Consider the following 144,179-nt stretch of genomic DNA (forward strand, 5'->3'; position numbering starts at 1 on the left):
GTGAAAAATGTTGATTTCTATGTCTGTACATAAACATCTTATCATCGTAAAAACATGTTTTATGCGACGTTGGGCAGCACAAAATCAGGTAAAAACTGTTCTCCTATTTAAAAAAAAAATTTAATGCAGTTTTTGGAGAAAATCAAGCTCATTTCATTAATAAAAATAGTAATTTCTTCGCATTTTTGCCAAACTACCATATCTATCATTCTGAAATAAACATATAACATGACGAGTCTTAAATTTCATCTTCGTCATTTATTACCTTTGAAAAAAAGAGATTTGTTGAAGAGGCGCGGTGCATCTCATCCTTAAAGCGCGGTAGTCGTCGCGCTTACATGGGTCTCATATAAACAAAGATGGCGACTTTGACTGTTGCGCAGACCAATGAGTAAGAACTGACACGTTTCCAAGCTTTATTTAGGTAGTTTTCATGTGATTGGAAGGTATCGAAGGAGTCACCGGCGGTAATCAGTGCAAGTCGCGCCAAGGTCAAACCTCATATTTGTTATTTCCATTTGAAGAGCGCATTGGATTGTGGGAAAATCAATGTTTATCAACACAAATGTCGAACATGCACAGCGCGACGACTGCCGCGCTTTAATCTTCATTTGGGGGAGGGGCATACGTTACTACGTACCTGTAATATCTTTATACTATCCAACATTGCCAAATGATGTTTGTAACTAAAATACAATGTAACTGTGAAACCTAGAACTGTACATCTTTGTTGACCCGCTTCACTCGTTACAAGATTCGATGTTTCCGCACTGTATGTATAATTCGTTACATTCAATGTGTTTTCTTGGAGATTTATTTCACCCATGATTTGACACACTCTATCTGAAACTAATCAGACTGGAGTAATAGGGCATTCGCGGCAAAAGGAAGCGAGCATGTTGGTTAGTCATATGACCATAGGCAGTGAAACATGTATACGTCTGATTATATAGCTTACAGACTCTATTAAATTCAGCCGGTTACTTCGAGCGAGCTATTGGGGTTTCGTTACTTTCAAATATTATTCTTTTTATTTCATTTCTGAAATGAACACAAGACACATAAGAGTCTTCCAACGTACGTTGAGGTATCAAATTATACTGCAAAAATGGGATCGACGCTATAGCTAATGTCACCGATGTTATACACACTACATCATTTGTTTTTTCTTATCATTTTGGTTCCCGACAAAGTCATATTTGCTTTGCAATTCGGTGAGCAACAGCGACAGCACGCAACGTCAACGAGTTGTGGGCAGTAGGCATTGGTCATGTAATAAATATGTATGTAGGTGAATATATACAGTAGTTTTACAAGAGTCACTCCAATACGATAAAATCATTAACATTTGCAGCAGTGAATCTCATGTTCAGAATGTTCACCAATCACAACACAAATGGCTGAAACTGCCGTTTCCATAACGACCATAGCGCGTTCCAACCTACAAGAGCATTACATATTTATCATCAATTGCATATCCGTTCGAGCCTGCGCAAGCCCTACAACTCATCTTTGAATAGACGAAACACAGCGTCGACGACGTTAATACGTGCCACAGGTATGTACATACGACGAAGGATTCAACCTAATGCCAGGTCGGATGATTAGACGTGAACAGATATCATTTCCAATCACGTAAATATGTTGCTTTTCTATTTATCATTGGTCCAAATTTACTTTGCGTACTCACTTACGTATATTTATTACAACAATCTCGGGTGTGGGTAAACATTTCATAGCACATTTGTATACTGAGTGATGGTGGACTATGCATATTCCGTACTGATACAAATTATTATTTTGCGTGATATACCACCTTGCTTAAGTTAAAATACTTTATCGATGGAATTGCTCATTTGTGTTTTTTGGAGGGAGACAGTTTAACACTTATCACAGAATAACAGTCCTCGTAGATACTGGTTTTATTTATAAATTATATTACATTATCATCCACCGCCAAAGAAACGTTTTTGTAAAACCTAAATGTTAACTATTGTGACTAGAAGAAATTTTCACAATTTTTCCTGACGTTCAAGTGTAATTATTCACAGCGGAAAGGGTGATATTTCATGTACGGTTTAAATTTTACGAGCTTCTGATTTTGAGATATGACCACAATTTCAGGGGCACGTCCATGGCATTTAGTCAGAAGGGTTGTACTTTATCTTCAGCATTTGGAGCTACACATAGATTTCGAGACCTGAGTTTAAGAGTGTTATCTTGTAGAGTAACACCGACAAAATACATCAAAAACATAGAATAAATAACAAGAAACTGTTAATTCCACAACAGCATAACTTCCCAAATATTCTCTAATATCTCAGCTTCCTGAAATCATATATACTGTCTATTTACCATGCTTCCCTGCGTAACACTAATTGCAAATTAACTATTATTGGTTTTCCTGTGTCGTTAGATTATATAATAAAGGCATCGTGACTATAATTCAAAATAAATCAAAATACACCTATTTGGATTAATAGTTCTGTATTTATTCAAAATTTGTGTTGTAGTCTTCTGTATATGGCATATGTAGGCTTCGATTGACAGACAGGGGTAGCGCATTTTTATATATCTTTACTTTGTATAGTTCGGGATTATATTGTAATAATGCTATTTTATTTTCTTTTTCTTTTTAAAATGATTTTAATGCCAGGCGACAGTTCTGGGTGTCACTATTGTCTCTCCTGAATTTTTTTTGTATGTTGTGCAAATTGCAAGTGCTAGTGCTGCCAAATATTCATATTTGGGATTACATGACAGGGTGTGTGGTCTTCTCCCTATCAAACGGCAATTTTAATGCGCTATCCTGGCATCAACCAGGCTCGGTCGAACACAAGCACTTGCGGCCCTTAACCAAGGTTCCCCCAAAGTCGCAGTCATTAGTGAATGAATCTTGGCCGGTGGAATTGGCCTTCCCATTGAGTCTGTGGCACACACACCCAGAGTAGGGGTCGACCCTTTGATGTTCAGCCTAAGGTGGGATTTGAACTTGGGTCTACCGAATCATGATGATATTCTTTTCGTCTGTTGTCGTTCTCTTTATTTTTATCACCAACGAATATACAATTTTTTTTTCAGAGCCACTGTAGTGTTTCTAATATAACGATGAACAACACGTACAATGAAACTACGTTAGACGATGTGGATGGGATTAGCGGATTATCTGTGGTTAATACGTTCATCGCTATCATCGGTATAGTTGGACTAATTGGTAATTTTGCCGTCTGTTATGTTTTCCTAAAAGTTAAACATCTCCGAACGCTGACTAATTACCTGATTGTCCATCAAGCTGTCATTGACTTCATGGCTTCCGTTATTATAGCTCTCATTGTTCTTGGGCCTCAGTTTAATTCTGTGGCCGAAACACCCTTGGGTAGATTCGTCTGTCTCTTCTGGAAGTCCGCGTATCCGCAGTGGGCTTTGTTTCTAACATCTAGTTTGAACCTTGTGGTGATTACCATGGAGCGCTACTGTGCAATTGTGTACCCGCTTCATTATTCGAGATTGTTTACTGTTACCAAGGTGAAAATCATGCTGGTAATGGTGTGGGTCATTGGTTTCGCATTTAAAAGTTTCCTTTTTTCGATTCAGCACTACGATCATGGTCAGTGCTTGTTCCAAAAAACGTGGCCATCTGTGGAAGTTGCGCGAGCTGTCGGAATTCTTAACGTTTTAGTGCATTACTTTACACCGCTGGCTGTAATGGCGTTTGCTTACATGCGCTGCATCATGGTTTTAATGAAGAGCTCAGTAGCGGATGTCCAGCCTAGCCAAAGCAGCATGGCGAATAAATTAGAGCACACCATGCAGAAAGTGAGGAAAAACGTCCTTAAAATGTTATTACTAGTATTCGTAGCATATGCTGTGTGCTGGGGACCCAACCAAGTGATGTTCGCGTTGTTCTGCGTTGGGGTAAAAATTGATTTTCTAAGGGGTTACTACCAATTTACTTCTATTCTTGGGTTGCTTAACTCAGCTATAAATCCGTTTATTTACGCACTGAAGTACAAGCAATTCCAGAACGGCATCCGCATCGTGTTTGGCTGTAAAAAAGCAGCAGCAATTGGTGATATTAACTCAATTCACAGCGTTGACATGAGTATAAATATTAGAACCAGGAATACAACAGTGAATTAGCATTGCTCTGACGTATCGTAAGATAAACGAGTATTGCACCTATCAGTGCAGACACAAACAACCTTGGTTATACCAATATTTTAATGATGTGTTAACACCATCTAGTTGTTGGTAATACTGAACCATAGCCATGCCCTGACTATGATCAAATGTATGTAATATATTTATAAAAAGCACTATACTTTAATATATATATTGTTTTATTGAATTTAGCCACCCATGCGAACTGTATATTTAGATATATATCACAGTCTTGTGTTCTATATAGTAATTAACCGTATAAATACAATACGATACAATAAAATACAACACAATACAATACAATGCAATTCCTTCATGTGCAAACAGGATATGTAAAACAAATAATAGTGTTTCATGAATGGTTTGTTTGGTTTTGCGCACTACTTTGTGGTTAGCTTTACCTTCAATGTATATACTAATGCAACGTGATAAGGACAACATTTCAGGACAAACCAACGAGCTGATCGCGAGTGAAGCATTTGTATATGTTGATGATTTCGCATTATTAGTTAATATTTGATATTGTTTATTATATAATTTACAATTATTTGTATTTCATTAATTTCTAATGATTATTACAAAACACACATGTGATTATTTTTAACCATGAAATGTTATGTTGATCTATTCTGTGTTGAGTCTTATAATCTTCCTCACTTTCAATATTTCTATATGTTTAATTTTGACATAATGTTCGTGTGTGGATTAGCTCCTCAGCTGAACATATTTCAATTTCAATAAACTCGGTTTAGTCGATTGTTGGTTAATTCGAAATTCAATAGCTCCCCGTAAGATTTGGAGCCAAATAACAATTAGTGTTTCTCTCCAACGACGGGAATAAAAGTTTGTTTTAAAGTAGAATCGTAATTCATGTTTGAAAAACGTAATAATCATTTGCTCTCATACCTTGAAACATTAACAAAAAAAGGAAGAAAAAAAAAACTTTAAACCTTTATAAAAAAATGTGAGCACACGAACCAATCACTTGGTGTTTTTATAGTATGACTAATTGTTGAGGTGATTAGAAAACCTTGCGTAATAAAGTAGCTGCGGCGTACAGAAATAAAACATAAATCACGTATATACCACCACGTGCTTTGCACTGACCCAAACTTGGTCATCTGTATACCCAACTTTTCAAGGAAACTATACGACGATATGCTGCTGGAACCACGTGTATCGTAGTAATATTTGTATTATTCTTGAAGCAGTTTTTAACACATATATGTATTTTTATATTGTCCAAATGTGTATTGTAATATGTTTAATAAAACTCTTGTATACATTACCTAATTGACAATAATTGTTTGCCGGCAACTTTTCTTCTTTTAAGGTAGCGAGAAGGTTTTGTGACGTTTTTAAATAAAACATTCTCTGTCTGTTGTCTCGTTCAGAACAGTAATTTAGGTTATATATATATATCAAAAGACTAAGTATAGAGGTGCAAGTTCGCACAAACTGGACAGACATTGTTTACATAATTATCACAAGACATCAAAAATGGCGAACCTTGTAAAAATGACTAAGTCCGCGATTGCGAGGGCACACTGCGGAATTTCCTGGTGAAATTTACGTCATGCATTGTCCGTAATCAAGTCCATTGAAATGTGTCTCCGATAATCAAAAGACATATTATTCCGATTTCTATGCAGGTTTGTTTTTTTGTCCCCAAATTATTTCATACTTGGCACCTTTAACAGACTATTATTCTGTGACAAAGCATTCTCTTTAAAAACCCAGACATATTTCGCACCATCATTATCTTTTGAACGATAACTGCGAGTTTGAATGTCCTAGTCCGAACGCACTTGATTTGGCGGCGGTCCCAATGAGTCGTTCTCGATCAAAACTTCAACTCGAGAAAAACGCGAAAAACAGTTTTGGTTAATAAAACACTGTAGATTTTCTGCATTATTATAAATATACACTAAAAATGGCCAAACATATTAACCACTGATATCATAGAACTCATAAAGAGTGTCAGATAATGAATAATTTCAAGCTCGAGCGTGAAAAATGAAGAAAACTGCTGGCATTTGAGTCCGTACTCCAGGAACGTTCGGGTTTTCCATTGTTAATGCAAACGAACAACGAGGGATAATCCTCTGACAAACATTACTGTCCCACTGTACACGCTGACAGTTTACAAACAAGCTAATCCTTCAAGTGTCTCTGATAAGACATCTAATAAAACGGTTTTCATGGTGAAACAAAATGGCCGATGTTTGAAAAAAATTGCTGTGTCAGAGTGCGACACTGAGTGGCAGATTTTTCTTTGCCTCGTCTGTCAACGCTTTCTTTCTTTTCTTCGCCATTGCGTTAGAAAAAAATGTATTAGTAAAATAGAATATTGACTTGGAAAATAAAACGATTTAAAAGAAAGTTGTGCAAAGTTACAGTACTCCTTTCGCACAACCTCCCGCCCGCTTCAGCTTTCCAATCACCTTTTTCTCTCGCTTTTGCGACCGCTTGTTGAATTCGACGGGACAATTTCCGCTTTATTTTCGACCGCGCAAACCCCGAAATATCACCGCCCACCTGCATTTAAAATTCGAACTAACAGAATAATTTCCGAGGTTCACATTGTCTTATAATTGTCTTTCTGTTTTTTATAGATGTTGAACAGCTGACAAAAGTTCAAATACTTTTTGTTTTAACTATATATAATTATATGCACGCAACCTAACCCTTTGACCTCGATTTGGCTTGGACTGAATATTTTATTTTAAACACTATTCTGACGTGAAATACAAAATGTATTTCAACACAAGTACGACATGGTTGTCTGGGGTTTCTTTCCTGATTGTTGAGTCTTCGCAATGTGTTTTGTATAATTATTGTTGTTTTCCCCCGATGCTGAAGGACCGTAAAGCTAAATGGCAGTTACATGCATGGGCTGAGTGAAAGAAAATATTTCTAAGCCTAAAATAAAACCTAATTTTACACCTCTTTGTGTATTTATTAATTTTACATATGTTTGTCATGACAGTATGTTTGTAAATATCTAGAAAAATCTCGTCTTTCGTTGATAATTTCGATTGTTTGTTTGGAATGTCGATCCCCGTTGGTTTCTCCATACTGAGTTTAGGAAGGGCGTCGATCAACACCGTGACAATCAGCCGAGAGAAGACAAACATTGACCGTAATTCATGGAGATCATGTCCGTAATCTGTGGGCTGAAACCCCAAATAATTAATCAAGTAATATTATTTTAATATATATTTTATTTTACATCGCAAAGCTAAACTATGCCCAAAACAGAGCTAGAGTTGTTCGCGGTGAAACAACCGCATTGAAGACGATGCAACTTCAACTAGCCATTTCTTACCTTGAAATAAAAAAAATAAAAATTCGAAGAGCATCGGGGAAAATATTAATAATCATCCGTATCAATCGCTTGCTTTATTTTATTCGAATCCATGAAATTCACGATTTTTTTTTACATTTGTTGGCAACTTCCGCGCTAAAAAAGATTGAAAATGTAGGTGTGGTTATTTTGCAAAGTCATGTTGATAATACGGACAAATATGGTTCTGTGACCCAGTTCGTGCTCCGATCAGGTGACTCTCAGCCAATCAATGATGTTGTAACAAAGCATATTTGACGCTAATTGAAGGGTCGTCGTACAATCCAATCACCGGCGTCGATTTACATAGTTTTTTGTGCTGTGACAGGCTTCAAAATTATTCGCTGAAAAACATATATTTTGACAAACTGATGGAAGTTGACCTTAGTTCAAAAAGAAAATACTAGGCTAAGATACATAAGAGCTCACGCGAATCAGTTTTCTCTGCAAGTTGTGAAATAAAGTAAACCAGAGTAGCGTCGATGATTTTCAGCCCTGAAGGACTTCCGTGTGAATCCTGAGTTTTGAATTGTTCATCGACTGGCCACCAAATAGTTATGGCTATAACTAAATTTGACACGTTTTTCTTTTTAATCCCAATAAATTATTCATACATGTCAAGCTCTGTTCGATTTTTTTAAGGGCATGTGGCCGTTTTTAGTCGAAAATATTTTTTGTGGGAACACTTTTGCGGTACGTATACGGTATAGACCGAGCTCATTCAATGATCGTGACTTAATTTTAAAAATTTAATGTCAAATTTTACCAGACGTGGACCGATGTGGATTCGGTATCGTTATTTTTGGAATTAATCACTAACATTTCCTCGCTTCTCTGCTCTGTCAAAAGGAGTTACCTAGGCTTTTTTCACGTAACTGTCTCATTAAAATAAAAAAAAATATTACATCTAGAACAAGCACCCAAAACACGTAACAAGAGGTCCCAGTTCAGTTGCTTTCACGATACAAGTGTAATACAACTATTAGATTTGAAGTGTCGTTCAGAATGTAATAATAGTTAATACTAGTTGTATGTTCACACTTTACTATCAAAACATCCTGTGAGTGTGAACAAATATGGGCGCATTGTTTAGGCGCCTAATCTAGAATATTTGACGGTTCACATCGTAAAATCGTTTATGTACTATTCAGTAGGACGAAGAACAAAACGACAGCAGCTATTAGATGAAAAGAGCGTAAACCTTGCTAATAGTTAAGTATAATGGATAGTCACTATTATGTTGTCATTTTAGTTGTTGACGTTACACGTGCATCCAGAGATGAACGAATAAATGGACTCGAGTCATTTACTTTCCCAGTGTGAATCGCACGTCTCGTTTGCTCTTCAGATCAGTCGCCAAATAACTAATCTTCTAAGCACCATGAACAACAACAGCGACTACAGGGATAAAATAAAAAAAGCTGCGCAATAGGAAAGGGAAATAAACTCAAGAAGTCGTTTGCAATATATGCACTAATATTTATCAATCAATAATTGAAATTTGTAAACAGTAAGAATTATTCCCATCAGTTAAACTAAAAAAATAACTGACTGAATGTTCTGCATTGAAATCCTAAACCAACAACACAATCATTTATCTTCGTCTTTGTAAACCATCTCCGAGGAACTACGATCACGTCTGCTACCCCAACATAATCATTACTGATGGATCGTTGTATAACACCATGATTCCTGGAGAGAACAAGTTGAAGTGATGCATGGTACTTTTGAATAATAAAAAGCATTATTTTCCTTAGCCAAGTACGTAACGAACCATCACATTAACATCATTGTGGAAAATATTTGTTGATAGTTAAACATCTGGTAGCGAAAACCATTTACCCGCCCGTAATAAAGAACTTAAGGAAGTGCTCAAAGTCAAATGTACGTCATATTTGCGTCACATTCAAACACATTGCAGCTCGTTAGGAAAATAGAATCCCTTTATTGAAATCCAACTTCACACGGGCAAGTATATCACGAAATCGTTGGCATTTTGGATTCTTTATTCTCACTAAATAACTAAACAGATATGAAAAGATGTATTGACCGCCAATGTTTTCGGTTTATTATACCTATCCACGTCCTGCTAAAAGAAAAAATGGTCAGCTCTTGGTAGATATTTACAGCGTTCCAATTTACGTTTCATTTTCATTTCACTAAGTAATTTCAGAAAACTCTATTAAAACCAAATACACTTCACCACCAGGGAAACATCATCCTATGTATCAGCCTGTATTTTTTTTCTATTGTATATACATACATAAATGTGATCTTCTCTTATTATTATTATATATTCGTAATAAAATAAAATGACGGGAACTGATAATATAAAATCAACTACCGTTGTAGTGAAGCAATCGAAGTGTACAGGTTCATATGAGGAAATACGTGAACAAGGTAACTGATGTAACTGATTTTATATACAGATAGGTGGTGGACTAATTTAACATCGCTACATATTAAGCACATTCAATGTATATGCATACAATGTCATTGTGGGTGGAGAGAATTGACAATCTAGGCCTGTTGGGCATATTTCGAAAATTAGAATATCCAGAGATTTATAAAGGCATAACAGTGGATTAGTCTAGAGACCTGACGCCATGCTCAATATAACTCCAAGCTATCTAATCTCTTGGGACGAGGCACAATGTCCCTGACATGAATATTACAATTAACGTGGCTATTGAAAATACCCCCCTTGATATATTGCAACCTAAAGAGAGAAACAGAACCTTATACCTATGCTGGTAAACCAGGTTCATAAACCATCATGAATTGAATTTGTTCTATTTGCGGTAAATCGCCATTGTACTTATCATCGTCGTTTTCCTACAATTACCACTGCAAACATAATTGGATAAGTCTCAAGACTTTTTAATTCTAGTGAAGTTTACCAAATAATGTAATTGGAATCAGCTTAATTTATATATTATTCGCTAACAACACAAACAACCAGAAACAGACATATCTGACATATTATCTACTCTAGAAGTAAATTATAATGACACCAGGAAACTTGGGGTATTGCGTGAGTGATCCTAGAATCTCTTGGCTATAAAAATTATTCACATATCTTAGTGTTTCTGGATTATCGTTAGTTTGTCATATTGAGATTAATTTATTATTCGCCATCACTATATTTACGGTTTCGACGAAACATTAGCACATAAATACCAGTGTTGGAGTCAATTCAAAGCGTCTAACTTCCCACATTCTGTGAAAAATTGTCACTTGATGCAAATTTTTGTGGTAGAGTTGACATTTTTAATACATTTAGCTTTATATTTTAAACTATTTAAACATTCCAATTATGACAATTCCTAATAAATACTCATAGTTCAATCATGAAATAACATTTGCATAACAAAACAGGATGGCGATGGAATACTGATATGCATTACCCCACATGTACTACAAATGTACTACACAATACAAAGGTTTTATACTACCCTATTTTCATTGTTGTTGCAGATCACATTTTTAATTTGGAGGGCACTTCCGTGTTCAGAAGTCGATTCGGGAATTACCAACCGCATTTGGCTTGTTCTGGAACTCTTAACTAGATTCCATTGGTGAGATATGGGGCAGAGCGCACGTACTCGCTCACGAACGTACACTAGTATCATGAAGTAAACACGTCTGTCTTCAAGACATTTACAAATTGAACAACGTGCTGTTGTGATAAATGAAATGTACATCTAACCGTGGGCAAATTAATTTATGGCGAGTTTTGTTTCTAAAAGATGAGCGCGAAGTGGACTGGGGACAAAAGATAAATGTCAACAAAATGTTATATGATATCTTCTCGTAAATTTTATATTCAAAAAGCTGTCTTTTCATTACGATTTGTACCACACAGAAAAAAACAAACAATATGTATCATCCCTGGGCATCATCCTCGTGTAATTCAAATCACAACTAACATGTTTCCAAATACGACACATTGACATTTGTTTCCACTATTTTTGTCGTGATGCAACCATCTTATCGTATGAGTCGTTGTCTCAAAGATTAGATTTTGAGTAGATGCTCGATGACATTTATACCGAACAACACAGCTTGTTCTATTTATTAAATCGTAATAGTTATGTTTGAAAGGTTTTCAAGTCGATAGAACCCCATTTTTTGTGAGAGACTATTATTTTCCCCTGCGCTATTTTCATTGCTTTTACCATCTTCGACGGAAAAGGTTTATGCACTCGGTCGCCGCTTCGAAGATTATATTCAGCCAGCGTGTATTCAAGTATGTTCTCTTTGGGTATACTAGAAGTATTTTCGTCAATGCATTGTTCAACCAAATAGCGGACTAAATTAGTACGCCTGCAGTCACAAGATTTTCCTTCCAGACAGCTATTGAGCTGATATTTTACAATCGTTTACCTAATAATTAGATTAATTCAATTTAGTAATTTGTTTTCCTGTTTTACGATACACGGCTGAAACACGGTAAACGTGAAATGCGCGGTGATTTGTGTGTGCGCGATGCATTCTGATGCTGCTATGCTCACAGTGTTGAGAACATAGATGTTCAACCGTCATACGTTTAAAAGTATAAAAACTGTAAGGAAATTCTCATGATATGAAAGTCCTACAACCAGGAAATTTATTTTTTTTCCTTAAAATGCTTTCCTTCATAGAAATAGAGGCATACAATTGTACACTAGAAAAATCCTGCAAAACAGAATAACCTTCCTAAAAGCACGTTTTCCAATCTTTGGCCAGACAAGTTAGAAATGATTAGATCTAACTAAAGGGGTCTTTTTTTATCGAATTGTAAACACACTATTCGAAAATTTCACTCAATTAACCGAAAGCTTGATTAAATAATATAATTCGACATTAACAAACCTTATATATTCATTTTCTTCAGATCAATAAAGACATTTGAAAAGTGTCATGTTAAAATGTGTTCGAGAGAGAGTGAGATTTTTAAAAACAAAACGATCTCTATTTTAGAATGTTTCAAGACTATATAAAATGAATAATACTTCGTACATCATTTTAGAATAATAAATAGCTGAAATGATTGGTATGCAGTCAATATATATTTAGTCCATTATATTCAGTCATAAAAATTGAGTTTAAGTTATCCATAATGCCATCCATCATATTTCAATGGTGTTTAAGTAATAACTTTATAAATTCTATTGTGGGTGACAATTATTTCTACTAAGGCTACTCACATTGACATACAGTCATGGGGGATAATAGCCGATGACCGCTCAGAATGGAGACAAGCAGTCAGCAAAGGCATCCAGGGCGCGGAGGAGGACAGACACGAAAGACAGCGACAAGAAGCGACTGAGGAGTAAAGCATCTACCAGGTCACTCGTGAACTCAGTTTTCATCTGCGGGGACTGTGACAGGGACTGTCACTCAAGGATTGGGCTCTACAGCCACCACAGATGTTGCTCAAGTTCAACCACATCATGGCGCAACCAATCGTCTTCCTAGACGGACGGAGGCCGACGACGGCATTTATTCAATTCATCACTGTTGTCTATATTTTTAAAAAAAAGGATTTACAATATGGCTGTCAGTCAAATTGACATATTTATTGACATATACTCATTTGCTTCAAGTTGTTGAAGGTAAACTGTTTTTTACGTTATTGTGTTGTTGAAACTTAATATAATGATTACAACATTGCGCAATAAACTGGCCTTATGTTCATCGCTCAAACACTTGCAGAATCAATACTGAAAATAGACGCATGTGGGTGATCGCTGAATTTGCAGCTTTTGAGCATGAATGCAATACATGCCAGACTTTGCGACAATGAAAAGTGGAACAATGAATTAAAACATAATGTCATCTTTCCATGACGTGAGTTATAGAAGATATATTTATGAGTGATGCGTTCTTATTCATACCTGTAGACATATTGTTATGAATAAAACCGTAACACTGACACAGCATATCACGAGTTTTTGATCTATTTAGAAGTCACAGTTTGATGTGTTGTAACATTTCTGAGGAAAACAAACATAGATATAAGCTGCATCATAGTAAAATTTACATACATCGGCATTCTAAATTGTTTCGTGTCAAAAAACGGGCATGTACGGAATTTTAGCTTAAAATAACCTGTCACATCTCGGCGTGCTTCGAGACGTGCATCACCATTTCGAGAACTCTCGCTACGTTTACCGCCGCATTAGCTCGAGTAGTAGATACGTTTTAAATCAGAATAATTGTAATTAGAGGTTATAAACGACAAGGAATTGAATTTGGTAGCGAATATAAGACCTATCTGCATATTTGGGACAGGTAATAACCAGGGAGGGGAGTTGCATGACATGATTGGCTGTAAAAAAATCATCTCATTTGCATTAATTATTATTCACGGGCAATGAAAAACTTAATTACAACTGTGCCTCAATGTTTTGCGATAGCCAATATGGTGGTTGACTGATTATATCATTACGAGGAAAAAAAACTGATGTAAAAGAGTTCTTAGTTCTGCAAACTGATGAAAAGTTGGCTTTTTCAACGTGATCATATCAAGTTACGAAATTCATGGAGAATGCAGAGGCAAGTTGAGAAAGCACTGTACGTGTAGTAGTTTGAAAATGAAACAATTTTGAACGCAATGAAATCACTCATAGGACTCACTCTTAAAAACTAGTAACGCCAAACTTGTCGGTTGAATTTTTTCGCAATAGACACCCTTTTCGGGCCTGTATATTCTTATATAAATTTTCTTAGTTTAGTCGATGATTAATCTGTAAGTAAAGAAATCACTGAAATTATCTATTCGTAAAAAGGGCGTTGTTGCTTCGACGATAGCCTACAGACGACTGATTTCGGAACGTTCCATCCAGAACAGGCGGCGCCCTCTCTTACTAATCCCCATCGCTTACAATATCCGGTAAAATATGATAATTTCCTCCATAGAGGTTCTATTTTCGCTGCAAAATACTCAATCTTATCGTTTATAACCATATTATAATATTCTCGCACAAGAAAAACGCTACAAAACATCGTTTTATATCACGTCGCTATGTGTGATTTGTTTGGACAAATACTACTATCGTAAGGGGTGACGAAGAGCTATGCCAATAAAGTGAACAACAAATGTTGCTTAGTTTGTCGAAACGGGAAAGAATTTGACGCAATAACACACTCTGTAATGAAACACATATTAACCAAGTTAACACTATTTATGCCACAACAATCGACGAATGACAGACTAAGATGTAGCGGGAATAAGTTCCTTTTACGAGGTAGGTTTGGCCGCTCCAAGTTGTTCCAGGAGATGGCAGTCCCCATTTTATAGCATGGTATAACGACATCACGTGTGCGGAACCAGACAAAGTATGCGACTTAGTCTATAGCAAATGGTGGATATTTGTAAAACTGCCACATCACATGAACTACAACTTAATTGGTATGATACATGTGCTGGGTGTAAAAGTTTCACCCTGTCAGCATTTGCTATATCACGTGGATAATCACGATAATCACGCACTGCTTCAATGTTAGTTTGTTTATAACAAAGTAATGGTACAGAGGTGTTCATGCCTTTTTATGTAATGTACTAGGTAGTATGTGATATCTGCCAATTGCGAGAGACGTTGATTGATACCGAATGTGTACTTCGAAATCCAAGTGGTGGTGAAACTATCTATCGTATGCAGGCTTTATAACATGTGAAGTGAAATTGAAAGTTGCTGGGTCGATCGACCAGTCGTGCACACTATGATTCCACTAATTGCGTCAGTTATATATCACCGTGAAACCAATTTTCTTTTTTGAGAACAAATACAAAACATAGATAACATGTCATCGTCAAGAATGACGATTTTGAACTAAAAATAAAACTGTGTGGCACTATAATGACAAACTAAATTATGACAGCGTATTGTTACAACGTTGCTAATCGTCTAGTGAAAACTCATGTAAATGCATTTTCGAGCTTCCATTCGAAATAACTGCACAAACTTGGTTATAAGTAAACCATTTATTACGCCTTAATCCCAAATTGGGAAGTTCAATAATTATAACTTCAGTGTTAACTGTCCAAATGCATTATCAGTACACGTTTAATATACTCCTAAAGTGGGAAAAAATACAATGCAATACACATTTTACTGCTGCAAGTTCTTTATAAGATAAGATAACTTTATTGACATTATTCTATAGAAGATGAACATAGTCAAGTAAAGTAAAAACAGTGAAGAGGATAATCAAAAAATAAATTAAAATAACATAAATAAAGTATATGTTGAAATAAACCCAACTTCCTCAAATGGTCACATCTGGTGCTAATAAATTGTATAACCCCCATCAGCGTAGCATTTAAATTATATTGAAGTACTTTATTTTTACTTGATTTTAGTAATGAATCAGTAGAAATACAATCCTGTTAAAATAACCTTTTCCTATACGTTGGATGGTACTCATTAAAATCATTGAAAATAAAAAACGGCCAAAAATGTTTATAGTAGGTGAAAATTAGCCAAACAAACGAAACTAATTTTCATTAACGACAAAATTTGATAATAAAACTGTTCGAAGTCTGTTCAAAATATGAGAAGATGTATGTTTCGTATGTAATTGAAACAGTGCCACGCTTTTACCAGGCAAACAGCAAACGCCTGCCTGAAATGCATTTTCTTGAGTATAGTATGAATTAACCATTGCATTACCGATATTTTCTCCTCTGTAACGTAAACATCAATGCAAATACCCAACCACCGGGGTCGCTGACGAAGTGACCGGCAACATTTCGTAGCAATAGGCACACATCATGTTGTGTTTGGTTGGCGTTTGACAATTGTCGAACGAATACTCACATCCAGACAGACCACCGGAGCGCCATTTTAAACCAGTTGGTTCAGGAATAGCTGTGGGCGGAAGTAAGTCTACATGAAAAAAAACACGTTAAAACATACGTTGTATGATGCCTGCGAACTGTCAGGTAAAACAAAAACTGTGCAATAATCAGAAACATTAATAATGGTGACAGCCAGATTGAATTAGATCAATAAAAACATGTAAGGTGTTTGGCAATGCGGTGGGAAGGTCTTCCAGCATAAATGTATGCTTTCAAACGTGGAAATTATCGTTACCCAGTTCCAAAATCAAACGATTTTTTACAGTGACTAACATCAACGGGCTCGACAACGTAAAATATTCCCCGGAGTGTAATATTATCTACGTTAACGAGACTAATCTCGTTGTTAATCTGACTGCCAATGACGTTAATATAATTACGTGGGCATTTAAGCCCAATTTTTGACTACTTAATGAAAAAAAACAAAAAAAAAACAATACAGGTTAACAAGCAACCGCAGAAAATTTGAGCTGTCATCTGTCAGCAACTATCTGTAGTACGCTCCCATGCCCGGGCATGTCCCTCAGTCTGATAGAACTTTTGGATGTTGTTTCATAACCACGTTCCCTATAAAAGTCCTATATTATCTTCTGCCTGTACCTAAAGACGCGTTCGAAAGAAGCATTAACTTGATTTATGATGCCTTGTATCACAGGGGCGTGCCTGGTGGCCATCTTGGATTTGCAGAACGATGCTGTGTAAATACTATTTCTATGAATTACATATTACATAAAGCCAATTTTTATGCGAATGTGTGGCAGTGAGGGCCCGTTTTGGGTGATTTGGTAACCCTTTTGTTATTTTGACAGCCTTCGTGGTTAAAATGCCAAAAGTAAATATGAATTAGACTGGTGAAAGTTACCATATTGAGAAAACCTTGATATAACAAAACGATAATTATTGCATGGCCTGGACCTGCCTATATGTTGTGTAATGCCAGTGCTCCTCAGTTAATTTTTCTTGTTTGTTTTGTTCGATTGTTGTCCGTCATTAATTTTGTAGTCTTGGACTTATGTTAAACGATCTAAACGAGGCTGTTTCTGTACTATTTCTATGAATTACCTATTACCTAAAGCCTATTTTTATGCAAATGTATGACAATGAGGTAATTTGGCGACCATTTTGTTATTTTGGCAGCCTTCGTGGTTAAAAATCCAAAAGTAAATATGAATTAGACTGGTGAAAGTTACCATAATACATATGTACAAGTTTTGTTCAAAATGTTAACTAAAAAAAAAAATGACTAGCCTAAAATTTGGTTCACCGAAATAATTCGCTTGTGATTAACGCGATAACATTGATCCCAGATAACATATCTATGATGTAGACTAAAGTAACTAAAGAAAATTCACTTAAAAGATATCAGGTGAATGTATATCATTGTCAATGTCTTACCATTATTTATTGGTTCCATATTAGTTTGAGAGAAGATTATTGTTGATTTTGACACTATGCATTCGGAAAACCTCGCCTGTTTAGCTGATGAAACCCAACACAAGTTAACATTCCGTAACTAGAATACAAATGTATGTTTATCAATATTTAATGTACTGTTTCCCGATCATAAAATCTTCATAGCGTATTGTGTATATAGAGGATCCCCAATGGGTGACCGTATGATATCATATTTATTAAACGATCGTAGTAATTTTCAAATATTCTTCAAATTTGTTTCGGCAAAAAAACAAAAACATTACAAAAAAATTAATAAATACGAGATAATATAATAGCGCATGTTTCCGCTTCGGAGCTTTCTGTCGTCATAAACACATCGAAATCATAAACTCTGTTGGCGCGTCAAGGGATTCTTAGAGCATGTTGTATTCATTTGCATACTGTAATACTGTTAAATTTATAGTCACTGCTAAACAAATTAAATTACGTGACCTATGGTATTTTTGCATCAACCAATCACACCATCAATAGCCCATTGGATATGAGGAGCGGGATATCACAAATACCCAATAGGCTGTATCACATGAACAGGCGTCATGCGTGGCATAAGAACAATAATCACGCGTGCGCAATGCGGAAATTATTATATCCGCTTGAAGTAGGACATCATATCTTTTCGTGTAAAAGAAAAAAAAAGTGAATTCTACATATACATATATTTGTAACAAATAAGCCGCATTAACCTGCTTTTTTGGAGTCACTTCGCTTCAAACGTTATAATGAAGTCTATGCATCTATTGTCAAACGTGGCCTGGTCACTTCTATCGAACAGAATAGACGGTACCATTTTATGATTATACAACAAATTGTCTTTCACGAATGCATACTCTGATGATAAAACAAATGCATGCACAAGGGTACAGTTGTTAACATCGTTATTGAAGACATAAATTTTATAATTTTTTTGAGAACGATCAAGTTACAATTCAGACATGCATATCCCAGTCTCCAAGGTGTGCAGTATTTAAATAAAATCAAACTACTTTGGCAGCAATGTATGTCATCAAAGGGACATCAATTAGGATGCAGATAACCATCGGTATATGGAAGTATTAAATTACTCATATCATTATACATTATATCAGTATCAAATTATATAGAGTATCGTTGAAAATAAAAGCTGCTATGACTGATCAAAGGAATATATATAGAATTTTGTTAATCAGTAGATATTACTGATGAAGTATCATTGCCCAAAAGATAACCAGCTACCACATTCTATATATCCTCTTTATTTGTAGCCATGGTAATACTGTCTTGAAAGAAATGAAGGTGGTAACGAACGAAGTGAGTGTGTTTGCCAGACAACAAGCGAAGATTAAAGGGGAGCAGAGGTGTGGCTTTTGACACTCTGTTCATGAAATTTGAGATCAATGAATGAATTCTGTCGATAAAAACAACTTATATGTGCTGCGAAATGCCCTAAATATCGGGTATAAAACGGGCTGTGAAGCAGACGACAAACGCCCGCTTTGCCTGGCGTCATTTCGCCTCTAGAGGGCCAGTCAGATGATGTCATCAGTGAACACTGATAACTGAACCCATTCATGCTAGTACGTCAATCCAATAGAAATGCTACTATGAAAGACCTTGTTAACTGGCAACATAAAGGTTGAAACATGGAGAGGTGTTGTGTTATGAATGCCATAACGATTCATGTTATGTTTCTCGAAATCCCAAATAAAAATTCACAGCCAAATTTCAAATGTATTAGCGTTTTTTATTGGCCGTTCAACATTTGACAAATAGGTTTTGACGAAGATATTAATATGGGTGTTTTTTTTCGTTGCTGGTTATTTCTATTGTGTAGTACAGCCATTTATCCCCAGTACGGGATTAAACACGCCACTGATTATATTCCAAATAGCAGGGAAGGTTATTCATAATAACCTTTGTCAAAGATTTAATGGTGTGGCGCAGGCTTGCGTACTTGGAATGCCTTCGAGCTAAACGTTAATCACCTCTGAAAATGTACAAATTCATAGCTCTTAGAATGAAATGAAAAGCAGTTCTTAGAATGAAAGAGAAAATTGTTATGGAAAGTTGCACGTGATCCCTCACAGCTTCAAGGCACATAGGGTATCTTCCTATAATAATTTAAAAAAAAACTACATAAACAAGCATGGCATGTCAAAATTAGAAATATAACTAGTAAATACGATGATTTTCAAACGATGATTGTAGTTATGGAAAGCCGTCACTGAAACATAACGTTGAGTTTTGTTCTGAGGCATTAATATTGTCTTGACACTTGTGGGACACCGTATTGTTACCAATCCCGCCCAAATTTCATTTCTAGTAGCTACCCTGGTACTTGCATGCCCTTGTCATATTATACTCATCCGACTGTGCATATTACCGCGTGACCTCTCATTCAGTATAATGCAGGTCAGTTTAAATTCATCATTGTGTAATATATAAGATATTGGCCTTTATGACAGCCAATGAATAAGAAACGAATAATTGACAGTCAATTTAGAAGCACCGTTCACACTCATACACCGATATTATGAAACCCAAAGCAAACATTTTCGTTTTAATCGTTATAGACATGGCTACTGTCGGTCAGTCTGTGTGATTCATGTGCATGTTTTAAAGCGGGAGGGTCGTCACCTGCGCACGCGCGGGAATTGAGTCTCAAGCGACGATAACAACACACGCTAAAAACACAAAGGCTCATGGGTAGATGATTGTTTGTATGACACGCTATGGCCATCTGACGCATGCGCAGGTGACGACTCCCCCGCTTTAAGTTGACAGTTAGTCTAGATGACTATAAAATCATGTTTGGGAGATTCTGTCTGAAATGTTGTTTATTTTATAATTATCTCTAATTGCATTTTTTTCTATATCATACATAATGAATTGGAATGGTTACTACGTGCGCACGCGCAGTCCCAATGATAACGGCATGCTGAAACGCAAAGGCTCATTCATAGACTCGACAACGACACACTGTGGCCGCTTATCGCATACACAGTTGACGACTCCCCCGCTTCGACGTTACACTGAATATCACTGGAAATATGTTTGTTTCGCTTAAAATGTTTAGAACGTTTGGGACATGCTATTAGTATGAATTTATTCATTGTTCGGGTAAGCTATGTTCCTATATTATGTGTGGGTAATAGTGTACAAGTATTAGTAAACTCATAACCATGTGTAGCTTTTTATTTATCCTGACATGTTGTGGCTGAAATAAAAGTTTACAAATACGGATGACAGTGTATAAATAAATAAATAAATAAATAAATAAATAAATAAATAAATAAATAAATAAATAAATAAATAAATAAATAAATAAATAAATAAATAAATAAATAAATAAATAAATAAATAAATAAATAAATAAATAAATAAATAAATAAATAAATAAATAAATAAATAAATAAATAAATAAATAAATAAATAAATAAATAAATAAATAAATAAATAAATAAATAAATAAATAAATAAATAAATAAATAAATAAATAAATAAATAAATAAATAAATAAATAAATAAATAAATAAATAAATAAATAAATAAATAAATAAATAAATAAATAAATAAATAAATAAATAAATAAATAAATAAATAAATAAAATAAATAAATAAATAAATAAAGCATTGTCTTTTGGCCCGTTGTCACTATGCCTCTTACGTACATCCTGTTAACATTGTTTTTGAGATGAGGATGCCATTGTGTTTTACTTAGCATCTTGTTAAGAGTTTTCCTTCGAGACGGAGATGTCATCCTTTATATCGTTTTGTATCTTGTTAACCTTTGCTTCTAGATGATCATGTCATTCTATAGTATGTTACACGTTGTGGGCGTTTTTCCTTGTGGAGAAGATGCAATTCTAAATCCTACATAATTACACATAATTAGAAACATTATTGTATTCATACGTTTCTAAAAATGTGAGTTTATTTGTAACTTCAAGAAACGAACAAGAACGCAGATAGCGCTTTGAAACTGATATGCATGTAAACAAATTTGGCATCTTGTTTTAGAACAATGTACAACTAACGAATGGATATCAATAACAAGGAGTTTTCAAGAAACATGCACCATAAGAACTTGGCCCTGTCGGGGTGGTATTCACCAATATTACATTAGTGTCGCAGTGCGGTCGATTATTGAAAGAATGACACCAGCCGATGTGGGAATATTGATTAAGTTCATTTGCATCAAATAGTGACACAAAAAACAAACAAAAAATGTTCTACTGAAAAAACAAACATTTGCTCATTCTAACCTTCGGTGTAGCAATACACTAGTTTAATTTACCTTCTAAATATTAGGAGGAGTTTGCGTTCTTTTTATAGCATCGACATACCGTCAGACACCGTCAGGCTTCCCGTGAGTTTCTAGTTGCATGTATGACGCATTACAGCCATTTACGGCCATGCATTTTAGTCATGACGTCTAACAAGTCTGTAATAAACTAAATCCTCATGTGCCACATCTCTCTGCCTAAATAAACCCAACCTGCAATGCGATAATGCGTGCATTATACCTTTACTCGGTTAATTGCGACAAAATTGCTATAATGCGCTACAGTGAAAAGCGCGTTTTAACATGAAATCCAATGCACACAGAATTGAATTATGTACTACATTTGGTCAGGGAAGCTTGTATATTTCTTATCTTTTTATTTCGTCACAGGATCGCAAAGGTATGTTGGAATTCCTCGCATCATAGTGCATATTTTAAATTTGCTGAATTTCATTTTACCATATAATGTCATGTTAAATCTTTAGAAATACAGTGTTTCCATCAGTTATTAGCAATAAAGATTAGTTGTGATAACTACTATTATGAAAAGAAATACAAATAGATAATATAATAAAGCAAGTGTTACATATCAGATTGCATTTTCATTTCTTGATTAAATTGAGTTATACATATATTTACCTGTCCTTTTTATTATATCATCTTTTGAAGTCATCAATAAATTAAGTTTCTGGAGATCTTCCTGTGTTTCTAGTGGAAATGTTATGTCTTGTATGATCTGTTGGCGTATTGATTTATGTTGAGAGCATATCATGACAAAGCGCAGTTCATCTTCTATTTCATTTTGTGTGTAAAGTCTGCAAATTTTATTTTCAGTAGGTATTTTGTTTGCGCAAGTCATCTTTTGCTAAATTGTGATTGTTAGTTTTGAAATTTTGTCATTGAAATTTCTTTGTTTCAATTTTCAAAATTATAAGTCCAGTTTTGTTTTGTCAGTTATATTTGCCTCCAGAAACTGATGTATTTTTGTTTGATAACTTTGATAAATTGTGAATCTTCACATTCACCAAAAGTGCGCAACTATCAAATAAAACAAGCCGGTAGGCTGGTTGGCGATCCAAAAAACAAAGATGTTTCGGCTGTTGCCATGGTAGGGCATGAATGTGAAGCTAACGTCGGTTTATAAATAAAACTGAGCCCCATATACGTTAGCAACGAGCATTCAGTCTTCCGAAGGCACTTCACTTTATTACTAGAACGTATTTTTCTTTATCGTTATTGTATTCACTATTCACGGTATGACCTGTCTACCAAGTATGAAGAAAATTGGCCCAGCCAAAAAAATCACAGAAGAGTTCCCGATGAAAAGGTACCCCAACTTTGAGGTAAAATATCTCGGTAATGAAAAACAAATCAAAACTATTTTAAAGATATTTTAAAGGCGAATCGCCAACAAAAGTGATTTTAAGGGCAATCCTAGCGGAGAGGATCGCCAAAAACACGCGGAGACAACTAGAAATGAAATGTACAATGTTGGTCGTTATCAGCTAGAAAACGCATCTGTGGCAACTAGCAATTAATATTTGTATTGTCATCTGAAAGTAACCATCTTCCTGTGCATGTGCGGACAACTAGTCTCTGCTACAATGAGAAATGTGCTTGTTGCGTCGTCTTGCACTACGGGTCTGCGTCGTCTACTTAAATGAAATATCGTAGTCCTTAACGAGGAAATAAGAAACCGCGACAAGAACCTCTATATCCCATCGCCATTACAGTGGCGACTGATACAAGTCGATTTGAGAGTACGAATTAATAATAGCGACCACCGTGAATACGTTTATTGCCGATTTCTTCTACTCCAAATATTAAAATTAGGCATCGGAATTCACTTGTTATACAAGAAACGGTTTTGATGCGATATGTGTAACTAAGCAACGCAGTTGATACAGACGGGTCACTAACGACTTTCCATAACATTGTACAGTGTATATATATGTGTGTGTAATATGATAAACATGTTTTTGATAAAATAGTGGTCGTGATCTACCAGGCATGTTTGCTACCGCGATAGCAGATTCAGTCGTGATAATGATGATAGAACTCCCTGTGACTTGAAGCTAAATTTGAAATGCGTGAATACAATAAAGCTACTATCAAAACTGCGCCCTCTATGCTGAATTAAACACTTCTTTTTGTTTTGTATCAGGTTTAGTTCTGGCTCCGCGTCACCGTCATACTTCAATTCCTTGCTTACACTGCGGGTCTGACGATTCATTGCAGACTTATCATGTTTTGCGTGGTTTGATTTGTTGAAGGGTGCGGTGAACACGACTGTATTTTAAAACAGTTGTGAACTTTGGACTGATTGTATCAACATTGAGATACGCTATCGACATCAGTAGATTCTTTATCACAACGACAGAGCTTTTACTGTAGTGATACCGTGACGATTTAACGTTTAGCCTTGGCGAATACAGCAGTTGTGCTTAAAGCCACTCAATTCGAACATCAGTCTTATATTGCCAATGTCAAAAGACTTCCAATCAGCTAACTAAACTAACATATGTGGCTTACGAGTACACCAACGATACGAGATATGTTGAGGGCGGTAGCGCTAGTTGCTACAGGTGCGTGTATGCATTGGGCTTACCGACACTGGTGTCCACGAAAGGTCGGTTTGAAAACAATCGTCAAAGATGACCACACGACGGTTGAGGATTCCAGTCAGACGGAAGCTAAAGAGATGAGAAACAAGGCTACTCGTACCGATGACAAAAATATTACAGACGGGGCGACCATGACGACGAATCCCGAATTTGTTGACGTCACCATTATGACTACCGTCAACCAAAACGTGAATGCTACAACCATGACACTAATACAGGAAAAAGAAGATGCAGCAACAATGACGACTATTCGTGAAACAGAAGAAGCTGCTACTATGGCAACCGCCGACTGGTCGATGCGCAGTTGTAATCCTAAACCTGCCAGCGAAGACAATACTATCAAGCGAGTGGGAATTACAGGGGCTGCAGGTATCATTGGAACAATACTGCGAGAGAACCTCGGCGACAACGAGGATTTTGAAATCGTTAACTTCACGCTGAAGTACAAAGAAGTTGACGACAGTGTAGGGTTTGATTTGAGCAACGCGACTACACTACGGGGAAAATTCGACGATTTAGACTGCGTGATTCATTTGGCCGCGGATAAACCTGGCAACGCTACCTGGCCCGGATTAGTGAAAAATAACATAATTGCGACATATAACGTGTTTGAGGAGTGTGTAAGGGCTGGTGTGAAGAAAATTATATTCGCGAGTACTAACCATGTGCAAAGCGGACATACAGTGATGACCTTTGACCTTCGCGATTCTTTGGATAGAAAGAAGGTCAGAGGTTATTTAAATGAGAGTGATGACCCGTTTCCCAGTTGCCTGTACGGAGTCAGCAAATTATTTGGCGAAAATCTCGGTCGGCTATACTCGGCAAAGTTCGGATTCGACGTAGTCTGCCTACGTATTGGCTGGGTATCAAGTGACGATGACCCAAGCTATACCAAAGGCAATCACAACGAAGAATACATGCGGGCAATGTACCTTAGTAAGCGCGACTGCGTTGGAGCGGTACAGCGCGCACTAAAGATAAAACCGCCGAACGGTTTTCTTATTTGTAACGTCATTTCCGCCAACGACAGTCGCGTGTTGAGTTTAGAAACAGCCAATCGTGTAATGGGATTTTACCCACGTGATAATTCAGAGCTGTATTGGTCATGAGCATGAGAGTTACGGTGTTGCAAATGGCCTGATGTTCTAAGTTTAAAAAAAAACAGACTTTAAAATAAAAATGTGTACACGATGCAGTGCTTCTCTGACTCCTTATCTCATTTGTGTCTGTGTGTAGGATTTTATCGCGCTGCTGCCACCACAGTCAGTAGTGTAGAATGCGTTTGTTTTCATTCTAACTGTATGTTCTAAGATTATTATTAAAAGCATTATCGCGAGAGAGTAGGCTTGTATAAACCACAAGTCACGTTAGAAATACATAGACAGTACGTTACGTATATAATACTGACAATCCTTGTCCGTAAAGTAAATATTGAAATAACTAGACGTTTCGGGAAATGGTCCCTCATTCTGAGTAGCATTTTGATTTTGACAAGACAATTCAGAAATTTATATTAAGGATAATTCATAAACGAATGCACCCTATGCATCCATGAATATTTTTCATAATTACCGATTACAAAAGAATATTACAAAAAACTTTGATAATTCTCTATTTTCTCTATATTTTTGCCTTTTATTTATCTTGAATTATGACTGAACGAATCTGAATGAAATTACGAACTATCAAATGTGTTCAACAACTCATTTATGAACAATAACTTTAATAAATACAATTTTACCTGGTAAAAATACTGTATTTGTCTGCATAAAAACGAAAGAATTTCACAATGTCTTTATCACAGTGTTTTCAAGGCAAATGTTACCCTTTATTAAATCTACGTGTGAACGATGTGTTTATTTTAATTTCAGTTGTCAGGAATCATAACAAGTTGGGTGTTTACTATGAATATATGCCAGTCACGGGTAGTAATATAGGGTATCTAGTGAACGGCGGGCGAGGTCATATTTTGTGACTGACATTTCCAATCACCATTTTATGACATCAACGCCACGCCAGTGTCGACAAATTGACGTTGATTTCTCTGTGTTCTGAGTCGGAATTAAAAATGGGACCGTGTTCACATGAGCGCTGCGGTGGCATACTTCCAATGATTCTGTTGTCGTGTTTAATATGCACACTTAAATGAGCGTTGCAACGAGTGGGCTGTTGATTTACGGAGGGACCCTGGCCGTTAGTGGTAATTCGTCTTTTCAACGCATTCGATATACTCACAGTGCCTCCACAAACGGGACGATATCTTTTGCGACATTGACAATAACTACGTGCAAATTGATGAAGTGGTGTTGTGGTGGTAGCAGTATGCCCGTGTGGCAGGTATTATAGTAGGTGAGAATACCCGCAAACACATCCGAGACCACCTGTAGGCAACCTTACTGCGCCTCTACTGAATATTCACCAAACCTGTGACAAGTTCCAATAAAAGCTCTATAGAAAAACCGTGACCTCCGCCGAGCAGAATAACCCCATCCTAACAAAGAACTCTCTTCCTCGTGATGTAAACTGTGAGAACCTCCGATCTTTTGTTTGGGCTGTGTATGAATGTCCACGGAGCAGGGAGTCGACCAAAACAGTTGCCATCGGAGACACTGGTGTTCAATAACAGCGAGGTTTCTGGATTGTAATTGCTGTATAACTTCGGCAGGGTTGACACGCCCGTTAAACGGGCGACACACTACACGGACAAGAGTGTTTTTTAATACACGAGGGCTCTGTACGAAAAGGTAGGTTAGGCATCGCAATACACTCATAGTTGATTCTTCGTATTTGTTTTGAACCACCTGTGTGACTAACATGTGTCCGAGTAAGGTTGTTCTGTTTTGGTGAACTGTGTGACTAACATGTGTCCGAGTAGGGTTGTTCTGTTTTGGTGAACTGTGTAAAGAGTGTCAAATCGACCCGGATTAAACAATGTACTCCGATTTCGTTTTTCGTTGGTACGAATCGCGAGAGAGCCCATAATGTCACGGAACATGTGCCGAATATAACCGCGAATAACCCGATGAACAATTCTAGGGAAATCACCCAACCCGCATCCGTAATGCCGCATTAATGGGTGTTGACTAAAGTTGAACAACTCTAGAAAAAGCCCACCGGCGTCCATGCATACACATACACATAATGTATGTTGAAGCTGGGGCCACCATTTAAAGCACTTGACAAACCGCCTACCGGGTGTAATTATTCCACTGAATACCTCGATTGTGTTCCGAATAAAGAGCAGGATGGCTGATACCATCACAGTAGCGCTCATGACAGGAAGGGCATGTCAAGACAAATGAAATTGGCTGCGGTTCTTGATACTAATGTAAAATACATGGGCATTATATTTGATCTGAGACTATACCTCTGTTGAATGGCATTCCATCACACGTGAAGGTGTCGCTATTCATATGCCATGTATGTACTGAGTCGATTCAACATTCAGATCAACGGATTTTGTATAACCAGAATGGAAATACACGTGTTTGCACAGCGAAACCTTTTTTCAATTCATTTAAAAATTGACATCTTGGAACTTTTCTTTCTTATGGCATATCGATTGGCAACTTTATTAATAATTTTATTGCAAAACTATTTACAGAAAAATGAAATTCCGAACGCTGGCTTATAATCATAATATTCTATAGTGTTCTGGACAATTACAAATGGTGCAGTATACTGAAATTAACCGCTTGGTAGACGTCATGAACGAGGAGTACATTTTACCTTCTGACCCGTAAGCTTGAATTCGTCATGTATATATGAATGCAAGGATGTGAATGTTGATCGGATAGCCTGCATAATTAAAAACAAAACAAAAAACGAGCTTGTATACTTATCCGCATACTAGAACAACAATTTCGTAATGGATATCAAGAGAGAGAAAAAAAAACTTGTATATTCGGACATCCATTCCAAAACAAATATTAGCCTTCTCCTTACACTGCGTTTAGAGTATGTGATTTTTTTTTTCTTACATCGATACTCAATTATTGTGCCCAAGATACTGTATATTCGATGTGTTGAGTCTCCGGACATTTGATTCCATTTTGCTGTTGTCTCTTTTCTGTTGATGTTGGTTTGTTTTTCACGAGAGACAAAACGTGTTCGTCGCTGTCCTTGAACAGGGATGCTTCCATTGACGCGGAAGTGGAAGCCAATACTGTTGTCAAAGGGCTTTCAGTCGGACTCTTTTCTCCGGCTAATTCGTTAGTTAAAAGGCATGGTCCTGTAAAGTCTAACAAACGCCATTAGCGAGACAATGTAGAATTCTTGCTATCGGCGTTTCACTTAAATCCAAGTCGAAGCCGTATTCCTCAACCAATTGGCGGAGGTGAGATGAATGGACGCCAAACACTGAATGTCACCAGTACACTCACTGTGCACGTTGAACTGTGTGGTTTGTAGCTGCTGCGCCGTTTTATGGACGAAGTGCTGAAGATATCCTCCATCTACTGTGGGTGGATTAAATAGTCAGTCCCGGAGATTGTACTGGGGAATCATGAGGAACCATTGCTTATATTGTTCACTGTATTAATCTGTCGAGCCTTATCCCAATATAAGTTTAATCCAGTTGTGGCGTTAAGCTTACTATCAAATAAATACAAATCAATCCATTCCCAGGCTAACAATAAATATAATTCCTCAGATGATATATTTAATAAAAAAGTTTCCATGTTATTTGCATTATTAAAAATGCATGCCACGTACAGTTAAATGACGGTGTGTACACACGCACGAGCGTAAAGTGTTTGCACATGAGAACAATTTGGATTGCATTGTACCACACACCGTTGAATTCAGTGTACGTTTCACCTCTCGTGACTTTTCACCCACGTAAATAAAAGTGTATCCTTCCACGTTTGAAAAACAAGGATGAATTTAGCACAATACTTTCTTGTATAGTCATGTTTTATCAGTGCACCAAAATATGCATAAGTGATAACTAAAGCTGATTTTAAAAATTGATAATTTGCATATTCAGATGGCGAAAAGACACCTCAGACTATTACAGTGAGAACATACGTATTTAGTGTTTCGGCCAGGGTTAAGTGCGCCCTCATCTCCGATAGACGTGGCATGTATCTCTTATAAATTGTGTAGGACAAAAAACGTTTATGCGAACTACAGATCGCGCCCTCTATTTTGAAAATACCAGGAAATAGTGTTAGTAATAAATAACGTGATGGTATCCTACCATACACCTTCATAAACCCGTCCGATTATACATGACGTTAACTTGCGTTCGATTTTGATTTGGTATATCTACTAGTATTAGTTTAATCTCTTCGAGTCGCCAATCTTGACAACTTGAAGGAAAGTATACGACAGCAACATTACGTGGCCAGTTCCTTGTGGAAACTTTTTATGTCGAAACTGAATATAAAAAATATAAATAAACCTCCGCCACCCAACAACTGTGAATAAACCAAATAATTATGTTATAAAGATTCGGATTAATGTAATTTCACCTCATTTGTTACCTCCATTCAAAAAGCACAAAAGAAAACACGTCAATTTGCTAACAATAATAAGATTATGATTAATTAAATTAGGTAACTATTTGTCTCTTAAGAAAATTAATTCATACAAGCTTTACTCAAACATATTAATACATTGCTCGGTCATTGTATGATGTACGGTCGCGCAGAATTAGTGGATGATCACTGAACCCAAATACCAAATTTAGGATCATAGGATATTGTATTTGAAACGTGCACAATGCATAATTACTAAATTTCATTAAGACACACAAATACAGTAATATAATAATAACTGAAATAAATCTAGGATTTGGGTGAAATATTTCGCCAATATTTTATAAATAAATGTATGGTTACTAGACTAGACTAGAAAATATTGCTTAAAACTTCATTTAGTGGAAATGTGTTGGTACTCCGGCATGTACACATATAGAGATGCTAGACTGTATTCCTACACTCATTCACCGAGTGTGTACTATGTGTGTCTGTGTTGCTGCCTGACACCAGAATCGGTACAAGAAATGAACCATTCAGAGTAACCACACTAGGATGTATCAAAATACCCGGTAGCACGTATAACGCGATACCTTCGTAATTTGAGTTCGCTACGGCTAATATACGACACCGTGAATTGCCGTGACAAGTCGCCTCTATATGGTAGGCAATATAAAGTAGTATTTGATGGACATCATGCGTGGCGTTGCATCGGAGTGTGAACTACGTGCGCCCTTTCAGCGTGAATAATAATAACTTCCACAAAGTACTACATACGAAATGCAAGAAAGCGTGGTTTCCTTTCAATGTTAAGAATGCGCTTCAGGCTGGTGGCGTGAGTGCATTGGCAGCTATGTGGAGCGTGTTGTGCTTTCCACGTTACTTTACTAGACATTGGGCGTATCATGATTTCATCTGGGCCACTCAGGTTTACACATAAAATTCACATGTAAAAATCTACACGATTTCCACGACGTTGGATGTCCACTGTCATGATATAGTGGTGCCCGCGGCCGTCGCGTCATCAGAAACTCTTTCATTGTTATCGTCTCATTTCAGATACTGTATATTTACTGTTAACAAAATGTCGTCCATGTTCAGGTCATTTTCTCCCATTAATTGATTTGGAAGCGGCAGTATGGACAAATTTTATTATTTTTAAACATTTTGTTAATATTACATCTTGATTAATGGTATGAAAGTATAACCCTTTCCGCGATGATATGCTGGAAATTTATAATGCGCATGCGTCCCGGAATTACCAATATACACATAGTATGTACAGGCAACTAACAACTCAGGTTTTCAGTATTTTAGTAAAGTGACTTTTTTCAGCGAAAACGGTATTTTAAGTTTACTACAAAATCATATTCTAATGTTTTTTATCAAGATGTAATATCAAGCCATAGTATTAAACATGCCCGAAGTTATCCACATTTTCTCTTTAATATTAAACTAATTACTTTAGTAACAAGTTAACAGTTTGTACGTATTCAGAACACCAATTATTGTCCGAGTTCATGAATGCATCGTAGTCTGACTGCGTCTCGGTGACATAGTATAGAGTATTGCTCGGGATATTTGATTTGATGCCATGCTTCCCAGTGGTGTTTAGTAACACAGGCAAGCCTATCCGACAAATATATTATTAATATCCACATTAATTGGCCTGATATTGTTGTAAGAAACTTGAATAAACACTTCATAACAAATGCATGAATCGAACGAGTGTTGTTGGTTTTCTCTGAGGGCAGGGTGAGAACGTATGATATGCGCATGCGTGTATCGACTTGTGTTCATTGTCAGAAAGCCTGGGCACTGGGCGAGCCGTTGAGAGCCTACGCGAATCTTGTTATTTCAAAGAATGAAAGTTTCGAGGGTGAGTACAAACTGAGATCCGTAGTATGCTCATGTTAGTTGTGTTAATATATAGCGTGTGGTTGTTTATGATAAGAGATAACTAATCCGGTGATCGGTGGGAAAATACCTGGTGGTCGCGAGCGGTTTAATGAATGGCCTCGGTACAATGCCGTATTGCAGAATGTACAAGGTATTTTTTTTAAACGTACGGTTCCCAAGTGACTCTCGACGGACCTGTAAAGTTCATCAAAGCAGTGTCCTTTTCTGGGCACCATTTTCTGTTCTGTGTGTGCGCTTGAGAGACTTTTAAGCGGCAATGAATGCCCAGTGAATGTAAACACAGAGTTATGGGCATGCCACGCCAGCAACGTTAACCCAACCCTCTTCGATTCACAATTCCGTGTCCCGTATGGTCGCATTTTCTATGGCGAATTATAGAAACTATTCGGAGATGTTAATTAAATTTTTCCCATTTTACATGAGTATACCAGACGTTGTGTCGTGAACACGTGCTTTCTTTTTTTAAAGGAACCAGGTTGACATTTTATTTGTAACCATGGTGAATTGTGAATGCGGTGCCTTGAGTATTTAGTTTATGGTAGACAATGAAAGCAGTGTAGCAGAACAAACTCCCTGTTTTTATTGGTACAAACACGGGTTATTTCGTTGGCGTTGTGGTTCTGTTACATTATAAACCACGGATTATGTTTACGGCCGTGGAATTGACGCTGCGCGTGTGTACGACGTACAACGCCCGAGTACACGTTTCCGTAGAAGCATGGAGGTATATCTGTTAATACCTCCATGGTAGAAGCAACCCGCTTTTCAAGACCCCGTTCTGTCAAAGGTTGGGTTTCGACACATTTGCATATAAATGGACTCTGTTTCAGCGACCTTGGTGCTTTGGAGTGTTAAACACGTCGTTTCAGTCCCGAAGCGTACACCACATGCCACACAAACGTACTTGTCACACAAATAGCTTGGCAGTGATTAATTCGTATTGCGTGACAGGGTAAACGAATTAATGAAATAGTGACACGGTCAAATTTCAGTCAATTTCTGAGTCACACACCTTGCCATGTTGGGTATAAACACGTAAATCACTGACCGACGTCAGAATGTTACTTTGGTAAAGTACACGTAATGGGGGAGTCACAAAGATGCTAACAGCGCTGTAAACTCAATTTTATAGTAGTCGTTCACGGTTTTGATTTGTGTCCACTGTCTTTTAACAATAGACAGTCGAATTCAATGGTCCAGCTTTGTTTTATGTACACGAATGTTTAACTATATTGCGTTTGTATTCTGCAAAGAAGTGTACAATACCATGAACGCTTTCTTTTGAGATGTTAATCTACTCATAAATTACAAGGGTGTCAACTGGTGTTTGGGACGCTCTTTATTGCAATATCGTGGAACGAGTACACGTTGTTCCAGCTAGCCATGTAGAAGAGCCTGAACGCTTTGTTTTGTCCGTTCTTCGTCGACTTGGAATCGTCCCCGTTCATTGCGTACAATGTAGATGGCGTAATTATGCGAACATTGATTCGATAACGTATTGTCTCATATATGCATATATAAATAACAACAATATGGCGGACCTTCTTTTTTTAATAATGGCGGATGTTAGCTTCACTTACTGGCGTACACCGATGTACGTTTCCAGATTGTTACACCGTCAACTGATCTCACTACATGTATAGCGGCGCAACAGTCGTCGAATCACTGCGCGTCTGATATGGTGAGCGCCACGTGATGTAACATACACGACGCGTGTAAAATACATTGTTTGACAGACCCCGAAAGAGACGCTCGTCCGTAGATAAAAATGCTAGACCAGTGTTTTATTATGTCCAATAGCCCCACGGGCTGGCCGGACATTTAGCGTAGTTGCTTCAACAGAGTTGGCCATGTTTAGAATATATATTATGCCACTTGGACTCTGATTGGATAGACACAGGGAGTGTCTCCTACGTTAATATTACATGAATCGTAATCGGTATTATGAAAAACAGTTGATTTCTACACCGTCTGTAACAAATGCAGACCCAAAATCATAAAACGGCTAATTGGGGAAAGAAAAGAACATGGACGCTAAACTAGCATATAGAAGGGATGAAAGTGCCAACTTACACTGAAACTACCGCCTCTGCGTTAAAGGAGGGGGTCTGAAATGAAACCGTACACAACCTATGTCACAGGAATGGTTTTATTATTCTGAAAACGTTATATCTAGTATCTAGTTTGTCAAAGTTACACAGATTTAGACGGTAAATAGTTGTCAGCTATGTGGCAATAACATATTTTGTTAATCACCCACAAAACAAACATTTTAATATTTCGAAACACGGTGATTAGCTTTTACTCGTTTGGGGGGATCAAACTTATCCATCTACTAGGAGTAAATGTCCTCGTAATGATATTCAGTATTTAGCGAGAATAAACAGCATCGGCAAGCCGGACAACACACTGAAGGGAGCTGGGGTCACGCGGTCACATGTTACGTTCACCTTTGCAAATCTAATTTAGATGTACACCGCGTAACATTAACATCAGGACGTTCGTGCCTAACAGCAAACGCCGACATAGCTGAGGTTAAACCATCACAGTCATCAAATAAAACACAGTATTTATTGTCTATAAATGTATTTTTGATGAGCTGGCAAACTCGTAGATTTTGAATTAACTTTGAATTATTGGCTTTCCGTCGGTCCCCGGTGAGTAAGTCGACTGTTACTGAGTAAATTGCCCGTCTTAATGCGTCGTACATATATTTTCAGCTTCAGTTGATGCGTAATCCACCTCAGGGAGTCTCTTATAGTACCCGCTGAATGCATTTTTACTGAGAGTTATCTGCCGTCTTTTCGTTTTTCTTCGGTTTCCGCTGCGAGTATCACGTCTGTTAGACACTTTCGAGGCGTGTTCCGGTTTGTGTACTTTGCCGAAAAAATGTATACCATTTGTTAAATCAGATTTCGTTGTGAAAAAAAACAACAACACATCTTAAACACTTGAGAATTTATTGTATGTCCTGTTCTCTCTATTTCCTATATATTTCCCAAAGCAATTACGTTTTTTTATTAAGCCGGAATTATTTGGCTTGTTCCTGATTGAAATGCACATATAGGAAAACCGAGTCTGTGTATAATCATCCTCATCATGGTTTTGGCGTGTATATATAAAAGGGCGGTGGTCGTCGTCGCGCAGTGTGTGTTCGAATTTCAATGCGTTTTACACGCGTTGTGTATGTCGCTATGAGTCCCAAATTGAGCAGGACGCGGCGCGACGACCATCGCCCTTTAATGTATAGTAGAAAATAATCATTTTCTCACATACGACTTTCATTTTTAGTTGCGATCGTCGCCGCATGCACGGTTGTGGTGCGAGTGCCGAGATCGTCCGCGAAATACAACGGTGTATAATGTGGTGATTGAGAGGAAAAGTAATTTACCTTGAGAAATATGTCCCTTGATGAAGGAGGTCGAAACAAAAAACACGGATAACATCTCCAATGAGACGACTGACAATAAAATCTACATGAAGTCAGTGTGGCGCCAGTAGACTTTTACATTCACACCTTTGATATATTGACTATGCTATGTTCGCAGTAATAACATGTTAACTGATGGTTGTATATATTTTTAAATAAATCATCGGGATAGTAGTGAGTAGTATCAATGAATCTTTGACTTGTCATTCCATTTAGTAAAGCTCACCCCCAGATTTTAACGAGTACTACTCGTGTAGGTTGGCAGGTATTTATAAATTAATTGTAAAATAGCAATTTTCCGCAAAATTATTTCTTTTTTTGCTGAATAAATAAATAGATAAATAAATTGGATAGAATTAGTGCTCTAGGTAAAACAAAAGTTGTATATTAGTTTTACATAATGACTCGGGGCATTTTGTTATATTTGGTTGATTTTTTTGCTGAATAAATAAATAGATAAATAAATAAATTGGATAGAATTATTGTTCTAGTTAAAAAATGGTATAGCAGTATTGATTGTATATAATTACTCGAGGCATTTTGTTACATACCCTTATAGCATTGTGTTAATTTCCACTGCTGTTCAATTTCACTACAAATTCGATATTTTGAGCATAATCACTGGAATCGTTCTATTGTATTTTACATAGATTTCATACTATTTCATACTATCACAAAGCGAAATTAACACCCTGTGCCAGAGTATTAAAGCATTCACAAAGTGAAACTAATTACGTTATTATACGTACTAGACAACAACAGCAATAATGTTATCATGCATGTACACAATTAACTTGCACTGATCAACTTGGGAGGATCGATATGAGATATCCACTAAACCCAGGGACGTTTTCCTGTGCACATACTTCCGGTTATTTGTGAGTTATTGGAACCGACAAAGGAAGCTTCCAAAAAGGCAAGTACGTGATTAGAGAAGGGTTATTATTATCATTATAGCGTTGGCCTTCAGTATCTGTTTAACGTACCGATATAAATAACGAGAATCGCTCCACAAATCTGGGATTATCATTTCTTTGCCTTAATTCGAACGGTTAACTCTACTACTCGTTACGAGATTGAAATTTACAACTGGTTTGATTGTATGTGGTGCCCCGTGACCTTTCACCTAACACGAATACCTCTCCCGAGGCTTGTTTCTTGGCGAATAACGAAATGATCTCGAGAGCTCGGCGAATTAAACAGTTCAATTTGAGATTTGCTTTAAAATAAAATTATGCTCCTGTAATTTAACATGAAACATCGTGGCAATGAGTTATGTTGCTTTATGGGCGAAGCTGGTTGCTTTTAATATTCATATATCATAGCTAATTTACATTAAATACATCACTATCTGTAATATAATCTATAAGTTCTAAGGGCGAATTACAAGATTATTGATGAGCGTAATTTTTCATCCAAAATCATTTTTTTAACTATTTTGCAGTTCAGTGTGTGTGGTTTTGCTCATTATTTAATCTCAGATATGTATATTGCTTTGCTGTAATTATTCTGAAAACCGCTGCTGCAGTACATGAATGTTGTATAGACAACGGTGTAGTCACGTCGGATGCCACTCATTATTGAAAATGGCCCGGAGAATTTCAATTTCGCCAGTTATAGCACGGTCTGATATCACAGATATAAGCAGGGGCTGTGATTAAAGTACCACATTATTCGATCAGAATGTTCGACAATGTGATTTACATGCGTTTTATATGTCGTATGGGACCCATGTGCAACACGACGCGGTGTGACGGCTATGTCGTATCAACGTCGATATGCAGTGTACGACGACCGTAACGTGGGTGTGTTTGGAGAATAAAACACACAATGAGCGGAGTTAATTTCACGTCAAAATCTCCGATCACGCATCACATCAATCGATGATTGATCATACCCAATTTAATAGACAAACAGACCGTCTGTGAAATATAAAACAATGCATCTGCACTTTTTGATTGCAAATGCGACTTACTTACATCGACAGAGCAAGCAGAAAACGCGTAATCTTTAAATGGCGTGTTTTGTCCCCGGGGTTTGTCTAGATCCTATCTAGCACGGGTAACCACGTCTAGGTTTGAGAAGATCTCACAGGTTTGGCTAATAACACCATATATACATGTAATTGTGTCAGTGACGCTCTTCACAACGAACACCTACCTATATAATATCATTTGTTCGCCGCGCAGGAAGGGCCTTTGATGTCCACCGACAAGTTGTATGCACGGACGACAATGCGATTAAAGGGAGCTCGCAGCTCAATACAGCTCAATGTGGTTTTTCCATAAACGTATACTAGTACTTGATACTCTTTTAAGGGGTGACTGACTGTTTTCTATCATCCGCCCACTAATTCTCTAATTCACAGACGACTACATTTTGATAAAAAAAACATGTCCCTTGCTTTAAGTTAGTACGCTGTTCAAACCCTGGTGCTTTTTTTGTGTGAAACTGTTTATCAATTTGAACTGCGAATATTTCGCGATGCTCATCAAAGCGAGTGAAAAATTGTGACGTCATTATACTGCGTGTTGCGATAATATCAACCACCTCGGACAAAATACCGATTCTTACAATTTATATAGTAGTTGCACTCATTGAGAATATACCAGTACATATTTTCCATAATACCCAAAAATAATTGTATTTAAGAATGTAAAAATTGTTTTGAACCATATCATACTATATATTTTTTAATGAAAGACTATACTTCACAAAAATTAAAAGTCGATATTACGTTAGGTACAAACGTCCTGTGGTCATGTGATTTCTAAGTAAACTACTAAAGTAAATTAATAATTTATTGAAATATTGTGAAGAAATTAAAAGCAGCCTAGGTACCACCATTTTTTTCTTGAGACAATTTCACATGGAAAATTAAACACGCGGAATATAATCATCACATCTTATATATTTTTGAAATTTATGATATTTGTGGTTTTCAAAGTTACCAGAATATTTTTTGTTATTCAGGCACTAGTAGCCATTTTTTTGATTGTGTAAATTTATAAATCGTATCTACAATCTCTGAAAAACGTGAAAGAAATCTGATCAACGCGCGCCGAATATTACTCATGTGATTGATGATTATGATGTCAGATTGTGAAGTTGCTCTCCTGTCTTGATTTTATATCATGATATCTACAATGACCAATATGTTTGGTGTTCGATAAAACGTAGATGATTGATAAGCAAGATTGTTTATTAATTATTTAAAATAAATGCAAATTTAGCTAACATAACAATGGAAGTTCTTAACTTGTTATGCATATTACATTTATTATAGATCTCTGAAATAGAATAATTAGAAATAGCTATAGCTACAAAGAATAAAAATGCTCAATTTGATCAAAAAGTGCCAAGAAAATGTTTACTACACCCTTAAACATTGCGTCGTATCGATTTAACAACATTCTATATAATGATCGGAGGCGGTAACAATCGGACTATGTGAGTCATCAATACTAAACGGATTTCTCAATGAAATTAACGACTTCTTTGGTGCTGAGAACGATAAGCCCCTTCATCGAAGATAATTGAAGCCCGTTATCCCTTCATACGGAATGACACTTACGGAAGCTAATCTCACCAAAAAAATCAGTCTGCTTTTATTCGTCAACGATTTGACCGATCATGCGAATATGCAAACTCTCATGTGGATGTTCGAAAACGCTGTCTTGTTCAATTTTATTATAATGTCGTAACTTATTCTATTATATTTGCCTTTCTCGAGTGGTTATCTCACTAATACGATTTTATTTGCCCCAAATACAGTTTTTCATTCAAAGTGGAGGGTTTTCACCTGCGCACGTGTGGGAATTTAGTCGTAAGCGACAAAAAGCGCAAAGGCCCATGGGAAGACAACGATAAAGCTATGGCCATATGTCGCATGCGCGGGTGACGACTCCCCCGCTTTAAGTATTGTGGGTAACCTATATGGGAGGAGCGGGGGGGTGACTCAACAATAAAATGATTGCTAGCACATTTATGAATCCTTAAAGTTGAGATGAGTTAGTGGAGGATTACTACTTGTTGTCACTATCAAGTTTTCCGAAGTGATTATGCAAATTACTCCAATCCTCCTGTAATTAAACTTGATCCAGACGATATTCAGAATTATTATGTTGAATGTCTGAAACCAACGAACACATCGCCCAGGCTTTTGGACGTTTCAGTGTCACGTGGTAATTTTGTACGCGTACATCATCAAATCGGACATTTTGTTCGATCCCAGTGCTATAATAATTAAAATCGTCCTCCAAATATGTATTCAACACGCTGTGAAATGCATATACTATTTTTGGCTTGAAATGCTGCGCTGTGTGCATGGTTACCCGAAGTATGGTTATCCGAATTCGAACAAGATTTGCTGACTGAAACGAAAATGATACCACTCACATTGTCTATCTAACCATGATAGGATATACTGCCTTTATAACATATAACATTTATAACGTACACGTTCGTGGTCACCTCGCGATCCGCAAAACAAAATACTTTATTCTTTTGAGAGCTTTACTAGCACTTAGAGTAAAAATGAAGATTTATCGTCTCCTTTCTTCGCAGCTTTACAGTGAGGTTAAATCTTTCGTCTGGAAGGTTGCATCTCGGTTCTATCAATTGTAATTCTACGTCTTATTCTTTGTATGACGTTGATTAACGAGGTTCATAATGGATAATATTTCCTGCATAATTTACATGCAACCCGAACTACAGTTTTAGATATATTATCTGACTGCCATGACCCTTATGTTTGGAAAGTAAAAAAAAAAGTGCCATCAGTACTAGTATGTCTGCGTTGTCAGATTTCATCCAGAATCGAAACCAACATCAGAAATATATACGTATTTCAATAATATAATTAAAGTAGTTAAAAAACATAATGCCGCATGAAAACAATTGAAATTGCTTAATTCTGAATTTTCACGTAGGAAGTCTGTGATATCTTAATATAAAACACATAATTTGACGGACGCGGGTACTCTTTTTATACAGATAAATGAACTAAGATCTTGAGGCGCGATAGATTGGCTTTGAAATTCTAAATCCACGTTTAGCGTTCTTTTTTTACCAAATCGCCATGTTATGCAAAACCTCTGTTTTAGATCAATCTTTTGTCGCATATGCTGAAAATCGTCTCCACAAAGAAAAAAAAAAACGATGTCTAGCTGATTACCGCCACGTTATCAGCATTTTAATCACAACATAAAGCCACCTGTATCCGAGTATGAATCATAATTCGGTATATTAGTATTAAAATATACAGTAATCGCCTCAGTGTTACGGTCCCAATCATTTGACAAGCTTCCTTCTCACAAAATTCACTGTGACGGTCGTTAAAGTTACTATACATTTCATTCGATGTAGTTCAGCGTACTTAAATGGAACGTTATAACACACAGTACATATATATTTTGATAATATTTCCATGAACAATGCGATTGGTAGTAAGATTCGTCTAAGTGATTTCGGTCGGGGTGCTTTGTTTTATATATATATTCCCCAAAGATTACCCTCGTCACGGGGCCTTTGCGTGGTTCAAAATCAACATGACGATTATTGACAATTTCTCCCCCAACCCATATATTAAAGCGCTGTGGTAGTCGCACAGCGCGTGTTCGAATTTCAGGTAAATAAACAATGTATTTTACACGCGTTGTATCCGTCGATATGAGTCCAATATTGAACAGGACGCGACACGACGACTGCCGCCCTTTAAAGACAGTTCATTTTCAACAATTGAGATACAATATTGGACAGTATTGTATTGCCGTTATCCCACAAAAATGTCAAGAAATGTGACATTTAGTGATCAAACACTAGTCTAAGTCGTACACACGCTTCAGATGGACTTCTCAACAGACGAAGCCCCGGTCGCCCCACCGTGACAGTGGAGACAGAAGAAAAAATAAACACGCGGCGATCACAGACATCTCGTTTTTAGCGTAATATTCGCGGTGACACAACCAGTTGACTCATCGTATCAAGTATCGCAAATCCCCGAATAAGCGGAGTAGATCTATATGTAAAACATATTACAATATCGACTCACTTTACTGAATAAATGACGAATTAACCTTTATAGAGATTCATCCATCACCATAGAAATGACAGCTTTGCTTCTTTTTTAATCAACAGAACACCGTTCTTTCTAATCAGTATTTATGTCTCACTTTTCGCTGGCTACGCGTCTTTGAAATTCAAGCTTGTTCTTTTTTCACTTGTAAGTGGGCTCACTATTTTTCCACGTAATTTGGCTGATTCTTCTCAAATAGCGCGTCGCATATAATTACTAATGTAACACTACGGTGAGTGTCATCAACCATTTTCACTATACAAGTTTTTATAGCTGGCATCGTAGGAGATCGGATTTGTCAGTTAAACCACTTTGAAATATAACTATTTTCATTATCAAATTGAGTGTAATTTACTTTTTTTAACCCTCACACCCCAATTATGGGAGTGTATTAACCTTAGACGTTAAGTCCTTTTGTTCATACGTCACGCGCCACACAAATGTTTGGTGGTCATGTACATAGCATAGTTAATATCTCGAGCACAAAATAGTATTTTTATTTTTATTTTACAACATTTTAGGTGGTTCGAGCCGAATTGAAGATTATATAACATGGTTTACTTTAATTATTGCAAAAAAAAAAAGAAGAAAAAACAACAACAAAACAAAACCAATGCAAACAGATTTGCAAACAAAATTGGTCAAAACTGGCATTTTCACACTGGTTTCTCATGTCGAGATTATTTCTTCATCTTTCATATTTTTGCTCCGTGACACTGTATAAAAAATACATATAATTTAGTGAATTTCCAGGGTGATCAAAGTTCTTTATCTTCCATAATGTATTACGTATATGCGCAGTAACATGCTCAGTAGTGCAAAAAATTGATTTTTAGCTCAAACATTCCTAAACGCGTCAGTGGCACGCGATGTTTCGATCTGCGTACGTCATCTATTCCGCCATCTTTGTCCATTCTCGTTCGTAGCTGAGAACGTGGCAGTCACTAAATTAATCCTCTAATTACATATATGTCATACCACAAATTAGCAGATAAATGTCTGATTCGAAGTAGAGCAAAATATTTAAATATGTGTGTGGGCGTGAACCAAATTTGCACTAGCTTCAAACGAGACTACGCGTTGCTGAATAGTGTAATTATTTGCATTTGTAAAAATAGTAAAGATGAATTAACGAGAAGTCATGATACTAGTGTGTTCAGAATAACCGCGGTGTTGATTGGCAATGTAATTTGGACTGTTTTAGGAATATCTATATATAATCAACGTAAAACCATATTTATGTTTCTACTTCCCAACTAACGTTAATGTTTTGGCCCGGAGAGAAGATTTGTCAAAAATAACATCTTCTACATTTATTATTTCGAAGACTAATCTTCTGTTATAATGTCCCAAAGCATAATTCCTCCCCGGAGACCACATATGATAACACCTTTTTCATGTATGTTCTATCCAAAGAGAAATTTACGAGCTATGGTCCATGTATTTACCCGTCAACGTTTGATAGGACGTAGAAACGCGTATAACAATAATAGATAGACTCGATGCGCATCTAGTGAAGATTGCGATCTTTAATCAAGCGGAAAACAGTCTGAGTGAAAATAAGCTCCAAAAATGTACATATAAAATATTCCACCGAAAGTATATTCTGAAGGTGTAATTTAATACTGACTTCTATTGGATTGCCTTGTAAATATTCGTTTCGTCGATCTCGCCAGCAAAACATGACCAGGTGCGAGTTATTCGATCGAATACGTTGCTTCAAAATGTCGAAACCGCAGGAAACCCGAAGACATGATGGAATTTTCGTTCGATATTTAGAAAACATGATCGACGGGCCTTTGTTGCGAAATAACTGATAAGTGCCGTGATGATATTACACCTACTGAAAGAGATTCTCTTTTTGAGGACTATGTTACAACGCGACCTCTGCCAAAACGGTTGATATTACTAAATGTATCTGCCCTAAACATAATTCGTTATGATAATATTGTATAGAAAAAACTTGAAATTCCACAGTATATGAAGTCGGGGACATCATTAAACAATAATTACAGCAAGTATCCCTTTGAAGCCGCTAGTTTCAAGCATTTTTTACAAGAATGCTGTATTGTAATAGTGGTGATCTTGACCGCCCTATTGTGGACACGCGTCTAGGGAAGCCATGCTTTCTAATTGAAGTATCGTCGTTATCTTTTCAACTCCGCGGAGATGATGGGAGAGAATGAAACCGTAACGACGTGATATTACACTTTCACGAAGCTGTGGCGAACTGATGAAGTGCAATACACACCCTCTGTATCCTAGCAACAATCTGAGTTCTCAGTAGCTGTTTCAATAATTGTCTGCACCCGAGTTTTAGTGGCCGGACAAATAGGGACGCTACGATCACGCCGCGGTTCAAATGCAAAGCGTTTTACGTGCTTGTGCCTGTTACTACGGATTGCATTTGCATCCCCGGAAAATTTGAATTGTGGGTATTCTCGCTAAACGATCGATAAGTTTATCTGGAAGTGTGGCAGTCACTTACATTACCCATCCATCCTCCAAACGCAATCAGGCAATTTATCAATACGCTAGGGAGTCCGCTCTGGAAAAAAAAGTGATAGAAATACATGTATCTCTGTGAGTTCAACCGCGAGGAGTGAGGTCACAAAGTGACGTGAAAAACTGTCCCAATTAGCAGCTAGCGGTGTATTACTGATGGACTATAGTGAGTTGAATTAGATCTGGAAACAAGGGGTTTGTTTCTTAGCAGGCGTTCGGTGTTTATTCAATGTCTCGGGTTTCTAATTGCTGTATGTTTTCATTCGCAAGATCTCTGAAAGCTTCGACGACCTGGGACATATGCTCAGCGCTGTAAGTTAAAAAAAACGGCTTATTTCATCCATTGAATGTACAACGATGAGTTCGTTTTGACCAAAGACACACACCGGGCGCTATGCGTTGAGCTGAGTTGGTGAGAAGGTAACAGTTTTATCTTTAAGACAAGCACGATGATGAATTTTTAATCATATAACATCACTTGTTACATGTAATGAGTTAAATGTTTCTCCGAGTAAACGTTTATATTTGAGAGCAGGAAATACAAATTGAATATCCGTTCTTCGAAGTTTGAACGGGTTGAAGTTAAAATAACTCCGTTTTATGATAATGTATGACGAAATTTACAACAATTTAGAACTCCGCGAGAGCTAGACGCATTACTTGAATTCTGATTGTATCACTTCGCGATCTACATATATATTGATAAATGTACTCAATAGTTGGTAATTATAGGTATTTTTATAATGGATAATAAACTGGAATTCGAATAGGTCTGTTTAGACAGAATTCGCGGTATGTTTACCACAAAGGAGGAAATTAGTACATGTTAACTAAACAATACAAGATAATTCCGGCATCTGTCAAAAGTCAGTGGGAGCTACTTTGTTGTCGCTTCTTGATGGTGTAATAATATCACAGTCTGTGCTCGCCGCCATGTTAGAGTACATCTTGTTTTGTTAACCGAACTATGGCTTTAGTCGGTGTTTAGTGACCAGAACCGCTTTTCATATGCTTGACATAAACATGGTTTCAAAAATGAACCTATTCAACAAACGTCCTCGAAATAAAAAAACAACAACACACGTTGCAATCATGTATGTGGCTGGTTCAAGCAAGACCTTAAGAACTGGTTTCGTAAACAGTGTGAAGCTATCATATTTCTTTCGTTTTCATCGATTTAGAAGTTACTGAGTGAAGTCGTCGACATGTGTTGCAGCGTCACAGGGGCACACATCGCGAGAATGTCACTGTTTATATTACACTCTCATCATGGGAGCATATTTAAATAAATATAGTCAACTAATACTAGTCAGTTAGGCCAGCAGCATCGCAGTGCTTTAATATTATTAAATCAATTTCCCATGTTTTCTCTGTACTACACTGACTCCATCCCTGTCTTCTAAAGATGATGCTGGACCCAAACAAACTAATGTTAGTAACAAAACAAGGGATTGTCGATTTCTATCTCGATTTTGAAGCATAGTTATGGGTAATACTGTAAAATGACTAATTTTCACTGGGTTTAAATTTCACTGATTTACCATTTCAGGCATATTCAGTGGGTTTTAAATTCACGGTTTCGTCATTTAGATAATGTGTTCTATGCTAAATTTTACATATTCACTGGGTTTTAATTTAGCGCATTTTCCAGTCAGCGAAATAAGCTAAATTAAAACCTAGTGAATAATTACCTCCTTTACAGTATTCTATACTTGAAGATTAACCCAACCCATTGTTTAATTAGGCTGTATGCCATGTAATAACTTCCACAGCTGCGTCACATAATGTGTCCTGTCTCCAGCAAATCGCGTAACACCCGAGATATGTAAATATGGAGGCTACCGGAAATGACGTCACGGTGAATATTGTCTTATGATACCAGTGAGAGTATGCCAAATATTGCCTGTGTGGAGTTCGAAACTAATTTTCAATTTATTTTTACGGAAAAGGACACGTAAGGAATAATGGTAGTTTTCGGAATGATTATTGTACAATCAGTTCAAGTAATTGACGTTCTGATTCTCTCTCCGTACCATTTTCCGCCTGAATAGCACATGTTACGGCAAAATGCATAAACCTAATGCCGTGTAAATCAGATCTTGCTCAACCATCATCATCAAATATTGAGCTGAACAGTTTTTGTTTCGATTTTGCTCATTTGAATTTCGTATTTCGATATTCACTGAATTCCTGTGTGCTGTTGTTTAATATTTTTTAACAATTATCGGGGTTTAAAATTGAGTTTCATTACACCGAAATAAAAGAAAAATCAGTCACGCGAGATTGTGTACATACCGATTACATTTTCTAGTATTTATCCGTGACGTATAGTATATCGTTTGCATTTTTCAATTAAGTGTGTGTGATTCCTAATTAAACATGAAAAGGACATCGATATCAGTTCATCCCAAGTGTCAACAAAATTAATCGACTTCAAATAAGTGCCCAATTAACTATTTATTTATTTATCATTTTCGATGAAAAATTACTATTGAAACCAGAGGATTATGACTAGAAACTAGAGAACCGTTCATGAACCCCTATTAGAATAAAACATACATGCCACACCCAAGATGGCGTCGTTTCCTGTAGAAATGCTGCGTAGTTTACGATGTATTGAGAATGGTCTTGCAGTCGTCTTTACGGAGCTGTATAATTTAAAGCCAACTGGGAATATTTCATCATCACAAGATGTATTTTTTTTTACCATTTTACATTACTATTTATAATTCTACTTCTTTGAATCGCCGTGTTTCTATTGTTGCCACTGGGCAATGGCCGGATATATCACGTGGTTATTAATGAATATTTTATTATCATACTATTTTTCGTATTGTTCGTGTTGTTTTTACGAGGGAGATTTTCTCAGTAGATGTTTCACATCTGCCTTTGTGGAAAGAGGATAAACGAGCGATTTGAGAATTTCCAAATGTATGCACACACACGATGATTAAAATAGCTATTTCTGTTCTTTCTTCGCGGCGGCATATACTGACTTATCCTTGGCATTGCGGTTTCTATGTCAAAATGTCTGTTTTGCTTTCCATAGTGGTATTTCGATGTTCAAGTAAAATAACCCGCTGTCATTGTGAAATGTACTAATGTGCCTCATTTATCGATTTCATCTTGTGTACGTAAGATTCTTGTTCTGTAAGGTATACTTGTCTGAACTTTAAATTAATGATTTCACTTCCTTCGTTGCAAAGAAAGTAACAACCGTCATCCGTTTCATATTTTTGAAAATTCTGCCTTATAATTCTAACACGGCGATGAAGTTCATATTACTATTAGTACATTGTATTATGGAAAATTCTCTAATAATACTAACACAAAATTGAGAAGGACCTACCAATTGAAATATAATCTAATTCGGGATATTTCAAGGATTTTACGTTAGTTATGACCAGTTCCCAACATCTCTCTAGATTCCTGTTACTTCTGTCGAATTTATACCGTTCATTTTGGGGGAGATACACACTCCCCCGTGACCGTGACAACATCATTCCCAAATTAACTATATAATAAATTGGATGTTTTATAGTGTAGTGTAAGAGGATGTTTCATTTCTACGTTGGCTCTCGGCACACAAGTGAAAACTGTATATACGAGTGTGACTTTACGTCACTAAACACACTCATGTTCGATGTAGTGGCACTTAGAAAATGTTAAGGGTAGAAGAAAATATTCTGAGATCAACTCAGAAATATTTGAAGCACTCATACTATGTTAACATTGCATATAATGCGGAAGTGATGTTCAACTCCCCCTAAACGTGTCACGTGACAGGTCCTGGACCAGGGCGTGCAGAATATCTGGGAAAACATAGAGAAAATAATAAAGCAACCACCAAGAATAATATGAATTCAAAAAAATGAATCTAAGGTCACAAACTGTTTAGACCTTCTGACAATTTAGTCGAAATTCAACGAATTCTCCTTCATACGTCGGTACATGTTGTGACGGCCTGTCCGGGTGTCCCAGATGCATGTATGCGCACAGCCACCGTGAATCAGATGACAATGCCCAACGATTTGTGTTCTTCGAAGAGATGATAACACAAATGCAGTTATTCTCCTTGACGCCTTCAGCGGCGTGTAGCTTAAAATGCCGTGAAAGCGGGTCAAATAAGCTTTTACGCATGCAATGCGTGTTACCTATACAATTACAACATAATAAGCCATTATTATTTATGTGTGTAGTAGTAGAATGTAAATTCATCAGCAATCTTGAAAAAACGTAATGCACCCATAGTTCAACAATCAGTATCGATTTGAGCATAGCTTCGTGATTGCTGTGAGTGTTTTCAAAACGCCTTTGTACCATTATGTTTGAGTAAGTCTTGTTAATATACTCTCTCTACGTACTCGTTATAAGTACATGGTGGTTTAGAGGTGTGTGTAATTAGTCAATTTTCTTCGAAAATTGAAGGCGTTCCATGTAACATTAGACGCCCCCTTCCACAAAATTGTACTTTGATTTGTTAGAGCTTATGTCGCCGGTTGAATCACTATTAAATTACAGTGGAGAACATACATGACTGCTGTTTGAATCATTTAAACAACAACTTCAATCAACAACAATCTCGAAATCCCATAATTTACGTTTGCATTTTTTAAAGCTTTTATTTCAAATCGCAACTTTTATTATGACCGTGACACAAACGCGGAATTCGTCTTTTGAATACAACTCCCCCCCCCCGCCTCTCCAATGTATTACCTACTGTGTCACGACTTTGTTTTTTAATACATGATGGTAATTAATGTTTTGCCTCTACCGACGATTTCACAGTCTAGACATACTTTTTATTTTTTTCATTTTCTAGACAGTTGTCCCGCAGGTAAGCTACCATGATGAGTAAAATGCCTTTTTTGTGTATTTTTGGTTAAATTTAGAACACATTAAAAAAATCAGTTCGTACTGGAGAACATTGTAACAACATATGACATTCCCAAGCTCTGGCCTCCTGGCATACATATTGGATTCACTTGTTTTGAAGATTATTCGGGAAGTTTTACTACATCAAAGAACTGTCAAATATAGTAATCATAATATATATATTAACAAAATCTGGCACGACCCATATCTCTTGCTTGAAATTGTCCGGTATGCATTTACTTTCGCATTACGTCTTGTCAGAAATCTTGCACTTTATAGAGTAGGGGTGTACAACTGTACATTGTTATTTTATTTTCATATCTTATATATATCAGGTTAAATATCGATTAACATTGGTTAGTTTGACTTGATTGAAAAATTACAAATTATATTGATAAAAATGATGACTCAAAAGGAAGTGAAACAATTCTCTAGTTATTCACGGAAACGATATGAAAGTCAGAATAATGCGACCGTGAGTCAGAGATGTGTTAAACAATTGACAGCGAGCTGAACTCAACACATCGGGGTTCACACGAATATATCATCATCTTGAACCCCATGCATGTACTGACCAAATGACGATAATACACACATAAAAAGGGACTAACACATCATTGCATGTAATATATTTACTTTTAGACTAATATTTCTACGATGCGATGCGTATGCTATTTATTGCATTTTAATTACCCCGTGTCACTCATTGTTTAAAATCTATGGAAATGATCGCCTGACATGATATGAAGTCTAAATTAGTAATAAATGGAATGTCTTCTTCGACATTCATCTTGCTATTTCCCCGCATTTTTAATTGAGTCTGGTTGCTTCACACCTTGATAAGTTGATCATTATCAATGGTATCGGTGACAGCTGACATGTTTGATTTATTCTGCCTTAGTGCCGCCTCATACTGTACATAGAACTCATTAACGCATGTTTACGCTACGAGCGATAGATTCAAACTCTCGCCAATCGATTCTGATGATTGTGTCCAGGTGTTGGGATAACATGGACAGGTCGTAGTTGATTGAAATAAAATCGGTTCTGATATACTCGGGCTCTCTTTATCTTATTTTTTTAAATCTTTATCTTAGTTTTTTAGGACGAAAATATAGAATTATTTGTTTCTGGTCAGCGCGCGCGTCAGTTTAAAGGATACCGCTCACGACCGTTTATCTGGTTTCTGTCAAAAATAGAAAAAAATAGAAAAAGGGTTTGTCACCACGACATATTTTTGAAATGTCTCAGGCATAGACACAGTTTTTCTTAGCATTGACTGGGCACACCGTTATTGTTTAGTCGTATTCGACCATATTTTGGAATTCGACCATTCATTCAAATCTGAATGATCCCGTCTTCCCGGTGTGGGTGGCCCAACTCTAGAGGGCGTTTATTATAAGGGGTTCCGTAGTTTCGATAAACTGACCAGTGTGTTATTTAAAAACAACTTTGGCGCCAGTAAAAGCCGTTTCATCTATGAAAACGTGTATTTTTTATTCTGTCGTGGTGTAGATACGTAGCTCAAGTTTAAATTTACTGTCACAATACCTCACTAGTATGATGAAAATGCCTCAAATCCCGCAGCACTAGCCGAGAACTGATGTATTGATATCGAATCGAGTAACCGTGATTCATACATAAAATCACGGACGATGTTAACGCATCGATAGCCAGTGTTACGATTCCCTGAAATAATAATGTTAAAACTTTAAGAAACCTTGTATAAATGTCTCATGTAAATCTCAAGGAGATGTGCCTATACTTGTGGTTTATAATTAGTTTCCTAACATTGTCAGTTCGCTTCGTTAACGTTTACAAAGCCGCCGCTCTCAGTGAATGCATCCAGCCGACCAAACACGCCACTGTTATAACTGCATAGAGCCGACACGGTAGACTGGCATACACCTCTCCCTAGATGAAATAGGTCACGCTATATTGGCGGTACTGCTGACACAAAGTTACAGCATCGGCGTTGTGACCCATTGCCTTGTCAAACACTCGTAGCGGGGAATGCTATAACCCTCCTTAGATCCGTCGGAATGTCAGTGGTATGACGACCCGAGCTGCTTGTCAATAGCCACTGGCATTGTAATTTGAAAATTCAAAGAGGTTTTTTGTAGAGCTTTCACAAATAGGTGGTCATTATTCAGTAATTGTTCCATTATCAACTGTGGACCGGCCCTTGAACTCCGAATTCTTCCTTTGTATGAGATTGATTCGGATTAAACCCGGGCAATCACGAGTAAAATAATCGATTGAAATCACTACGCTCAAATGGCCATTTGTTGCACCATTTATTTCGTTAAAATTAATATTTTCCATACAAAGTTTGTTTTATTCGTTGCAAATGCAAAACTGAGATAAAGAATATTCATAACCTCCGCGGGAAATATTATTTTGAATCGTTCACCTAGGGAGCTTTAGCAATGCCACTTATCCTATGCATTAACAATTAATGGAAGCGCTGTATTGATGTCTGGTCCGTGTGCAGTATTCAACGGGGTCATTTTGGAACCCCCTACAAAGCTCCGTTATTTGTGCATTGTGGGTCATTCAGGGTCAAATTAGAGATAATGATCGTTACATGTAGCTGTACTTGACAAAGGTATATCCGTCTCTTACTTATATGGCTTTAAACTGTCCCGAAACACACCACCGTGTGCGCGGCAGACATACGTATTTACTGGTATAACTGCTTCCTACCCCACTTAGACTGGAATCAACGGCAAACAAAGCACAACTTCCGCCGTGTACAACTCGGCTCGCTGATGGTAGCCATGTCATTTATTAGTTAGACGACGTCGGTGGTCAAGCAACAAGTTTTAACCAACTTCTATGTTATTTTTTCCCCTCTACAGTGATGGTGTTTTTCAGGGGAGGACATGAACGGATACCATGGTTTGATGCGTAACCTGATAAGATGTCTCGTCGTAGTATTGATACTGCGATCGCAAGGTAGGCCTTGAATTGTTATTTCTGTGCCCGTTATACAAATAGATCCATGCAACTTCACTCAGTCTGTTTACAAATACAATGCCTGTTGCTTGTCGAAAAGTGGTAAAGTTTCTAAAACTACTAAATATGAACTACGTACATTAAAACAAAACAAAAAATACGACCGCCATTTATTAACATCATCTGGTGTGACCTTCGCGTCGTCCATTTTGGAGCGCCGTATTCAGGTCACCTAGAGGAGGGACCTATGGACAGTAGACAATGTTTGTTCCGTTAAATTCAGCCAATCATAGCCTTTAACCCGATGGTGTCCTATAAAACGCCCATGTGAAAGTACTGATATCAATTAGCGCGAATGATAACTTGGGCTCGCTCGGTATCAGCGAGAAATATTACCGTCACTGGTTCGAGTATTCCCAGCCGGTTAAATGTTTGCAATATTGCACTGAATATCGGATCAGATACTCGACTCTATGGTATTAATTATATACTACAAAAAAGCTGGGGTACTCACAACCGACCACTGTTTGTTAAAATAACGTTTCATTCTTACTCAGTAGATCGTCAGTTCTAAAAATAGCCCGCTATAATCCGGACAAATATTTCCAGTGTGTTCGTCTTTTCAATTGGCACTCCAACAACGGACAGTAATTAGCTCGATTACGAGGTATCACGAGGGCCCTGAGAACGAAACCTCTGCAATTATCGAGGAAAAATTGCGTGTTTTTCTGTTGACCCAGCCCCGCTGATAAAACTGAGTGGAAACTGTTATTATCATCGACAGGCGAGTGTGCGTACGAGATGACATTGTGGAACCCCCACCGTTCAATAATTGACGGCAGACATGTTGTTATTATGAAAAGTTATCGATTTCAAATTTGAGGGAGATTATTACAACATGTCTTGCCTTGTCAAGTTAACTCGCGTACACGTCGTCTGTTTATTTGTCTACAGCCAGTGCGTCGGTACACATCACTGACTGAATCAAGCTCGGCGAACACTATACTTACTCAAACCTAGACTCTACGCGTTTATTCAAAAACTGTTCGGGTTATAGGGAGGTTTCAATGCATCACTGGTTTATATAGCCCTGAGCCGGATTTTTGTGTAGGATCGGAACAAAAGGACAGCGCTGCGAATCTGTTGTCGACAACAAGAAACTTGCTTTAAATAGTTACATAGTTAGAGGTTGTTTTTATCTACCCTCAGTTACATGTATAATGGTGTCCGTAAAACGAGATTAGGGCGTGTGTAGTTGAATGACCTTTCCTATGACTCTAACTTTTGTGAGAATTGTGTATGTCTGTGCAAAGGTGTCGGCGTGGTGCTCCCGATTGTGACGATTTGTCAGTGTGCCAGTCAGTTATTTCCGTATGATACGAAGGCCTTGATGGCTTTCTAGTATTCCAATCGAGCAGACGGTTTAATGTATCATTGTCATATGAATACTGGCTATGGACCACATGCATCATATTATTTGACATAACCGACCACCCCCCCCCCCCGTGCAAAGACCTTTAGATAAGAATTGACTTTCATATCTTTATACAAAATAAATATATAATCGCTCGCTATCGCGGCCCGTGAGAGTAGCAGCCAATCTTGGAAAGTGGGGAGCCTTGAAAACTAAGGTTTAGTTACGTCATAGTCGAGTGACTGTGCTGATAAATTCTGACCAAACAAACCAAGAGAATGTACAGACTACAGTTTGTAGTAAAAAGTGGTAACTCCTAACTCGTCGCCGTGGGGATGGCCTCACTCATCTTCGAAAACAAACTTGAGTGAAATGTGAAAATTGACATTGGCATTTAAATTCATAACAACAAACAATGATATATTTTCTAATAATTTCCATTTACGGAGTTTCGAACCGAGAATACGTTCGGTATGTGTTCAGTCTGGGGATTCAGGCAATTCGTCGAGAAACAAGAATTCAAAGTGTCATCATGTTAAATGTCAAATTTTGCATTTATATTTTGGTTTCTGTTTTCGGTTAGTATATTCATTGAGAAATTCTCTGCCATATTGCATTGAACATATGCTCAGAGTGCAAAATTTGAATTAAACGCGAACTCTTATTGTGTGTTGGGAGATTCTGTGCAAGCGTAAAAATATTACCGTCGCGACAAACCATATATTATCATATTCGGGCACAAATCGAAATTCGAAGCCAGGCACATGTTATTGGAACGAACATAGTGTTTTCTCCCGTAAATAGAATCCGCCATATTGATAACAAGTTCATTTCATTCTGATAAATCATAAATCCCATGCTTAAATTTAAAAACAGTACGTCACTTCCTGTGTTCTTTCAGCGTTGCTACGCGATCGTGAAGTCCTGAATACAGTTTTGTCAACAATTTGTTTATTAATTCGAAAAATAAATATCAGTCAACGTCAGTAATTAGATCAGTTCGTTGTTATCATTTCATTGATGATTATGTTTGCGAATATCTTATAAATATTTTTTAAAATAGTCAAAATCACGGATCGTATGTATGCTGATTAAAAATTCAACTACTGGCAAGTAACACGAGCGTCAAATAGTTCCTTTCTAAGAAAAACTTAAACCAATCTCAGCATGGTTATGTTGTTTTACAGCTAATAATCTTTATGTTTTGTTGCCACATTCCTACATAATACCATTTTCCTCCAACTTTTGTTTTGTTTACTCCGTTATCTACTCTTTTCAAGATGGACTAAATGCAGAAGCCACCCAGTACCGCTTGGACTGTCCCGCATTACACGTGGCGCTCTCAACGGACATTAGCTTGGAGTATACACTCTCGGGAGAAGTAGAGAACGGATTTGTGCAACTCTACGATGTTGCGCAAAACGAGGAACGCAACAGGAAAGATCTTCCCGCGCAAACTCATGGATTCTTGATATACGACTGTAGCCTGTTCGATCATGTTGGGATCTTCGAATTCCGTCTTTACGACGAGGATTATACCTTGCTCGGCCAAAGCTGCACCATTGACGTGCAATGGCCATCTGTGGAGTTTATTCACGATAGGACGCACGTTGCTATGACGACGGGTGTCACGGCAACCATGCGCGTCCGTACCCCTGTCTGTGGAGTTTTGAATTATAATCGGTATGAGACTATTGTTATTGTGGAATACGTGGGGACGAATCACTCAACAGCTGAGCAGTACGGTACACCCGTTGCGCAGTACAACACTGGTCAAATACAGCGTGTCGGCAATGCTGAGTTTGAGTGTAAATATTTTGACAGGGCTGGGTTGTATCAATTCGTCATGCTGTCATCATACGGGGATTACGTCAGTAACGAATCTGTGATCGCCATAAGCTCGTTTCTTCAGGTACAATGGAGCGACAATTATCACATACATATGCAAATGCCGACAATTTTTCCATGCGATTACGCCATCACCGTCGGCTACACTACACCAGCTTGTAAAAGTTCAGATGACAAAATTCGGGCATTCGCACAGAGGATCCACTCGGAGCATCTGGCGCCACAACTGGAATACTCATCGGAGCGGAGAGTGTCAGCGGACGCCGAGTCGGTTGACTTCACATGCGAAGCGTTTGATTTGGATTCTACCATAGTCGGGTACTGCTTTAAGTACGTAAGCATCACCCAGACCGGGGCCGTCCACGAACAGACTCAGGCATGTGTGTCCAACAGTTTACAAGAAGGTAAGTGACAAATAAATGGGCAATTGTTAATTCTGTTCTTCCATATTTTTACATTTTTCTGGTACATTACACCTGTGCACAATCCTGATTCGTAAAATATGTACCAGTATCCGGCTTACATTGATATATTACTCGTTAAGCGTTTTCGAAACTGTCCCATAAGAGACTTAAAAAATAGGTATATAAATGTGTTCTACATTATACTATAGGTCAATAGTTTTCCCAATATCCCGAGCGACAACATTAATAGGTATACTATCATTTCCACCATATCGTCACGTTGCATCTATGTTTTATACCAATGTTTTATACATGCTTCCACGTACTAGTACTTCAAAATCGGTATAGAGGTGTATTTCTGGAATGGAAAACTGTCACTGATAATGTTGTTTCGCTTGAATTGCCACTATGATCAACTACATTGTATGTAGTTCGAATGGTAATAGTAACATATTGCTGTCCAATCAGAACCAGCTACTGAATTGCTATTATTATCATAACGTATTGCTGTCCAATCAGAACCGGCTTCTGATTATTATTATCATAACGTATTGCTGTCCAATCAGAACCGGCTACTGACTTGCTATTATTATCATAACATGCTGCTGTCCAATCAGAACCGGCTTCTGATTATTGTTATCATAACATGCTGCTGTCCAATCAGAACCGGCTACTGACTTGCTATTATTATTATAACGTATTGCTGTCCAATCAGAACCGGCTTCTGATTATTATTATTATAACATGCTGCTGTCCAATCAGAACCGGCTTCTGATTATTATTATTATAACATACTGCTGTCCAATCAGAACCGGCTTCTGATTATTATTATTATAACATGCTGCTGTCCAATCAGAACCGGCTTCTGATTATTATTATCATAACATGCTGCTGTCCAATCAGAACCGGCTACTGATATGCTATTATTATCATAACATGTTGCTGTCCAATCAGAACCGGCTACTGATATGCTATTATTATCATAACATGCTGCTGTCCAATCAGAACCGGCTACTGACTTGCTATTATTATCATAACATGTTGCTGTCCAATCAGAACCGGCTACTGATATACTATTATTATCATTTATTCGACTATGTAGAGGGGTGAAGTTTAAATCATCGGTTAAGGGGTATAGTTAACTCGACCACTGTAACACGGGAAGTCATCGCACTATACCCCGGTGGAATGTATATAAAACTATTTATTATATCCGGTCATACTGCAGTAATCCGCTAATTGTTAAATCTCGGCTCCGGGTGTATAAGAGGAAAAGATGGCTGCAAAATTTATTATGACGCAAACTACGATACGTGGTGCTACGCGATATTATTCAACTGACAATCCGTATGTGGTACCGTTCTTTATTTTGTCGTACACAGCCTTGAATATATACGAAATACAATTGTGATGTTACTTTATAATTTTGGTGCAAAGTTAGCATAATCTTCGCCAGAAAACATGTTTCAAACAGTTAGTATGAGTACTTCCACATGGTTTTTGATAACGCCCCCGACGACACGCCATACTCCCAACAGGACGACTTTCAGACGAATGGGGGGGGGGGGGGGTATACACCAATATAATGAAAATGCAGTAATCAGCAGGCACCATTAGCAAGTATACCAACAATTGTTGGTTATTTCGTATATAATAGAAAGAGGGTGTCAACGCCGAGTGGGAGTCGCCAGTCACAAACGCTTTAATGTGGGATAGAATTTTCCAATTAAGATACATTTCCATAAAATCCATTGATAGATGGGGATGAGAACAGGGTAGTGTTTTTTTTGGAATAATCTGGAATCACTGCATGGTTACAAGATCATAACAAACCAAACTGTTCAGTATTGGGGATATCATTTTTTCATGTTTTAAATTTTTTTTTGAATAATTTATTGCAATCACAAAATTGCAAACTTGTTGTGAAATGTTGGCGGCGACAATGCGTTTACGCTCGTTCACTGTTGATATTATAACAGTTCTTTAATCCCATAATGCCATACTTGATATTGCGAAAAGGCATTTAATATTCAATTTGTATAAATACAACATTAAAGAACAAACACAGGAATTCATAACCATCGAGATGAGTAGTAGTTGTTACATTAACAATGACTCAATGTGCGAATACTCGAAACCACAGCCAATGGAGGTGATGTGAGTTCTCACGTGATGTCCCAATGTTTACAGTATCGTATATTTAATCAAGCAACATCGGTTCATACCCTTCCCCGAAACCGTGTTATTTTTAGAACAAATGCATCGCATATTATGTTTTTGTTTTCTCTTAAAATTACAATTAACTCTTCATCGTTGCCGACTGTTGCCATGTGTTACCATGACATAACGCATGTAACCTAATCAGACACGTTAGATGAGTCGTAAGAGCCGCATTTTTCCGCCGCTGCTCTCTCTGAACTCTGTGACAACACACACTGAATGCGATAAATATAAATGGAATACTCTAGACCACCTGAACCCATCTAACCGGAAATCAACTCTAAGCTATCGGAAAAGTATTACCAATCTAGCGCATAATACATGCAAATCAAGGACCAGCTTCTAACTGGAGGCAGATGCGAAGGATCCCTGAGCGTTGCTTTTTACATATAGAATTACCGGCCAGGACAACCATTTAACCGTCAATCTCGCAAGCTAAAACTATAGCTGATTGTTTTGTTTGAGTCTTGGATTTGCCACCGAAAAGATTTTAAGCTGAGAACGCTCATCGTTGAATCATATCATTCGTTATATGGGGACTGGAATTAGTTTCAACCTCATTCATCACGCGACATAACGAGGGGGTATCCTGCATGTTGAATAGACGTAATTTGAAAAACTACATTAATCTGCTAATGTGACATTCACGATTTGGGGACAGCGATACTAATTAGAATTTCCCGAGACAATTACGGTTCTCACAATCTCGCTAGTCGATGTATCATTATTTTGAGCAATGGGCCAGTAAATGGCTCCGCAAACAAGGTCATTGGTTGGCACGCAATGATACGTCCATTGGCAAGATAAATTACTAGGATCGCCTACCGTTTATATGGACTGCATACAATTCATCAAAGCTATCACGCCACAAATTTAATCAACTAGGATTTCATTCTTTCCAATCAGTGAGATCAGTTAATTTTCAGAGAATGGTCATTCCCGCTTGTGCTAAGTGATCTGTATCCGTGATATGCAAATTTATGCAAATTATGTTATAATTCCCACACCCACGAAACACACTGAACGACTGTCTTGGGAGATGGATAGTGTATTTCATTTTAATAAAGCTACAGCTCGGTAAATGCGCCGTTTTATGAATTTATAAAATGTATTATGTTTTTTTTTTGTTTCACTTCTTAACGTGAAACTTTCAATGACTTTCTTGAGTAAACTAGGTAGGCTTACTGCTATTACGTGCACCCTTACGCGTATTGTCTGAGTCTAAGCAGAACTTTCTCTACTGAAAATTCAAGTTTCGCTCACGTATGCTTCGCACGTCGCGCGAGTCACTGATTTTGACATCCCAAGTTTCGGAATATTGTTCGGATTAAAAACAAAACAAAAACATGATTGTGTCATCGCTCTATGCATCTTGCAGGCAGGGGCTGATGTTTTATGTATCGACCGGTAAAAAATTCAATAAATATATATATATTTTTTAATTTCCGCGTACATTATGAATGAGTGGTTGGGAAGGAGACGATCCGTATCTCCGAAAATGCGATTGCTGTTTTCTTTCCTGGTTTTACAATTTTACAAACCTCCATTTAGAGCAAACAATGGTAAATTGGTGGCACGTGTCGTTTCATGTTTCGCATTCGTGCTCTAGCATGTGAGACGAGAGATGTAAATGTTTAGGCAGTTCAATGATAAATTGCCCACTAAATGAATGACAATCATTTGTTAATGTAGAAGGACTCACAATTGAGGTAACTCGACACAGACCTTGTAATATATTGGGCAATATTCCCTCGTTTCTTGAACACATAACAATATGTGTACACGCCATTTATGGTAACATTCTATCAGCCATGTTGATTTGTCTGGCTGAATTGGAGTGCCATCTTATCACCTAAAACACTGGCGAAATATGCCCCAGTTCCGACGTATTCCCTGCCCATGAATGGCGAAGAATTTACCCTGTACCTTTGCGCAAATTTATCTTTCTCTGAGTCTGAGTCTGTGTTCAGCTTATTTTAATAGTAGAATTTATTTTCCAAAACAAGTTGAAAATTTAATAAATACAAACTTACATACAAGAAAAAAAGAAAAAAAATGGGCATGCCTTAGCTACTAACTATAGAGAGACGTGTAGCTGCTAGGATTACGTAACAGTACCAAATATCACCACTAAAATCTACAACTCTTATCACACATATTGATGCCAATGCCCTCATAGACAGACACGGGCGCGGTGTTTTCACTCTCTACCGTATGTTGCAGTAATGCACTCATAGATGGAGTGTGTAATTTTCATTACATCGCGGTGTTCGGTACCCGTGGTCAAAATTCCATTTCAATTTATCGACATTATTCTTTGAAAGCTTAATCATTTATTAAAGGCTAGTGCGGAGACTTATTTTTACATTACGATTTGTAATATTGGTAATTGCATACGAGCTGTTAGTAAAGGGCCAATGACGTGAAAGCTACAATGATATTGCCTTCAAGCAAGCACCTTGGAAAGGAATGTCCCTTTCTATTCCGCGCGACTGTTACAATTACTGGGATTCCGCTATCTGTAAATTAACTGAACAGAGAGTGGAAATGTACTTGGTTTGCAATTACCCTGGAACGAGGAGGACGTAGTATCGCCACGGGATGTTCGTCTCGCCGACCCAAACCATTCCGCCTGAATGTTTTCACAGCTAATTTCACACAACTAAAGGATTACTCACGCTACGTCACACCTCGGCACTTTCTGTAATATTGATAACCAACCTTCGTAATACAGAATATTTACTGAAAAAAAATGTGTCTGCCCGTTCTCATACACATCGAGAATTATTGTGATTTTCGGTGGCTAGTTATAGAGCGCGGTTTGTATTGATAAGGAGCAGACGACATCTAGGGTATCCCGCCTTCCTGGATTCGGAGTTTGTACAATATCCGTTTGACCTAAGACAATGAGTCATACTTGTTACAATGAGTACAAATTATACATATTGTACATGGCTGTTGCTAGAGGCCGTTGCTACGGCTAGAACTAAGACACTAAAAAATCGCATTATTGCTCAACCCTACTATTATAATATCCCAATATCGGGTCATTCGTCCAAGTTCATAGTCCTAACATGCAAAGAAGTATTCCATTTTGTTTTTCAAAGATCTTTGTCTGCTTATGCAAAGTACATTTAAATTACAGTTCACATCAACGTCATCGACCTTCCGAATAAGTCGCGCCCTCCAGCGACAAAGCGTTGTTATTGACGTATAATGGTGTCACTCACATCATCGCTACTCTTTGTAGAAGTCCGTCGGTCAATAAAAATACCGTATTATAGATGACGGATGACACGACTAAATAACAATTAACAATAATAACAGTTGTCTGTTTAAAAGTCGTTTATCACTTACGGCCATTTACTTCACCCTGACGTCACGGAAGTGCTTCGTCGTCAGGGGGCGCGATTATTTAAACGATGCATTTTATTTCGCATTTCGGGTGTCCGAGTGTAATATAAAATTGTTGGCTCTATAAATGGCTAATAGTACTTAATATTGTTGAATGTGACTTGTGTCTCTGTGAATGAAACTAGGTCATCTTGAATGTTGCTATAAAAGAACACGAACTATTACTGACATCTCTGTTTAATGCTTATTCAAGTGGAATAAAAATATTTTGTCGTTTTGCTCATAAAATGTAATGAGAAATTCAAGCGAAATATTATGAAAATATCGTAAAAGATTTAGAACTGTCATCGCTCCATAATGCAATAGTAATCTACTTGGGAAGTCCTAACTTCCGGTGTATTGAAAAAGAACAGTCAACATTCTTGATTGGACAGGAAAAGATTGGATTGAAAACTCTGGTCGTAATTATTCATGGCAGTCCCAACGACAAATAGGTTTAATGCGAACAAGTCTGTAAAGTGTAATGATGGTAATATTGTGTGTCTAGGCAAACATCCACTCCAGGGTCGTGTGCGCTTATTAAAAAGCGCTCACTTCTCTTGGTGAACCCTGGAAATTCTGGCTCGAGAGTAGTGTACTATTACTAAAAAAGACACCTCTAGCGAAACCGAATCTCATAACAAATTTACTTAAAAGATTAAAAACAAGCATACAAGACAACATCCCATGATTCCTTGATGCATTCCCTGGAAAAATATTCAATTAACACTTTTTAAATGTTAAATGTAAACAGCTCCTTATGCTGTATGTAAATCGTGCTTTATTATCCAGCGTGTAATTTTAGCTAATTTGGCTAATATGTATTTGGCTAATATGTATGTATTATTGTAGCTAATTCAGAAAAAGATATATGTTCACAACGAGATCTTGTCATATTGATTAAAATTATGTGCTGTTCATACATTGGGTCGAATTCGCCAACTGGTATTACATGGTATTACCCATAGCAAAGTGTATGCGAGTACAGTGTTGTGTTGGCAAATAAAATATTGGTCGTCCATTTGGGTATTTGTATTTCAGTTCATGATTTCGGCACGACCTACACATCTAGAAGAATAGTAAATATTAGAACCTAATGCCAGCCTCCTGTTGCAGAATTAAATACGGCAGAATTATACATCTAGACAAAAATTCTCCACCACGCTGAAATAAAATCTACAACCCCGGTGTTCCACTGACAGTCGATCACCCCGGGCAAAAGACAATAGTATTGATATAAAGAACGTGAGGATACTAATAATCCTGAATGTTAATGAAAAAATAAATTGCCCATGGACGATGCGATGACAGTTCTCTCGACAGCCTCGGGCATCTTAAGCCCATGTTCCGAAATCTGGCATTTATATCAATAGCACAGTTCCCGATAGTTCCTTAGACTGACATCTCCAGCGCTCTTGTAAAAGGAAGGAAATGGAAAGTTGTATTTCTCGAGTTCGATCTGTAAGCACCGAGAGAGCTCCTATTACTTGGTTGCAACCCCGTACAGTAGATCCATAATCATCAGTTGCAAATCGTTGCATTCGAAAGTTCACTTAAGTGATTTCCCCGTGCCATGCACTCGAGAGTATTGTCTGACCTCTCCCCTACTCTGTATAGTTTGACGCCGGGGCACACCGTACACCTGTCACGACGTCGTTTTTACTCTGCGGTGAAAATCAAAACGTCAACCATAGCTGCTAACGTAATGGACGAGCTCCTAACTGTATAGGTACTGAAAGCAGCGCTTGACAGTAAAGAAATCAAAATGGTGAAAAATGACCACTTGATGTAGCGTCGATAATAAATCTCCTTCACTCTGGTGAACGCTTAAATGAGATTTCGTGTAAATATAGTCACCAAAGTGAGCAATGGTTTCTCAGCCGATGCCGGAGCGTCCATGTCTAACATGCTTACATGAAGCATATTTTTCTATTAATTAATTGACTAACATGATTTCTGTCAATTAAAATCGGTTTTCACATTTTACTAATAGATCGATCGGAGTGAATATCTTAAAGTTCATTGACGATTCATGTTCAATGGGTGACGATTGAAGTTAAAATAAAAAAAAACGAGTAAAAAGGTCAAAACTCGACAATATGTCAATTGAATAGCCCTAACGTTAAAGTGATGCCTGAATCACTCCCCGTTGTCTGAATGAAGTAGTTCGTTGAATGAAACCGTCATTTGCCACTGTCACCAAGCAAATCTATACTGCAAACAATCATATCCCCTATCTCCATCGACCGTGCAATTATATTAAGTCGTTTTGCTGCAGCAATGTGAAAGCCGGGTCAATAAAGCAAGCTATGGCAAATTAAAGGATGTAGACTGTGATCCCACTTAAGATTCGAGATGATAGGGGGATAAAACGGGATTTAATCACATCGTTGAAATCACAGGTGACATTTTAGATCACAGCCCTCTGGCCCTCGTTCCTTCAAGTTGGCATATGAGTTAATGAAGGAAGAAGATGTCGGGGTAGATTTAGATTTCTAGTCGGGTTGGACAAAGTACTTTGCGAATTATTGCAACTGGTTAGCATATATATTGCAATTGTGCTCATATATTTGGTCAATGTGTGTTGTTAGCGTATCAGTGGCAGCATGTACATCCTCTAGGCGCGATACTCGCTACGGTTACGCCACTGCATCTCGGACCACGATGTCGATACCACATTACGTAGTTTTATTTTAGTAGTGTATTTATCCCACGCTCCAGTGATGACATACACATGGCAGCACTCTCTAAGATCTTGACAACGCGTCTTAATAAATACTAGTACGTGTGCAAGAATGTTGAGTAGACCATTTTCCGTCCACTGCGAGTTCTCGCGATATGCGTGAAATCGAACGTCGAAACAGGACAAACAAAGTTCATAGCGTCGCAGTGACGTCATACATCGCATGGGATTCGACAAACGCGACAGTATTTCCAGGCTTAATAATGTGCTATACGCAATTGATAATGATCAATTTTGATCAATCTATACGCAACATTCCCCTCTCAAAGAGGTTTTTCGACATTGATCTGTACAGAAAGAAATTTGAGTTCAAAAACGCGCAACTTACGCACAATGCGCGAGATCTCACAGTGAACGGTAAATCACATATTGAAAATATTGACGAGTAATGTCATATTTTACAGAAGTCAGATGCAAGGACAGACTTGTAACATGCAACTATAATGGTATGCACAAATTACCTAACATTTTATTCTTTACAATTAAAGAAAGTGTATGAAGCAGACATACAAACACTAATATAAATGTATAAACTGAAGTAAGCATCGTGTATTCAAGTACGCAAAAGGACATAGTTCATTACACACAGGAGTCAGGAATCCACCTGCCACAAAACAATCGTAATTAGAAATGTTAAATGTCTCTAATGATTTACTGATGGGGAGTGTAGCGAACTGGACAAAGAATTCACGGCATGGCAATCATAGCGAGATATTGAGACAACACACGCTGGGGAATCATTGCCAAGTCTCGCAATATTACTTGGCAATGCTAGTTATATATGCGACATTTCTTTAGATTACACCTGTCAAGGTAGAATGCGCATGATTGAGATGAAACCTCATATTAGCCCGACAGATCTAACACGACAGTTCGTGTCGCTGACTCTCCCGAGACCGCCGGACACGGCCGCCATCTGTGCCTATAAAACAATGAGTCACACTTTTCGAACTGTCACACTCTTGCGTGTTCGTACTGTGAGTGAGTAACAATAATACTAGCTTACACTGTCCGGTGTATTGTTTTACTCCAGTACGAATACATTATTCGAAAAATATTTTTAAAATCTCAAACATACTCAGGCTGTTTCTTTCATAGTGGTATATTTAAAAAAAATGTTTAACGATACACCTAAAACAAATAAAAATAATTGACATTTCAGTTTGAACGAATCGTCACTACTTCGACAATGTTGGCGGTGTGCTGAACGCTGGCGACATTATACCGTATCTTCGAAAAAAATTGTTTCGGTAAATGTAATGTTCACCTCCCATGTGTTACATATCACGTTATTTGACGTATACAATTTTTCTAATCACGATTTACAATATCAAACCTCCATAATTAACGCGTATTCGGCCAATGAGTTGGCTCCCTAGGTTTACGTAGTTTATTTGACGTCCGTGGCGGTACATTGTGATGACGTCACAGTATTCGTTCACCTGTTCAGTCAGAAGCTCCCGACTTAATTTGGTAAGACACGGGCCTTTAATCTCTATACGGCGGAAACAAACAGATCACCACTAACAATGTGGGGCACTTGTTGTGTCTTAGAAGACCCTGTTCTTTTGAAGAAAAAAAAACACGAAATACATCCGCTGTAAATCGTCGCACTACCGATACCACGAACTCTGAACATCCCTTTTTATCTCGAGCTCATCCAAACCATCTTTCTTTCTCCTCCTTTCAATCAAGATACTGTTGAAATACCTACCAACAAATTCTCTCTTGCCACCCCCTTGTTTTTGTCATAGCCGTTTCTCTGACATGATTCTAGTAAAAAAAAAATGATTATTTTCCGAGCCTCAAAATTTGTCCCATTACAGTAAAATGAATACACGGCAATTAACTGACATAATTGCCGTGTACCACATCTCAGTTACAACCGAACTTTCACTACTGATTTTTCTCGCGAGAATTATGCACAGTGAAATTATTAGAGGAACACTGGCGAGGATGCAACTCCCCACTGGCAGTAAGAAAGATAAATAACGAACAAACACGCCACATTGTCACGGAGATGACGGGAACGTGAAATATCATTGGTTTGTCTCACAGAGGAATTGTAGGGGTCAGCGAGAATAATTCTGCCCCGTCTCCGAGTCACCAGAAGTGGCGTGAATCACCCGTCCTTGTCGTTTATAATAAGGAAGTGGGATCATTTGATACCGTCTTCCGAATTCATTTCAACGAAAGTTGTAATTTGTTTATACTCGACAGTGTTGTGAAGCTGTAATTGTTCAGCTCCAAACTTGGTAAACCAATAACTTATTTCCAGTTGTCTGGGTACTGTTTGTGTATATGTATCCCAACGTTTAACTCAAGTGCGTTCATTTGGTACTACAAAGTCATTTAACTCAGTTGTACTTAGATCAAAAAATTATAAACAAAAATACAAAAGACGCAACTCTCCAACGCGGAATCCCCTTTAGTAATTGCACACGCATCGCTCTTAAATACCACGTTGGTGGCGCGAAAGGTCGAAATACGGAGGTGAAATTTAACATGAATAGAAATTTCAAAAGACAACGTTTTTTTTTTTTTCCTTTGTCGAGATTTGCCGTAACTGCGCAGGTGGTGATTTCGTATTGATTCCGTGATGGCGGATGTGTCTAACAGAATAAAAAGTGATTTGTGACCAAACCAAGTGTTAACCACGGACTATATGATGGCGAATAAGCGTTTCGCCTACATAATCATTTAACATCAAGCACACAGAGTGAGTTCCCAGGAGGGAATCTACAGAAAGTGGATGAATGTGTAATTTAGTTTCCCAACAATGTAGTTTTCCTTCGTGTCAGGGATTACCATACTGGGCGATTACGGTAGAGGACGGCTCATACGCGACCCCAATTAGCCTCATCGATAGAATTTTCTTTCAAAAACTACGTTTTCAATTTACAAAGCGTTAAATTCGACCGGATTATGTGTGTGTAATTATAAGAAGGATAACTTCTTTTTATTCGTGATTGAAATGATTCCATACCGTACGAGGCCGAAATATGCTAGCAACATGCATGTCAAATTGGTAAAAATATATTATTGTTCACAAAATTTTAATATTGACGGCATTCCCGTTTTTTTGGCGAAATTATTTATTTATTTTTATTTATTTTTTAAATATTTTGTCTATAATGCATAGTAAGACGAACTTGGGTTTCCAAATGACCACATATGTCATTGCGCGATATATTACGTAGTTACTTCGCCCATGCAAATGAACAGGTACATTTCGGACCAATGACTATTCATTTCCAGGTGTTTGCTTACTATTAGCATATATGTAATATTAGCGAATCCACGGAGCTTCAATGGTTCACTAATCATCCACAAGGCATCACGACCGCGCGACAAACGGGGGTTTCAGGATCTATAAATTTGTACGGCAATTTGCATCATAAACGTCATATTTAGATCATAATCTACAACACAAACAATCCAATACTAAACATTTCCATGGAAACTGCATGCGATTTCTTGTATCTTCAGTCTACTATCAAGTTGATACGACATATTTAAATAAAACAGCAGTAAATCGGTTGCAAAATTCCACGTTGAACGCAAGAGTGCCGCCCTTGTACGTTGGGTACCAACAAACCGCACCTACTTGCAACCGTTGGTGTCTGACACGAACACGTTATCGATAGACACAAAGATAACGTGCAACCATTCATTGTGTGAATTACACGATAAACAGCAATTATTTACTACTTCATGACTCACAGAGGTGACAGGCGAACTCTGTGAGTCAACGAGCTATTGAAACACGCGTTCTAGTTAATTCTTGAATTACGAATCACTGCGCAATGGTAACAGTATTTACGTACACGGGCGGGAAACAAGCCTACGATTCATGTTCTCTGTTATTCTCTAACGCATGGGTTATTCGACCCCGGGTCAAGTTTCCAAGCCCCGGGATATAACATTACAATCCGACGGAGAGTTTATGTTACTCCGGGCAATACTTTAAATTAGTGCGGAACTTAGTGAACATGAGCAGTATACGGGGAGCAAAGACCCTGGCTGTCACCGATGATTGAATTGAAATTGGTATCATAGATTTCTCAATCCAAGAATCTGCAGATACTATTGGCTCCCGTAGTTTGATGAATAACAGTTGGTTGACTCAGATGCATATCCTAGCATTTTCATTTATCATATCGTAACTGGTATTTGCAGCTTGGTGCTTTTTTTAGCTGTCAAAGGACGGGAAACGTAGAGGGGTCGTAAGCATGAGAAAGCGCGTTTATAGTGCATTTGTGTGTGGGCGTGGCAAATGCAAGGAGAATACGTAGTCACGTACTTACAATATTGATGTTCTAGCATAATTATTTTTCAATAATTAATCGCCCCAGAGAGATAATATTAAATCAATATCTCTAAAAGATGATCGGTTCCGTTGCCCGTATATTTTATAGCACTTGTCGTACAGTAAGCGTTACCACGGAAACGCAAAAGCAGTATCATATCACAGCCCAGAGGGACTGTGATCATATATTGGCTAGACCGGCACCATATCGAATGACAGGCACTGAATCTTTGTTTCGGCACATACTGTGGAATACTTTATTTTCGCTGAAAAGGCTTTTTGGGCGTTTTGCTTGGAATTTATTGATTTTTGATGAGTTTAATGTGAAATATAGTAAAAAAAAGTATATTTGCTGGATTTTATTTTCACGGAATCATCCCTTCAGGGAAAATAGCGAAAATAAATTCCAAGCAAAAATAAAGTGTTCTACAGTAGTTGCATTAAAGTAATTAGACCCCCTGGCTGTGTATCCACGTCGAAATTCTGCCCTTGAGGCATTGTAAAACGTAATAAAATGTTGCATATGAGATTGATATTATTTTTTGAATTATGTATTTTAATGAAATGACGGATAACAAGTCATCTGCTAATGTATCATGTGTGGGTGTTGCGCACTCTATTCTGCGCATCGGGTCAATCGATATATCATACGGGTAAGCGTCATGCGAGTTCGAACGTTTTTTAAGGGAGTTCGAGTCAAAGTGAAATGTTGCGCTACTGAACATATTACGTATATTTACGTATAATGCTTTATTGAAAGAGAATTTCCCATTGTATAATATTGGAAACTGTTATCACACTGGAAACCCACTGATTAGTTTCAATAGTATAATGATTTATATCAATAATAATCTGGGACTTCGTTTTATCCAATGACACCACACAAATTTACAAGATATAACGAAATAATTTCACCATAAAAAAAACAGTTTCTATGACATTTCTCAAAAAAGAAAATCATCCGGCGGTATCCTAATGTTATTAACTCATAATAATGTTTCCAAACACGATGAAGATGCCATGTAATCTGAAATTCGTCCTGAACCTATAGAGTAGCGAAATATTCAAGAGAATTTTGTTTATTTGGAACAAAGTTCATGGACACTCGGAATACATACATGTAACAACTATACGTACACGACTGTAAAATAGTCAAAATGAACAATATTTACTACTGCTCTTAACTTCGTACATACTTAGCGAAACGCAACTATTGCCTTGGTAGCAATGAAAACCCTTCAGGATTCCAACCCAACACATCGATCAAAATCCAACATTTCCGACCTGAATTCAATGACATTTTGTCCTGGTTCAGTGAAACATAGCGAAGAATTTTCGTCTTACGGGCATGAATTGTACGACCAAACGGCGTAAATCATTCCCCACACCGTTGCGATTGTATAAATACCACCGTTACTTGAATCATGATAAATCAGTGCTACCGCATTTTCTACTAGCCTAGGGCTAACTAGGTCGTTGCTCGTCCAAAGTCCGTTCAGTATTCCACGGGTCCGCTGTTACATACAGGCAACACGGCGTGGATTAATTCAGATGAACAAACAACTTGACGTTTTTCTATTTTAATTTGCCAGGTACACAAATATTATTAAATTACCAAATATTTTATTCATCGGACCATATTACATAATAATATTATTAATACCGCCACTCATTGTGAATTCCCCGTTGATATGTGGGGTACTATCCACACATGCCTACAGCTGTGTAGTCGTGTAACTTCCTTTTTCTAATTTAGATCGCTAGTCTCATTCAACTCGGATTAGTCGAAATAATTATTTTCATATTTGTTATTGTATTAATGTTGTTTCACATGCACTATTCTCTTCACAAACGCGTCCCCACCTATTTGGTTCCAGAGTTTCTCTCCTCGGCGCGTTGAAGGGAAATGCACACCTAAACATCCCTGTGTCACATTTCAAGCAATTTTGCTGTTTCACGACGAGTGCGCAGCAGCACAGACGCAGATAGGCAGGAATGCACTCCTTATCGTAAGTGTACTAGTAGCATCGGCATTGTTGTACATCAATTTTTCCTAAACCTGGCGATCTTGACATTTTTCTAATAATATCTGATCATTGTCTGACTGAATACCGGCAAAATCAATGCTCTACTCCATCTACATTGGCCCATTATTGATTTTTACGTCTATCGCGGAATTTCCCGTCTTTTCACTGTGCTTTACATCCGATAACCACGTGGTAGATATCTCTTTGTTATTTGTTCATTAACTCGAACATTTTGAAATATTGAACTCACAGCATATACCCAGTGGCCCCGCTGTGTTAATCGTTCCATGCAGCTAAACAAGACCTGCTTTATGTTTTTTTATTCCATGCACACACATACACTGTCACACTTATTCCATTTTATTCAGATCGGTCGATGTACGTAGGTGATTTGACTGACGCACGGGAATTAATATCATCTCAAGTTCCAGATTGATTCACAAATTTAGTCTTATAGAAACAACAGATGAACGGAATTCCGAAAAGAATAAATAAAGTAAAAACTGAACAAGACAATGTGGATATTTTTGAGCATTTTTGTTATTAATAATCGACCATGTATGTTGAGATACACAGTTGAATATAGAGTTCATTGTATTTACTTTTTGTAGCACGCATAAGTATGAAATGGAGAAATACGCGCATGCGTTTTGAAATAATATTACGTACCAATATTTAAAGCAGTTTGAAATGCAGGCTCTGGATGGCGCAATTTTGGGCATTCCATCCCAGTTTCTATTATTATTATTTACAAATCTGAATTAATTAATTTGAATTTGTATTTTGCAGTTAATTTATCATTACCTATCCACAATCTCATCATTTTATGGTGTGATATATTAGTCTGAAAATGGCACCTTACTGAATTGCAAAGTGTGGTCATTTAGAATTTAAATGAATAAATAAATTAAATGTCTGTGTCAAAAATATCTTTTCTAGTACCACCTTTTTTACCATCGTAACATCATCGGCAACTCGACAATGTTGCACACAAGCAAACGTAATGAAGGTTAAACATGACCATGCAATACTCTCGTTGCACTGGTGACTGTTGACCCGACGACAAAAGTAATTTTATAATCGAAGCAATCGTGTTGAAAGGCAGCTATGATATAATCCCGACTCATAATAACAATAAAGAAATTACAATTTTCATCACTTGTAAGCACTCGTAGAATCGCACCCCTTGACGTCCACTGTTCCGAAGAACTCGTGTGTTCCCACACATCGTTGTAATTATTATTGTAATTTTCTCTCTGGCTTTTGTCAATAATTTGTTTTTTGGGTGGAAAATTGTTCTTAATTAAACAAGCCGTTCTGTTTTGAAATGGCGTTATTTTTGCATGCCGGTCATTGGCCGTACTTAGGCATTGTCGTTGATAGATTTACTGTAGTAGTGTCATGTGACAAGACAAATTCTGATTGGTGACAATACAGCTTTAACGAAATGCCTATCATCAAATTGATTGCTGTACGGCGCAGCTTGACACGCCCTCATCGTTCATTTTTGTGTGTATGTCTTGCGAGGGAAGCTCCAATCCACTCAAGACGTCATTTCCATCATGTCTATTTCGCAATTAATTATCACTGGTGTCAAAAACAATTTATTTAACCCCATGGTTTGTGAGAGTATAGTTAGCGGAACGTTGAATCATTCGTTGTCCTTCTTGCACTCTGTGGTTGTTACTTAGTTTAATTACATGTATTCACAACAGCGTATGCGTACAGCATGCGCGTCCTACAGGGATTCCCGGTAAACAATTTCGACAAGAAAAGCGCCACCACGTGGATTAGACGAAATTATTTAGTCCTTTGAGTCATGGGGGCGCACTCGCGTGATGGTCAACATTTGTGTTTACAAGTATATCCCTGTTCTTTCAAGTGGTAATGATACTGATGCTCGCCTTACTAACAATATATTATACCGGAAATGTATGCGGGATATTGTTTAACAGTTCCCTGTTATTTGTTTCGTTGCAGGGCCTTCTGTGAATGGCAATTGGGGCGGATGGTCTCCTTGGACTAACTGTCCTGTGACATGCGGTAGTGGAGTGTTGAGTCGTTACCGTCTGTGTAATGATCCGGCGCCTATGAACGGCGGTATGGGTTGCCAAGGAGAAAGACTAGACCAATCAGATTGTGAGGGTTTGAATTCTTGTCCAGGTGAGTTGTTATCTCAGCTTTAAATGGGATGTTGCATTGTTTCTATTTTCAAAAACTCAGTTTTTGTGTTTAATGTTTTGTTATATCAATGATATCGCATGGTGTCGTTTATTTCTAATGAAATATTACAGTATCTATATTTGTATTCATAGTATAATTGTATTTTATTCCAGCGATGACAACCGGTGTAGCTGGTAACCTCCCGGATGATGACGATTGTTCATGTGGGTGTAAACTGCTTACAACTCAAGGCACCATACGGTCTGCTAATCTGCCCTGTGGGCAGAACGCTGTGTGGATTATCAGTCTCTCCGATGGCCTGAAAATCAATCTCACTTTTCACAATTTTGACCTCGATCTGTCACGTGAGTGGCTTAAGGTGCGTAATGGTGGGTCGGTGACAGCGCCGCTGATAGTCTATCATACAGGTAACCGGGCACCCAGACCAGTTATGTCGTCCAGGAGTCAACTTTACATCGAATATAAATCTGCAGTAGATGAGCCTGTTCCACGGACGGGATTCAGCGCTTCCTACTCATCTTTCAGTAAGTTTACATTTTTTGAGTGTGTGAGAAATGTTAATGATTGGTTTGGAATGATTCCGTTTTATTCACTCTAATATCTGAAATGTAAATCTGTCCACCACGTTAGACCGTCCATATTACCCTGTCCACTCTAGAACTAAATCAAATCCGTCTTAACTGAATTCGGCTTAGTTTAATTCGAATTTTTTGTCTCCACTGTAATTTCGAATGTTATCTTGATTCGGATTCAAACACGCTATCTATGCCCACGCATACACCGTGTTTAGTTACACCAAAGCATGTGCGTGTAGTACCATGGTTAAACCTATGCATCTTGAATAATCAAAAGAATAATGTTCTGGCCCAGTGATTGAGAGCGGACGATGATCCAGTTGTCGCACTGTTAAAACCATTCTCAATTTGGGTCACGCTCATTCAATTTTTGGGCTTGATTGTTGATTTTTACCACGATGTTATTATTTACTCCTATGTTACGTATTTTGTTTTTATCTATGCTTAGTCGACATCATAGCGGAGATGGTCATGTTTACCAAAAACTAATATTCTCAGCACTTTGTATAATATGGCTTCCACTTTGTGCATTTAACAAACTGCAGATTTGTGTTCACCTAAGATGATTAATTATACTATTAAATCGATTTCTTCAATTCACTCAGCACATACTGAGGTACAATTAAGCTTCGTCACTAACAGAGAACCTATATAAAGTTGCTTATTTTATGAATGTATTTTTCCCGAAATTTTCCTGTACAAACACATTTCCAAAATTCTCTTTGTACAGATAATGTGTGTCCCAAAGCAGCAATTTCCATGAGTTTCTGGTGGTAAACCCTTAACTGTGAATTCCGATGTTCGGAAATTCAAATTTCAATCTGGGCGCTTTCATCCGTCTATGGCTCAAGTAACGACAATATGTCACCCCTAGACCAGGTTAAAATCATTGTCTGTCTCGATGAATTGGAATAATGGTTTCAAAGTTAGCGCTGTGAAAAAAAAAAAGTTGTCTACAGTTAACAACGTTCAATTTGTGCACCAATGTGTGCTTGAGAACGCACGCGCATTTAATGTTTCGGGCAGAGGGGCCGTATCTAATTGGCAATCGAATTCGGCTTGCTGGTGATATTTCTATCAGAGCAATAAACCGCGTTAGTTAATCCGGATTAGACCCTGCTTCATCCAAATTAGCGTAAGGTGAGAACGTTACAGAAAAGTAAAAATATTGTATTTTTAGCTCCGCTGTCGACTTTGTCGAGCGGAGCTTATCATATGAGTGATTGTCCGTCGTCGTCCGTCGTCGTCGTCCGTCGTCCGTCGTCGTCGTCCGTCGTCCGTGTCAATGTTTTACTTTTTCGACTTCTTCTTGAAAACTACAAGCCTAAATGCTTTGATACTTGGTGTATATGTACCTTGGGTAGACCTCTCTTAGGTTTGTTCATTTCATGTTGATATCTTTAATTCTCTAATTTTGGTGAATATTTTTGTCATTTTTGGTAAAAACTGATATTTTCGACTTTTTTGGTAAAAACTGATATTTTCAACTTCTTGTTAAAAACCGCAAGTCCAATTGCTTTGATACTACATATATAGGTACTACATGTGGACCTCTCTCAGATTTGTTCATTTCGTGATGATATCTTCAATTCTCTAATTTTGGTGAATATTTTTGTCATTTTTGGTAAAAACTGATATTTTCGACTTCTTGTTAAAAACCGCAAGTGCAATTGCTTTGATATTACATATATAGGTACTACATGTGGACCTCTCTCAGATTTGTTCATTTTGTAATGATATCTTTAATTCTCTAATTTTGGTGAATATTTTTGTCATTTTTTGGTGAAAAGTGATATTTTCGACTTCTTGTTAAAAACCGCAAGTCCAATTGCTTTGATATTACATATATAGGTACTACATGTGGACCTCTCTCAGATTTGTTCATTTTGTGATGATATCTTCAATTCTCTAATTTTGGTGAATATTTTTGTAATTTTTGGTAAAAAGTGATATTTTCGACTTCTTGTTAAAAACTGTAAGTCCGATTGCTTTGATACTATTCATATTGTTCATTTTCTAATGATGTCTTCTGTTCTTTAATTGAAATGTGCATTGCTAACAGCGGAGCTATCTCAGCCGATAGGCTGCTTGTTTTTATTATTACATATTACTAACATCATGTTACAAAGATGAAGAAAATGAATAAAAAATATGACGTCACCGTATTTAGTTGCGAGAAAATGGATCCATAAAATACTGTGATGGATGTCTTTCCTGTTTTAGAGCATTTTACTATTGTTCACTGTGGCAAGGATATATTTCAAAATGTTGCTTAGTTACATATGGTGACTCTAGAAAAAGATATATAGTGTCTTACAAAGTACTTTCTGATGTCTAGAGGTATTGCAAAATTGACAATATTTGTATAGACCACAAAGAAATGTATTTGAAAATCGTAGCTAAAATGGCATTTTATGCATATTATTTCAGCGTTTTTTTCTCAAAAACAGATTGACAGTGACATACTATAATATTCATTGGTTCAATTATTTTTTTTACCGAAAATGGCTTTCTGTGTTTACACAGAGATCACGTGACTATACACATCCATACACACACTATCTTGTCGATTTTATATCCAGTGTGAAATAAGCTTTCCATCAATATATAGCTTTGTGTTGTTCAGTAAATATTTTATATGAAAATATCAGTTTAGAAAATCAATACCAAAAACGTGTACAGCATCCTTAAACGATTAAATGTTGACAAGGCTTGACATGGAATAATGTCACTGCTTTATTGCGCTAAACTCACGAATGGCATTACACTGTAGCGTGGTTTCGAACTAGATCAGCTCAAAGTGGGGACCGGGCTATTGACTGCGTGCTGGATAGAAGAATGAACCTTGGCCACTCCTCGTAAAGGTGATTACACCAGGTTATTACAACATGGGTAATTGATTCACGCGTTATTGAAATGAACCGGATATCTGCCAGTGTTCGCATCCGTAGTACTATATTATCCACAGTACTTTATACTGTACGTGTGGCTCTGACGTATGTTAGTGATATCCAGTGTACAGCACATATAGACGGTACTGTTCACCTCCTAAATTATCGAACACATGCCCGTTTAAATATTGTACTCATTGTACAGTTCAAGCCATATCCTGCATTTTTAAAAGGGAAATTTATCATCAATCCCGTTTTTCGAGGATCTAGGCTGTACTTTAGGAACGTCCAGGTTGCGGTATAGGGTAATAACTAATCAATAAGTTATAATGGCGTTGCTGAGAACTTGAATCACAGTCCGTCCGGCACAATATCGTTGTGATGTGTGCTAAATGACGTGAAACTGTTTGTCAGAAGCTGTATGTACTCAGTATGAGATTTAGGTTATGGTCACGGTGGAGTGAAATCCGTTGTGAATAATTTCCTTTGAAATTCAAGTGATTCTAGCTGTTAAACGAATACTTGCATACCGAATTAATCGAATGAAAACACGGAAAACGCCATGAAAGAGCCGAACCCTCTTGGTAATTCAAGTGGCCATCTTGCGCATGCGTACATACACGTGTCCGGTAAGACTACACCTGTGCTTATTTTAAACAAGTGTGTCAGCGACGCGTACTATTGCCCCAAAATACATAGCTGACTAGAGCTGAAAGGAAAATATTTGTTTGCGGGAACTAAAGGCAGTTGAAATGTAATATTTGGACAAATTGTTGTAACAGTACCAGGGAACGCGGTCAGTATGCATGGCGCCCACGGAAGGTGGTCAGTCGATATTGCTGGCTGTACGCTGTGAAGACTATGACAAGCACCGTGTCAGTAACCGGTTAGTATATGTCTTACTGCCATTTGCCGTTTAGGTGAGGTGTAATTTGAAGTGAGTGTCGCCAAACTGCCGTATCACTGCCCGTTTTCTTTCAGACCAACGTGACCGCAGTGTTTTTGCATCCATGCGAAAAATGGGTGAAATCGTATTCGCTCTCAAGTTAGTCCTATCTTCTAACAAGGTCGTGGCGATATTTATAACACTTATATATTCTTTGTGACGGCACGACAACACATTTCTTAAGTTTGACCGGTATACGACGTTAATTAGTACTATTCATGTGCAAACATCAACTACGTGTTATACCTCGCGTCGCCCGACGTTAGTACCACAACTGGTTACTGTTGGCGGTAAATGTTATGCGGTGAATGTCTGCTCTGTTGCCGGGATGAGGTGTAGTGTTTGATAACGCCATGTCATCACGGACGACCTATCCGAGACCGGCTAATGAGGTCACAGTTCGGGCGATGAGAACACTGATTCCACGGAGGATGGTGATCGGACAGTCCAATTTGCCGTAGTATTCAAAGTCGCTGTCGCATATTGAGTAGGAATGTAATGGCATGATCAGTGCCGTTTACTTACTGCGTTAAGTGAGCTTAACTCTCAGTCTCGACCGAAATATGATTCCCTTAAAGGAATCGAAGAACATGTGAATACAAGAGAAGGGCATGTACTATACGCTTATAAAATATACACCTAAGTAGCGAGGTGCACCCCGGACTCACCTGCCTCCATAGTAAACATATCGCATTCTTTCTTTAAAGTCGTCTACTTGTCAGTGGAATGGAAAGCATGCTGTTTTCTCGGTCTCTCTGGCGGATACACGTATTTGGGGAGGGGATTATTGCATTCAGAACAACCATGATGAAAATGTTTTTTTTTTTGTGTGTGTGTGTGTGTGATAGAATTTATCGGTATGAAAGTAGACATTCTGTTGACAGTTTGGAACAAAGTATTTCGCGACTACAAAGTGTTCGAAATCTTCGTGTGCACGTGAAAGTGGAAATAAGTAGGCCAATTGTTACAGCAATACACCGGCCTGTATGTTTCTCATCACGGACTTGCGACATGAGAGAAACCAGTCAGTCTGTTCCTTTCCCCCGTCAAAACATGTCACAAACAAGGAGCAGTACTGATCCGAGAAATATAGCCTGTCTTATCAGACTCCGATTTCAAGAATTGCTAGATTTGTTTTCTGTCGTTAATCAAACACAATACCGCCCTTCTTAATGAGTCAACCATTGTATAACCATGTTCACAAAATACAGCATTGGAATTACCTTCAAGTTTCCTTAGTCATAAATGCAATCACAGTAATTGTCAATAATTAATATCCCATTCTTAATACTCAACGGTTAGCATAGACAATTTCTGATAGTTCAAAACGGATTAAGGTGGAAGTCCAATCATAATATTTCCGCTTTTGGAACGCGTTATAACGCTCGCAAAATGACCGCCTTCCAAAAAAGTACAAGTCATTTTCTTGAACGATAGGCTAGTGATTCCAACTTTTTTTTCAAAATGAATAAATTTTGGGTATTTTCATTCACGAGTAGGTTTCTACCGTAAACAGATTTTCGACCAAAAAAATGAGAAACAGCGAATTTGTCAGTATCATGTACATTATTAGAAATGAAATTGTAAGACACGGCCGATTGGTCAAAGTCATTGACACTCTAATCCAATAATATAGCGTATATATATGCAATTAGCCAAAAACAACTTTTTTAAATTTAATTCACTGCCTACATCACATAGCTAAGTTATTGCTCACACTTTTTACTATGTGATTTAAAATTAGAACTGTTACTATCCCATCCCCTCAAAACTTCACCCCTTCTCTCGTTGTTAAGTGGCATATCAGTTAAATAGGACGCTTCGTATGGCCAAATGAGTGTGAAGTTCAAGGTTTGAACAAATATATTTGAATCAACGTTTGTCCACTCGAAAACGTTATCGATCACTTAGGCGATTCTTAATGTCATTCTCACTTGTTGACTTTCAGTCGCCATCATGTTTGCCTGTTTTTTCAAATATTTGAACTTTCTTTGATTGTCAATGTCAATGTCCGACTTGTATGTACAAGCATAGACCCTCTAATTTGGTAATTTACATAATCTCACAGTGTTTTGCATAACCTCTTCACGTAACTTGCGAGACTTCGTTGAGATTATCGCTTATGCGTGAACCGTTAGGTAAACGGGATTAAAATGATTACAACTTACATAGATCAGAGGAAATACCGCAGTTTCCTATCCTCCTTTTAGAGGGTCTATGGTACAAGTCATTCGATGAAAGTTTCTCGGCATCAGTGTACTGTGATGCTATTTACAATTTTGTAAGTTTTTTTTCACAGTGTTCAGATAATTATTAAACGTGTTCTTTTGGTAACAGATATTCGTGTACATAGTACAATTAGTTGCATGAATTAATGAAAAACGCTAGTACGCATGCGTCCCTGATTTACATATCAGTGCATGTAATTCGAAGCGCAGACGCACTGGCGGTATCATTGGTTCATCAAACAACTACTGCTACGTTTATTGTCAAAACAAGACATTTACCCTATGACAAATCTTACCGTTACTGTATTATTCAAGAGGTACTATGAAACACAATGTTCAAATTTTATGCAAAATGAAGTTACGTTTTGTATGTCATATGGACAATCAGACTGCTTTTGTACAAAAGTAAAATAAGAAAGTACCAGCTTGGTATTCGATACACCACTTTCACAGATTGAATGTAATGGTTGGGATATCAATCTCCAATACCACACAATCAACTCTTATGACGTCACATCATTATGTTTGTTTTTGGTTAACAAATGTCAAAATAAACGTATTTTAGTTATACATGGCGTTCCGCCGCCATGCACAAACATAACCAGCCTTGCCCTTTGATGTAACGCTTGTTTATATGATTTCCTTATATGCTGCTAAAAAGTTTATTATGTTATTACTTGTATGACAGTAGAGGCGGGAAAACTACTAGTAGCTACCTTATTTCCACTTCTCATTCATGATTTAGGTTACTCTATAACCCGGTGAGACTCCTTAACACATGCGTTGTGTAGAATCACTGTCATATCTGCCCCTCTGTCGCTGTATGCAAAGTATACAGTACTGGTATTTGAATCTCTTATTGAGCTAATAAGGTTCCTGTGCGTAAGTTTTTAAGTTGATCATGTGCTTCATGTGAACACTATGACACGCACTTAGAGATGTAACAATTGTGTAAACGTACACATCGCTACGTGCGACTTTTTGTGTGTGAGAACTGAAATTAACCTTGCAGCTGCCTCGGTGTTTTTACATATCTTCATCATACCGATAATTGTTGCTAAGTATTATATTTAATGGGTTAAGAAATACGGAACAATTGTGAAAAATGCAGGTTTCGACTCTCTTCATTTAAATTCGTTTGACTGCATCAGAACAAATATAAAATTAAAAATAATCCTATATATAAAAAATATGTGTATTAATTTATATTTATCTTTTTTATTTTTGATATTTATACTTCAAAACAAAATACATCAACCGCGCCGGAAATGCGATATCTTTGCGGGCGGACCCATACTCCTCTCACGTGGTGACTGTGGGTAACCACACCATGCCGCAATGTGTATCCGAGTGACTCGGGACACCTAATGAGGTCACTCGATAACTTATCGCGAAACCCATAAATTAAAAATGCACTGCCTGCCTACTTTGGTCTGTCTAGTAGCTTATTTGGGAATTTTGAAACTTAAGCTTGTGCAACTAAAACGGTGGTCATTAATTCGAAATTAGAAATTGCAAAAAGCATATCTTGTGTCAGTCCAAATTAAAGCTTCATTATTTTTTGGTGGAAATTTAAAAAGAAATTTCCACATGAAACATGATCAGCGGAACCATTGGAGTAAATATTCACCGAACTGTCATTTAGCGCTTCTTCCTCGATTATATAATTTGGAGGTATTTTACGACGATTTTGTTAGAAGATTTTGGCGTCATATCGCGCTCCAAAGTGAGAGCGTACTTTAGGTGGTGATTATTGTCCTTGCTTTACGCCACGGGTTGCTTTAATGAACTATGGTGCCGTATAGACATGGAGCTTCGCGGTGCCTATGCAAGTAAGTGCCAGTGGCGTTGTATCTCCGGCCCGGTTACGACTAGAGTCGAATCGTGTACGTGGAATGCATGATGGGTATCGGTGTTGCTATTCCCACTAGATTGTTTATGTTGAATGAAAAATGCATTGTCAAACAGAAACTAGCCCCGTTTTGGGGGGATAACATAGACCAGACTGCGGTGCCTGTGGTGTAAGAATATGCCACTATACACGGTGACTACAAATCGATTAGCTCCATATTGTTATTTGTATTACCTAATACTACAACATCGTCAAAGGTTATAAAAACCGAGCGTGACAGATTTTCAGACTTCAGTACACTCATAACTGTGTACTGTGAGAATATTGGTGCTCACAGTCCGTGACTACGTGCCACAACACAATTACCAGCCACTGCCAACTGGGGCAGGCCTTTGTCTCCAAAACACATTAATCATGATAATTTTCGCCATTTTGCGGCGATCTGTCAACACAATGCCATGGCGTTTAGTAGAAGGGAAACACCTCGGGGTTTTGTTAATCGAAGCATTGCAAACCAACTTGCATTGTTTGTCTCGAGTCTTGGTTGTACACGTGACTGATCATCGAACGTAAAATCTGACTACGTTAAGCAGTCTTATATATATATGTACATAGATAGGTATCGACGCGGAGCCGCAAGAGTTTCTATTTATATGCTGTGTTCGTAAGAAAGTAAAAACAAATATTAAGTAGACATTTCAATATTTCGAGTAATATCAAATATAACACATTGTTTTCAATGCAATCACCAATATCAAATAAAGTGCATGCCACTCTTATCAGAACTATCTATATGAAATGTACAATACCTACAAGGTACTCGCCAATTTCAAAAGCCTTTGTCACGAGTAATTTTTTTTTTATCAAGCGGTAGATACAATAAATCACTCATTTGTCTCTATACTATATAGGCCGTTGCGCTGCACAGTAATTTATTTGTAAATATTTTTACATAATGTACAGTTTATACGTTGTGGAAGTTGTATCATTCACTATGATGCACACTTGTCGACTGTTACCATGACATTTTTTTTATAGACTAACTTACCCGCATGTCTGATTGGCGTTACTTAAAGCATAGCATTCGACGCGCCGCTTCGTCTTTGAGATCGGACCCACGTGACGTAGTCAATGCGAGTAAAATCATTTTTTTTTGTTTACGCGATATTCGATATAAAATTTTACTTCCATTTATTTCATTAATGTGGAAAAATTCAAACTATAAAGACAAATTATTTATACTTTCTCAAAATTGCTCATCTTATGATGTTGTCAATTCCATCTGTTTTTTCCTGTTCAATTATTGAAACAGTTGAATAAGTATATACTGTATATATGTATGTATGTATGTACCCAGAATTCTCAGCGAAATGTAAACTGTAATTCGCCACGAGGTCTGACTTCACCGAGTATTTGCTTTGGTAACTTCAGTTTCGCTAAAATACATCTACATAAAAACTGTTGAATAATGTTTTTTTAGGGAATGGGGGGCGTGGAAAAAATCGACACCTAGTGCAAAGTCTTTGTGTGTTTATACTAGCATGTTACCTTGCGTGGATTTATTTTTGTCAAAGGTTATGTTGATACGAGTTTCTCTAGTTCGGACTGTCTAATTAATCATTCCAAACAGAGTGCAAACATTGACATACATGCATAATGACAGATTTAGAGCACCGTTTTAACTCAGCATATTGATGTGTTGGTATATATGTATGTATTAATTTATGACGTAAAAGTAACTTTGGTCTGGTTCCCATTGGGTTATCGCGGACTTGGTCATTTGCGTTTGAGAAAGTATCTTCAATGTCGGTATATATTAATGCATACCATCGGAAGAAAGTATGGAATTCTGCTCCCCAATTTGTTTTTCACGATATCTGTGCGAACGATATCTCGCGACGCACAACAATTTGGAATTCCAAACCAGATATGTTGGGTAGTTTACTGACGGAGTTTATATTGCCACTAAATGCTTTCAAATTAACTTTGTCCTAAAACTAGTATGCATGACGTAGATTTTCATTCCAAATTTGGGTCAACTCTATCCAATCCACTGACGTGTGTGTCGGCGTAATATAACCACGACGATAATGGAGATTACGCTATTTTTAGCAGGGTAGCAATGTGTTGTTGTCTGCGCAAAACAACAAACAAACATATCTATATACCTGCCAGCAGTATTCAATATGTTGCAACTATAAATAAAACATGCACTATAATAATAATAAAGCCTGCGCGAGGGCTGTTCTAACCTGGATTACATTTATATTAGCATGCTAATTGGTCACTGGTTATAAAAGTTCGAAATATAATATTGTTCCAAATTGGAAACATTTATTTAGACATTTGTTACAATCCCGTTTAATTTGATTTATACAGTTTGTCATGATACTTCTTTTTTCGTGTTGTGTAAACTGTGAAATATTTTTTTCTTTTTATTGTGATGATCCCCGATAAAAATACTTTGACAAAGTGTATATATAAGTAAATGAATAAGTAAATTCTATTTCATTATTTAGTGGGGGTGGAGCGATTAGTATTGCGTAATGAATCCCATCGACTTATAGTGCATATGTGTTCGTACATGTGATTGTATGTATTGTGCTGTTGAAAGGTTACGTAGTAAAATTTCATTTACTATTTTGTTTTATTTATGTTTCATTTCAGATTACACAACTAAACCTGCACCACCACTGCTGACACCGTCTACAGGAATGTCTACCGAAAATATTGTGAACAGTGTTGTCACTGTTGTGGGCATAGCCATCTGTGGTATCATCATCATCACCAGCATTGCTTTCGCCTTACACGCTCGGGCGAGGGTTCAGAAGAAGCGACGTGACAGAAATATGGGCTTGAACAGTGGAGAGTATATGGGACACAATATGATTGACACCTCACATGGAAGTGCCAGTTGGAATTTGGAAGTGTCATCGACTGGACAGAGTCTGCAAAGGCTATTCCATGGACCCACATCATCCATGTCTGAGGTTTCCACCAGTACCATGCGCAAGATGCGAGATAGGAGCCATCTATACAAAGTCGCGAAAGAAAACGAGGAGCTGAAACCTGGAATACATTACACGTCGCCTTATCATGACTCGTCTTACACGAGTATTTCTAGAAAAAGCAATGAAACACCAGTCAAAATTTCAAGCCCATCCCATAGTCCAAAGCATCCAAAAAAAAGCAGACAACATTCCAGGAACGCATCATCTCCATATCATTTGGGAGGTAGGAATGGTTCCTTAAGCGGCAGCAGTAGGCACAGCAGCGGTAGAACAGATATGAACACAACAACATTAGCCATACGAACACCAGAAGAGTATGCAGTCAGGGGATACAGTGTAATGGGAAGTGAGGCTACATTCAATCCAAAGCATGTTAATAATCGAGCAGACTATCGGAACAGTAAATCTTCCAGGGAGATGAAATCTAGTCGACACAGTGACACGAGTAGACCAAGTATGACAAGTGATGCAAACTCAGCTCCATATGTTAACAGAGAAGGCAAACTAACCCCATTAGGTATGGCAGTGGCTAGGAATATGGATGACGACCTTAGTCCTACTAAACCAGTGCAACAGAAGAGTAATCAAAGAGATCAACGAGATTATTATGGTTCCTACCCTAAAAAGAGAGAGCATGGTAGTGGTAGTGGTAAAAGGAGAGGAAGTGATCGTGATCGTAGTCCTGGTTCGAGGTCTGGTGGCAGTGGTAGACATAGGAGATATAATGATCGTGATCGCACCCCACCCCGTGAGAGCAGGGAACATAACTCTCGTGGCACAAGAGGTAGAATTCTTCCTGAAGTACAGGGCCGTGAGGCCCCACGACCAGCATTTTATGATCATTCTCATGAAATGAATGGACATCATCGAAACAATGCTATAAAATCACCATTAAGAGAAAAACAAAAACTTAAGCGTTCTGGAAGATCAGATAAAAACGCTGTTAGGAACATATCTCGTATGTATCGCTCAGGCTCTTCTGACACTGCCGATGGTCGAAGCAAGAAAGTTGTTTCTCCCGATCCCTGGCAATACCGAGAGAATAACCACACTCCACAACCAGAAGAGGAAAAACACACACAGGAGCTATTGTGGAGAATAAGGCAAGGACAGCCAAGTGAACAATTCCGACTTAGTTATATAACCTCGTCTGAAAGCCTGCCAAAAAATAGAGTTGGTGGACCACGAAGCCCCGACTCTGAAGGTGATGTTCTTAGTGATCCGAATCCTAGTAGGTATAATGATCCTAAGCCTTTAGAAAGGAGGACGTTGTCAGCTGGCAATACACTTAGAACAACTAGTCCAGAAAATATTGTACCCTTCATACCTAGTCATGTTAGCAAAAATAGGAGACCCGATACGCCATCTTCTCGATCGCGGACAAGTAGTGGACCTGGAACGCCTAGAAGATTGCACAAACATGGACAGAGCGATTTTTCAATCTCCCAGGAGGAGTACGAATATGACGACTATATGCCGTCGCTGCCAGGATCGTACTTCAACATGGAGCCTGTCTACCACCATTATCAAGATAGTTTTAAACCTGCAACTCCTGGTTACAACGTCAATGACAATCTTGATTCAATAAATGCAAACTTCCAGCCGCCAACCATCTGAACGTCGTGCATCATTGTGTACATCTCATTGTTGTTCAGCTGTGAGGTGTGCTAAACATGGCGTGACTGCAAAGCTGAGAAGTATATTCTCGAAAAAAGTACATTTGTGAAATTAAACGTTTTAGAATGTATACTTCATACTACATTCATAGGTTAATGAGCACCTATTTATCCTGCACCAGATTTACTTGACTCGACGCGCATTTTATTCTCCGAAATACGCGCATCTCCGTCGCTATTAAACTTAAAATTCTAGATGTTAGTAAATTTGTAGATATTACAATTTATCATTGATGGCGTGTAGGCGATCGTCATAATGTGAAGGTAAAGTGTCTTTTGTGTATGAAAAAAAGATCACCATTCCATTACAGTGTTTTTTTCTACCGGTAAAGTTGTCCATGGTACTTAAGTTCGTCGTGATGAAACTCATATGCACAACTTAAACTATACCGCGTCACGTCTAAGTTAATCCGTTGTGCGTTTAAGTATGGTATTTTGACATACTAGTAGTTGCTTCCTTACATTGTACATAGTAGGTTCACTGTGGTAGCTAGACTCGTATAACAGAGGGAGACCGTTGTTGTGATACCAGATAATCGTCGTGCATCTGTGTTATAACCGTGCAAATGACATTGGCAGGACGATTGCGCTCCAACAAACTTGTTAAATTGTGTAACATTTGTATAGGACTCGAGTGATGTATGTGACGTAACTGACGCAATCTTGACGTCATCGTAAATTGATTTCCCGGTGTACTATATTATAGCAGATGTATTTGAATTTTTAAGTGTAAATAATGTTAGTATTATTCCTCAGAAAATGTGCAGATACCGTAAGTTTGCATTGCGCAATTTAGACCACTTGTATATTTAAAAAGTACAATTTAAAATTTGATTATTTATTTGTATTACTTCCCTCCCCCTCCCCCCTTTTCCTTCGTTCGCCAATACGCTCTTTGTGTGACAGAGATCTCCCTGTTTTTGCCCGGCTCAAAGGGCACCTTTCTGTACGCCCATTCGTCGATTTTCAAAGACAAAAACATCTTTAGTTTGACTCCAAACAGATGGAAACTTATTTAAAACTGGGCTCGTCCTGCAGATAAACAGTTTGCTAGCAACCGACTTACATGGCCGTGTCAGTGTAACTTAAGACAACCGCATTCTTTTATTGTTGTATTTTTTTACCCTGTAACTGTAATATTACGGATATTTGTCTTCATCTTTAATGAACTGAAAATTGAAAACATAGAAACTGGTGTTTATACTTTTTATTAACATTATGATTTTTATTCTGTAAAGTACTTTTTATATGGCCACCTCGAGGATCTCGTTGTGTACTCGGTGTTACTCACTTACCGCAATTGACGTCATAGTCTCGCGCGATTAAAACACAATACTTCGTAAGCTGGCGATATCAATGATCATAATTCCTCGCAAGATATCATGCATCTTGTTTCGGCTTTAAAAATGCATATATATATATATATACAAAGAAGCACGGACCCGTTCAACGTTTGTGTTTGAGAAAAAAAATTAAATTATATGGGTTTAATATACGCGCTGTTGGTGACAGAGGAACACCGACTACACATAACGTGAACATTTACCTTTTAGACGTGATATTCGTAATCACGCGATATTTCCAGTTTAACTGGACATGACAGTAAATATACTTATTTCGTTGGAACAATGTAACACTGTGTGAATAATGTTTGGGTGGATGTATCTCTCTCAGATGTGTTCTTTCGTGAGAGTATTCCCGATCCTCTATTTTTAGCCAATGTTTGAGTTCGTTATCTGGAGCCGAAATTTCGGAGTTCAACCAACGATGTCACATAATGACTGAACTCCTGGCCGTAATGGAAATACCATTTGTCACGTGACATTCGTGGCAATTCTGTAGAACTGTCATAATAATTTAGACGGCGTGCATTTCTCCATTTGGCCAATCTATATCATCCGATAGTACATATCTTACATTTCCCATTGCTTTATCAAGCAGACAACATATGCGCTGATACAATTTACCCGCTAGACTGGCATACAGTCTCTTATTTGTTGGTGTTTAATTAAATAAAATTAAATATGTGAGTGTATAAATGGTTAAAGCCGGGTTCCCGCGAAACATTTCATAAACATTATTTTGCGATAACCCGACTTTTGCCATTACACACTCCCATGATATTTTAATTTTATTGAAAAAAATATATATACAAGAGACTGTATGCAAGTATATTTACCCGCGTATACTATATTATCTTTAAAGGATTCTTCAATATTGATCGTCTTGAAAGAACAAAAATCATCAAAGAAAATAAAGTCTATAAACTTTTGTCTTAGACAAGTTGTGGCCTTATAAGCAAATTCGTGTTACAGAAATACAAGTAATGTCACTGTGGTTATTACTGTATTTGATTCGGATTAAGTATTTCTTAAATGTTATACCCCCCTGTCTGTGGTACATGATATCATGATAGACGGTTCAGCAAAAGCATGGAGATAAAGTAGATACTAATAAGATAATAACTCGGGGTTCCTGTAATACGCCGTCAGCATTTATCGCATTAGGTCAGCAGAATTGCATGATTTTTTTTTTAGAAAAATCGTTCAGTATTATCCCGGTTACTTCGACGTCAGACAGTCAACATTGGTATCTCTTATGTCAGAAACATTATTGTGTGCAAAAGCGCTGTGTGCAATATGCGTGTGCTGCATTGTTCGTTACATATACTATTGATTGAAGAATCCTCTGTAATATCCAAATAGTGTTCCGAGACTTTCATTGAATTCCCCCACAATACATCTGTCCAATAAGTCGACTGCATAAACACGAAACGCTTATTTTCTCTAAAATGACGTACCTGAGTGTAAGCAGTGTCGTTCAAATATACAAAACTGTCGTTTGTCATTTACAATGATACTAAGAAACCAAAACTGATTGTCATTGACAGACTACCGCAGATCAAGGATGCGTTGTCAATACCACTCCTTCCCGTCGTCCGTAGACTCTCATACGTCATTTATGCGCTTCGTCTATAGAGGGCGCAACTTCCTTTTCCCATTCTTCAGACTTCCAATCACAATCACATGCTGTGTGTACCGTCCCTGCTAACACATTGGCCGGGCGTCTGTCTCCACAATACAAATCATCAAAGCTTCTTTGATGGATATTCACTTCGAAATCTGTCGACAATTTCTTAAAGTACAGCATAGGCGCCCATCGGTTTCGGCAGTAAATAACAGAGTGTAATTCAAATTTATACAATTTATTTATGTATTCGTTTTAAGACCGTGATTTAAATATATATTCGAATTATCGACGGAATACTTTGATATATTCGCCTACTGTGGTTCTGTGATCCGGTAAGGTGCAATACCTTCGAGTTTTTGCGTTTGTTCAATGTTGAAAATAGTGGCCAACTATAACCTTCGTGGAATATATGTAATATTCAGTCTGGCTGGACACCAACATGTAAACAACAAAATATTAATTATCAAAACCAAACCAAAGATGTTCATGAAAAAAATCCTCGTCGAGTTACATACGCGATTATCCACATTCCCTCCATTTCTCCGTGAATGGTACCCTGTTTTGCTTCCAATCCTGGAACACTGGCCGGCAACTAAAAGGAAACGCTCGACATCCTAGCACAAAGGAAACACAACGCTGAAGGCGATGTACCTACCGCTTGACCTAACTTGAAATACTCAAAAAGGTATCCTTGGTAATTACACACCATGGTTCACTCACGGTGACTGTTGGTCAATTTCTCTTGTCACGGTGGCCAATGGGATTCGTTTAACTTGCCATTACTTTGTGTTCCAATGGCCCCCATATATATGTACCACTCGCTGTCGTCATTTTCAGTCAGTTGTACGAAAGGATTACTAGGCATGCATGGGGTGAGACTTCTTGTGTACATCTTGCAGAGGATTACGTCCACGTATTTGGCTTAATATGTACATCGGCACCATATTTTTAGTCCCCGTTTGGACGCAGCCATTTTTGTGCTAAAAATACATTAAAAATCAAGCATATATGGCATTCCAGAACTGTATCTTGGCATTTATGGATGGATTTTGTTCAAACTTGGTACATACATTAGAGATTATGGGTTTGATGCACGTCACATTACTTTTCAGATCGGTATTGTCTAATAAATAGAGGAACACGTAAATAGTTTTGGAAGGTACTGGAGCGTCAGCAGTAAAGAATAAAAAGTTAACCCTAGTACTGATGCTGGTACCAGACTTTCGGTCACGTTGCTGCAATTCGATACCCTAATGAGGCCCGAGTCCTGCCCATCTTCAGAAAAAATAGCCTCCTTCCCCAGTAATCAGCCGCAAGGATTGAAGCGTATGACATGGCGAGTGCTCCCGCCTCGAGGAACCACATAAGAACTCAGACTGTCTGTACACATCGCGATAAATTTTCCTGATGACAGGATAATTGGTATACCCATTCAATTATCAAAAAGCCTGTTGAAACTTTTTTTTTTTTATAGAATGCAGTTAATGTCATCATTCGAAAGGTAAAAATAATCGCCATGCTGTTAGTGGCTTAAGAACAGCCCCGGTAAACTGCAATGAAAATACACACGAGCTATTGTAAAAACACTATAGAATAGTTATGTTGATACATTAGGTACTCGAATGTCCAGTACAGCCACGATGTTCACTAATTGTAAAACGTTGCAATATAGTTTGAAAGCTGGTTCGGCGGTAGTCGTAGCGCCACGCATGCGCTAAATATATGGGTCTCATGGAAACAAAGACGGCGGCTTTGACTGTTGCGCAGATCACGGTTACTAAAAACCGTAACCGTGCGCAGATCAACGGCTACAAACGGAGACGTTACCAAGCTTTAATGGAGTATTTTTTAGGTGGTTGGAAGGTATGGAAGAAGTCACCTGCGGTAATTAGTGCAAGTTGCGCCCAAATCAAACCTCATCATTGTGATTTCCATTAGAAGAGCGCATTGGGTTGTGGGAAAATCAATTTTTATCAACACGAATGTCGCACATGCGCAGCGCGACGACCACCGCTCTTTAACGTTGTTTATCACATCTCACTGCTGTTACGCATGCTGTGATTGGTTGAGAATCGGTCACATTATATTGAATAAAAATGGATAATACATGGTATATTGCCCGCCATGTGGAAATTACATGGGTATATCACATGGATGACGTCACTGAAACTACTGCGCATAACAAATTGTCGTTCGCTGCATTGCTGCTGTCCCGGTCACTGTTGCTTTCGGGCTGCTTTCAAGGTTTTCACAAACTTTAGCCATTTAGCGAACGTGTCAGAATGGATATTAAGTAAGATACTCTGTTTTGGTGGTTAGGATATTCTATATATGAGGCAAAAATGTACGGCAAAGCCGTCACTGAAACGTCGCGGCCGGGATCGCTGCGGCGCGTTCTGCGATGTGAGCATTTCTACGCATTCCACGCTCATGCTAACCGAAAACGATCTAAGCTGAGTGACATGTGAATAGAAGGTTTGGTACGTTCGTGAGAAGGTAATTTCAGTCACTTCAAAGGCACTCTGACTTATTTATCTGGCGAATGCTGTTAGTCATGACCATAATATTGATTGATGCCAGAGCCGAAGGCCATCCCTTGGGCAGGCAACAAATCGTGACATTACCCTCACAAGCATGTGTTATTATTTAAATATTTCCCGTAATTTAAAGTTCGGTTAACTGTTATTTATAGTTCGAGTTACTGAATGTGGACGTTAACAAAATCTGTGTTGCCCGTAACCCGAAGTTCGGTTAACTGTTATTAAATTTGGGCATGGTTTCGCAAAAGTGGGCGTGGTTTCTGGGCGTGTTTGTAAATCGATGTCCGTAACTCGAACAATTCGGCATCTCAACACTAACGCAGAGTTCGCAGTTTGTGAGCGTGTATTCAAGATCGTAAAGCCTCATGTCTTATTTGCATAATCGCCGTGCCGGAACGCCAATTACTGTTAATTTATTCTATTGAAATTGAAATTGAGAAATACAGTTTGGTGATGCATTGGTAACATATTAACTAAATTGGAAGTCAATTCAACCCGTGGTCGTTTCACAATCCGTGACGAATCGTCACTAGACATGGAAGAAACACATTTATGTGCGCAGAAAAGTTGAGGTTGAGGGAATTTGTAATGAGGGCTAACATATGATACGGCTTTATATCAGCTTTATAGCCGACAATTGAAACCACCAGAAATATTCAAAATAATATAATTGCTATAAATAATAATTAAAGAAATATTATGTAAATCATCAATATCTTAAGATATTCGTTTGGTTTGTTATAGTCAGCCATGACGTCAAATAAAAATCTGCTTGCACGGACCAATCAGAATGCCTGGATTGGATTGAGATGAATAATATTATTACATTGCTTTATTACATTGAACTGCCATAATATGTGGAATATCACATGTAAATAGTATCGACATATTGCTGATAGCTCAGTCATCCACAATGTTACTAACAATATTTGAAAAAAAAGTTTACACAATTGATTACTCACTGTAAAGTAATCTTCAAACTAATTTTACATATCTAACACGGTCCTGTCACGTAGAGCCGATGATGGAATATGCTTTCTGGAGCCTCTAGCACTTGCCTTATTTGCAATATATCATAGACAAAAATGGCCGCCGAGATCTCGTGAGAGCGCGTGAGCCACGACAATTAGTTTGCCCCCTCAAATAGTGACCATTCTCTCCCGTCACCACGTCCACTACAAATACCATGGTTACCACTGTTGGATTAGATAAAACAAGTGTCTTGTATCTCTCGCTGTCTCTATTACGAATTCTCGGCGGCTGTTTGCGTCGAGATCTTTTTTTTATAAATGCAAAAAAGTAATGGGAGACAGTGGCAGCAAATGTCGAAAACTGACGTCTGGCATGGTATATAGTCTAGTATCTAGATTATTTGCCAAAGAAATGTACTCTTTTTTTTATGTCAAAGTCATAATTTCGCACTCATGCCGCATGTAACTTTAATTTGCAATGTTATCTATTCATTTTGCATGTTTTGTGATGTGTGAATAATTTGCCACCCGTTGCCAGGGAACATGAATTGTAGCTTCAGTATTCATCCTTTGCAAGACAATTTACCATAATTAACAAAATGTCCAGTATTTTTTTTATTTTTCAATTGCACAGTCGATTTGATAAAGTCAAACTTTTAAAATACCAGCGTACAATAGGGCTCCGACCCTGCACGGCTCATTGACAGGCACGTGCGGATATCACGTGATTATAGTCAGTTCATGCAGCTGAAACGCAACCACCACGCTTAATTATGCGTATCGAAATGAAAAGTGGGCGAACTTTCTCACGGGTATATGGTCTTGTCAATACTCATGGGTGCGTTTGCACCGAATTCGTGGGTTATATAAACAGAAAGGACCAATGATTGATCGATATAATATAAGGTTTACATATCTACACACAACTTCAAGATAACAATGTCGTGTCCAAGCTCAACTGGTGACCTGCCTATAGCAGCATGACTTCGGTGACTATCATATGGATACACACTGCTTAATAGGCCCGGGGTGATAAGTTTATGAATGACATCACAGTTAATTATCTTGTTGCCGATGTTATTTATGTTTTGGCGCGTTCCCTTGGGATATAAACTGGGTCGTCACGGGGCATTACCCGACACTTTCGGACGGCATTCGGGCTCTGCTATCACGTGGTATGTTTATGTTTGACAATCCCATAACCATCGCCACGCCATGTCGATTTTATGAATCGAATTATGAATGGACCCCATAGATCGTCGAGGTGTCATGGCGTGTCGAGATACACTGCCGAGAGTGTCTTCCAACCACATCTTACCATTTCCAATACAGGCGTCCCAAAATCATCGATATCCTTTGCAAGTGTTTAAGTTGAAACTATACATAGTCCAATTCTATGAAATGTAAACGTTATTACGCTGGTAATTATAATAATTACATGGAGTAAGAATAAAAGATATGTTGTTCCCACGCACGTATCAAACGTAATTTTTGTCGTTTTTACGTAAGTGCCAATCGATATCATAAATACACCATACAATGAACATCACGTCTGTCGTCATTCTTCGAAACAATGACACAAACGTGATGTAATTGTTATAATTAGCCATAAACAAAATAATAAGCAATAAAGTTGTTAATGACACCGCTGTGACAGTAATCAACCAAAACAAAAGACTCCGTTTAAGCCGAGCTGTTGCCCGTATCTGACGTCATACAGAAAATGTATTTAAACTTGCTGGGATATTTGTTCTATATTCATTCCGATCGCCGACGCACGAATTGGAGCTTACGAAGACGAGGGTACGGCTGGGGATTCTGCTTCATGGGGAAACTGAAAGGTAAGCATTCCACTTCAACCCTATCGCCCCCTCAGAGCAGTAACTGTCGATGTGATCACCAGTACTCTACTAGTACTTCCTACGACGCGTTGTTTATGTGCGTTGCTACTGAACAATATCACTTCGAAGTGGCTGTAAGCATACTAGCCACCAAAGCGAGTATTTTGATAAAAATGAACCATTGCTTCATTATTTAAACTGAGTGGCAGTAAAATAAGTATTTGTGTATATGCCTGTCGTGGGAGAGTGAGACCTCATTACAGCTCAATGTGACTAAAACAGTATTTCAGACAGAAGTTTCATAGATATAATATATTCAAATACTGTAAATGCATTAATTATTCATTGTGTTTCAATTTCGCTATTTTCGCGGATAAATAAATTACGCTAAATGGAACATACATAACAATATAACCCATTGTTTCATCGGCAAATTCGTGAAACCCAGTAAATAGGATCAAATATGGGGGAAATTAAATGATTAAACAGTATATCCCAACTTTTTCAAAAAATTAACGCGACTATTTCGATTCAGTGAAAACAAATTGGGTTTCCGATTCATTTTTTGAAAAACCTCCTAAATTTGTAAACTTGAATAACTGAAAACATACGAAATAGCTCTAAACCACAAGATGATATTGAAAAATAAATACAAATGCATCATATAAATTGATAGGACTTTAATAAGTAAAGTCATAATTATGTTTTTTGGTATTTTCCAACAATTAGTTATATTTACAAATCATCCATATTAAATTTTACACAATTTGCACAAATAGAAATTTGTGAACCGAATCAGAGTTGGCACTGATTTTGAGTATCGTGTCACAATACCTCGCTGTTTGTTGCAACTTATTTGGTTCAACCCCAGGATTATAATAAATTATGCTTACTACAGGTCGCAGTCAGATTTCAAAAATGACAACAACACTTCAATGGGATAAATCATCAACGAACAAACGAATATAAATTACAGTCGCGGTGCTAACACTGCAGTAATTATCAGATTTGACGTTGGGGTGTTTTACACCGTGACCCAAACCATATATATATCGTCACTGACTTACAGAAACGTCTCGAATATTTTTTGCAGTTGAATAATGTAAAAAAAACTTGTGTTGTTTCTCATTTTCAGTTGATGGTTTTGAAATGAAATTCTACATCGCGTGCATTGTTGTCACAATCTTAAGATCTGCCGTCGATGGCGCACCATTAGAAGACAAACCAGAGCTACCCAACGATATCGTGCAGAAATTCACCTATTTATTCCAAGTAAACGAAATTCCGGATCCGCTGGCTTCAATGATTATGGAGACCGTCGAAGAGTATTTGTTCGAATACCAAGAAGACGATAATGCCATTGATAAACTCTATCAGGCTCTGTTTGTACTCACAACAACGCCCTCGCCAGTTCCATGGACGACCACACCCAAACAGGGTGACCGTCACTCATCCGACCCGGACAGCTCAATTATTTTTGATGACAGCGCCAACAACGGTGACTCATACGACGTCGCCTTGAGTTCTAATTCTACATTTGACACGGGAGATGAAAATTTGACCAAACTTACCAGCAATAGTGGGAATGCTACAGGTTTCGAAATGCTATCAACTAGCACAATGACTGAAAACAATTCACAAAACGGCACGAGTAAACAAACAACAACAAACGACCCGAGCAACACAGTCACCCCCAGTGCCTCCATGAGCAAAAGAACAGAATACACGAGTAAGCAAGCAGCATCCAACGACACTGGTAGCACATTCACCGCCACTGAGTCAGTGAGCGATAGAACAACACCATTGTATGATACTCATTCGCCAGACGACAACAGTACACCTGCAACAACCAACGACACAGACAGTACAGCCACTCCCAATCAGTCCACGGGTAACAGAACAGAAGACGCGAGTAAACAAGCAGTCACTATTACGACACCAGTTTCACTGAGTGTCACCCCCAGCGCTCCTACACGTAGCAAAACGGTCTCAGCAAGTGAGACACCCAGTTTCGCTGGCGTGTCCTCTTCGACAACCAATAAAACAGTTGGGAGTGATAACATCTACGATGATATAAAATAGATAGCCATTATAATATTTTTTTCGTTAATTATTTTGGAATATGTTAAATCTAACGTTGTACCGTTATTAGTAAAAGTAGTGCAGTTATAATAGTTTGTAACGTAGTAGTAGTTCGTAGCGCAGTAAAATAGTGCTAATTATGTAGTAATAGTAATGAACAGTAATAGTCATCCTGTGTAGTGACTAGTGATAGTATTGATTAGTGTATTAATAGTAGTGACTAGTGATAGTAATGTATAGTGAAGTAATATTAGTGTTGTGTTTAGTAAAAGTAATGCCTAGCGTATTGTGAATATTGTAAACTGTGTAGTAATAGTAGTGACTAGTGATATTAGTGACTAGTGTAGTAACAGTGGTGGCTAGTGATAGTAATGTATAGTTAAGTAATATTAGTGTTGTGTATAGTAAAAATAGTGCCTAGCGTAGTAACAATAGTGCTAATTGTGCAGTAATAGTAGTGACTAGTGTAGTAATAGTAGTGACTAGTGTAGTAATAGTAGTGACTAGTGACAGTAAGAGTAGTGACTAGTGACAGTAAGAGTAGTGACAGTAATAGTAGTGACTAGTGTTGTATTAGTAGTGACTGTAATAGTAGTGACTAGTGATAGTAATATTAGTGACTAGTGTTGTATTAGTAGTGGTTAGTGATAGTAATGTATAGTGAAGTAATATTAGTGTTGTGTTTAGTAAAAGTAATGCCTAGCGTATTGAGAATATTGTAAACTGTGTAGTAATAGTAGTGACTAGTGATATTAGTGACTAGTGTAGTAACAGTGGTGGCTAGTGATAGTAATGTATAGTTAAGTAATATTAGTGTTGTGTATAGTAAAAATAGTGCCTAGCGTAGTAACAATAGTGCTAATTGTGCAGTAATAGTAGTGACTAGTGTAGTAATAGTAGTGACTAGTGTAGTAATAGTAGTGACTAGTGACAGTAAGAGTAGTGACTAGTGACAGTAATAGTAGTGACTAGTGTTGTATTAGTGACTAGTGATAGTAATAGTAGTGACTGTAATAGTAGTGACTAGTGATAGTAATAGTAGTGACTAGTGTTGTATTAGTAGTGATTAGTGATAGTAATGTGTAGTCAAATAATAATAATAACGTTGTGTGTAGTAAAAGTAGTGCCTAGCGTAGTGAAACTAGTGCTAATTGTGTAGTAATAGTAGTGACTGGCGAAGTAATAGTAGTGATTAGTGTAGTAATAGTAGTGACAGTAATAGTAGTGACTAGTGACAGTAATATTAGTGAGTAGTGACAGTAATAGTAGTGACTAGTGTAGTAATAGTAGTGACTAGTGTAGTAATAGTAGTGACTAGTGACGATAATATTAGTGACTAGTGTTGTATTAGTAGTGGTTAGTGATAGAAATGTGTGGTGAAATAATATTAGTGTTGTGTGTAGTAAAAGTAGTGCCTAGCGTAGTGAAAATAGTGCTAATTGTGTAGTAATAGTGGTGACTAGTGTAGTAATAGTAGTGACTAGTGTAGTAATAGTAGTGACTAGTGTAGTAATAGTAGTGACTAGTGTAGTAATAGTAGTGACTAGTGACAGTAAGAGTAGTGACTAGTGACAGTAATAGTAGTGACTAGTGTTGTATTAGTGACTAGTGATAGTAATAGTAGTGACTGTAATAGTAGTGACTAGTGATAGTAATATTAGTGACTAGTGTTGTATTAGTAGTGATTAGTGATAGTAATGTGTAGTCAAATAATAATAATAACGTTGTGTGTAGTAAAAGTAGTGCCTAGCGTAGTGAAACTAGTGCTAATTGTGTAGTAATAGTAGTGACTGGCGAAGTAATAGTAGTGATTAGTGTAGTAATAGTAGTGACTAGTGTAGTAATAGTAGTGACAGTAATAGTGACTAGTGACAGTAATATTAGTGAGTAGTGACAGTAATAGTAGTGACTAGTGTAGTAATAGTAGTGACTAGTGTAGTAATAGTAGTGACTAGTGACGATAATATTAGTGACTAGTGTTGTATTAGTGGTGGTTAGTGATAGAAATGTGTGGTGAAATAATATTAGTGTTGTGTGTAGTAAAAGTAGTGCCTAGCGTAGTGAAAATAGTGCTAATTGTGTAGTAATAGTGGTGACTAGTGTAGTAATAGTAGTGACTAGTGTAGTAATAGTAGTGACTAGTGTAGTAATAGTAGTGACTAGTTTAGTAATAGTAGTGACTAGTGACAGTAAGAGTAGTGACTAGTGACAGTAATAGTAGTGACTAGTGTTGTATTAGTGACTAGTGATAGTAATAGTAGTGACTGTAATAGTAGTGACTAGTGATAGTAATATTAGTGACTAGTGTTGTATTAGTAGTGATTAGTGATAGTAATGTGTAGTCAAATAATAATAACGTTGTGTGTAGTAAAAGTAGTGCCTAGCGTAGTGAAAATAGTGCTAATTGTGTAGTAATAGTAGTGACTGGCGAAGTAATAGTAGTGATTAGTGTAGTAATAGTAGTGACTAGTGTAGTAATAGTAGTGGCAGTAATAGTAGTGACTAGTGACAGTAATATTAGTGAGTAGTGACAGTAATAGTAGTGACTAGTGTAGTAATAGTAGTGACTAGTGTAGTAATAGTAGTGACTAGTGTAGTAATAGTAGTGACTAGTGACGATAATATTAGTGACTAGTGTTGTATTAGTAGTGGTTAGTGATAGAAGTGTGTGGTGAAATAATATTAGTGCTGTGTGTAGTAAAAGTAGTGCCTAGCGTAGTGAAAATAGTGCTAATTGTTTAGTAATAGTAGTGACTAGTGTAGTAATAGTAGTGACTAGTGTAGTAAAAGTAGTGCCTAGCGTAGTGAAAATAGTGCTAATTGTGTAGTAATAGTAGTGACTGGCGTAGTAATAGTAGTGACTAGTGTAGTAATAGTAGTAACTTGTGTAGTAATAGTAGTGACTAGTGAGGGGTAATAGTAGTGACAATAGTAGTGTCTGGTGCATTAAAAACAGTTTTTTGTACAGTGATACTAGTATGTAGTCTAGTACAATGCACAGTAAGATGCAATAAACGTTTATGTGGTAAAACAGTTGCATTTGTGTAGTAATAGTACTGTGCAGTATAGTAAAAATAGAGCCCAGTGTAATCGTACTATCAGTAGTAATCGTAGTGAGTGTCCTGTGATGCACGTTATAATAGTAACAGCCACACCTAGTTTAATAACGATAGTGTCGTGCAACGTAAACGTTAGCAGCTATAGAAACTTGTGATATGTTGTATTATTGTGCATAGCAATGATCGATGAATTTCAAGGGCGTGTAATATTAAATGATAGCAAAACTAGACTTTCAGGATTGGAATATCAATTAAAAACAAACGACAAATAGGAAATTCTTGCTGTACTACAATAATCAGACCTTATAACACATTTTTCATTAACGTTTTTACGAATCAAGTGCTTCCAGTGATTATATGTGACTTTTTATTTTTTATTGGTGAATTAGTATTCATGTTAGATACAACATTTTCATGTACAGTGTACAGTGTACGCATGCGTTGATACCAATATATCACAATATAATCGCCATATCCTTCGTTGTATGCGTGACTTCAATTAAAAAAAAAGTAGTTGTGAAAACATTTGAGTTAATTGAATGAAATGGACTTGAAAACATCAAAAAACTACGCCCTACACTAAATGAACCACGTTCTATATTTAAGAAAATCATTTATTTATTTAGTTAATATCTATCGAATTGAAGATGCATATTATCCACTCATATTATCGGACCCGTTTGCAGATTAGCACTAAGACATGCAATAAGATTTATGTGTCAGTTGTTTAATTGAAAGCCGCAGAAACCGCCACTCTTTGCGACAGGAACAACTGGATCGTTTACGTGCACCGGGGTAAAAGGGTAAAAGTGCGGCTGAGCGGGCAGCCAAACAATGAAAGTCGAATACACAGTCTCTCCTTGAGCGGACATAATAAAGCTACGTTTAAGCTACATATCAGACAGTATAAAATTTATAATCGTGTTAATAAAGACAAGCTTAAGGTTAGAGCAGATTGCACAATTATGGACAATGATCGAAATGTACAATTATGTTACGGCTTCATTCCGTGATATAGAACGACTGAAAAACTGAGAAATGTGTTGGCACTAAGCAATTAGCCCGATCCATTTGCAGAATTATGAAACTGGTTATAAAATATTCACATTAAAGCACAATTTAAACATAATTTATTTCTTATGTTCAAATTGATTAATATACATCACCCTGAACACAAAACAGAAACTGCATATCAAATATATTTATATTATTATATTATATTTATGTATTTATAATAAATGGTATTTCCACGAATGATTATGCATACTTATAAGCGATATTATGTGAATGTCGCCCCTTCTAAAACCTACATACATAGTATCGTCTTTCACTGGCAACTCCTGGAGATGTTTTCTAGTTATTCATATACACTATCATCCGCTTCAAGAAAACGTGATAGTTTCACTTCGTTATTTAACGCCTACGAGGCCATTAATTTCTCCAAGGAAATTGTACTGCGACCAGTGTGTCATCTTCAGGACCAGACGTCTCGGTTGGTTCGGATTCTTCGGATGCTTCGGTTGGTTCGAGCGCTTCGGGTGGTTCGGTTGGGCCAATCCCGTCACGCAGACCAAATTTATTCGGTTTGGGTTTATTTTTATTACGCTCTGACATCAGTGATCCATGGCTGCCGTCCTTCTTGCATTCATTGGCCACCACAATTAGGAGCAGAACAATGCACAATTTAAGCATCATACTTTCTGAAAATAAAAAAAAATATATCTAATTAGATTTCTCTTTGAACGTCAATAGACCTTAATAGATGCAAATGGTTCCGAGATCTCGTTCCCGGTGGATTTCAGTTGGTTAGCAGCGCGAGATCTGTGAAGCACTGCCCATTTCGTTATGCCCTACTTATACTTTAGTAAAATAATAGCAATTTCACGATTTTTTGCCTGCAAGGTATGGTGGTGGTGACCATAATATTGATGATGCCATAGCCGACTATTGCCCGAATGACCATGTGTTATTTATATCACAATAAACAGTCATCGAACATACACAGTCTCCTAACATACATCTTTTACACGCGCTCTCCCACAAAATAGCAGCACTTACATTTGAAGTATGTAGTATTTTATTTTGTGTATTATAACAAGTGGAACATTACTCAATAGTAGCTTACACATATACATTGCTACTCAGTGAATGTTTTTTTTTTTCAGCCACGGTTACTGTTTTTAGTAGCCGTGTTTCTCCAGTGTGACTCACTTAGTGAGTATCAAATTATTGGAATGAATTGAGAAGTTCTCAAACGCAAGTTATTTCAGCACTCGCCAGATAAAAATGTCAGAGTGCCGTGGATGTGGCTGCATTGACTTTCTCACCAACGTAGGTTTTCTATTCACAAGCGTTCTTGGTGAGCATCGGCGTGGAACGCGTAGAAATGCTCAAAGCGATCCCCGATGCGACGTTTCAGTGGCGGCTTCGTCGTGCATATTTGCTTCATTAGTTTCAGTGACGTTATCCATGCTATATATATACCATGTGATATCCATTTGTATTCAATGCCATGCGTAACAACAGTGAGATGTGATAATATTTTATGAAGACCAAATACAAGATACGACATATTTATAAGAGAACAGTAGAAGACTAATTCTACCAGAATTTACCAAGACAAGTTTTGTAAAAAAAAGAGAACATTTTACATTAATAATAAAAGAGATTGTCAACTTACTGGTTTTTATATGTAATCTTACACGTAATCAGACTGGAAACGTTCTGAACATGAGTCTGGAATGCCACCGTTGTGATAAGGTTCGTGCAATACGTCGATAATTATATGTATTCCTTGTATTGTCACATGCAAATGTGCAAACTTATAGATGTGGTTAGTATTGATTGTTCCCAGGCACAAATAAACCATTCGTCTGCAAAAGATTTCACGGTTCCATACCTCAGCAATTTTACGTTGAACGTTTAATACGCATTATTAATACGCATTATTGGCGTTCTAATAATATTTTTTTATTTAAAGTCTTGTGAAAAATCTTTGGTGCGCTGTATTGTTATTCAGGGCGTCAGTAAATTCTTCTATTCTGTGTAAATACAGATCACAATATATGTATACTTGGCTTTCAGTTTTATTTTGTTTAGGATCACAATGGAAACTAATTAAAATACTCAATTTTTTTTCCATGAACTGCTTTTGAAGTGGCGATCGAATTGAGGTGGGTAGATTATTATGCCAAGTGTTCTGTTTGGCTTCACTCAGAGATATAGAAGCTTGAAGTGGAATTGGTTAAAGAACGGGGGGGGGGGGGGTGGTAAAGACACAATCTGCTCTTGGCTATTCAGACAAATATGTACACGTTTTGGGTGTGAACCAATTCGAGGTCAGTTATACGTCATAACGAAGTTTGCATTTGGCTTTTAAAATAAACTATTACATGTTTTTCGCCAGTTATACATTTCTCCATATCTGAAAGACCATTTTCATGGAATCATACCAACATTGAAAGGTAGACCAGTTGAAATAAAGTAATTGGTGACCATGAACATGGTCATACACTCCAACTGAAACATTTTCATGTATCACAGTATATAACTTTGAATTTCTTGAAACATGTAACATATTTTAATTAAGCAAAAATAACGCGTAGAGTGTTTATATGTAAATACGTAACAGAGTATACGAAATCAGTCAGTAGGTATAAATGTGCAGTCTATCCTAGTAAACATGGGGGAACAAAGTTTCAAGCTTTACATTACAAATGTAAGCGCAGAATATGATGAACACTAAATGTCGGACCATTGTGTAGATAATGAAATCTGCTTAAAATCATTGTATATCTGTTAATCATTTGACATATGCGTGCATGCAAGGACAAATGTAAAATACATTTGTATTAAATAATAAACACATTGTGAAAAATATCATATATTTGGTTGATTTGCCCGTTCATTAAGCAGCTCTCAAAAAGAATCAATCTAAATAAGTCAGTACATTTTGTTGACTAACGAATTTGTTCTCGAGTAATCAGTAAAATGGCACTTGAGCTGCACCATAAGCCGAACTGGCTGTGCTGTGAAGAACGTTATAGTAATAAGAGGAGCAACCAATGTAATAATAGTCGAGATTAGTATCGTGCAACAGTGGTGTGATATATTAAACGTAGTAACTATAGTAACGTGTGATAATTAGTATATTTGTGGATAGCAAAGTTCGACCCATTTAGGCCCGACTAAGATTATATATGGTAGCATAGCTAGACTTTCAAGATTGGAATTTCAATGGAAAGCAAACGTCAATTATAATCCATACTACAATAATCAGACCGTATAACATACTTTTCATTAACGTTTTTACGAATCAAGTGCTTCCAGTGATTATACGTGACTTTTTATTTTTCATTGATGTATTAGTATTTATGGCACAGACGTTAGATACAACATTATTTTGTACGCATGCTTTGATAACAATATCACAATGTATATCATTCGGTGTAAGCGTGTTCTTTATGAGTATTTGTAATGTAATCTGTAATGTAAATGATAAACTTACCACGTCCTATATTAACTGGACCACACCCTAAATTGAAATCACCTTGCTCCGAATTAATTGAAATATAGTGCCCTATATTAAAAAATCACGCCTTGGATTGAATGAACCACACCCTTTATTTAGTAAACCCCACCCTAGATTAAATCGATTAAATTAAGCACATCCTATATGAAAGCATCACGCCCTAGGTTGAGCGAATCACGCCCTATATTATACGAACAGTATCCTACAGATTTAATGAATCACGCCCTATATGAAACGAACCACGCCATATTTATCGAATTGAAGATGCATATTATAGGGCCCATTTACAGATTCTGAAATAAACAAGAACACAACTGATACTTTGTGAAGTAGGCGTCAGTTTTCCCATTGAAAGCCACATAAAAACGCTACTCTAGAGCAACTGGGTCGTTTACATGCACTGAGGATAAGATCAATACACTCGATCGGCAGTTTTACGTTACATCTGAAAGGAACGTGTCAACCTCACAATCCATCGTTGAGCGTCCACATTAAAGCAATGATTAATTCACACATCAGACAAAGTAAAAATAGTAGTCCCTTTAATAAAGACAAGCTTAGAATAAGTGGTTGCACACTTTGCACAATTTTGGACAATAATCGAAATGTGTTATTATACGACGGTTGTTCCGTAATACGGGACAGCTGGAACACCGAGAAATGCTTTCGTGCTAAGTATTTGGTTCGATCCATTTGCAGAAGTATGAAGTTAGTTCTAAAACATGTTTTATTATGTTCAAACTGATTGTTAGACATCACCCTGAAAACAAAATAAAAACCACATATCAAATATCAAATATATTGTATTTATTATAAATGACATTTCCTGGTACATGCTTATGAGAGATATTATTTGAATATCGTCCCTTCTAAAACCTACATACATATCGTTGTCTTTCAACTCTAGGAGATGTTTTCTAATTATTTATATACATTTCCACCACGCGGCCGGCGATAATTTCACTTCGTTATTCGCCGCCTACGGGGCCATCTATTTCTGCAGGCAATTGTACTGCGATCGGTGCATCGTCTCCTGTATCAGGCGTCTCGGTTGGCTCCGGTGCTTCGGTTGCTTGGGGTCCTTCGAATGGTTCGGGCGGATCGATTTGGTCAATCTCGTCACTTGAACCAAATTTATTCGGTTTGGGTTTATTTTTATTACTCTCTGACATCAGTGATCCATGGCTGCCGTCCTTCTTGCATTCACTCAGGCTGATTACCACAATTAGGAGTAGAACAATGCGCAATTTAAGTATCATACTTCTGGAATTAAAAGTATACATTTAATTAGATATCTCCCTGAACGGTGAATCATTCACTGTAGGGTACACTATATACCTTGAATGCAAATAGATTCCGAGATCTCGTTCCCGGTGAAGTTCTCTGAGCATCGCGAGATCTGTGTGAAGTACTGACACATTTCGTTTTTTGTTGAACTTATACTTCAGTATTTTATGAAGACCAAATAAATATTTAGTTCGTCTTTTCAAGGTTCCGGCAAAGCAATATACTATCATGCGGAATGTCCGATCGGAACACCACCGTGCAGGCGGACATGTTTAGTAGAGAACCGCGGAAGACTAATTTTACCAGCTGAGGATTAATGATAAAGACAAATTTTGTAAAAAAAATAAAAGAACTCGATGTTTTATAATAAAATACTGGTCAACTTACTGGTTTTCAAATGAAGTCTTGCATGTAGTTAAACTTAAAAAACGTCCTGAACCTGAATCTAGAATCAATGCCACTGTTGTGATACGGTTCGCACAGTACGTCGACAATTTATACTCGGTATGATGTTATGCATTTAATATGCAAATGAGCTACTTTAAATGCGGTTAGACGTAATTGTTCCTGGGCACAAATAAACCATTTGTCTGCAAAAAGAGTTCATGCTTCCCTACGTCAACGTTTCTACGTTGAACGCTTACACACTATAAGATGTATTTAATATTTTTTATTTGAAGTCTTTTAACAAATTTTTGGTGCTTTGTATTCTTATTTAGGGCGTTAGCAAATTCAACTATTCTATGTAATTACAGATCAAAGTATAAGTATAATTGGCTTTCAATTTTATTTAGTTTAGGATCACAACTGGAATTAGACGAAGTACTAGTAGAGGTAATTTCTCCTTGAACTGCTTTCGGAGTGGCGATTGAATTAAGGTGAATATACGACGAAAACGAGTTATTTTGTTGAAAGCCGGCTGTTCTGTTTGGTTTCCAGTTTACGAACTCTGAGATATGGGAGCTTGAACTTGGTTTGGTTGAAGTATGGGGTGAAGGTGGGGCGGGGAATGTAGGCCATACTGCATGCCAGTGAAGGCAATATTGACAAAATCAGCTTTTAAATATCCAGACGACTATGGACACGTTTCGTGTGTGAACCAGGTTTGAGGTCAGTTATACATCATAATAAAGATGGAATTTGGTTTTAAAAATGTTATATGTGTTTCATCAATTCTAAATACGAATTTATCCCATGTCTAAAAGCATGTAGCTTGAAAATCATTGTGAATTTGTTACACTTTCACTATTCAACTGCATCAGTATGTGACCCATTGTATGACAACAACATTGAGAGATAAAAAATGTATGAAGCTATGTATGACCTTTTTCGTGGCCGTGCCAAAACCCAGAAAAAAACAATTTCTTCATTTACAGTAGTTAGCTTGGACATTTTTTAAACATGCAACATATTTTAATCAGAAATAAGTGTAAACATGTAACAGAATACACAGCCTATTCAGCGTGGTTGGATGGACCATGCTTCAAATTTCAAATGTGAGCGCATGCGCAGGATATGACGAAAATAAATGTCGGACGATTGTGTATATAATGAAAGTTTCTCATCATTATTCTATACCTGCTAAAATTTATAACCGTTTTAAATACACATGTGCACTAGAACAAATGTAAAACGCATTTTTTATAATGAATAATTGGCACACGGTGAAAAGATTTCATATATTGAGTCACGATGTACGATGATTTCACAGTTCACTAAGCAGCTCGAAAAAAATTGTCAATCGAAATAAATCTGTACATTCATTTGACAAACGATTTTGTTTTTGAGTAAACGGTTCAATGTAAATGGAATTCTGAACACCATAATCCGAACTACGTCATTTGGGCGTTACCACCTTCTTACCATTACTTTTTTGTGTGAACGGATTTATTTGCACCCAAGCTGTTGAATTGAGTTCGATATCTGTTCACTGTCACTTTAGGTGAGAATATTCCTAAAGTTAAATGACATACGGGATTTAGGTATACGACTTTAACGTCTTCGAATATAATTGACGAAAGGGTGCAGATCGACTTGATGGGGTGGGTTGAATGGCTAGAAAAGGAGGTGGATGGGCGATGGAGATGGTCAGATGGGCAAAATAATTGGGCGTTGTGGATGGTCTAATTGGCGGTGTGAATGGTCATTTGGTCAAAATAGGTGGTCAGTTCGCCATTTTATATCGTTATAAAATATTCGACAATAACACAATGTTCATCGTACAATCCAATTACACCGCCACGAACCGACCAAGTAATTGATGGCGATAACGTCATAGCTGGTGATTTTGTATACACATGTGAGACAAGCAATGGTGTTACTGGCCATAATTTTCCGCTAAACAACAACTATTCCGAAAGTTTCAGTCTTGTCGTTTAGATATGGTCGAGTAAGTTTATGCAGTTAAAGTCGTATTGGTGTGGTTGCCGCAACTGAAATTGAAAAGTTACAACGTCACATGTTGCAGAAAATTCTGGGTCTACCTCCGGAAGCCACAAATTGAGGCAGTTATTGGAGAGTATGGTAAGTTTCTGACCGACTTTATCAATAGAGGCAAAAGGGGAAAACGTATATCCGACAGCTGTTATTTTCCGTTCACCCTAGACGACCACTATGCGTGGAAAAATCGCGAAACTGGCAAATACGAAAATGTTTATTCTAGCATAGTATACGATTCAGTCGAAATGATCAAGTTTAAAGGTAAGACGTAACGCGGTGCCAATAAATGGCTAGTTCCCGTCTACCATATTATGAAATTACACGACGACCTGTTTTGTAAAATACGTAACAAGAGGAAACACGTGACTAAGGTGATAAATGGTACCGGATGTTTGATTATGACTAACGGTTATCACGTGACAAGCGTGTCGGATACGGCATCATCAGAAGCAGTACCTCCATCGCTCACATATTGCGGTTCTAACGACGTGGAGAATGGAAAATACCTGGGTAAAGTACACTTCGAGGATAACCGAGAACTCCCACCGAGATGGCTCCAAGTTATAAAATACGCAACTACTAGTAAACATTCTATGAAAGGGATAATTTCAATTCGCTTTCGCACGGTCTCTTAGCATATTCGCTGTACCAAATTAAAGGTCTGGGCGATTGTAACAAACTGGACTTGTACGTGTTTCTCCGCCCTTTCTTGTCGCAAATTCAATTTCAACGGGTGAATAAAGTAATGGATAAGTTTACTAACATAAGGTCGGTAAATAATTTGGTAGATTTCTAGCAAACTCTTATGACTCTAATGATACATATGTTTAATTTAATAACCGAACACCGTGCAACACCTGGAAAATACTTTCCAATGGCTAATCCGTCGCAGTTCGTAAGAGGGGCGAAGATATGACTCAAGTCCACGAGATTGTCCGTAAATTACCTATGAGCTCGTTTACTGTTATATCGGTCGAAATGTTCTCATTCACGCCGATCTCTGTCCTTAGCGAAGTAACTGTACAAAGTGAAGATTTGGAAATCATCCGCAAACTTGAATGTAGAGATGAACAATTTAACGCTGATCTAAGCAATTTGCTCGCTTCGATGAATGCCCAGAAGAAGCCCTCGAGCTGTTTTACGATTATGGCTGTAAAAGTCACGAAGTGTGGATGTACATGATATCACATCCCGAATTTCCAAATACGTAGACAAGATAAAAGAAAATCGAAATGTAATGAAATATATCGATGAGAAAGACAGGGAGAAGTGCGAAGAGGAGAGTCGATTGGAAGTGGCTGAAATCGTCGAACTTTGTAGTGAACACGCGTTTCAATCAAACAAAGAAGTTGTTCAGGAATATATTCAGAAAGTTGAAGAATTTGCGGTGGTAAGATTTTTTTAGTGACTCACTTACAAAATGTTTAATGTTTAAAATGTTTTTAATTTATTAATCAGCTACTCACTTATTTATATGTTTATGTTCTCTAGGCGGGTGGATATGATTTTGATAATCATGTTGCGATGTCTCACTGACAATCGATTTATTGAAGAGAAAATGGAACGCATCGATGAAGTACATGATCAAATCACGAGTTATAATGTCACTGATTTTTTTTTCTTCAAACCCCAAAAAATTGTCATACATCAAAATCGTTTTTTTTTTTTTCAATTACGTACATAATGATGCTAGTAGTAGTAGTTATAATCGTACTTTAGTGACAGCGCCCTCGCACTCTTTCTTTAGTGACAGCGCCCTCGCACTCTTTTTTTAATCCGATGAAATTTAGAAATTGCGCAAGTTAACCTCTGGCGTTCAAGCCTCTCTCTTTCAAGTTCGACTTTGTACGTTGAAATCCGGGTTTCCAAAAAATGTATGTAATCATCTGTTGCCTGTTTATCGAATCTATCACTTGGGGACCACGATATTACGCCACATTCGTTACATCGTCCATCTAAGAACCTAAAACCAATCATTTTGCAACCGTCGGTCGTACACTTGAAATATTTACGAGCAAGTCGTTTCTCGTTGATTTTCAACATTTGACTAAAACAATATGAACAATACCCTTCAGGTTCAACAGTGGCGTACATGTCGCAATGTCGTTTCTTACATTTCAATCCCTTCCGTGTTTGAAGCGCACAACTCCATCTCAGTCATGATGATTATAGAATGAGCGAGTCCATTGATATAGCATCGCACAAATCGTCCGACTGATTTTTATTTATCTCGCAATTGATTTTTGGTTATTTTCGAACTAAATGAACGTTCCGAAATATCCGTGGTTATATAAAGGGTATTAAAGCACTTCTTAATATTCGATCGCAATTTTAGCTAGTCGCAATTCCATCATCCCCTAACTCCATCCAATCTCAACATACTTCCTCTTCCCAATTCACGACAGTCGACGTGGAAAATTTAAATTGACGGTTATTTGACCGACACGTCGTTTTTTGAGATACGACCACCGTAAAAATGACGAGTGGTAGCAATTGTAGACCATCTAAATATCACGGCCAGCACTCTAGTCCAATGAAATGTTATGTGATGCGCCCTCAACTAACAGAATGTTAACATATTGATCGTCATCACAAGAGGGCGTCTGTTTACTCACTTCGCTGGTTCCAGAAGACGCGTGTCGTGGCATGATATTTGGATGCGACTGGCCTCGGGCGTTTGCATTTGGCTAGCAAGTACCTTTTGGTAAATAATTCTCTGTTACCTGATGTCAGCTTCCTTAAATATAGAGCAGGAATTTTCGTTTACTTGCTCGAAGATTGGTGCGATATAAAAGTATTTATTATTATCATACCTGTGCCTTCTGCTGTCAGGGAACCACACTTTTCAGATTTTGTTGTCGATCATAATGAATACAAATCATCGGATTTGATGACATACATTTTATTTTGAAAACTCAGCGATCCTACAACAACAGGGATTGTTTGGATCAGCCTCGGGTGAAAGCTACACTCCGTGCAATGGAGATTTCGCGTCGAAATCATTTAACTGTGATTTGAACGATTCGACTGCTATCATTATGTCTAACGTTTTTGATGCCCCCCCCCCCCGTATTGAAAACGTGTTCCCCGTAAACGGGAATGAAAATACACGGACCCAGTGCGAGGGAACGAGAAACAAACTTCTGTTATCAATATCACTCCGGGTCGCAGACTAAGTAGACTGGCCCAGAGACACAGTACATTTAAATCGAACCCCTTTCAAGGTCCCGCAATGTCTTTACTGAGAACATATAAATTTACAATCTTCTGCTGTAATACAGCAAATGTTTTCTCTATGCTCCTGGGCTGCAATTTTGCGGGCCAGTGAGTTACCACTTTGCTACTGTGTTACAGTTTTCTAGAGTTCGACAAATATGCATCGTTGTCGTTCAATTAGTCTGTGCAATTATACCCTTGATTCAAATACAATTTAGTATATTCTTTTAGAGAGCGCTGGAATTTACCACTGGCATTTCTAGTCTAAAGTGATCTTCCCTAGTAATTATTGTAAACATGCAGTCATTGAGAGAGTTACTCGTTCGAAGCAAAGTTCAAGAGACAAAACACATTCTTGCAGATTCGGGATTTATCGATAAAAATGGAAAATACACTACACACAGGACATACAGGATTAGCGCTAAAAACTATATTGTAAGCTTTTATCTTGGCTTCAAATATATAAGCCACAGTACTGCTTCATTTCGTTGCGTTGTCAGAGTTGACGTTATTTTTCATTCGGTCATTGGCTGATCCTCCGCAAAAATCTCGGCCTCGCTTCTGATATGACGAAATTTGCTTAAATCGTCGTGTACTGCGAATTCAAAATAGTTTATTGCAGAGCCCGGGTGTAAGCCTGCGCTGCCTTACGCGTCCGCCCATTATTCTACGTACTTTCAAGTCTCAAGACCAAAGAAGGTTGGCATAAGAATAACACTTGTTTCATTGTTGATATCACCATACCCACTGACGCACACGCGTCATCAAGTTGGTCGCCCTGTTACCAGATATAGTACTGGGTGTGGTTAAACTGACGGAATCACCACTGCAAGTAAAATGAGAGTTGGTCAGCAATAATACAAGTTTATATTTAGTATAACTCAACATAATACAACTATTTAATTTGAAATTTAATTTCATTATGTGTATTGTATTTAGATTATTAACATTGAAAAATGGGTCAAGGTCTATTTCGATAACGTGGTTTGTACACTTACGCCCCAAATACGTGCAATGTGTTTAAAATCACAATTAACCTTCGGATTTGACACAATTTATACGGGGATTATAAGTTAGTTTATTGCTGGTTTAAGTATGCGCAATACGACTTACGCGTCCACCAGTTTCACTCCAACAGGATCCATGGCGGTGAGCAGCCAACAACCTAACAACGCTCACTCTGACAACGTGGTGGATCCAGGCCTGGACCACATTGGTTATGCATTGCCGTTCTTTTTTCAAGTAAAACGTATACAAGCGCGAGGACGTAAAAACAGAACAGTTTCCTATAATATGCGCACTGAAGCAAATGTTATTTTCTATTTTTAAACACGCATTCATCAATAGAGCTAATTGTGTGATACCCACATTCAGATGTCATCGGAATCAATGTCAATTGGACGTATGTACCACCGACATGAGGCAAAATTAACGCTATAATCTATACTGTGAATAAATACGTATACAGTATTTCACTTGCAAATCTCATAACCACGCAACCGTTTCGTGCAGGTCTCCAGAAGGCCGATATTTGCATACGAATAGCATATGTTGTCTTGTTGACCGTAATACCACACCTACTGACGCACACGCTTTTGTCAGCTGTCACTGAACCCGATGGCTGAAATCTAAAAATAGCTAAACGTTGGTGATAGGATGACGTCAGAGTAGTTATTGGCACGATCATGACATAGAGTAGTTTGGGTGTTGCCTTACTACAGACGACTTCACCAAGTAAACATAGTGTTTATCAACAGTAATACAAGTCTTTACAAGAGAACTAGTGATGGTTGTGAACCATAACTGCCTCAGCACAAAGACTGTTGTGTAATACTAGGAATGTAAAGGGAAATGTATTGTAGTGTTACCTCTGTGTACGTAATTTACAATATATCTGCATCACAGCAAGTCTCAGAAGTATTGGGACAGCCAATTCGCTAGCGAATTTGCTAACTGCTTGTGTTTTGACTAAACGGTTGGCTTTCGAATCTCGCTGGCGCTGGCTGGTCCACTCTGGGTGAGTCTGCTGATTTTAGTGCAATTTCATTTCGCCATAAGTACCACCATATGTATATTGATAAATTATCAAAGCGTTGCTCGGCTAGTACAAGACGTAAAGCGAGAAACTCGAAAACATCGTAATGCTATTACTTCGACACCAGGTAACACCTCTGAAAGAAATTTGAATTACTGTGACCAATGACATTGAACTTTGCTTTTCCGTAAGGCAGCAGTTTTCCTCTTCAAATAATCAAAAATACCCTTGATACCTTGGAGAAGTATGTCCATTGTTTTCCACAACAACGACTGTCTCAAGTGAATTTCGTCTTCTCAATTTCTCAAGATAAAAGTCTCAAGGTTGTTTTGTTTACTAGAAGGAAATGTCCTTTGGCGGTATTTTATTGTATTATTCTATTGAACAAAAAAAAACAGCAAATACTGTTACTGAAGCACAGAATTTGCATGAATTTTTCGCCCGGCCGCCATTCACGCAAACTACAAATCAAGTCTTTCACCGCATCCATAGTTGTTGACAGCCGCCATGATGGATGTATTGTGACGTATTTGACCCCCGGATTCTGACCTTGCATTCTGGTCACATTTACTGCCCTTTCATAACCGTTCAATTTCCTTTCATTACTAGTATTCCATCCAGATTCAATGATATTTAATACTTAAAACCAACCTTTATTTCACAATCACTCTAGTTTTCACTTTTCTAAAATTATTTTATTGATCAAAAGACTTTTCACTCCCATCATGCAATCTCCCATAGTACTTCCGCAGACACAGTGGCGTTCGCCAACATAACTACAAAAAACCTCGCTCTCAGGAGCTGAGGAATTAAAGCGGGAGGGTCGTCCCCTGCGAACGCGCGGGAATTGAGTCCCAAGCGACGATAACAACACACGCTAAAAACGCAAAGGCTCATGGGTAGACGGTTGTTTGTAAACAATGACACTCTATGGCCATCTGACGCCTGCGCAGGTGACAACCCTCCCGCTTTAAGTGTATATTAAATATAACTCAACACAACACAACCATGTAGTAAAACTCATTTTAGTGTTTGTATTATTGTATGTAGATTATCGACGTTAAGATCGGACCATGGCCTATTTTTAAAATGTGGGTGGTACACTTACCACGCTTACACTTACGTGCAATTTGTAAATAGCTGACGATTGAAACATAATTAGTATGATTGTGTCTGCTTCACTATAAATCTATATAATGATGACAAAACACACTATATGTCTTATCAGAAAAGAACACAAATATGATTTTCACGTGAAACTAAATTATCATTTTCATTTTGTGAGTTGGAGTTGAGTTTCCGCTGCTTAGTATGATATTGGAGAGGCAGCTTTCATTTCTTTCCATTTCGCTTCTCTTTGAATAAATTGTGTAATTTTCGTAAAACTCGTAAACAATTTGGTTGACAATGTGGTGAAAAAAGTGACGTAACATATAATGTGTTCTGATAGTCAGATGGCAGCAAATTCGCTAGTAGAAAACAATTACTTTGTGAATGAAATTAGTGTGGGAAACACCACATAAGTGGCTGCTTTGATTTTATTTACTAGCCTAGGGGGGCAATACATGACGTAATTCAAAACAAAAGGAGTTTCACTGGCATTTTCGGGAAGCTGGTTCCTTCGCAGCTAATTTGTTAACCACGCTAGCATCTCTTGTCGGGGGTGAATGACGTTGTTGATTTTCATATCCAGGGAAAAGTTTAGGGTGGCAGTTGGTCGATTAATGACACTAATATATAAGAAATATATTATGAAAAAGGCGTGTAGAAATTTGTCTTGTTACCGTATCTCATGGTTTACTTCTTGTATGTGTATGGTTTCTATGGGGACATTTCAGTTTAAATTAATCATTTAGCGCTGACGCAGTTGATTCTAGTGACGAGACACAGTCTGTAATTTAATATTAAATATCTTTTTTTATTTTAATATTAACATAATAAAACACGTTTTCTTGAAAAAATAAATGAAATAATCGTACATAGGACCTGCCCTCAATATATCTGTCCAGACAATCAAATGTGTGATACTTATGCAGATTGATATAATCAAGAAATCATGATTGACAGTGTTCAATTGAAACGAATCAAAACTTATCATAATGCTATGTTGTATTTAAAATGTTATTCAAAACCTTCAACACCGACATCGCCCTCTTGTGTCGGAAAAATTGGCTCACCAGTGAAACGTGGTGGTAGGTCTGATGGACGAGGTGGATGACCAGAGGGACGTGGTGGATGACCGGATGGACGGGGCGGATGACCAGAGGGACGTGGTGGATGACCGGATGGACGTGATGGCATTCCACTGGGTCGTGGTTTACAGGGACGTGATCCGTGCGGTCGTCTTCGGCGGGATGATGCGTTCTCATCGCTATTTATCGTGTCATCGTCTTCGAAATTATCGCAGTCTTCCTCATCTTGTCCGTCTGGTCGCTCTGGTCTGTCTGCGCCCACTGGTCTGTCTGGCTTTTCAGGTCTTCCTGGTCTGCTCGCACCTTCTGGTCTATCAGGTCGCATTGGTCTGCCACCAGGTCGGCGTCCCCGTGCAGGTAGACTGGTTACCAAGGCAACTGTTACTGCAAGGCATACGAAGAGCGTCACATGTAACTTCATGATTGATCTGTAAGTAAAACAAATGATCAAATGTTACTTTGTTGGAAATAAGTCATGTTATTGAATGTCACTTACTTACACAGATGTGTAAGGTAATATTAACTCGTGTCAGTAATTACAAACATTAAAAACAGTTAGTTTGATCTCCAGTAGAGTGAAACTCTCTTGTCTCATGAAGGTCTCAACTTTACGGTCCCTGTTTCGTCAAACTCAATCGAACATACAGACATTGTGACATTAGTTATGCATTACATTAGAACGAACAAACTAAAAAATGGAAAACTAGAAAAAAAAGGATATTCCACTCACCAGTCGTACACAGTTTTTTCGTATTCACGGTTGATTTCGTGTCGTGTTCTTCAGAGAAGCATGTGATGTTCTGCTGAAACTGAGAACACCTTCTCGGTATTTATGCTCTGTTCTGCAAGAGTTCGGGATATCTCCATTGTTGACATGCTTTGCGTCACTGACATTGTGACCGAGATGTCGTGCCTGTCTCTATTGTTAGTCACAATAAAATTACTCATACATAGTCATTATAGGATAGCCCAGCCAGGCACCATTGTTATACAGCTGTTTAAGAAAATGGCTTAACGTTAATTAGAAAGCGTACACAAATGTAAAGTGTCGTCCACGGACAAGTTGAATTACTGTCTTCGAAACGTGTGTATCAACATGATTCATGATACCCAATGGTTTTTGAATACTGAATTATATATATATATATATATATATATATATATATATATATATATATATATATATATATATATATATATATATATATATATATATATATATATATATATATATATATATATATATATATATATGTATATATATACAATTTTTAATTTTAATATTGCAATGTTAATCCATAATATTGCATCAAACATAGCAGGTGAGATTTTAGAAAGTTATGCATGTTATGCAGAAGGAGGCAGCAACACAAAGAAAATGGTTCAGCTTACCTTAATATACTTTTACACTTATATTAGCTGTTACATAATTATTACGGATAATATCAGTAAAAAAAAAATGTCAGATCAATTATGCAATGTTTCAAGGTTGCCAGTACAGACAATTAGAACAAGCTAGAAACATATTACTGGGACATAAACATGTCTGCATTACAGAAATTCTGATTCTAATCAAGAACGTTTCCACAAATATATTATGACAGTTATTTTGCAATATTGATATACCATAACTATTTTGTCATGCCCACTGTGTACTGGACTAATATATTAGTTATTTGATGATGGGCAATATTGTTGAGGTGCGTGTTACAGGTTCATCGAAACTACCAAGATTTCCTTAGTGTGTACCCGAGAGTAAAATATTCTGCCTTGCTGTAGTTGAAATGTCGGTACTAACGCAGTTCTTAGTCACTGATTACACTGTTTACGCAGAACGATGCACGTAAACACACTGTACACTGTACTAATTTACATACATTGAGTATAGATGAACCCTAAACAATTCCTTTGATATGTAAAACAAGTACAAGGGTGACGATTTGAAACAAAACAACGTCTAATACTGTGGACACTGAATAGACATTTTTAGCCACCATACGATATGCCGGAATTTCTTCTTTATGGTTTCATTCTTGAATGATTTCCCCCAGTAATAAATGTTACCATGGTTATATACATGCAGTCATTTAGAGAGTTTGCTGATTCGGAAGTTATCAAATTGAATGAAAATGAAAATGTATACCACTCAAAAAGGACAGGATTTCAAATCTCGCCTCACATTACTATACTACTTCATTCATGTTTCCTGCAGTCTGACAGCCGAGTACAACAATTTACTTGTGAATAACACATGGTCCATTGTTGACCATATTACTATACATACTGACGCACGCGCCTTGAAAAGTTGGTTAACTTGATAACCTCAAAGTCACAGATCATCCAGTTGCCCAAATATGGTACTGGCTGCGATTCAATCACGCCGATATATCTACAAATAGCTAAACGTTGGTAATAAATCCATTACCAACAATAGTTATAGGCACGGGCTTCTGATTTGTTGTGGACGTCGCCTGACGACCGAGGATATATTTAGTTTAATACAACACAAAACGACTATATACTAGTATTCAAACCAATTTTAGTATGTATTATTGTAGGTAGATTAACCATAGACCCTCTTTTAGAGGGTCTATGGATTAACCTACTTGAAGTATGGCAGTGTTTTCATAACGTAGGTAGCGCCGTTACGCTCAAAATGCGAGCAACGTGCAATAGTGAGGTAAGAATCAGACAAATAATTTATTGCCACTAATTTACTGTGAACATATTTACCAATACAACGATTTCTATATTTCGCTTAGTTTCAAGGGCGGTGGTCGTCGCACTGCACATGTGCGACATTTGTGTTAATAAACATTGATTTTCCCACAATCCAATGAGCTCTTCTAATGGAAATCACAAGTATGAGGTTTGACGTGAGCGCGACTAGCACTAATTACCTTCCGAACACCTAAAATACCTAATTAAAGCTTGGTAACGTCTCAATTTGTACTGGTTGATCTGCGCAACAGTCAAAGTCGTCAGCTTTGTTTATATGAGACCCATATATCTAGCGCATGTGGGCGCGACGACTACCACCCTTTAATATAGTGCTCCAAAGCACTCGCCAGGACGTTAACCATATTTCCTGAAAGAAACTTAAGAAGAAGTGAGATGTTCGAGAAACACTCAAGAAACAGGCAGACATAACTCTTACGCCTGCATGACAATGATCTTGCATTTCATGAGTGTTGTTTGATTATTATCACAATATTGACGATCTGTGGTACGTCGTGGCCATTTCACAATGTAATCTCATCCTTACAATTAATTAAATACAAATTTAGTATATTAGTCTTATTTTTGACTCGCTGTTAACATAACTCTGTACTATGGTTTTGGTGATATATGAATTGGGTGCCATAGGATGGTACTTGATGGCCAACCAACCTAATCAAATATGTATTTTGCATTGTACGAGTGTAAAATACGTTATTAGGAAATTAGGATATTAGTACCAGCTGTTTTATACGCATGCGCATTGACCAATCCTGTCAAATCTCGTCATCTGTTTTGGGGCGTGTCTGGTCGATGTGAAATTGCTTCAGCCATTGGGTAAAGGAATTAACTGGTGTCTGTGTGAAAACCGCTGTGAAGTGGCGGTGAATTTGCGAGGTTTTTTCGCTGCTATTTTCTGAATGATTTGGAGCAGCAATGGAAGCCGACCATTTAATTGATACAAATCCTGTCCAGAATATGATTTTAAATGGCCGAACTTATAGAGAAATCAGTCTCGTATTGGAAAGCATGTTTCCGGGAAGGAGAGGTGTCGAGGTGGCGTGGCGTGGTGAGTAGATTTCCTCCCCGGGACGCCGAGTTGGGCATCGGTACCTAGAGAGAGGCCGCGCTGTGGTGTCGAGCGGCCAACATAGTAAACCAAACTTAAAACTCGTGATAGTGATACTGGTGCAGACGACTATGGTCGAACAACCATGAAAAATAAATGGCGGGACTTTGGTGTTGTACATTTAGCGCAGAAATAAAAGACACGCCCACAGTTGGACAACCAATCGTTTTATTATTGGTCACGATGTACCACGGATCATCTCCACGTCCTTTGTAAACACCACATACACGATGTGCCGCCATCCAATGGCGGGATGAGCGGCTTCCTTTGTGCACGACCAGCGTCAACTTCAGGAGAGAAACACAACGCGCTTGTTAAGCCAGACCGTCTGGTGGTGCCCTTCTATTTCATCAATAACCAATTATACTATTATTCTGTTCCCGAATTGGACATTTGTTTATTTGGAGTAATTTCCAATTCTACGCCAGGTCCTTGGTAATTATTGAATCCACGTATTTATTTGGCCGATATTTGACAGACGTAAAATGCCATAATGTTAATTCGCGGAAATTTAAACACACTGATACTGATAATGAATTACAAATTTGTCAAAAAATACTAAATTTGCTATCCCGTGGAAATAATTGAAATCAAAATATTTGGCAAAATATTAAGTTTTGCGTCGCATGCACACGATTGAAATATCATATAAAATGGGCCTAATATACTAATGTTTTATTTATTTAAGTGTAATAACTAGTTTACATTCTGGAATAGCTACGATGTACCACGGATCATTGGCACTAGTATAAAGTAATTATAATGTATAAATCTTCCATTATTTGGGCATCTACACAAAGAGAAATCTCACCGGTGCAATTGCAATTAAAGATGATCAACGTGAAAAAAGTAAGCTTCATAGAACTGAACACTGATACGTTTTACACTAAAAATAATAACAACAAATTGACATCAATTATTACACATATATTATCAAAACAAATCCTGTCAGTGATCTCATTATGCACATACCACAGATGTATGTGCGTATGACATATACAGTACCTGCAATTTGGAAAGTAACCTTTAAACTATATCGTTAAAGTGGTTATTGGTAGTAGTGACACACATAGACTGTACTGAGACATATACCCGTCTACAGAAAAATACACTCTATTAAAGTTTTGTTGAAGATTCCTAGTAATTCGGAGAAATTTGACCAAATTAGTATTTTGTGCCAAGTCAATGACATTTTCTAAATGAACCAAAAAAATGCATTGCTAGCTTCGATTGAGTACGATAAATCACACAAATAGTTTACTATTAAAGTTAAAAGTCCAAATATTTTTTTAAATTGGATTTCAAATGATTTCCATAATAAACGCACCAATAGCCATGACAAGTTGTCAATAAACTTAATTAAAAAAAGGATTTTTACTGCAGAATTTAAAAATATCAATTTACAAATACTAATTCCTATCTTAACAAATTATACTTCCGTGAAGTCACTTGTACATAAACAACTACTAAATGACATCAATTTCCATTGTACCCGACCCTGTCTATAAAGTGCCATTGCTTGTATCATCGTCATTACAACACTAATATATATTCTATCATATTTCAACGCAGAGTTGATATCAACATTATGCAGTCAATATCAATTATTGTATCAGAAGTTGTATATATATATATATATACATTATGTAACTGCCGTAAGAAATCTGAATGCCCCTTAGACGGAAATTGTTTACAATCGGCCTTGGTTTACCAAGCTAATATCAGACGGCAAGACAACAACAAGTGTGAAACATATGTGGGACTAACAGGAAATGAATTTACAACCCGGTACAGAAACCACACAGCATCGCTACGCAACCAATCATTGAGAAACGCAACAGAGCTCAGTAAATACGCTTGGTCATTAAAAGACAATAACATCGATTACGACATCAAATGGATAGTGTTATCGCGTGCTGCACCATACAATACTTCAAGCAAACGTTGCAACTTATGTATTAGAGAGAAATATATTATAATTTTCCAACCACATTACTGTAGTTTAAATAAAAGAAATTAGCTTTTTTCTTCCTGTAGACACAGAGCCAAATCGTTGCTATGCAACAACTAGTTTTAATATCGTAAACACACTCCATTATTATGCAAATCTGTAGCGCTTATAACGTAGTCTGTTTCGGTGGTTTATTTAATAAAGTCTTAACTCCTGATGAGTGAGGTACTCCATGTACCTTACGAAACAGTACTGTAGAGTGAACTTTACTCATGTAGTCGTGTCTTAATTTCTCTGTCCACGTATGTATATATATACATATATATATATATATATAATATAAAATATAATGATGTTATTTATAGAAAATGTAACAACTGGAACGTAACTTCCCTGGATCAGTATCGTACAGTCACGTGGTACACTGGCAGTAATGTAAGATTAGACATCAAAGTCAAAGGACAGTTAATACCTATTTGGCATAAATTTGCATTCTCTTATAAAAAACATGTTGTGATTATTAAAGGTAATCCCCTACACGATGCCGTGCTAGTGCATGTGCACTGAATGCAGAAATATCACACTGGACCAACGTCTGTGTGACCAAATCAGTGATTTTCTACCATGAATCCTCCCAGTCTGGCATTGCAGTATGTACTTTGATACTATGGGGCGCCGCCAACGTGACTCTCAACCCCCTAATGCATGGGAAGAGGTGCTAACCTTTAAGTTACGCATGGCTTTCCAATATATTTGTTTTACAAATATTGGGATGAAATAAAATTTACAATCTGTTAATTTACTTTTTTTTAATAAATTATGCGGGTGTCGTAAAAGTTAGCATCATATTGGCATTATTCTGTTTGCGCTGATAATACAACGTGATAACAGACGTGGTGGGTGAGGTGAAGTGAACGTTCTTGTTTATGTTTCTAATCTGTGGCAATTAGACCACCAGTAAATGCTTATCCTATGGAAAAGTGGGTTATCACTAATCAGGATATATAGTGACATTACCTTCCAATCCCTATCCTGCCAGCCCTATGTACATTAACAGTGACTTGACCAGATAAGGGTTAAAAGTAATAACTTAGCGCTGACTTTGTTTTTTTATAGTGATGAGACACACTCTGTGATTCAATATTAAAAAATAATTTATTGAAATTGTTTTGTTATACCAGTGAACATAAAAAAAACCTTTCTCAGAAAATAAACTATACATGGGGTCCTGCCCTCAGTATTTCTCAACAACTAATAAAGTGTTTGATATTTATATATATGAACGCAAATTAAATATTTATTAATGATCAACATTGGCAGTATACACATCGAAGTATTTACTTGTCAAAACTTAAAATGTCAATTTATTGGAATCCCCCAATACCAGCTTCATCCTCTTGTGTTGGAATTATTGGCTCGTCAGTGAATTGTGGTGGCAGATCTGATGGACGTGGAGGGTAACCTGATGGACGTGGTGGGTGGCCTGATGGACGTGGTGGATGACCGGATGGACGTGGAGGGTGACCTGATGGACGTGGAGGGTGACCTGATGGACGTGGTGGATGACCTGATGGACGTGGAGGATGACCGGATGGACGTGGTGGCATTCCACTCGGACGCGGTTTGCAGGGACGCGATCCATGAGGTCTTCTTCCTTGGCCCCGACGCTGTGTGTCATCATTGTTGTTCACGGCGTCACCAACAAATGGCTCCTCTGGGATTTCATCGTCATCTACATCATCACAGTCCTCCTCCTCGGGTCTGAGTGGTGGCTTTGGTTTAACTGCACCTTCTGGTATGTCTGAATCGTCAGGTCGCCCAGGCCTATCTTCACCTACCGGTTTGTCTGGTCTCTCTGGTTGGCCTGGTCTGTCTGCGCCGTCTGGCTTCTCAGGACGCACCGACCCTAAACTACCATCTCCAATGGGACGTTCTGGTTGTTGTGATTGCTGTGGGCGTAATCTGAATGAACCAACACGGCGTTTTTCACGGCGAATAATTCCATCAGTATCGCCATCGGCATCTACGTCTGGACGTTCTGGTCTGTCTTCTTGTTTTGGATGATGGGGAGCACCGTTTCCTACCCCAGGATTATGTGTAGGTCCATCTCGAGGGTGGTCCGATTTGATTTCATCATCAACGTCTCTCGGTGGTGGATCAATGCGACCATTCGAATGTCCTCGTACAGGTAGACTAGTTACCAAGGTAACTGTCACTGCAAGGCATACAAGTAATGTCACATATATCTTCATGATTTGTCTGTAAATGAGAACAATGAATACAATTTAAAACTATTATTCTGTTGGCCCATGCGTAATTTATAGACATACTATGATTAGGATATTTACTATAAGGTTATAAATCCAAGTACTTTACTTCACGTCGAAAGTAGATTTTCCAAATTCTACTACATTACATCTACTACAGTCAATGCATTAATTATTCACTGTGTTTTAATTTTGCTATTTTCGATGATAGGTAAAATCCGCTAAATTAAATCTACATGAACATGTAAAATAACAACAAAATTCATTGACAAATTCGGGGAATTACAACACAGTGAATATGTCCATTTAATGAAAATAGTGAAATTAAAAGTCAGATAAAACAAATGGTTTTATAGTACATTACAATTCGTGTAATATGGGGCGATATTTTATTGAAGAGGATTTGATAATAACTTTACGAGAATTGGAGAAACCGGGTCATACACAACTATACAAATACGCATTGCACTCACCAGTCGTACAGATAATTTCTTCAACGAGAGTCTTCAGTCAAACTATTTGGGTATCTTGAGTTCTTCTCTGAGACGCTTTCAAGTTCTGCTGAAACTGAGAACACCTTCCCGATATTTATGCACTGTTCTGCAAGAGTTCGGGATATCTCCATTGTTGACATGCTTTGCGTCACTGACATTGTGACCGAGATGTCGTGCCTGTCGCTATTCTTAGTCACGGTGAAATGACTCATAGGTAGTGATTACCGGGTATCCCAACCAAGCACCTTTGTTATACAGCTGTTTAAGCGGTAAGGCGTAATGTAAACAATGTGAGAGTCTGTGCTAACCACATGCAGTGTAGGTATTATCATGCAGGTATAACCAGACCTCCATGATATTATCAAGACATAATATATACAATTATTCAGAGCTGTCTCAAAATGTTTAGGCATTTACGTTACACGCGTGCGTACATTCATGCACTGGTCTACACAGGATCGAGATGTCTCTTTTGTTGGCACGCTTTGCGTCACTTATTGTCATTGTCAGAGACCTAGATATTGTGTTTGTGCTATTCTTAGTCACAAAGCAATGACTCATGCGTAGTTAATATCGGGTTACCCTGCCAGGTATCTTTGTTATGCAAACCGTCATAACGTTTGGAAGGCATACACAGATTTGGAAGGTCGTCATGTGTCGTAAATTGCTGTCTTTGATCATTGCAAAACAGGCCAGGCTGAGTAACTACGTAAAACAGGACAGCTACCAATAGTGTGATGCAATTCAAAATATGCTTTTAGTTTGTTTTTTCTGTAATAAATATTACCATAATTCTAAAAACTAGCAAGTCAAGCAAGGTAACTGTTTGTTGTCCACATCCAAGAGAGAAAATATTTCTTGCAGATTCAGAAGTTAAATAAAAATAAATAGAGGACAATCAAACGTGTCTAACACGATACGGGATTGGTGCTGAAAAGAACATTGCAGCTTCGTATGTTTACTGTCAAATCTCGTGACTTCATTCATACTAGTGTACCATGTGTACAGAAAGCAATCACTTTGCGAATGAGAAATAACGTCTATAATTTTAAACGGAAAATTATCAATTGACTGTTGATGATTGTTTTTTTTTTCAATACTATTAATATTAATGTGAACACAAGTGTGAAATATTGAACAAGGTCAAAGGTCAAAATTTTAGATAAATGCATTTCATTTGCATTCATGCATTTGGGCCGCCGAATGACAATGTGGGAAGTTACTCTTCATAAAAGTGATCAATGACAGTGGATCAGTGATCTTACTCTAATGCGTTCGATCAGACATGAAGACTGTTTTACTTCGGTTAACGCATGTGCAAAAAAATATATATTAAAAATATACATAGAAATTGGATTGGCCTTACGCACTAAAATACATTCATTGGCTAAATGACGACTGAAGGGCCTTACATAAATGTGACGTCATGCGTCGGACGGCTATGGGCTAGAACCTTTTAGCTGACCGAGACGATGTGGATGCCAGAGTTCGATAGCGCCTGCCGGACGGTAGAAGTTCGAACAAATCATGCGATGATTCGTTCGGCTCGTTTGTCCGGGCGTTTCTAGTACACATCGCATAGAGGGGAAAGTTGGATCCCAATAATACGCGACGCGCCCGCCACTACACCGTCCATGAGCCTCTGGTCTTCGTAACTGATGTTACCAAACCACACCGTGACGGAGAGCATCAAGATACTCTCGATTACGGAGCGGTAACATTTAAGCAGCAGAGCAGTCTTCGAATTAAACTTTTCAATCTACGAAGGAAGAAAATCCGACGCTGGGCCTTCATGACACAGTGCCCGAGATGCGCCGACCAAGTCAAGTCGCTGGATATGTATGCCGAGAAACTTGAAGCAGTCTACGCGCTCCAACTCCGAGCCGTCAATGACCAATGAAGAGATAGGCGTCTTTTTCAAACGGAAATTGACGACCATCTCCTTCGTTTTGGCTACATTCAGCTGGAGGTTGTTCTCAGCACAGCACCCAACCAGCTCGTCGATCAGGCGGCGGTAGTCGCGTCCATCTGCGCCTCGAATTAGCCTAGCGACGGTCGTGTCATCCGCGAATTTCACAATTAAATGTTTTCCACTGCGAGATATGCAATATGACGTCATCAAAAAATAGGGGAAGGGGTTCAATACACAGCCCTGGGACTCCCCTGTGTTCAAAGTCATCGAGCTTGAAAACTTTGTGCCGATTTTCACAACTAGGGGTCGCTGTGCAAGAAAGTACAAGACACAATCGCAAATACTTCATGTCAACCCTAGATTTAACATTCTTTCGTATTAAAAGCACAACTAAAATCAATGAAAAAAAGCCTAGAAAATACTATGATTACTATTAATTTCCACAATGAACTAAGATCGAGTTCGGTATTGGCTTATGAAGGATCCAAGTTTCTATAAGTTGCCAGCGTACACAGACTGGGGTAGATTACTATATTTTTAAATTAATATGAGTGACCCTACCATATAATTTATATTAAACGAGATGAGTATTGTTTTATATATTCCGAGCCAGAACGCAACTTTACACCATAAGTTTAAAGTGATATACCAGGAACTACAATGAAGGTTCAAATACATTTTTAATAATAATAATAATCCACTGATAAGCAACATTTTGTGAAACAGCCACAACACTTACTATTGGCTTATTTTGAGATACTAGTAGTCATTGCATGGACCAATCAGATTACCGGGATTTGTATTAAGTAGTATAAAGTTACTGCATATACAATTATTACACTCCTTTATTACACTGATATAAATACACATACTAGTAAAGCTCTTAATGGTAATACATTCAAAGTGCCTGAAAATACTGAGACAGAATATAGCAAAAGTACATTTCTGCATATGTAACCCGTATGTATTAGGTCAAAAAATAGGTTTTGCTTCTCGAAAACTGCGCTTACGCATTTTTTTTTCTTTTTGCAATTCTGCGTACCGGCAAAGTGCGCCACCAATGGTAGAATGGTAGAAATATGTTGTTTTCTGTTTTAGAGGATGGTTTGTTGCTCCAGGTCAGCGTTTAATGTGTACTCGAGAGCATTAGTAAAATGTGTTAAAAGTTGAACTAATATTGTGTCGAAGAAAAATTGGGTCACCACATCTATTTCGCATTTTCCGGGGACGAGAAGCAAAGTCTTATTTTTTTGCCTAACATACATATTTTCATAGACCACGTGACAGGATTCGATGGTTTTGTAAAGTGCATGAACGTCTGTCACGGGGTATCTTATTTAGACGTAGATGGAGCTGTTCAGAAGAGGTGCAATATTCCTCCCGATATTCGTGTTCATGTTGTTTCGGGTAAGATAGTTTGCCTAGATTATATTTGAAACAAACAACTAAGCGAACAGTGAACACAACTGATTCAACTTTATTCTGAATATGTTGCATACACGAAAATCACAAACAAATAATTGTACTAGTAACCTGAGCATACAAAAAAAGATATTGTTGAATCTGTCGATGGTATGTCGATACTATTAATACATTATTAAGGCTGTGTCGTCTCTACCTATAAAATGCACATCATATTTTTCAGAGATATATATCTCGCATATATATCACAAACAGTGATTTGAATACATTGTTACGAATTATCTCACTGCCGTGATCCTCTTCCATCAAATCGTGGTCTTTCTGAATTTATTTGTGCATTGTATCCGCCCTCCCTTGGTGGATGCCTGTGCTCTGGACGATGAGGGTCATCTCGTCCGTGGTGGTGGGGGTGGCGGTGTGGACTGCCGTTTCCATCACCAAGTGGTAGTCGGTCGTGTGGTCGATGTCGGCCTCCCGACCGTCCACCTGCTCGACCGCCTGGTCGACGCCCGGATCGTCGATTTCCGGAAGGACGACAAGACACCAAAGTAACTGCTACTACAAGGCATATTAGTATTATCAAAGAGATTCTCATGGCTGATCTCTGCAATATAAATACACAAATAGTTATAACTCCTGACTTGTCCCAATGGATGTGTATATAATGCCCATACTTCCAACAGTCAAATAAATACATTCATACAGTTCGCAGTACTGACAATAAACGTCACCGACAAGGGAACATGAATACCATAATCTGCGCATGCGTCATACGAATTATTAATACAGCTGATCCCGTAAACATTTCTTTACTCACCGTGTTTGATATCGTCTTTTAACCAATATCTAGCCGTCGGTAGTACTTGTTCTATCACCGAGATGTGCTATGACCTGGCAGAACTGCGCCAGCGTTAGTTATGCTCTGATTGTAATGTGCGAGACATTTCCTTTGTGCGAGTTTTTGTACACTCGGTACCAGTTACCATTTGTATAAAGATGGGCTCACAACCATGACTATTTAAAACACCGTGAATGCGATTTTGTTATGCAAAATCAAACATTAGGCTGTAGCGTCGAAAACAGTTTGAAGGCTGGCAGAGGTCACGTTTTATACATACATACACATGTCTGAATTACAAAAATAAAATAATGAACACATACTATAATATTTTGATACACTGACCTCGGGCACTGACCGCTCATCAACACGCCAACAAAAAAGAAACGTTTCTTCTTTCAAAACTCGGGGTTTGGTCCAACACCCAATCATGCATGGCAAGAAAAAAAAAGATCATTAGAGTGTAACTGTCCGATATTTAACCGTTGTCTCATATGTCTTACAGGTGTCAAGATGTTTGCCAGGGCGCCACTTTCTGGCTAATATTTTTTTCAATTTGTCGTTTCAAATCTATTTGTGAGGTTTATGAAATGATACATAGTGGGACGGTCTCCCTATTGTACATTTCACGCAGTAGTAGCTGTAATCGTTCAATCTATCAACCACGTGACATTCAAGTACAAAATCACCCTGGTATGTACGCGCTCAAGAAACTGATGGCTGCGGATCACTGGTTATATAATGCTTGTAATAGCCAAAGTCGGCGAACTTCGTCATGATGTTAGTCTATCTCGCTGTGTTATTGCCTCTGACTAAGAACACTAGAACAGATGAAGAAATCCTAATCATCTGAAATTTCTTTTTCGAACTTTGAATGATATCTAAAATTCTGGGCAAGCATATAGATATAATGTTTAACAACAGTGAGAGTAGTATGTCATTATTTGTTAAGCATTTCTCTAGGTAGTTATGCGATATATTTTTATAGTTGTTGGATTCCAGCACAGACCAGATATTTTATTACAATGCAATAATAAGTTGTTTTCCACCTCTGGCTTTACCAGAATCGGAACTAATAATTTAAACAACAGATATTTCATTAAACGAAGACAAACGAAATAAATAAGCATTATTATCTTTCTAGCAGAAACATACATTATCTTTATACCGATCACTCTATTTATATTTGATTTGTTTGATTTTAATATTTAGTTAATTGGTTGAATTTATTAGAAATTAAAGGTGATTGATAGATGATCTGATTTGGGTCTATCACTGCAGGAATACCCACATTCCCAATATGTTCACATTGTATTAGTATATACTTAATTGCACTATCTCTATGTTTTTTATGCGAGTGAAATACCCCCCCCCCACGATTCCGATTATCAAAAGACGAGCATTAACAATAGGAAAAACAACGGTGTTTACATACCCAGTAATTTCAAAGCAGCCTTTATGCGTATTGCAAGTCTTCTCGTCCGAATTGGCAAATGCAACTCATTACTGACGTCGTCAATTATCAAAAAAAACAAAAAAAAACACAATTAATATTACGTTTAGATGACCAGCCAGGTAAGTTTGCAATACAAGCACTGAAATCACCACAAATAATGAATTTATCAGTTTATATATTTATTTATTTAATACAACCACGACAGCCATATAAGGCAAATAATAGTGGTGTATTAGTAGACACATTTGTTAAATACAATACAACAGTAAACAAAATTACAATTAGAAAATAATAGACTTAAGCTTCTGTTTTAAAGTAGACAGTCCCCGATTAAAAATTTCGCAGTTTATGTTGTTATTAAAACATCCTAGGCAAACGACTTAAAAACCCATTCTTAGTGACTTCAATGCGTCCAATTGGTACAATAAAAAGAGACATTTTCCTAAAACTACGTGGAGTATGTAAACTGAAAAAAGAAGATAATTTACAACGACTGTACAATCCTAAGACACACTGACACATAAAAACCATATCAAAATAATCTCTGCGTGCTGCTGACGTGGCTATATTTAGAGTATTGCACATAATTTCATAATATGTGTTCACGTCCCTGCCAACTTGTCTAACTAGAAATTTACAAAAAAATACGCTGAACTCTTTCAATGCGTTTTACATCAGTTTGATGGATACCATTCCATATAACGTTACAATATTCAAGCCTGTTTCGAATATAAGAAAAATAAATAACCTTCAACATTCTTTAAATTGGGTAATTAGCGGAATAACACGCTAGCTCGTTCTTTCAGGAGAGAAGTATAATACAACTAAATATATATATTTTTTTATATTCAACGAATAACCAATTAATATCGCTATGCGATGCATTTGTCTCATCCCGAATACAACTTACATGCTGCGAACAAAAATGATCAAAGATTCAAACCGGACAACCAAATTACTTTCATGTGGTTATTTATTTATTCAAATTTTTGTAATGCGAAAAAAGAAGGAGCACCTGATGAGGAGGAGAACAATCCAAATATAACTCCAAATTGATTCTCTCAAAATCAGTTGACAAAAGATGTCGTTGTTAAAAACCAGTATAAAAAGTGTCATGGTTTTATATTCGGTTACTGATGAACGACCAATCTGATTCCTAATATTCACGTTTTACTTATCACACACCTTAAAAATATGCTGGACAAATCAATCGATAAAATACAAAAACAATGCCACAATCAACGTCATTATTTTTTCATTTTCAATTAAAAGTTTAATCTTCAACGAGTAGAAATAACAAAATACGCTTTATAATAACACTAAAGGCGTACTGAAACTGATAAGCTGTTTTGTGATTTTCAATTAATGCCACGTGTAACTGCTCATAAATCGGTTCACATTATTGCATTACCATCCTAGAATGACGTTCAATGTACACGTTCTTCTACTTGTTGTTTGCAGTCGACTGTGCGCTAATCAACATATGCACGTGCGTGAAGTAAATTATGCGTCTGTTTCGTAAAAACCTTCATCATATCATGAATATATTAATAATCATTATGGGCATTCAAGCATACATTGCTAATCTGATCTATGTCTTCAGAATCCTGACTATGAAAGAAGAATGATGGAAACCACAGCTGAATGGAAACCAAATCTTACAGCCACTCCTATAATTTCAAATGGTCGATCCCTAACGCATATGCCTACAAAGTTGCAATCCGAAAACCCAGCGCCTAAAGTTAGCATTGAATGTCCAATTTGTGCAACACCCCACGGCTAAGATATATAACTACATGTATATCTTGCCGAATGTGCGTCATACTCTGAGCGTAGTTAAATTGACATCCGGAGACTTCCAACTAATGAAACGGGATACACTGATAACGGTTTCCCCGCTTCCCTCTCTTGAGTGCCGAATCACAGTAGACATCGATGAGGCGGCAGCCAGAAAGACGGACGATCCTGCAACAAAGTAATACGGGGATAATCTGTCAGCAGATCGGGTGATAAATTTATACGTTTACATTTGTCATCTCTGGCGCGTGATGGCGCTTTCCTGATTGTTAGTCGACCGACTTATTATTCCTTGCACGCAGTAACAGCTCGTATACTATATTTTTATTTCTACGTATACTATATTTTTATTTCTATGCTCGGCGGGAGGTTTCACGAGCCTCAAGATTTGCTAAGAAGTTTTCAATTTTTTTTACTATCACATTCAAGAGAATCTATTAACAGAAGGTACTTTAATGATTCATTGTTTCATCACCATAGACAAATTCATTTCTCTTTCTGTGGGTCTAGCTGCATTTTATAAATGAACTTAGAAAAAATAAATATTTATACCGACAAATTTGCTGATTTATATTCCCAAATTTTGATAAGCTATGTGCTAATGCTTGTGTATGGATCACAGTTCTGTTCATACGCATATTACAGACCAAATTTAATATTTACAAGAACTTTTTTGTGTTGGCAGGTAAATTGTTCTTTCACACATTAATAATTTTCATGTTATAAGTTTTATTGGGATAAATTTCAAAAATGTTTTTGACAGTATGTGATGTTTTCAGAGGCATGACTATCTACCTACAATCATTCGCAACATTTTATGGTAATTCGCATGGATGTGGTAAGGAGTGTTTCTTTTTTAATCCACGTTCGGAATCAGTCTGAAAACGGGGTCTTATGTTTTGACTTATTTGTGTTCGTATGTCCGTGCATCCGTGCGCCCGGCCTGTATCTTAGACGATCTGTTTCAAGACGGCCGAATGATGGCATTCAAAATTAAGCATTTATGGATGGATTTTGTTTAAACTTGTTACATACGTTGAACATTATGGGATTTTGATGAACCACATTTTATTTTTCAGATCCAATTTAAAATGGCCAACTGCCATAATTTGACTGATAATGTTCAAATCTTATATATTCATTATAGGTCATGTCATATATTTGTTTGACTATCTGATTCAAAATGTCCGAATGACTGAAAACCCATCTAAATCAAGCATTTCTGACATTCTGGAACCGGATCTTGGTCGTTTATGAATGAATTTTGTTCAAACTTGGTACATACATAAGACAGTATGGGTCATTGATACATGTCATTTTATTTTTCAAATTTGATTCAAACTGGCTGAATGTTAAATCTCCTTTAATTGAATAATCAAAATATCAAAGTTTCTGATAATTAGGCGATGTCGAAAATGTTCATACTACTTCATGAAACGGAACTGTCCTGATGATATATGGGATATAATATGACATTGTCATCAAAATGAAATGAACGAGATATTCACAACTGAGTAATCTAATCTCGGAAACTCGTTGACATGTAATATATTTCAGTATAATTGACATGTATGTCTTGTGACTGCGTCTTACGCTTATTGTGTTCTCGTGGGCAAAATCAACTTCATTAAGGCTTGTCGACATAATCAATCGAGGAGTGCTCAGATGTTACTGATTCTACTACTGGAACACGAGTGCTGTATAGTTGTAAGTTCACAGGTTGATATTTTCCCCCAGTTGTTGTCGACAGTTGATGTTGACCTTTATTGCGTCATTGCCTACAAGATCATTATCATCCACGATAGAGTGTAGCCCTGCAAACAATCTATACGCTTCTCCTGGTAATTATAACTAAAATATAACTAAATATAACTGGTAATTAAAACTGAAATATAACTAAATATGGTAGTAAAAATTCAAAATGGCTGCCAAATTCAAAATAGCTGCCATAGAAATAAAATCTGTGTTTGTTGTCTGTGAAACTTTCCTGAATATTGTGATAATTTTCACTGTAACAAGTTAGAAATACATACTATATATAGTAGTGGTTAGAAATAATACTTATTTTCCTATTTCAATTATTGAAGACCTAAAGACATGGAAGAACCAACAGAAAGAAACGATGCATAGAGACAAACTTTGAACTGTGTCTTAAATGTCAGATCTCAACAAAGGAGACCTTAAGAAGCAATCTAAAAGTAAGCAGCTATACCATATTCTTACGCCAAAAAGCTGAATATGGTGATGTGACTCTAGAAACATTGAAGAACAAAGCTGCTGTATGCATGCCACTTGCTATTCATCTATTACTAACAGCTTTCAACTTGAAAGAGCAAGACAGCGCCATGATAACAGTGTTGTTGCTAAGGATACATCGCAACTTAAAAGGAAGAGAGGAGAGTACGACCAACAGCAGCAAGCGTGCAAGCAGGCAGTGGAGAAGCAGTGTACAACAGTGAGATATACACGGTCACGGATACATACGTTTGATAGAAAAAAAGTGTTTCTTCTCTTCATCAATTCCGTTCTACCAATGTTGGGGCACGACAGTGGAAAAGATACTGTGTTTGAAAGCCAGAAGAGACAGTGTCTTTCTTAGCTGCCTGGATGAAGTTTTATACTCAGTTATATATCTTAATCACTGAAGCCATGGCAGATTATAGTGAAATCAGGAAGGAACACAGTGTAGCTAGCATAACAATAACAAGAGACATGCTCAAAGAAAATATTAAAAGAAACATTGAGAATGTAGAATTCACATGTCCAGAAGATAAGTCCAAGCCGACAATGATTCATTCAAGAGCAGCACAAGACACAAGAATGGCATTGAAGTGGTGCAAGTAATATTTCAATGTGCACAAATTGTGCGCAGGGCCATCGAACAAGTCTAGACATTGACATTTAGCGTTTCACTATCATCAAGAAATGATGCAAATGATGTCTAAGCTTGACATATCACTGAGATGGATAAGACAGGGTCATACTGTACCCCAGACAGTATTAAGTGCTAATATGATTCACGACAATTGCAGCACCCTAGCCCAACAGATAAAACAAGCATACAAACCAAAGAGACAGATTACATATAAACCTAAGTCACCCATGGCTGGATTTCGCAACATAACTGAAACCCCTCTAACAACATGAATGTCCCTACATTGTCACCATGCAACGAGATGTGAAAACATGGTTGATATTCTAGCACATGCTGAGGTTGAACCTCATACAAATTTACATTAGGAAATGTATCACAGATTGCAGGCGAAGTACAGGCAAACATGAATGACAACAAAGGTGTTTATGTACCTCCTGGTTTGAGTAAGGACCGAACTATTTATGCGGCTATCGACAATATTGAGCAGCAACTGTATTTCAGAAAGGAACTCAACAAGGCGAAACTGTTGAACTCATAGTTGAACCACTACAGCTGGGTACGAAATCTCCCACTATGAAGTTGAAGAATGTACCCTTAACTGGTGTAGAGTTATTGTCATGCAATATTGTCGGGGCATCTAAACCCAAGGCAAGTCCTCATCATCCTAAATTTCAAATTGTCCAACATCTCGAAAAGCTACAAGCGTCACAACAGTGTATCACTAGACAACGTATCAGTACAGACACTTTGATCATGGAACAACCATGCACCACTGAAGAAGCTACAGTTGTAACACAGTCATGTTTCATACAGACACACATACTAATGAGCAGGCATCCATCAGCAAAACTTCCCAAGGCGTATTTAGTATACATGAGTTGGACATGCCCTCTTTACCAACGCAGTCAAGTATCAGTGCAGAAACACAGAACATGGAACATCCAGATGCCAATAAAGCAACTACAGCAGTAACACAGTCAAATGTCAGTGGAGATACTGGCCTCCAGATCATGGAGCAGGAAACCATCCAGGAAGCTACCCCAGCAAAACAATTTATACCTGTGTAGGCTGCTTACAACTCTGTAATCAATGCAGATTCAATATCAGATGATCATAAAACACTTGACCAGGTACACGCATTACCTCTTATTAATTCACCAGCCTATGAATGGTCGACTTTGACTACCCCACTCTTACAGCTACACGAATTGTATGAGCTTGTCAGAAGTAATGTTACCCATAAAACACTGTGTGTTTGCCATGGTATGGATCTATACAAAAGAGTTATTAAACTTGCCTACCTGGATCCAACTCAATATTCAAATAAATGGACAGAGTCGCCGGGTCAGTTTCATACAGTCTTGTAAGTAATGCGATGCCTTGGTCAAACAGTTGAAAGTAGTGGACTAGATGATGCATGGGTTCAGGCAGACACGTACAGCACTGTCACGGTCATGCAGATTATGAATGGTAAACACTACAACCGAGCCATAGAATGTCACCAGGTGACCATACAAATAATGAATGACCTTTTGCTTGCTCTCAGTAGTAAATAAATGATATTCATAAGTCATATTTCAAGATGGCCGATACTGTAACAAAATGGCTGAATTGCAATAAAATGATGATGGTTAATGATGATTCACTGATTAAATGTTGCAAACATGGATATGGAAGCCATATTGATTTTTACGGCCATTTTGAATTAGGCAGCCATCTTGAATTATTTTTATCCATGTGCACTAACCAAGGATTCACACAGAATTGAAAAAACATGGATTGTTATAAAGTAATATGGAAATCAAATATGAAACACAATATAAAACATTGAACAAATAACAAAAATGTAAATACAATGATACACGACATGTAAATTAAGAATTGAACAATTGAAGATATATATTAGAGCGGCAAGCAACATCATATTATTACACAGCCATATACTTCTTATACTATTGTATGCAATAGTAACATACTATTTTATTATGTAGTAATATCAAAGGTACAGCCATTTTGAATTTGATAGCCATCTTGAATTATATGAAAAAAATCAGTGATAACACAGAAATTGGCATGGTTTTGAAAAAGATCTATACAAAGATATAATTCAAAAAAAATGTGAAATAACTGCACAGTAGATGATTTCTATATGTCCTATTTCAAGATGGCCGACACTGTAATAGAATGGCTGAATTGCAATAAAATTTGTAAGTAGTTTCATGATATAGCAAGTGGTTTTAGTATGGTTGAAATCAAGTGGTTTTAATATGGTAGACAATAACCTACTGAACTACTGACCTGAAATGAAATGGTCAACAATGCTGATTAAATGTTGCAATATTAGCATACTTTTATAGGGTAATTTTGAATTAGGCAGCCATCTTGAATTATTTTTATCCATGTGCATTAACCAAGAATTCACACAGAATTGAAAAACATGGATTGTTACAAAGTAATATGAAAATCAAATATGAAATATTGGGAAAAAGTATGGTTTTCGAGTGACATATTTCATGATGGCCGCCAAAAAAATGTAAACCATTTTTTTAATGTTGCTATGTACTATGTGAAATAAAATTGGTTAACAAGATTCTACACAAACAATTCACAAGGGTATGCATTATTATAACGAACATGTTCTACAGAATAAAAGTAACATAAACAACACACGCGTTGTTCCTGAGCTGGCTTACAAGCAATGGCACATTTTTACTGGTTTGAAAATCAGCAATCCTTGCATGGTACTTCACATGATAAATTAAAAAATTGAAACCTACCGTGTGCAGTGTGTAAACTAAAAGTGTCTTCGCTATATGCATACAATGTGAATAATGATAACTTTATTGTGTTAACACCCTTTGCAATGAGACAGATTGCAGTAATATAACTTATAACAGTTTAATGTTTGTTCACATAGCGAAAGTAACTTGCACGCTAGTACTGTGGTGGGTCACATGTTTCCACGTTATTGTCACATATTTTACGAACATTGATAAAAAAAAGTTCACAAAAGCGTAAATTTGACAATAACTCAGAGACACAATATATAACATTGAACAAATAACAAAAATGTAAATACAATAATACACAACATGTAAATGAAGAATTGAACAATGGCAAAGATATATATTAGAGCTGCAAGCAACATCAGCTGGGCTCAAGATTGATATACGGTTTTATGAATATGTAATATAATATGCCTTCATTGTGACTCTGATTGCATGTCTCATACTGAGTTCACGTGACCATATATGGTCATATTTTATTTTAGTCATGTCACTAGTTCATTGCCTTCATAATAGCATTGGTTCTATCTCTGATAATTGTTCTAAAACATAACAAAATAATCTCATTTTCTCGTGGAAAGCCGAGTGGTTATGCGTAGAGTGATTGGTAAATAAACAAGCCGGTAGGCTGGTTCATAACAAAAACCGAGTCCCGTATAAAGTTCGCAAACAAACAGTCTTTAGAAGTTACTTTAATTTATTGTTAGAACGTATTTTGTTCAATTTATTATTTCAAACCATTTTGCGATAGTATTTTCTAGATTAAATGCAGCATTTACAGTTCATTCAAAGTTAAAATTTGCGTTGGGATTACGTTAATCATGGAAGGTACTACCTTCCATGCGTTAATATAGTGTAACAATGTCGGCGCCGGTCATCTCTTACAAGTGCGCAACGTAACAAAAATAAAAAGTATAATCATTTGACCACTGCTATTAGAAGACTGGTGGGAGATTATAAATTTGGGCGAAAGTATTCAAAAATCAATTTTTGGCTGTTGCCATGGCAGCCAAGATTTTCTTTTCAATTAGTGACGGTACGACCTGTCTGTCAAGTATGGACAAAATCACAGAGCAGTTAAAAGCCGTTGCTGGTGAAAAGTTACCTCAACGTTCAGGTCAATTTCTTCTGTAATGAAAATAGACATTAAAAAACTGTAAATTTATGCCCACACTCAAGTTGAGTAGAATGAACTACATCCGTGCTTTTTTAATCGTAGTAATGTAAGGTGAGATACATTTGGCGCGAATGTATTAACAAAATCAGTTTGTTGGCTGTTGCCATTAAAACGGTGGGCCAAGATTTGTTTTCAGATTTTACAACCTAACTAAAGTGAAGGTGTGACTTGCCTGCCAAGTTTGAACAAAATCGGTTCAGCCAAACAAATCACAGAAGAGTTAAAAAGCCATTCCATTCCAACTTTCGGGTCAAATTTCTCAGTAATGAAAAAGATATCAAAAATTAAAATAGTAACTTTGTGCCCACACTCAAGCTGAGTAAAATGAGCTATGTCTGAGGTGTTTATTCTAAATTTGTAGGAGGAGAAGCAGTTTTTTAGCTGTTGATATGGCAACAGTGGGCCAATTTTTTTTTATAGATTTTTCCTAATAACTGTGACCTACCTGCTAAAATTGAGCGAAATCGTCTAGGCCAAAACAGGCACAGAAGAAATAATACGTGATAACACTGGAAATCACACACACAAACCTACAAAAGTGATTTTAAGGATAATCCTAGCGGAGCGAATCGCTAATAAGAAAAGAAATTAAACTGCAAACCAAATCACGTTAATTATTTATTTGTGGACCATCCTCTCGAGCTGTAAGAAGCCCCAGAACTACTAGGCTACGACTAGTTATAATCAGTTATAATGTTTTCGATTCTTTAAATTCAATATGTTTATTATTAAATTATGGTATTGGTTTCAATTATTTACATAGATACTGAGATCTGATCCAGACCTATTTCTGAAATGATTTAAAGAACGCTGTTTTTCATATAAATACCCTCATGTCAAACCAAAAATTGTAGACACTTTTTGGATCAGCGGCCAGAAATAGGAAGGAATAATTTGAACCTAGTTGCCACCTCAGTCCCATTTTTGTTTCGAAATTATCGTAATACTGCTTGTTTATATTACTAGTTTTAATATTTGGTTGATGTACATTGTACTGAATTTATTAGGAATTGCTAAATTATCGACGACTGGTTGGTGATCTGATTCTGGTCTATCAGAAATACTAGTACTACATAATTAATTACACTACACTCCATGTCTATTATGCAGGTGAGCCCTTTGATTCCGATTATTGAAAAAGAAAACCAATAACAATACGTACACCGGTGTGTTTACATAACTCCAAGAGTGAACGTCCATAAATATTGCAAGATTCTACTCTACACGTCTGAATTGGCAAATAAATCCCAAAATATAAAAATATAAATCGAAAATATATCACATACATAGTATTCAGGTAAGTTTGCAGTACGGACACTGAAATCGCAACAAATAATAAATTTATAAGTTGGGTAATTAGCGGGGTGATACCCTACCTCGTCCTTTCAGCAGAGAAGTATACTACGGCTAAACATAGTTTTATTTTTTAAACAATGAATACCCAATTAATATCGCTATGAGATTCATTTTTCTCAACCCGAATACAACTTACATGCTGCGAACAAAAATGTTCAAAGATTCAAACCGGAACGACAATCAAATTGCTTCAGATTACAGGTTATATAATTATCTAATGTAAATTCACAATGCTCATTCCCCCAGAATTTACAGAGAATATACTTATTGTGTCAATAACAGAAATTATGGCAAGATTAATCAGTATAACACTATTTGAATTTTGATCAAGTAAATTAAAAAACAACAAAGTGTTTATAACTAAAGTTTACGTTATGCCTGAATCATATGTTACCTTCACAGGTTCGAGTATTAAAGTGTACGGCTGCAGCTAGTAATACTGTTTTACATGGCACGTGTCCACCACTTATTGGTAACGATTTATTTATTTATTTATTTATTTATTTATTTATTTATTCATTCTAATCAATGTAATGCGAAAAAAGAAGGATCACCTGATAAAGAGCAGAACAATCCAAAAAAAGTACATAGATTATAATGAAATGACAATCAATGTTTTTTCGTTTAGAACTATTCAAGTAAAATAAATTCAAAATAATAACCGTGCATTTTTTTAATGACATCTACGAAAGGCATGCTTCTTTAAAACCTAAAAAAATAGCTTAAGGAGGAAACAAGACAACCCCTGGATTACTTCCGCAATCAAAACTAAGCATAAATTATTTGCAAAAGTTCATAAAATATCTGCTAAGTTTATATTAGCACATGTATCTAAATAGTTTGTTTCTATACTATCAGGGGGAAATTCTTTCTACTCTCGGGTTTCTCCACACTTGTCAGGGGGGAATCTCGTCTCGTCTCTATATCTCGTCCCCTTGAGGTACGGGATCGGGAAAGTCACTTACGCCTTACAGTCAAATAAGACACACACAACGAAATACGTTTCAGCTCTCGTCTTAGTCGGTCAATCGAGCACTCTATCAGACACAGCGCCCTGGGGAAAAAATCCCCAAGACTATCACAAGGCTGACCCAAGACTGCGTCAAGGCTCGCCCCAAGTCTCTCCAGGACTGCCCTCGACTGCGTCAAGGCTCGCCCCAAGGCTCTCCAGGACTGCTCCCTCGACTGGAGTATTTGCCAAGACCAATTTAAACTCTCTTTATTCATTTTCAAAACTCTAACCAATTACAATGCAGTAAGACTCTAGGGCGTAACCTTCAATCATACAGCCAATCACACTAAGTACTGAATACGTCATATCTTTTGATTAATCGTTCACAACATTAATAACCATGGATACCAACTGTCAGAATCGCGACGGTTATCTGGTAATTAGTTCCAAATCACTGAGCCAAGTTCCGTCTAAAACTTCAAATAGGCCTAAACGATGACAGACATAACACAGCAATTCGCTAATAATCAGCTAATTAAGTCGGTTAACAGATACGCAAAAACAAATTCATGACAATACACTAAATATATTTCATAGCCTTCTAATAGTCATTGTTTTAGTTTATTTTAATTTTGAGACTGACGATTGGATTAGATTTGTTGTTTTGACAACTCTTTTGGTCGAATTGATTAAAAAAAATAGTGGGTTCATTAACATTTGCCGATAATAAGCGTCGTCATCAAGAATAATGTATCACGTGGTATGTCACGACAGACGCCAATGGAATTTGTTCCATATAACTTCCACATTAAGCGAAAACGAATTCGTTAGGCTGGAATTATATGTTACCAACAATACTAAGTGAGCGATGATAATAGAGATGATTTAGAATAAATTTGATGGGGTATATTATGCTATAAGGCTGTTGAAAATCATTGCTGTCATTGCCATGGTAACCAGCTATATATACATTCTTTAGCTATAGGAAACATTATACATGCTAAATGTTCACACTTTCGTTGGGACGGTTGGTAACAGTTATGCTACTTCTTGCTAGTTATGATTATACGTTGTTGCTCCTTTCGTTTACCTGTGTATATATATTCCTTATCAAACTAAGGAATAAACTGGGTCAAAAATTACTTACTTTATGATTAGTTCAAAACATTCAGCTTCTTCTGTCACAAACATTTTGGGGATACCAACGTATTGTCAAAATCACATCCAGCCCAAGCTTCAGCAATTGAGGTTCTGTATGGCGACGGTTGTGATCCAAGTATGGTTAGGTTATTAACCATTCAAATATTGATGAAATTCCTAGTGTATATATAATATGTTATTTAAAATTGTTGGTCTTTAATTATTACCTACTTAATATTAGTTTATGGTGTAAAATGTTATTAAGGTATAGGTGCAGGTTCGCGGGCACTTGGGAGTGAATTTTTTTTTTTTTTTTGCTTTTTATTATCCAAACAGTCTTGGCTATAGACTGTTAAAGTATTCTAAAATATAGAAAACTGGTACAAACATTCTCTCTTTTAGCAAGATTTAGCATGGCTGTACATGAATAATCAAAAAGAAACATGGTGAAAAAAATTAATGACAGGATCTCCATATTTAAATTTTTACAAAACAATAATGAGTGAATGGTTATGCAAATTAGCCATTATCTCCACTTGTGTTTTTCAGTTTACCATGGAAGTTCAAATCTAAATAGCTCGCACAATTCTTGTTTATTTTGAGTGAAACTTTCACACACCGTTTATCAGTTGTTTGTTAACAAATGGGCGTCCAGGCGTATATATAGTATGTTTTGTTTTCATATTACAAAGTTGTCAAGCAGGATGCGTGCCGTACAGTCAATCCCGGTCAGTATTTCACACTTCGAATGTCATTGTCAGAGAATGCAAAGCTTTAAAAATAAGCCCAGACGTCCTTTTGTTCGTAGAGACGTTGTCAAAATAGTGTGAAAATATCAAGACAAATTGACAAAAACTGTGGGAGCTAATTAATTTTCTATCTCTCTGATCAACCAGAAAACACGAACGGAGATAATGGCCGTTTTATGAAAGTGACGTTAATCGTACACAAAAATGGCTATTGCATCACGACGACATACCAACATCCATCATACACCGACGCTTGCTGATGTTCAATCGTCAGATAAAAAAAATTAAAAAAAATATTTACAATACTAGGGAAACGGATGTAAAACCTTGCGTGAAAACTGTCATGGCGTCGTGTTATCTTTTCCACTTAGGGAGGGGCACAATGGATTATGTAAAGCCGATGAGATATTCATACAGTTTTACAAACATAGCGATCCCCATTGGGTGGGTTGAGTCTAAATTTACCTTACCTCAAACCTTTAAAAAATACTCTGTATAACGCAGTTTTTCAGATCTCCGGTGAAATGGACCGTGCGAAGTTAGACGGCCAGTTTGAATTGGGCCGTAATATTTTGCTACACAACGGCTATTCACAGTTGTTGTACTCAATCGCTCAAACACCGGTAAGAAAAAGTCGAAATGGAAGACAACTATTGTAAATCGAAACAGGTTTCATTCAACTACGAGCAGACGAGACGGGTCGATAAAAATTAAAACGACCCCTGACCTCTGTTATTTTGGGGGTATTTTTTATTTTTAAGTTAGTTATTGATGACAGCACAGCAATGGTCTGAATGGTGTTTATCCACTACTACATCGCAATGCTATCAACACGGTGATCGTTACAGCGAAACGACAAATGTATAATTAGTCAGTTTTATAATGCCTTCGGAGAAAAAAATGCGTGAAAAAAAAAACATTTAACAGTACTCCACTGGAAGCTGCCAGACTAGAAGTTGTCGACATGTTGCGAGATAAGAGTGAAAAAGTTTACTTATCATTTACAACTGTATGTTTTTTGTATTCCGCTTGCATGCTGGCGGTGTCTACGTTTTGTCTTTTTTTGTAGTTTGCAAGACTAGTTGATAGCGCTTGAGGTAAGTTAAACAAAATCGCGGACATGAAGTTACACATCGCCGCAACGTAATTGAGGCCAGCAACTCATTTGCATATAACATCAACAGTGACTTGTCAATCAAAGAGCAACGTAAACAAACTTTCGGGACTTTTAATCACATATGCGTGCCTCGATTCCCTATATTTTAAAATCCATTTTTGGGCAGGTTCCAGCATTGACAATGTTCCGAAATTTCAACACTATCTAGCCAAGACTGTCTGGGTAAGAAAAGCAAAAAAAAAAATAACACCGAGTGCCCACGAACATGCATATATACCTTAATATGTACTGATCGTACACCGTACGATCGAAAACGAAAAAAACCTTTACAACCCGGAAGCGAAGAGAAGTGTGTGTTTTGTTAACGGTTATTGAATTTGCTCAAGCGGAAGGTGGCCTTGCTATTTTCCCATAGTTCATTAACTGACAACATCTGAACACGTTGTTGAATAATGGCTGTTATCATCGATCGAGAGTAAGTATGCACAGACTTGTTGTGCATAATTTATGATGATGTGAATATTATTGATGAAAATTGCCGACACTGGGTAATTTTATTCCAAACTTGTGTACATTTATATATATAAATTAATTTAGTAGATCTCGAGTCAAGTCGATCGAGAGGAGAGTCGTTGATACATTTGTTTTTTACCGAAAATGTGTTCGAATTTCTGATTAAATGTTTTAAACCTGCTTGTATAGAAACGAGGATAACAACCCAGAACACAAATAAACAGAAACTTGCATTACAATAATACTAACAAATCTATCTTGTTGAATTACGTTTCTTAGTTGCATAGAAAATAAATTTGGCAAGGTATCTAACAACAGTCACATTAGTGGTGTTCATTAAAGGAATGAATTTGTCAATTGTGGGGAAAATAAGAACATTTCCTGGGATAAAGTTTATTCTCAAGGCATTATATACCGGGAAGCATTTACCGAAAAGCCGAAGAAATACAAGACACGTAGGTCATGCATCGATCTCGTTTCGCAAATCGTGTCGTACCACTCAATATAAAAACAGAACAAATTCTTCTCCCTGTACTCGTAGACATACCCCATATATTATGTGCTAAAGCAAGGATATACATTGGTCTGCAAATAACACAAGTTTCGCCTCTGCTAGATTTTTCTAAATTCATTAAATTACAATAAATGTTGTCTAAAATGACATGTACGTCACTGTTCCAATACAATGAATGTAAATACTTTTTATAATA

The 144,179-nt window shown here is 37.4% G+C and overlaps 5 protein-coding genes and 1 long non-coding RNA gene across 8 annotated transcripts; 3 read left to right on the forward strand and 3 right to left on the reverse strand.

The window, feature by feature from the left end:
• The first annotated feature begins 3,108 nt into the window (after positions 1–3,108).
• Positions 3,109–4,140, forward strand: LOC102809208 (substance-P receptor-like). Its single transcript, XM_006813567.1, has one exon. It carries the CDS (start codon positions 3,109–3,111, stop codon positions 4,138–4,140), a length of 1,032 nt encoding a protein of 343 aa, XP_006813630.1.
• Positions 4,141–24,446: 20,306 nt separating this feature from the next.
• Positions 24,447–25,899, forward strand: LOC144346726 (uncharacterized). The gene has a single exon (XM_078007266.1). It carries the CDS (start codon positions 24,590–24,592, stop codon positions 25,799–25,801), a length of 1,212 nt encoding a protein of 403 aa, XP_077863392.1. The 5' UTR covers positions 24,447–24,589; the 3' UTR covers positions 25,802–25,899.
• Positions 25,900–27,212: 1,313 nt separating this feature from the next.
• On the forward strand, positions 27,213–87,291 carry LOC102807554 (uncharacterized). Of its 3 annotated transcripts, none has more exons than XM_078007258.2 (6): positions 27,213–27,436; positions 51,840–51,936; positions 54,631–55,602; positions 72,275–72,457; positions 72,631–73,002; positions 83,638–87,291. In XM_078007258.2, exons 2-6 carry the CDS (start codon positions 51,864–51,866, stop codon positions 85,596–85,598), a joined length of 3,561 nt encoding a protein of 1,186 aa, XP_077863384.1. In that variant the 5' UTR covers positions 27,213–27,436; positions 51,840–51,863; the 3' UTR covers positions 85,599–87,291. The 3 variants fall into 3 exon arrangements, with proteins under 3 accessions (XP_077863384.1, XP_085354003.1, XP_085354002.1); XM_085497877.1 differs by lacking the exon at positions 27,213–27,436 and adding an exon at positions 31,974–32,051; XM_085497876.1 differs by lacking the exon at positions 27,213–27,436 and adding an exon at positions 51,443–51,586.
• A 27,234-nt stretch (positions 87,292–114,525) lies between these two features.
• Positions 114,526–115,682, reverse strand: LOC100378857 (uncharacterized). Its single transcript, XM_002732364.4, has 2 exons — positions 115,551–115,682; positions 114,526–115,248 (listed from the first exon to the last, which is right to left on the reverse strand). The coding sequence occupies exon 2, from the start codon at positions 115,239–115,241 to the stop codon at positions 114,750–114,752; it is 492 nt and encodes a 163-aa protein (XP_002732410.1). The 5' UTR covers positions 115,242–115,248; positions 115,551–115,682; the 3' UTR covers positions 114,526–114,749.
• Positions 115,683–121,754: 6,072 nt separating this feature from the next.
• Positions 121,755–123,499, reverse strand: LOC100378707 (uncharacterized). The gene is made up of 2 exons (XM_002732363.4): positions 123,359–123,499; positions 121,755–122,877 (listed from the first exon to the last, which is right to left on the reverse strand). Exon 2 carries the CDS (start codon positions 122,868–122,870, stop codon positions 121,983–121,985), a length of 888 nt encoding a protein of 295 aa, XP_002732409.1. The 5' UTR covers positions 122,871–122,877; positions 123,359–123,499; the 3' UTR covers positions 121,755–121,982.
• A 3,244-nt stretch (positions 123,500–126,743) lies between these two features.
• On the reverse strand, positions 126,744–127,753 carry LOC102806940 (uncharacterized). Its single transcript, XR_438156.2, has 2 exons — positions 127,531–127,753; positions 126,744–127,317 (listed from the first exon to the last, which is right to left on the reverse strand). It is a non-coding gene; the product is annotated as an uncharacterized LOC102806940 (long non-coding RNA).
• Positions 127,754–144,179: the final 16,426 nt, after the last annotated feature.

Source organism: Saccoglossus kowalevskii, chromosome 4 (assembly GCF_978046115.1).
Source record: "Saccoglossus kowalevskii chromosome 4, keSacKowa6.1, whole genome shotgun sequence".
NCBI classification, from domain to species: Eukaryota; Metazoa; Hemichordata; class Enteropneusta; family Harrimaniidae; genus Saccoglossus; species Saccoglossus kowalevskii.

What these genes read in the sequence shown, in the direction of transcription:
- LOC102809208 (XM_006813567.1), top strand. Translation starts at nt 3,109, where the DNA reads ATGAACAACACGTACAATGAAACTACGTTAGACGATGTGGATGGGATT.
- LOC102807554 (XM_078007258.2), top strand. Translation starts at nt 51,864, where the DNA reads ATGAACGGATACCATGGTTTGATGCGTAACCTGATAAGATGTCTCGTC. An exon ending in ATTGATACTGCGATCGCAAG is followed by an intron (nt 51,937 to 54,630) that starts GTAGGCCTTGAA and finishes ACTCTTTTCAAG; the next exon opens with ATGGACTAAATGCAGAAGCC. An exon ending in CGCTTCCTACTCATCTTTCA is followed by an intron (nt 73,003 to 83,637) that starts GTAAGTTTACAT and finishes GTTTCATTTCAG; the next exon opens with ATTACACAACTAAACCTGCA.
- LOC144346726 (XM_078007266.1), top strand. Translation starts at nt 24,590, where the DNA reads ATGTGGCTTACGAGTACACCAACGATACGAGATATGTTGAGGGCGGTA.
- LOC100378857 (XM_002732364.4), bottom strand. Translation starts at nt 115,241, where the DNA reads ATGAAGTTACATGTGACGCTCTTCGTATGCCTTGCAGTAACAGTTGCC.
- LOC100378707 (XM_002732363.4), bottom strand. Translation starts at nt 122,870, where the DNA reads ATGAAGATATATGTGACATTACTTGTATGCCTTGCAGTGACAGTTACC.